Raw genomic sequence first — 131,784 nt, 5'->3', positions numbered from 1 at the left:
GTGCTTTCATTATGTATGAACAGGGTTTTTTTCAAAAATGTTGACATAAAGAGTTTAAAAACCAGTATAAAAAAATCATGCATATATTGTGTTGTTTCATGTGACCAGTTCCATCTCACAAATCCCTCTCATCCTCCAAACAGCCCAGGTGGAACTCAAAATCCAAAAATAACAAAAATAAACTGCATGTCGAATTAAACTCCGTAGGCAGAATGCATGTTTTTCTGGTGCTGCTTTTCAAAGAGGAAGTATCATCTGCAGAAAAGATCTACATATAATTGGCTTTACTTACATGAACAACCTTCACACACACATCAAAAACAAAAACTTTAAAAAAAAATCCAGAGGCAAAGAGGTTCTTCTAGGTTGCAGATGGTTCACAAGTCTTGCATTTGAGTTTAACACTCAAGGGAGAGGAAGGAAGGATTGTTTCAAAACATCCATTTCATTCCCTTGGTAGAAAGCTAGTAGAAACCTATGGAGTTTTTGTGGAGTGAGAATTCCAGAATTCTTCAGAGGACGGTGTTTTGCCTAGCAACCAAGTGGGGAAAAAGTGGGCATTATAACAAATGCAACGTCCAATAACTCAACAAACATGGAATTTGGAAGCAAGAGATACAAATTTTGAGCTCACTAGGGAAAATGCCAGTGCCTGACAAAATAATAATCTGTCTTCATCTGATACTAATCAAGTCGTTCTTGCTTAACTACAGTATTTTAAAATCAGCCACTTGCTACTACCCATTGGTCTACTTTTAAGTCCCATCTTTTGTAAATCAGTTTATAATAATGATGAGCAAGCAAAAAGCTCCTGAAATCTACCATGGTACAAAAGTGGGGAAAGACTATAATACCTAATAGCCCCAACTAATATAATTATTGAGTTTTAGTTCATCAGCCTTGAGAGAGCTTTAATTGTTTATTCCCCTGAAATGGTGGAATTTTTCGGAGTATAAGATGCACCAAGGTTTTGAAGAGGCAAATTAAAAAAAAGTTTTTGCACTCTGCAAATCTCCCCAAAATGGCCCATTTTTTGCAAAAACGGGCCCAGATTTTTCCCCCAAAAAGAGAGGCATGAATAGCATTTAGGAGGCTTGTAGAGTGCTTCGGGGGGGGGGGGGCAAAAACAAGCAAAAAGCAGCCCATTTTTCGCAAAAAACGAGCCAGTTTTTTTAAAATAAAAAAAGGGGCATCGATAGCCTTTAGGGGGCTTATAGAATGCTCCTGGGGGGGACAAAATTGAGCAAAAAATGCCCTGTTTTTTGCTCATTTCTTCCCTCCCCATTCCCCAGGAGCACTTTGAAGGCCTCCTAAAAGCTATGCACAGCCAGGGAGTAGGGTTTTGGGAGGTAAAAAGTGCTGTATTCAGTGTATAAGACGCACCCAGATTTTCAGCCTCTTTTTTGAGGGAAAAAGGTGCACCTTATACTCTGAAAAATATGGTAGGATCAGTTGACATGATACACTAAGCCATAATATAGTTTATTTGGGTTTGAGTTAGTGTGTTGTATGAATGCAGCCAACTGTTGCACATTCAGTAAACAAAACGTAAACCAGTTCATACTTTAACATATAAATTAACTCTCTGGGAACAGGCTACTCATGAGAACATAGCCCAACAGAATGTTTTCCAATTTCAGAACTTGCAACATTTTCATGCAAAAAAGAAAAAAACACACCAATTTCTAGTTCTTTTCCCTATCAAGGTTATTTTTTTGTTTTAACGCAGCATAATTCAGGGGAAAACCATTTTCTCGCAAATGTATCCTGCAGGCTTGAGAATCATGTTGACTAACATGCAGATTACCCAGAATTTACTCACCAAACTGCCTATTTAGAGTTTACATATCTGATTTGGTCTAGATAGGAATTTGTTATATTATTCTTTTCAAAATTTGCTATTAGGAAACAAATATGAAAAATGAGAAGTGTATTTTTTCTGCCCATTTTATTTTTAGTAAATTAAGTAAATATTAAAGATGTCAGGATTAAAAGAATGTTGGTCTTACCTGAACATGTCTTTTCAGTTGAATAGAGGGAGGGGTTACGTGTGGGTATTGTCACAGCCTGATTGGTCCATAGACTGAGGGAAAATTCTTTAATATTCCTCCTTTCCCATTGGCTCTCAGTTTCCTTGATGTCGACGGACCGCACCTGTAAAGATACAAGAAAGATCAGGCACCTCCCGGCCCTCCCCCTGACCTCTCTCTATACTAGCTAGGATGGGTCGTAACCCCTCCCTCTATTCTACTGAAAAGACGGTTCCACCACAAAACTGTGCTCGACTAAGCCGTGGTTTATCTTACCTGGTTATAACAGCAGTAACTCAGTGTGTGGCACTAAGGAGTTAGTTATTTCTTTCATGTCCCTGGAAAGTCCAGCTGGCCTTAGTGACTCACAGTAGATCTCCACCCCAAAAGCAAACATTACCATTTGAAAAGGTGGAGTTTTTGCACACAGCAATCTTGAACTATCAGGCACCAAAGTATAAATAAGCTCTACAAAAGAATATGCATTTTCTTAAAATGTAATCTATTTTAAGAAGTATTAACAATCCTCCCCAATGGAGAATTTAAAAGCAAAACATCAATTACTTGGGTTTAACTACTGCTTAAATTGATAAGACAAGATTCCCATTTCAGTACAGTTTTGAAAAACTGAAAAGCATGGGATGCAGTAATGAAAGGAAACGAACTCAGCTTTTAGTATCAACTTTTGAGAGCCCATGAAAGTTGTTTCAGGTATTCTTTGTTTATTTTATGTACTGCCATTTTCCCAATAAGATGACTCTGGATCTCTATGCATGTGTGTGTTGACTCAAGACCAAACATACAACAATGCTCCCATCTATTTTTCTCACAACCACCCCTCCTCTATGAATGATCTGCAGGAGAATGGTGGGACCCCCAAACCCCCAGGTGGCTTGTTCATATCTAAGAAAGGCCTAAAATGGAATCTCTTGGTTTTTAGACCATTACCTTAATCATTACATCAAACTGGGTCTCTAGTATTTTTCTTTAGATGTGTAGCATATGCGTCCTGTTATAGCAAAAACAAAAATGAAGCTGTTTAATGACATGTATATGCACAAAATATCCATAGACACCCTGTGTTATCAAAACTAATGCATTTAACTATTCAGTGCTACGTGAATAAAAGAAAAAGCAATGGATGCAAAAAGCATCTTAAGTGATTTGGCACACTGCTTTTTCTCTTTTGTGATGTTTAACACAGCCACTATCATAGTACTTTAACACAAACTCCAAAACAAAACAAATGTTGATGTATATTCATCAGACATTTTTTGTAGCAGTAAAAATCTGAAAAAATCTGTTTCTGTAAAGTCCGCATCCTGTAAATGTATTTCTCAGATGTATTTCTCTATTTCAACAATCCTCAACCTGATGCCTTCTAAATGCTAGTAGAAGATAATACAAATTACTACACTGAAAAATCATTGGTTTGAAAAAAGTCAGTATTGTACTACCAAAACAATCATGCAAGCTATCAAGCAATTTACAAAAATATACTTGGTGTGCAGATATCTGAATTGTCCATTAACTCAACTGGACATACTCCTGACTAGATAAAAAAATTGGAAGTAGTACAAGTAGTCCTCGACTTATGACAGTTCATTTAGTGACTGTTCAAAGTTACAACATCACTGAAAAAAGTGATTTATAACCATTTTTCATATGACCATTGCAGCCTCCCCATATTCACATGATCAAAATTCAGACATCTGGCAACTGATTCATATTTATGACAGTTGCATTGGCCCGGAATCATGTGATTACCTTTTGCAACCTTCTGACAAGCAAAGTCAATGGGGAAGCCAGATTCACTTAACAAAGCACTAACTTACCAACTTCAGTCATTTACTTAACTGCGTCAGGAAAGGCCGTAAAATGGACCAAAACCCACTAACAAATGTCTTGCTTAGCAACATAAATTTTGGGCTCAATTTTGGCTGTAAGTTGACTACCTGTATTATGTATGCTGCCTTAAAAGCTCCTTTATAAAAAATCTGACAAAACATAACTACGAATGCACTGTAAATGATGAATACAGGAGAGAAAAATGGTTGTGCAAGAATGAACCAGTCTACAAATAGTTTCTATGTGCTAGTCTGTGAGTCATTGCTGACTAGTCCCTATAGTTTTCTTTGCAAAATTTCAGAAGTGGTTTACCATTGCCTGCTTTCTAGGGATGAATGTATATGACTGGCTCAAGGTAATCCAGCTGGCTTAACCTCTAACTACTTCACCAGACTGACAGTTCTATATGATTTCAGTTTTCTGAAAGGAAGAAAAATCCTCAATGAACTAATTTCAAGCAGCAGCACATTTTCACCCTGGTTCTTAGCTGAGTTGGCTTTCTACATGTCAGTAAAAGTATTTCTTTTCTATCATTTTGGAAGAGGACAAAATGTGAAAAAAGCTGGTTTGGTCACAAAATAATTCGAATTAATGTCAATAGAAACAAAATGAGTTATTTGGTATATATATATCTCCAGTTAAAAACAGAACTTGTACTAACAGATGAGCATAATATATTTGTTGGGATCGAAGTTGATTTGCATTAAAACTTTCACATTGGAAATTTGTGCCTCAAGTTAGGATAAAGTATTATTTTACAAAAGACTTGTGGAAAGATGAATAGGTTTCTCCTATGAAAATTGATGTTTGATGGAGGATTGGAATGGAGTGATCCTAAAACTGGATAGAATTGCTGAGAAAAACATTAAAATGACTCAACTTAAATTACCAAAAGATAAAGAAATAAAAGGAGAAATCATCAAATTTACAGATGACACCAAGCTGTAGGAGAATAGCCAACACTTCAGAAGATTTAAATAAAATGCACTCAGTTGTGAGAAAAGTAGGGTTTTACACTTAGGCAAGAAAAACCAAATGCAAATGCACAGGTATTAAAGCAGGTGGTACATGGTTCAACAGCAGTTAACTGTGAGAGGGATCTTGGAGTCCTAGTTAACAACCACTTAAATTATAAGCCAGCATTGTGCTACAACTGACCATTTTGTATTGCTTTGGTAAGACCACATTTGGAATATTGTGTCCAGTTTTAGTCACCATAATACAATAAAAAATGTTGAAATTTTAGAAAGTGCAGAGAAGAGCAACAAAGATTATTAGGAAGCTGGAGGGTAAAACATGAACGGTTGTAGGAACTAGGCATGTCTAGTCTAGGACTAGGGGGTGACATGATACCAGTCTTCCAATATTTGAGGGACTGTCACAAAAAAGAGGGAGGTCAACTACTCTCCAAAGCACCCGAAGAAGACAAGAAGTGATAGATGAAAACTTGTCATAGAGAGATCCAACCTAGAACTAAGAAAAAAAATCCTGACAAAACAATTAACTAGTGAAACAACTTGCCTCCAGAAGTTGTGGGTACTCAATCACTGGAGGTTTTAAAGAAATTGGACAGCCATTTGTTCAGAATGTCATAGGATTTCCTGCTTGAGCAGGGAGTTGGATTGGAAAACTTTCAAGATCCCTTCCAACTGTTATTCTGTATTCTATTTGATTTGTTGGACAGTTTAGGATTGATTGATATATCAACACAGAAAATGCTTATTGAAGAGATTATACCTATTTTTCAAGAAGACTTGATCTTTTTGATTGATATTTGTTGATACTTTTGATACTTTTCAATTGATACATTGGTACTGTTCAAGAACAGACATGATCTGGATTTTAAAGAACAATAGCAATAGCAATAGCAGTAGACTTATATACCGCTTCATAGGCCTTTCAGGCCTCTCTAAGCGGTTTACAGAGAGTCAGCATATTGCCCCCAACAATCTGGGTCCTCATTTTACCCACCTCGGAAGGATGGAAGGCTGAGTCAACCCTGAGCCGGTGAGATTTGAACCGCTGACCTGCTGATCTAGCAGTAGCCTGCAGTGCTGCATTTTAACCACTGCGCCACCTTGGCTCTTAAGTAGAACATGACTACTAAGATTTCTAAAGTAGAGATGACCAAATACTTTTTCAGATCATAATCTGATGGAGTTTGATTTATAAAAGAAAATCTATTTCTTTTAAATGAAGATTGAAAGAAAGTTGTTACGGAAAGAAGCAATAGTGGAGGATTCTAAAAAGAAATTAAAATAATGTTTTGAGTATAATTTAGTAAAGGCAACAATTTAAAAATAGTTTGGGATGCAAGTAAAGCTTTTATCAGACGTTATTTAACATAATAGTGAACTTGAAAAGAAGAGTCAAAAGTTGTTTTGCTTATTTTGCACTTATTCTGGATGAGATAAAAAAGACAAAATTTCTGGAGAAGATAAAAGAAAATGGAGAAAATCTATGTAGTTGCTATGAGTTGACATCGACTTGATAGTGCATAACAATCAAAGGTCTATATTATTTTAAATATTAAACATTTTAAATACAAGTTTCTAAAGCAAACAGACTTGAAATGTCAGAGATGGCACTCCATCCACACAGAACAAAAATTATCTTGTTTTAGTAGACAATACCTGTACATATTATCAAAAAGAAATATTTCTTTAGAATTATTATATGAATCTTTCCTAATTATATATTAATACAGGTAAAAATTCTATATTATGTGCATTCCTCTAAACCACATTGCTCATTCTTTAGAATACATAAAATTATTCTGGAAATCAGAATTCTTTTGGTTAATTGATTTTTAATTTTACATCTGCTATTAGTCTATAGACAATGTATAATTCAGTACCATTGTTTCAACCTGAGCTGTGAATTGTATTCCCATTTTTTTTTTTTTGCTGTCTTTATCTTCTTGAGGGAATTCCTGTTGCTGTGGTTGTTAGCTTATCCATAAGGGAGATGGGAATTGATATTTGGCAACATCTGCTCTTGTTATTGTTGTCCTGGCCATGTCCCTCTTCTTTTACCTCAAATGCTGCTTAAATCTAAGCTTAAATGCTGCTGTCTAATAAGCCTAAGATTTTACGTAAAATTTATCAGTCGTATAGTATAAACAGACAAGTGCTTTTATTTGCCTTGCTATTTAGAAAACTAACATACTTATCTTACAGGCTATCACAAGTTTGAGCCACAGAAGGCGTGACTCAGTTCTTGGTAAACATACATCACAATCTACAGAGTTTGTTTCATACACTGCTTAAAAGAACCATTTCAACAGGCAAGTTCTATGATACTGGTGGTATCAGAAATTCCAAGGATTCATTTGTAGAAAAATAGTTCTATTGTATATAAATTTCTTAAAGGTCATAAGATATCCCTCAGTTGGGAGAATGACTAGGTCACAGTTGTGGGATTCAACCCACTTAACAACTGGTTTGCCGAAAATGTAAGCATGTGTGTGTGTACAGCTTCCACACGTGTGCTGCTTCTACCACGCGGTGAGGGTCAACCAAGCAGCCTTTCGGGGCTGCTCCTTTCCATCTCTGTTCTCTGGGGCAGCGTCTGCTTATCTGGCTGGGAGAGCGTGCGTCTCTTGTGCAATTTAGCAGCTGTGAGCTGCCGCTTTCCTCTAAGCCCCATCAAGAAAGCACACAACACAGAGAAGCAGCAACCATGTTGAATGCTGCTTCACATTTGAAGGACATTGTAGACAATGTAGAAGAAAGTGAACATAATTTAGAAAGTGTCAGGTTGAAAAGACTATTTTTGTAAAGTAATATTTTCTAACATTACTCTTGAACTTCCCTCTGCTAAGTTTAAGCTTTTGTCCTCATGTTCTTAATTTTTTTTTTCAAATGGCTTTTCATAGCCCTATGCCAGAAATGGAACTTGGGACTTTGGGCATGTAAAATGTAGATTGTTAGATATAGCGGTCTCTTCCACAATCACAAAGGGAAAAAGTTGTAACTTATTCACTCCAATCATTTATGAATGATATGGAGAAATTTTTGAATACAACCCACAATAAATAGCTCCATTTATTTTCATTTTAATTCATTCTGTTTTTCCATTGGGAGAAGGTCAGGGTGGGATTCATTTATATATTTTTCTTACAATATCAGTAGAGATACTGTCTGACTCAGTATCATTGAACCATAATCTGAATCTAAATATATCTGGCTGAAATACAACAGTACTCCCAACGTTTATGCATGTATGCACCCATATTTTCAAGATTCATGAATATTTTGCTTCAAGAAAAGTTGGGAAGCTACTTAATTATTACAAACTACATGGTGGATTGATTGGTCATAGAATAACATGTTTATTTATGATTTTGAGTTGTTCAGCAACCCACTCATACAACTATTCTATGTGAAAAAATAAGCCCCATTGCTCATTCTTTTAGTCTAGTTTTCTTGTTAGTAGAAGAGAAGCTAAAGATATGACACACACACAAACTGCTTTACAATAAACTGAGTCAGTACACTTTGAGGCGCCTATTGCAAATTAGACTTTGACTCTAATGAACTTTTGGTTTCAGGAAATACAGTTTATTATCTTCCGATAGAGATACGCTGTATTTCAGCTTTTCTTTGCTCCTTTTTTATGCCTTTATTTGTATGCCGCCCTTTTCCCTAAGGGGACTCAGGGCGGCTCACAATTCAAAAAGGGAGGGGGAAAAGACAAACAATAGACAATACAGCATGTTAAAAAAGAAAACACAACAATCGCACAATTCGAGTGGGGCTACAATCTTAACCCCAGGCCAGCCGGGACAGCCAGATCTTTACAGCGGCGCGGAAGGACTGGAGGGTGGTGAGGGTCCGAATCTCCACAGGGAGTTCGTTCCAAAGGGACGGAGCAGCCACCGAGAAGGCTCTCCTCCGGGTAGTTGCCAGTTTGCACTGGCTAGAAGATGGAATTCGGAGGAGGCCTAATCAATGCAATCGAATCGGTCTAGTGGAGGTAATTGGCAGTAGGCGGTCTCTCAAGTACCCAGGCCCACTACCATGAAGGGCTTTATAGGTGATAAGTAGCACCTTGAAGCGCACCCGGAGATCAACAGGTAGCCAGTGCAGCTCGCGGAGGATAGGTGTTACGTGGGTGAACCGAGGTGCACCCACAATCGCTCGCGCGGCCGCATTCTAGACTAGCTGGAGTCGCCGAATGCTCTTCAAGGGCAGCCCCATGTAGAGCACGTTGCAATATTCCAGCCTAGAGGTCACAAGGGCATGAGTGACTGTTGTGAGGGCCTCCTGGTTCAGGTAGGGACGCAACTGGTGTACCAGGCAAACCTGGGCAAATGCCCCCCTGGTCACAGCTGACAAATGATGTTCGAAGGTCAGCTGTGGGTCCAGGAGGACTCCCAAGTTGCGAACCCTGTCTGAGGGGCGTATAATTTGACCTCCCAGCCTGAGAGATGGAGTACTTGGCCAATTCTTGGGAGGTAAACACAACTTCGCAACTACTTTCCCTTTGAAACAGAAATTATTTACCAAGTCAAGACTTAACTTGCCTCATGTATTTGGCATGTTAGGGTGGTGTGGTAATGAAGGCTGCAAAGAACATTTTGTCCAACAGTTTTAATCAACAATTGTTTGATGTGGATAATTCAATTTTAAAATTCCTTTGTTTAAACATTTTGTGTTGCAAGTTTAAACTTTATATTTATATAGAATGGCCTAAAATGTTTAAGAGCAGAAAGAACCCCCTTTTTTGTATTCCTGCTATTCTCACAGTTCTCTAGAGTCTAGACCACAGTTTAAAGCTTATTTTTTGTTTACTTCTAATAATAATCTGATTGTGTCACAAATTAAAAAGTATCTCTAGAACAGTTGAAGCAATAAATTAAACATATTATTTTTTAAATACATAAATTTTAATCCAAATCTGTAAGGGCTATTAAAGAAAGGAGTCACAGAGCAGAATAAGGCCTACATTTGTAATTGGTTCTACATTTATTCTACATTACAGCTTATATATTCTTTTCATAGCTTATTTTAATGCCAATATTAATACAAGTTGTGAAAACTGAAAGATCAAGTTAAAGAATGAGACAAGCCAATTGGACCTGTATCTACTGCCTGTCAGACATATCACTACTTTTTCCCAGCCTAATGCCTCAACATAATATTGCAATTGCTGTTCCCTTTGATATTGGCTTTTATTCCCTGTGAATTGTCTTATGTATGGATAGAAAAGTCTCAACAAACAAAACAAAGTCTACAGAGAAGTAATACAAGCAACAAAATATTTGGAATTATCTTTCCCAAATGCTAAAAGACTGAAGTATTCTTACAGACAAATATTCACATCTCTTTATTTCATTATCTATTTTAGAACACAACACATAAAAAGAAAGGAATGAAAGCACACAGCCTATTATTGAGGATACCAATTTAAGATATGTCAAAAACATTGAATAACAGGGTTGTCAGGGACTTTAGAGGTCTTCTAGTTCAACCCCCTGCTCAAATAACAGACCTTATACCATTCCAGAAACTGATTGTCCAGTCTCTTGAAGATCTGGCAATAAAAATTATTATATTTGAAAAACATGTTAAGAGAATATTATTTTTTCATTATTTACAATTCATCTGAGATTGATAAGGTCTGCTCACTCATTTGCTATTAATTGAATGGTTTCTAAATTATTTTTTAAAATATGCAAGCGGTACAAACAATATTTAGTATTAAATTCAAAATAATGTTGTAAAGAGGTCAATACAAAAATGCCAGATATATTCCAGGTGAGCTCCAGCACATACTAGTTTACAACCTTCCACAAACTGGGATTTTCATTGCTGCTCCAACTCTTCATCGTTGATTTGTTTATTGATATCTTCCTCAATAGAATGTGCCCCCTCTGATATATAGATTTCCAGCTTGTGCTTGAAAGGTAAACATCTCTGAAGTTTGATCCTCAAACACCGTCCAAAGGATGAGCATGGTCAGCAAGCAAAAAAGAAAAAGGGAAAAGGCTTTCTCTAGGCAATGAACCTGCACACAGAATGGGGAGTTTGGAAGTAACAAAACTGAGCCCAATATATAGAAGCAGAGAATATAGTCCATATGGTCTTTAGATAAGATGCCCTCACAATTATTTTATTTATTTTCCACCTTTTTGAACTGCCCATCTCCTTCGGGAAGGGAATCTGGGCAGTGTTCAATAAAACATTAAAATATAAAAACAATATATAAAAGTCAAAAATTTAGAAAAAAGCAAGGATGATTAAACATTGATAAAATTGAAATGTGAAAGGAGGGATTTCAAGGCTCTGGCCAGACCCACAATTGTGTGATCCTCTGTGCTCCCCATACAAGGCTGTAGAATCATATTCTGATTCCTTTCAGGAAAACCAGGAGAATGAGGATCTCTCTCATCTCCAGGGGGAGAATATTCCATGGAACAGGGTAACGGCAGAGAAGGTTCTCTTCCTGTATCACACTAGTCAGACAATTTTAAATAGCAATAGCACTTAGATTTATATATCACTTCATATTGCTTTCAAAGTGGTTAATAGTTAGCATATTGCCCCCAACAATCTGGGTTCTCATTTTACTGACCTTGGAAGGATGGAAGGCTGAGTCAACCTTGAGTAGGTCAGGACTGAACTCCTAAGTCAGCCGAATTAGCCTGCGATATATATAAATATTAATATTAAATAAACAAGGGTGTCTGCACCTTTTCTGCTTAACTAGATGGGACAGGTCAATGGCATGAAGATGGTTCTGTAGGTAGACTGGGTCCATGCCATTTAGGGTTTTGAAAGTCACAACCAACACTTTGAATTGGATCTGGAAGCAAACTAGCACTCAATGCAGTTCATGGAGCAAAAGTGTGACATGCATCCTTTTTTATGCATCCAAAATTGCTCACATGATCACCTGAAGCTTTCGGATCAAGGGTAGGCTCATGTAGAACATATTGCAATACTCCAAACAAGAGATGACCGGGATATGAATGACTGAGCAGAAAATCTCCCTGTTCAGGAAATCAGGACATAGTAGGAGAATGTTATTACCTTTGTGGGAAAAGCTTGTAGAGTGTATGGAAGAAAAAACACACAAGAAAACTCATTATCAAGAAGGTTCTGTATTTAAAGAGATATTAACAATGTATTCATGTTCTTTGTGTTTATGATCAGCTAATAGTATAGTGCCATTCTGGTACGTTTACGGTAGCTTCTCCTTGTATCCAGTTAAGCTTTTGATATATGTAATGCAACACTAGAGTGATATAATCCCATGCCACAAATTTGAGTGTAGATTTATACCTTATCTTGGATTATGTTCTTGAACCACAGCTTGAAAAGTTTTAGATACTAGATGGATTTTTCTCCCTTTTTTTGTCTTTTCATTTAAACCAGTTCTATCATGTTGCTTTCTCTGCCACCGAAACATCCCGACATTGTAAGCTTGATTATAGATTAAATGAGTGATATGGCTGTTTTCTTTCTGGCTGTTGCACTGGCACCTCTTTGCAAGAACAGTTCAGCTATTGTGTTGTACCACACCTTTCAAGTTCCATTAATGTAGTCTTGTTGAATACTATATTTCCCTTACCAGCTAGGTCCTCAGAACAGGACTGCACCCTAAACATTTTGATAAAGAAGCAGGTCTTTTTTTAATAAAAGTTTCCCCAAGTAGAATCTTAGAAAGATTTAAAAATGAAAATTTCCCTGGATACTTGATGAATACATATCAGGTGAAAACATATCAGTAAGAAGGATTCCTCTGTTCTGCGATACTAATATTACTGAAGACAAACAGGGAAGGAGATGACTAAATGCCACGCCTGAGCATTAGATAAAGACACCAAGTGAGATGCCAGACTGCAATGACATAGCTTTGCCCAAACTAATATGTGGGAGGCAATAGGCTGTATGGTAAACCTTTGACCCTAAGAACAGAAGTCCTTGATGCCTGTCAACTTGAAATTTCAATGTCTCCAAGCCTCAGCATGCAATATAGCCAGCTGGTTCTCACCTTTAACACAAGGATGGATTTGGCTAAGATATCTTTTAAATCATTTGTAATTTGTCATTTGTAAAAGAGGACAGCACAGCATTCAGGCAAGTATCGACCAGTGTGATGTCATTTAAAATAGAGAAAGTGTTTGTGCATGATTAATAGCTGAGTTACTTGTGGAGCCACCCATCTCCCATTAGTTCTGCTTGTCCCATCCAGTCAGACAGAGTTGGCAGGTCCTGTCTATCAAGCCTTACTATGTGATATGACCAGGTAATGTGCATTTTTGTTGCAGCACCTCCCCTGAATAGGCCTGACCCTATTGGCCTTTTACAAAGTACTGAAGGCCTGGCTGTTTCTAAAGGTATTAAGCCAGAGTGTTGAGTTTATCTCTAAGGGGTGGTATAGTATATTAATAGGTATTCCTAGATGCCAATCAATTCTGTTTGGTTTTGGTAAGTTTTTTTTATCATTTTAAAATTCATTCATTATATGCATTGGGCAGCCATACAAATCAAATGAATGAATAAGTAGAATTCCCCAAAGTTAGAATTGACATCTGATTTATAATTTAAAAAGTTCAAGTGTGTTTTAAAATTTCATACCATTATTTTTACTTCAGATTATGTGAAACAACTTCTATATCATTTGGGCAATGATACTAATCTTCTGAAATTCTATTTAATTATTAAAAAATAAACAGTGTGTGAGTGAGAGATTTACAAGCTGTTTGACAAAATGTGTCATGAAAACTGGTTGTCTCCATTAACACCAAACAGAAAATATATTATTAGTTTCTTCCATCTAGCAGAAAAGGATTTCAGTGATGTTGAATTATTTGTCTAGTATCCACCCCTTGCCCTTTGCTTTATTTTCTATTACGCATTATTGTCCTGATGATCTTTGCCTGTTCCTCCTCCACTCTTGTTCCTGTTCAAATGTGCTAAGGCACTATAATACTCTGCTGAACAAAAAAATACTGGAAACTGGGATCTCTGTCAGATCTGCTTGGATTGTCCTAGTTGTATTGTATGAACACATATTTTATTGCGAATGAAGGCAAACATAGGTGTCCCAAGAATAATGCTGCAGGATCCGATATGAGTTGGTCACCAAGACCAAAGGTTTGTTTCAAACTTTGAGGCTCATGCTGAAACCCATCATCAGGGAACTTCTTTCTCTCCAGAAGAGAGACCATATTCTGCAGAAAAAGAAGTTCCTTGATGATGAGTTTCATAGCACAAAGCTTGGAAGAACAAACTTTGGTCCCAGTGACGGACTCAAGATTATATCCTGCAACATATTTTATTCTAAATGAGAAAGCTTATATCTTTAAAAAACAAATTTTGCAGATACGAAACCTATAAATAAACTTACTTAATGCAGTTTCACTACCACTTAAACATACTTATGTTGTCATAATAAAAGTTGTATAAAAGTATTTTTTAAAATGCATTCTTAAAGTATATAGTAATTTTGAAAGACTTTCTTTGGCAACTATCAAAATTTCTGGCATACTGTCAAAACCTTTAAAAAGACATTCATGTTTAAACATTTATAATTTTTCTGTATCTAGGAAACAGTATGAATAAGATAAAAATAGAAAGAAAAAGAAAGAAAAAAAGATGAAAAGCAGAAATTACTTGCTAATTTATATTTGCTTTCAATTCCAATTTTTCCACGTTTTGTTAAACGAGAATGTACAATGTTGAAGTAAGGTAAATTTTCTGCTACCACATATTACAATCTTTTGGGTGGAGAAACATAACCATTAGTGATTCCACAGCTATGGGAAGCTATTAGATTAGTCTGAATAAACAAGTGTATTCTTAGATATGTTCATGGAACTGGGTCACTGTGCTTTTTGAGAATGTGTATGATTTTTGTGTGGATGCATATAATTGGAAAAAAATATTCCCTGGAAAAATATTAGTTTATTCCTCATTCCAGGATTGTTTTGGTGATACTAAGGCCATTTATTTGTAAAAATTTCACAAAAAGCATTTTATTTTTATTATTGAGGTGATTAGAATTGAATTTAAGAAGGAAAAACTCTAATGGTTGTACAAATGAAAGAATGAGGTTTTAAGAATCTGCCCTCATCTAGTAGAATACCAAGCATCACTGAAAATTTTCCTGATTCAAGGTAGAATGAGAACAGTAACAGAGATCAACCTAGTACCAATTATTTAAAATATACATACTATGTTTAACTCTTGTAACCTCACTTGCTGTTTCATGTACATTTTCTCCTCAGTCAACTTTAAAAAAATGGCCTTTTTAGTTTGTAAATTGGATGATGACTAGAGATAGTCCTCAACTTACTCCCACGATTGAGCCCAAATTTTCTGTTGCTAAGTGAGACATTTGTTAAGTGAGTTTTACCCCATTTTATGTCCTTGTTTGCCACAGTTGTTAAATGAATCATTGCAGTTGTTAAGTTAATAACATGGTTGTTAAGTGAATCTGGCTTTCTCGCTGACTTTCTGGTCAGAAGGTTACAAAAGGTGATCTTATGATCCCAGGCACTGCAGCCGTCATAAATGTAAGTCAGTTGCCAAGAATTTGAATTTTGATCATGTGACCATGGGGATCACACTTTTGACTGCAATAGTGAAAAGTGTGAAAAACAATCATAAATAACTTTTTTCAATGCCGTTGTAACTTAGACAGACTAAATGAACTGTCAAGTTGACAACTACCTGTGCTATATTTTCATTTTTTTCTGATGCAAGCTATCTAAGAATTTTTTTTTGTTAGGAAAGTGAAATAGAAAGATAAACAAATTATTGGAATGCTAAATGAACAATTATTGGAATGCTATGGGAATTTGGAAGTTGGGAAAATTCTAATAGATATTTATTCTGACTTTCCAGATCATAAACCTGTGCAATGCACAGCAGGCATGTAAAGATAGTTCTGATTTCACTGAATGTTTGAATTATATGTTTATTAAGAAATGTGTCATCTTAACAAAAGAACATGTTAAGTAATAAATCTGATTTATATTTATCTCTGAATACAAACGTCTGAAATCATTCTGTCACAACCATAAATATTAATGGAGTCACAGCAATTTGACAAGGTGAGAACATTTCTCACGTTTGTCCTCATAAATCTAGTACAGGGCTGCTCAAACCTTTTAAACAGGGGGACAATTCATGGTCCCTCAGAGTGTTGGGGGGGCAGAGTGGCTGGATGGATGTAGCTAGGTGGTCATGTGACTGGGTGGGTGTGATCAATTAAACAGTCTATTGAACAATGCACACAAATTAAACTTTTACTTTGTTTTGCTCCTGGGAGTGTTTTATTTGCTTTTGTTTGCATTTTGCTCTTTTGGTTGCCTTTTCTTTTTACTAGATCATTTTTTCAGTTGTTTAGAAGTCTAGTGGTCCATTTCAGATTACTCAGTTTTGCAGCAATTCTTCTCAGCCCCAAGGAGCTTGAGAACTCTCTCTCTCCCTGTCTCTCTCTCTCTCTCTTTATCTATCTTCTGGAGGCAGGGAAGGTGAAAAACAGGCCATATTCTCCAGTTTTTTGGCCCCCTGGGGCATCTGTGTGCCCTGTTTTTCACTTCTCACACACCTCCAGAAGCATTCTGCAGGCCAAAAACAGGCAAAAATGGCTTGGTTTTTTAGCCAAAATGGGCTGTTTTCAGCTGTTTTTTGCCTCCTGGAGCATCCGTTTTTCACCTCTCCCACCTCCAAAGGTTGGCCTTACCTTTCAGTTCTAGCCCATGGGGCTCAGGAAGGTAAGTCCTGCGCTTGGCCAAAGGGTGGGCAGGGCGATGTGAGTGGGGCAGCCTCGTGGTCCTGCGCAGACTGGATTAATGGCTTCGGCGGGCTACATGTGGCTCCCGGGCCATAGTTTGAGGACCCATGATCAAGTACAAGACAGTAAAAACCAGAATGTAGATAGAAACAAGACCCCTAATTTATTCAGGTGAAAGTATAGAAAGGAAGAAACATATTTTTAATTGTGGATACAAAGGAAAGGATCTAAGAATTTTTTTAAAAAAACGTTTTCAAGTATCTTTATGTTATTATTAATTTGACTATGCATCATTTTTATATTTTTGAAATCTAAGTATAGTTCATTTAATAGGATCCCCCCCCCGCCCCCCAAATGCTGTAACACCAAGAGCCAGCCTTGCTATTGGGGGAGACAGCTCGTTCTTCAAGGATGCTCATCACAAATCCATGCTAGCTCACTGATAGTTTTGTGTTGCTTTTATTATTAATTTGTATGAACTATTTGAGCAAGACTTTGTTAAACTCAGCATTGTGAAAATCTAAAATGTATGGAATTGAGCCGTTGTCACATCTAAAACGACAGTATTCTTCACTAAATGGATTCGTCTGTTTCAAACCATTTTTTGTTCATTTCCTATGATCTCCACTGTAAATGTAAACAAGTTGGTAGATAGGTCCTCCCAAGATTGGTAAAAAAATATATTTTTTTGGGGGGGGGAGAACCAAGAAAACCACAGTGGAACAAATCTCCCTGATGGTTGTGTTGGAAGAAACGTCCTTCTGGGTTCAGCTCCAAGTAGGGAGACATAGAGGCTGTTTGAAAAGATGGTTTAATGGTGGACAGAACCCCATGGGTTGAGTCCTGAACAGAAAAGGTGACCACATGCATCAAAGTTGGGTGAAGAAGAAGAGAGAGCGCAAAGAAAGGGCTTGGGCTTTTTATAATCTGTTTGGCCCCACTTCTGTTTTCTGTTCCTGCATAAGACATGTATTCCGATTGGTTGTCATACTCCCATGGGGCCAAGTTTTGAGTTTCCAGATACTATGTGGTGAGTTTCTGTGGAAGGCTAATATTATCATGCCTTAATCCCATCACCCTGGAGCTGAAGGGGAGAACTCTTTATTATGTAGAATCGACTGGCTTGGGCATTTTAATGGGCCATTAAGAAAGTGGGGGCTATTAAGAGTGAGTCTGCTTCCTGCCTAAAAACATGTTTCTCCATTTCTGATCCAGGGAAATACAATATTCTGCCTTTTCAATATTTCCCAGGATATTTCATTTTTCTAGGAGAGGGTGTTAACTTCCTACAGTTGATGAGGCGTTTTAGAATATTCCAACCGCCTCGCCTATTGTTGCCTCACATACAGCCACCGAAACATCCCGACATTGTATCACCTCCTTCCTGCAACGTATTTCATCCGGAAAAGTCTATATATGGCTAGTCGGGAACGCAGGTGAGTTCTCGTCGCCCTGTTGCACAAACCCCGCCTGGCGGCCGCTCCCAGTTTCATGCAGGTGGCGTTGCGAGCTATAAGAGCCCGGAGCCAACGAGATTGCGGGTTCACCTTCGGAGAAGCGGAAGTAGTGGGGGATAGGAGCGGCGCAGGTGCTGAGCCTGCGTGCGTGGGAAACCAGGTGTAACCTGAGGAGGCGGGCGCGGCCGTCTGAAAGGAGTTCAGTTTTCCTGCGGAACTTGCTGAGCAGCTTGAGAGAAAAGGAGGAAGAAAGGGTGAAGTGAAGACACAGAGATCGGACTGTCGCCCGCACCTACTTGCCGTCTACCTGCTTTCTGACCCCGCGAACGATGGGATTTCCGCCTATGGCTGTTTTCCTTCTGGGAGCGCTTTTGGCGCTCGCCGCTACGGCGTGGAGCCAAGGTTTGTCTTCCCTCGTCGGGTTTTCCCGACTTTTCTCTTTCAGCTCCCCTGCTTTTCGTGCGTGCGCCTTGGGGAAGAGGAACCCCGCACAAAATGGCACCTGGTCGAGATTCCCGGCCTTCACGTGGAGGAAGGGGCAGGTTGCTTTCATGTCGGTGGATAGGAACAAAGGTGGCCGGGCTTTCTTGGTCGCGACTTCTGGGGCAATCTGGAGCCAGTTAGAAGCAGGCTGTCCCTGGAGGCTCCCGGAGAGTTGGAGGCGGACACGCAGAGCCAACGCCCTGTAGAGCCATGGCGCTCGGGCAGCTCCCGCCGCCCCTGGAGAGCAAATCCATTTGGAGTTCCCGGACTCTCCTTCGGCACGAAACTTTCCGTATCGCTTTTGTCCGAGGAATGGAAACTTTCCGTCCTAAATCATTTAAAAATTAGATTCGCTTTAGAATCATCTTAAGAAATTAACTTAGTAGACTTTAGCCATAACCTTCCTTTATGGTTTTACTCGCAAAAAAAGATGGGCAGAATTCTTTAACATGCTTGATTTTAATTTTAATTTTTTTAAGCTGGATTTAGTTTAACGTGAAAAGACAAACTGTCCCATGTACCAATAATAGTAGATGTAGATCAGTGGCAACTCCATTTTAACTCCCAACTAAAATGGAAGGTTTTGTATAGTTTTCTGATTTGTAAAGCCTTGAATATAGTAGCTTTGCATTATCTGAGCTCTTTTAAAGTTTTCCTAGGGTGTTTCCCTACTTTTGTGTTGAAATTCTAGCCGTTCATCTTAGGTTGGTACAAAGCCTATACTGGTGTAAAGTTTACTGTCCTCGTTTTTAATTGTTTGTGTCTCTGTTTTAAGCTGCTGGAGTTATCTGACTTTTCTCCAAGGTAATAGATGACAAGTCTATAAGCTTTTATACAACTTGAGTCTGCCCTTTTCAAAATAAAGGGTGAAATACTGTTTTAATACCAGTGCAGCTTACAATGCTTTTCCATTATTGGTTTGGGGAGAATATGAAGGCAGAGTCCAAGGCAGAATAAGGATTTTTTCAGCAGGGCATGCTTGTGCCATGCTTGCATGAGAGTGGAAAAATATCTTTAAGTATATAAATGACTGAAAATTAGATGGTTCCTGCCTAACCTTGTCAGAATTTGAAACCAAAGTGGGATTGTTTGGTTAATGCTTAGAAAACCAGAGAATATTAGGGTTACAGGCTCGGTTGTGAAATAACAATATCTCCCAGAAGAAAGCACTTTTGCATATTTGAGAAAGCGTAGTTGTGATTACATAGTTATAAATAGTCAAGTACAACATGGAGTCTTTATCTTTTTTTATGATTGGAAACTAACCTGTAGAAACCACCATTGTTTCCTCCCCACCCACCCCTATCTTGGGAATTTCCTCCCCCTCATTTTCATTTGATCATACACAAGTTCTTACCAAATTGTAATAGGATAGTTTTGGTTTCATATATGTCCAAAATGAATGTACTTTTCTAGAGCTGATTGTCAGGAAATTAAACTCTGGTTGTAAAAGGAAGTAAAGACTGTTAATCCCTGTTAAAATGCGCTTTGCTGTTGCTTCCCAGGTAATTTTTTTCACTGAAGTGGGTGGAGATACTTGGGAGGTTTTTTTTTTTAGTACTATAATGGGAAAAAGGTATGGTACATTTGAGAAGGCGGTTCACCTATACTGTAATACTAGTTTATTTTTGCAGAACTAGGGCTCTGAACTTACAGTCTGAAAGTGTGTAGACATAACAGTTACTCTTCAGAAGAGGTCTACAGAATAAATGTTAAAAGTAGCAGTTTTGGCAATCCCTGAGACCTATGATTTAAATTGGAATTATATTTTTAACTGAAATAATATCAAAAATAATATTTTTGGGATTTTTTCCCTGTGAGTTTATTACTGAAATTTGTCTATAATGATGAACATGTTACATAAAAATATTATCTAGAATATCAATAAGCAGATACATGCTTTGTTTTAAATCCAACTCAAGAATCTTTATGGAATTGCAATATAGAGAAAATTTCAGATATGGTATTAGTTATTACAGAGTCAGAATTCCAGATTGTAATTAATTTGAATTTTCTGTTAGCAAAGGAATCTTTCCCTGAAGTAGGTTGATTTCACAGGTATCTACTACAAAAAAATAGAAATAGTTACCTATTTGGTACACAATACAAAAGACTATTTTGTAATAATTTGGTTTGAATTTTACAGAAGGATGCTCATGTGACATGAACAAACGGACAAATTGTTCTATAGTTGCTAATGGTGCATGCCAGTGTAAATCAATTGGACTTGATATCACAGTGAACTGTCAGACACGTAAGTATAAGAACTGAACAAATTCCATTACACTTTCCATTGCTTTCTGACAAAAATATTGTATTTAAGTTAACATGATCCAGTTACTCTTTACTGGTTTTATTATTTTTTAGTGACTTCAAAATGCCTATTGATGAAAGCAGAAGTGACTGGCTTAAAATCAGGTAGAAGTCAAAGACCAGAACATGCACATGCAGACAATGATGGCATATATGATCCAGAATGTGATGCAAAGGGCAATTTCAAAGCGAAACAGTGCAATGGAACAAAGACTTGCTGGTGTGTGAACAGTGCTGGAGTACGAAGAACTGAAAAGAGTGATAAAAATATTACATGCGAAGAAGTAGTAAGGACAAGGTAAACCTGATTTAAAATTGAATTTATTTTAAGATCTATATGTTGTACTTTAAGGTTAAAACATCAATATCATAACATTTTGAAAGTTTATACTGACAAGTTTATCATTAACAAATTAAGATTAAAAATTAGAAATGCACAAGTTGAGTGTCCTATTTCTTAACCTTGTAATTAATGTTCAGAGTAATTGAGCAAAATGTTTTATGTTTTATTTTTAGCTGGATTATTATTGAAGCAAAGTATGACACTAATAAAGATGAAGCTTCTCTTGAAAGGTATGTCTTGGTAATTATCATGGTCTACTTAAGTGTAGCAATTTAGTAGATGAAATGATTTTCACAATGTAGTTGAAAAGAAAATGTTTGGCACAATGTGCTGTGCATGATTCCTAAATACAAGATTGTGATATCCTACACCAAAACAAGAGATCATTAAAAGTATATGAATATACATAAAAAATATAAAATTAGTTGTCTTTCATTATTCAAACCTTTTGTGTCTAATAAACCATAGAGTAAGCTGGATTATGTATACCTTTTTCCTGGCTCACTTACCTAACCTTGCAAAGAAATAGACAAAACATGAGCAAATTGACTTCTTATGCTAATTTTATTAATATTCTATTTTACTAAGCCATAGCTCATGTATTGAAGTATAAAATAAACAGCAAGTTGTTCAAAACTAATATCCAGCTAGTTTTCATAAGGGGAAAGTGATGGAGTGATTGATGTAGGTTTCGGTACTAAAATTGTGTCATAAAGATATTTCAGAGTTTCTAATTTCTTTCCTTAATTCCCAGTACTATTGGAAAAAACTTCAAGGAACTTTACTTTTTGGATGAAAAACACATAAAGGTTAAAGTACGTATAACAGTTATTGGATATTTTCATGGGAAGTTTACTGTGGGTTATATTTCATGGGGGCATATAAATTTTACTTTTGAAGGTTTAGAATCTACCCTGATTAAAGGGTAGATTCTAAACCTGTCCATTTTAAATATGTAATTGTACTATATCAAGACCTTATCTAAAATATTTTGTTAATTTAATTCAAATTTTGAACTATTTATCAAATAGGGATTTAAAAAGCCTGGTTAACTACTGAAAAATAAAACAGAAAAATTATGTTTAAACTTGATATGTGATTTTTTAATGTGATGGTAGTATCTTTTTTTCTTTCAGTATGAGAAACCTTTCATTAGTGTCCATCTCAAACAAAATGCTTCAGAAAAAAGAAATACTGATGTGGATATAGCTGATGTAGCATATTATTTTGAGAAAGATGTAAGTATGTGGAGCTTTTAAAGGAAAGTAAAGTGGAATTGTTGGCATGAATTTTTGCTATATTTCAATAGTTTGTATTTTTTTAAAAAATATATGAATAATTCATGTTCTTGGTCTTTCAGGTCAAAGGAGATTCGGTTGTCAATTCAAATATTGAAAGAAATCCCCTTCGATTTGAGAACACAATTATATATTATGTTGATGAAAAAAGACCAGAGTTTACAATGAAACGTTTGACTCCTGGAATTATTGCTGTAATTGTGGTTGTAGTCCTGGCAATAGTGGCTGGTATTCTTGTACTGGTATGTTTTTCTTATTTAGAAGATCTTAATTCTGATGTTCAAATAAAAAGTATCCTAGAGTAGATAAACATAGAACCTACTATTTTAGACAACTCTTGAACTTTCCATTTCTCCCCTGCGCCATTATAATTCAGCCAGTCCATGATAAACCATAAATACTATATTGTTAAAATTTATCAACAAGTTTATCAACAAAAGAAATAGAATAGCTCCTTAAGACTCTGTAAAACTGAATATCAAACCCCCCAGGTGTATCATTGACTTTTCACCTCTATATATATTAGTCGAAGAAACTATTGGTAGGTATGTTGATTATTAGACATCATTCATTATATATAATATTAATACAGGTAATCTTCAACTTACAACCACAATTGAACCCAAAATTTCTGTTGCTAAATGAAACAGTTAAGTGAATTTCCCCCCATTTTATATTTTTTGCCACAATTAAGTGAATCATTACAGTTAAATTAGTAACATGGTTTTTAAATGAATCTGGCTTGTCCTTTGACTTTGCTTGCCAGAAGGTCATTAAAAAGTGATCACATGACCCTAGAACAGTGCAATCTTCATAGCTATGAACCAGTTGCCAAGCATCTGAATTTTCATCATGTGACCATGGGGATGTTGCAACAGTCATAGATGTGAAAAAGCCACTTTTTTCAGGGCTATTGTAACCTTGAGCAGTCACTAAATGAATGGTTGTAAGTCGAGGATTACCTGTATGGCATTCTTATGGGGTAGTAATGTTCGAATGTAATAGCCAGTCTGGACAAATAAAGATGTAAGATTAATTTATGATAAGTTTTAAATAGTTTTCACTACAATTCTGTCTTATTGTGTTACTCTTTGTTAGTGATATAACATTCCTGCCATAGAAGCTAAAACTATAGGAGCTATCTAGGGGACTTGAACATCTACTTAAAGTGCCAGCCAGCGAAAAATACTCTTGTTTCATATGCCATGATTATAACATTGGGGTGGATGAGCTATTACGCAATGTGTAATTTTATTTTAGCCTTATTATATTTTAGTTTTGTTTATTCTTAGTTATTTTAACAGATTTTATATTACAATTGAGCTCTCTGGTTCAGTACTCCCCACAAAAGGTTCAGGGAATCTGATGTCCTCAATATTTTGCAAAATTATTCCTGACTGCTGAATTAACAATTTATCCATGAAACATTTAAACTACCTCAGTGGGAGTTCAGAACATCTAGAAATCGCCAGATGATTCATCTCTTAGCCTACACTAGTGCAGTAACCCTCCAAAGATTCAGATCTGTTCCCACTGTTCAAACATAGCACGGGGCTCTAAGTAAATATCAGTTGCACATTGTATTAACCTTTAATAGCACAAATAGGGGAGCTGAAGACTGCATGTTTCACAAGTAACATGGAATGGCTTTTATAGGTGACTGGATAATGGGCAGGGATAATAGGCATCAATAGTTTCTGTATTATTGTGTTCTGTTAAATTGGATTCTTGAATGTGTTGGAATAGAAAAATACCTGAGCTGTTTCGTTTTCTCCATGCAGATATTTACCCGAAGAAAGAGGGGCAAGTATGAAAAAGCTGAGGTAACTATTTAAATAGAAATCTATCTTTTTACTTTTTTAAAATGTGATACAAATGTTATATATATTTAATTACAAATAGTTCTTGACTTAAGACCCCTGGAATCTCAGTTGTTCACACAGTGACTGACATCCAGCACTCCCTGTCATGGTTAAGTGATTTTACCGGACAGAGAGTGCCAGATAAAGAGCACAGGGTGTCTCGAGGTGGGGGAGGCCCCAATAGGCCCAGTGCAGGCTGCATGCAAGTTGGGGAATGAGTCTTGCTTGGATTTTAGGACCATGAGCGAAGAGACTTGCCTTTTTGCTCAAGCACTGCAAATCCTTCATGCTGAAATCCAGAAGATTTTCAGCCACTGAGCGTGTTTGATGAAAATATCACTTGGATTTTAACATGGAGGGGTATTTTCAGCCCACGGGTGAACAGACTTGAAGTTTGAAAATTGAAAATGCTGCTTAAATTTTGACATGGATATTTTTTAGCCAGTCTTCAGAAAGGGAGTCTTGGCATATAGCAGTAACTTGTAACTTTCCCTGCAGGCTTCCCAATTGACCTGCGGCAACTGGCAAGAAATATTGCATATGGCAATCACCTGATCTCAGGGTACTTTGCAACCTGTTGTAAATGCAAACAAGTTGTAAAGCACCCAGATCTCAATCATGTGACTATGGGAACACTGCAACAGCTATAACCTCAGTCATGTTCATAAATCCCTTTGTTTTGCAGTGTTGTAATTTCAAACAGTTCCTGAATAAATGTTTATAAATTGTGGACTACTGTAAATATATAAACTGGCTTTAATAGTTAAGAATATTTCAGTAAGAATGATCCAATTCACATAATAAACATCCAGTGTTTCATTGCTGTGTAAGTTCACAGGCATGTGTATAACTATTCAAAGTTTTTAATGTTGGGAGAATGTTTAATATGATTAACTTGTGAAAGCTTTTCTGTAGTGAAAAGCAAACATAGTGTGAGAGAATTCTGTAGTGGAACAGTTACTGTAGCAGTCTTAAAATCTGTGTTTTTTATTCAGACTGGGTTTGCAAACATGAGTTAAATTGTATATACTTAATAATGTAAAATTGATGGTATGTATCGGGGATCAGATTCTATCTGTTCAGACCAGTTCGGATGAACAGGTTCGCTCCAACTTTGAAGTGCCCCACCGCCCCCTGCGCTATACTCGACTATATTTTCTTTTCCAAATTGGATTGTGTAGATTGTCACACCTCAGTTGTTTTCCTCACCAGCAGTAATGCTGAAGGTGAGCTTTTGGTAAACTGCACAAGCAAAGCGCGTGCTCAGCGAACCGGTTTTTAAACCAGTAGGATCTCACCCCTGGTATGTATTCATATTTGTTTGCACAATTATGGCATAGAAAAAGTTGTCCACATGGGAGACAGATTAGTATTCTTTGTAGTGGCAGAAATTATTTAAAAAGCAACTTATTAAGAAATAACTTTTTTTGTTTTCAGGTAAAGGAAATGAATGAAATACAGAGAGGACTAAACTCGTAACATCTGTAACATGAAATAAAAGGATGACTGTGGTAAATGAATAAAATTCGACGGAAGAGAATATCATGGACTGCTACTTTTTAACAAAAATATCTGAATCCTTAAGCAATCTTTCTACTAAGCTGGCATATTACTGCATTTGGAAGCTATAAAGTTTCTATTAAAAATCATAATTAGTCTTAACAGATAAGTGGCATTCCATTATCACTATTTTTGATGTAACTTAGTAATGTCATTTTGGATGTCTTAAAAGTTTGTTGAAGTATCTGATAATTTTTGTGTCTAGGGTGCCAGGTAACACTTTCGAATACAAGAGTGTATGTTTGTATATATTCCTGTTTAATCATTTTTTTACACACAGTGAATTTTAATAAAGTTTGAAATGTATATACCAGTTCTTTCTTGGTGTTAAAATTTGCTTGCACGGGATACTTCCAAATACAGGGAGTCTTCAATTTACAACTGTTGGTCTGACAGATTTGAATGAAGGGACTTATGATCTCGCCCAATTACAGCCATTGCAGCAACCTCACGACCAGATGATCAAAATTTAGCACTTTGCAATCCACCAGCATTTATAATGGCAGTGGCGTTGCAGATTTCCATTTATCCCTCCCCTTGCCTTTTGGGCTTTTTTGCACTCCACAGCCCTTGTTGATCTAGCTGAGGTTTCCTGTCTTATTGCTCCTTTACCAACCAAGAGTGCCATCCTGACTTTTTGGGAGACAGCTGCTAGCTGCACCTGGACTTCAAGCCCAAATGCCCAGGAAGCTCCAATGGCATTAGCACTAAGCAACTACCTCATGAAGTGCTAAACACATAGATAGCATCCACAATAGAGGAAAAAACAGCCATCCTGCAGGAAGTGCCCGGGAAGCTCTAACAATGCAGCAGAAAGAGAAATGGTAGTTTCTTGCTTTATTTGCAGCATGGAAAGTGGTTTTGCCCCTTATCTTTTTGTAGCTCAAAAGATAAGTATCTAGGCAAGTATAAAGGTCAACAACAGCATGTAATATAGAGTTGACAAAAGCTGCAACTACAGTATTCTTTGTTAATTATTAAACTATAAGAATATTATTCTTTCTGTGATACAGAAGCCATATGTCAGGGTTTGTGCTGCAGAGTTCAAAGTATCCAGCTTATTTTTAATATGTGGCTCTCTGAGTGCACACTATTTTTATCGACATGGGCTAGATGAGAGAGAGCAAGCTGAAATCAAACAGGTAAACAAAGTGCTGCTGGTATATAAAAACTGGAGTTGAGATTGATTGTTTTACATAGTAATGGTAAAGCTCTATGGTGCTGATTGTTATCACTGGATAGTAAGGGAATAGTAGAGTGTGGTATAATCAGCATATTGAAAGTTTCTTAGTTCAAAGTGTTGAATGACTTTCCCCCATCAATTTTTGTAGATGGTAAAAAGCATGAGACCCAAAATGGAAAAAATTGGGACATTATAGATCAACAGCCTTTATATAGAAAAAAGGTTCCTCAACATCACCTTTTGGGTATAGCCTGACAGGAAACATTGGAGCCATTATAAAACATTCTTCCTAAGGACCAATTTAGAGAGCGGTCCAAAGAGTATCATGGTTGATAGTATTTATTGAAAGCTGCCAAGAAAAGCAGGAAAACTACCAGAGCCATACTCGTCTTATCAGTTTCTGGCAAAAGCCATTTACTAAAAGTACCAAGGCAAAGGCCAAGCACCTCTGGCTGAAATGGGTAAAAATAAAAAGATATAATTCAGATGTATTTGGAGCTGCAAAGTTTCTTCTCTATAAGTAATTGAATATTTGGGGACTGGTCTACATTTATACAGAATCTCAGTCAAAAGAATCTCAGTATTAAGTTTTATTACTCCTTTAGGTAGTTCAGTGTAATGGCTAGGCTCTCAACTGGGAGACTCTTGAGTTCTGGTCCTGCCTTAGGCACAAAATCAACTGTATAGCCTCGGGCCAGTCACTCTTTTTCAACCCTAAGAAAGAAGCAATGCTAAACCTGAAGAATGTTGCCAAGAAAATTGGAGAGACTATTTCATGTATTTGTGAGGAATCAAAAGCTGACTCAAAGGCACGTACATATATACACAGGTAGAATGGAACACATCCTGATCACCTCTCTTAACTCGGGCCAGATCCATCTTTAGCAGACAGTGAGCCAGTAGCAGATGCATCTCTCATACATCCTGCCAATATTTAAAAGAATTATAAGTAATAGGACAAACTATTGCCAAATTTACATCCTCATGTATCTTCTAATATGGAGCTCAAATCCAGATGGCTATAATCTGATCCACTAGATTTTAATAAATTGTTGACAAACTATTATTAAATCAATTTACATAGCTGCCTATCTTGTAAATAGTGTTTCCTCCCCAGCTTTGAAGAACTAATACCCATAAAAACAATACTAACAAAGAGAAAAATCACACAGTGGTCATCAAGAGTAAACCTGGAAAAAACAATGAAAACCTATCAATGGCCTTCTAAATTCCTAGATCCCAAACTCTGAAACACATCCCAATCTTCAACAGTTTACAAAAGCTCAGAAGGGTCAGGATTAATTTAGTCCTGGAGGATGTGATTCTCCAGAGGCCAAGCACTGTGGCAGAAAAAGCATGCTTTCTAGATCCCATTGTAGGTTAGCACCCCCCATCTCCTAGACCAGTGGTTCTCAACCTTCTCAATGCGGCGACCCTTTAATACAGTTTTTCATGTGGTGAACCCCAACCATAAAATTGATGTCTTGGTTCCTAAGACAATATGTGTGAAATATGTGTTTTCCAATGGTCTTAAGGCGACCCCTGTGAAAGGATCGTTCGACCCCCAAAGGGGCCCCTACCCACAGGTTGAGAACCACTGTCCTAGAAGAATGAAATATTAAAAAGGCAGAATATTATATTTCCCTGGATGAGAAATTGAGAAGCATGCTCTAGGAGACAGAAAGCAGCTGCCACCTTCCTTAATAGCCCACAGCAGATGTCAGCATTTAAGAATTAAAGAGATAGCTAGCTTTATTCATAAGCAAAAATTCTCTGCAGCAAGATCTGAACAAAGGTAGGATTAGCCCTCAGCAGTGGTGGGCTGCTATGTGTGGTCATGCAGGTTCGGGTGAACCCTTAGCTTTGATCGCTGGCTGGACCCCCCCCACCCATCCTTGTGCTAAGCTATTCATTTGTAATTAATTTTCTGGCTCATTCCCTCCACCTTCGCTGCCCAGCTGAGTTTTGCGCTGCCCCTGCTTTACTCACCGGAACTGCCTGAGTTGATTACCTGCTTCTTTGAAACTCCATTTCACTCCCAAAGGGGTGCGTGCAAGTGAAGCTAGCACGCTCACGCTCACAACCAAAGAACTGCTTGTATATGTAGCCCACTTCTGGCCCTCAGTCACAATAGGAATTGCCCAACAAGTCCCTTCATTGCATCTGCCAAACTTCAACCAAACTTAAGCTCAGACAAACTCCAAGGATTTGTACATGGCCTTATGGGAGTCTGACAACAGCCAATAGAATACATGTTCTTGCACAGGAACAGGAAGTTCAAACCCAGGAGAAGGTATAAATAAGCCCAACTCTTAACTCCAAATACCCAGAATCCATGTGGTTCTGCTTCATCATTAAACCCTCTTTCCAATCAACCTCCAGACTCTATTTAGTTTTCAGTGCCTTTCTCCAAGCTTGGAACTGAACCAGATGGATATTTCTTCCAACACCATTAGATAACATTCTTTAATTGGGGAATCTGGAGTTTCTTGCAGGACTTAGTGCCATGAGTAAGAACAACCAGGGATGTTGTTCTACAGATAACCCAGCTTCAGGCTATGGAGAACTTTATAGATGACACCCAGCACCTTATGGTCCTCTAGGAAGTATATTGGGAGCTAATGAAGATCACAGAGCCTACCTATACCATATAGTGTACCTAGGTGTACCTGTAGTGATCTGTGCCACTACATTTTGAACAATCTGCAGTGTCTAGATGGCTTTCAAGTTTTGCAGTAATACACTTGATAAGGATAGAATAATAGTAATGGTAAGAGCTCCTACAATGAGCCACCTCATTGTAAGAGTTTGCCCAGCCCTCACTCCACATCTTTGTCAAGCATCTAACAATATTGTATCAAAAATAATAATAATCCTATCTTCTAATAGTGAAGTCAGATAACATTACAGTACTGTATTTGCTTAAGAATAATTTATGAAATACGCAATTGCTTGTTGTATATCCAGTAAGCCGCCAGTCATGGTTTATAAACAGTACTGTTGTAAACTGCATGTTCACATATGGATCCATCCGAGACAACAATTTGAAAGCAACAAAGTTTATTACTGTATTTGCAAATACAGGTGCAACAAAGGTGAACACAGAACAAAGCATGAAGGTCATCTTATATGCCCTTACACAGACTCACTCCCCCCCCCCTTGTTAGCACAGCATCCAGTCAAAGCATTTAGTTTATTCCCCCCCTCCAAAACCTCCCTTTCCCCTTTCCTCATGCTGTTTTCAGTTTTAACCGTGTAACCCACTTTGTCTCGCATAAGTTCTACTGTTCTTGTTCCCTGATTGAGGTTATAGCTGGCATCTTGCTTGCTGGGCTTGTGGTTTCACACACCTGACATTTAGCTTGTTATCCACTACAGTAGAACCTCGGGTCACGAACGCTTCTGACCATGACGAAATCGGGTGCCAACCAAAAATGTCGCAATTTTTTTGCATCTGGTCACGAACAAATACTCGGGTGGCGATCAAACACAGCCGTGGCGATTTTCCTTGCTGCAGCGATTTCCTCTTCTGCGCCATTTTTTTAATGCGCATGTGCAGTCAGTCTTGCTTCCAGTCACAACCAAATCGAGTTGCGACCGAAGTCCTGGAACGGATTACAGTCGTGACCAGAGGTTCCACTGTACATGTCTTTGAAGACAGCTTACAACTTTTTCCAGTTACATGCATTTATGCTAAGCATTTTAGAAACAATATACTCCATCTTATTTTTGCATTTAATATTTGCATGCAATATTTGTATGTTTCAAAATTTGTTTATATCAGTACCTTGGTTCACTCATTTTATTAATCCAAAACGAATAAAATTACCTTATTACTTAATGCAAAGTATGAAGCAACACAAGGTGGTTAATTTTTTATAATAAGACAAACCATGACTTAGAGTTATATGTGTACTTAGTTACTGAATTACATTGGACTTTCTCCCAAATCTATCTACCGGTAGTTATTTTGAAGGCTACTATTGTCTTTAAGAGTTCACTGAAGCTGCTCTGAAACAGGGAAAACCTCTGAGTAAGCACACCGATAGTTACATTGGAAGGGGTGGGGGTGGAAGTAACAGAAAATGGCGCGTTTTAAATGTTACAACCTGCGAGGTCTTATTTTGAAATGCCTTGATAGTAATAAATGTCTTTAAAGCAAATACGGGTTGATTTGTCTCCCAAACTGCTTGAAAGACGTTTTAGTTATTCTTCCGATTTTTACCACCTCCATCTACGTGCTGAGACCAGAATTCACAACCTGCATTAGAAAGGCTGCTGAAAAAAGTGCTTGCAGAATTGCAATGAGAATATTTAAAATACAGCCCTGTGCATATTTAATAGAACATTCTAATAATGCACCTAAAGCTTCTTCACGAAATGGGGAGAAGGAAGCACGTTTTTCAACTAAAACCGTGTAAAAGGGAGAGTGCATTACTTCCGCTCTCTTCCCAATAGCGACGCGTCTTCGAGCTATGGCAAAAACGGTGTCCCGAAAGGCCTATTTTACTCAGAACGCATTGCGATGAGGGCGGGACTCTTACGGTGGCCGAAATAGGCCTCGCTCTCCGGATTGGCGGCGGGACAATGGATATTATTTGCTGGCGGCATCGAAGTGGCGGGTGATTGCAGCATGGCGGCCTCCATAGACGCTTGTGTTTCTGCTCCACGGGAGGGATGCTGGCCCGAAGGCGCGGGTGCCGAAAGCGGCTTTATTCGCGCCGTCTTGGCGTTGCCTGCAAAACCTAAAACGACTGTGAGGTTCTTCGAGCGCGGCGACTACTACACGGTGCATGGCGAAGATGCAAACCTGGCGGCGACGGAAGTCTTCAAAACACAAGCGATCATTCGGATGCTGGGCTCAGGTTGAATTGAGGGGCTTTCGTGACTTCTCCTTGGCGGGCTTATAGTGGCAGGTTGGGTTGCTCAGTTGCAACTGCACTCCCGGAGTTCGCTATTTCTTTCACCTTAATGCTGCAGTAGACGCCATGCTTTGTGCTCCTGCCGGCGAACCGCTCAGTTTCTTGACAATTTCAGGAGCGCTGGAAAAGCCTTCTGAAAAGCCTTTGTAGTCCTTCCTAATTACAATTCCCATCTGTCTTGTCCAGCAAGCCGGATGTGGTGGAATTTCTAATTCCACGGGTCTGGATGAGTATCAGTTTGACCAGAGTTAATCTGACAAAGACTCCTCAAATCCACTTCTGGAGAGGAAGAGGAAGCAGGTGCCTTGTGTTCCAGAGTGGATGGATCCACTCTGGAAGTGATCCGATGATCCAGCCCTGATTTTAAGCTTGCTGGCTTCGCGTGTTCTAGAAGAGATTTTGCTGCCTTGTTTATGGTTGATGATAATGATCCATGATGATCTAGAATCTAAACTTTACTTTTCATATATAGTATAACTTCCCTATATTTTTCCATTATTGCTCCAGCTTTTTCTTTTTCAGATTATCAATTAAAGATTGAAGTATAAAGTAACTACACAGAGTAATATTTTGACTAGACTAGGCTAGAAGCGGATTGTTTAGAAGTCCTTAGTTCCTTCAATCATAAGGAGCTTGAAATTATAAAAACTTCTACTCAGATTTCATTATTTATAAAAATATATCAGTTGCCCACACAATGGATGAAATATAAACATAGACTAAAATAAAACTGTATGAAAAGGAACAAAACCAAATTTCTGTATCGACCCATTCAACTATCTCAAATAAAATTTATCTCACCTTTGTTTTCCACATTTTAGCATGGCTTTCTCTTGTTTTTCCCACAACAGTTCTCCTAGACTTAGAGAGAGTGTAGGAAACTTTCCCACAAAGTTATCCAGCTGGCTTCTGTGCCTAAGGAAGGACTTGAACATCTGGTCTTATGGTTTCTAATGCAGCACTTTAAGCAGTAGATTGATACTAAGAAATGATACAAAGTTTAGCTGTAATAGCATCCAGATATAACCAGCTTTTTTACAGTCAATGTTCTGATCTATGTCTGAACTATTATGTTGTATTGTCTCCATGTTTGGAATACTGTTTGTCTTGCCCCCCCACCCTTCTGAATTGTGAGCCGCCCTGAGTCCCCCCAGGGAAAAGGGCGGCATACAAATAAAGGAAACTAAACTAAACTAAACTAAGTCTACTTTACCTCCATATCAGAAAGAAGTTTTGTTGACTTTTGCATATCAAACTTTTATCAAAGAAAGTAAAGCAGAATGCATGTGTTCTTTCTGGATATTTGGCATTCCTTCAGATAAAAGCTTTAGTGCTTTGGGAAGACTTCAAATAATACTAAAACTGCAAAATAAGTATAGAAATGCCTGCAAAACATGTTAAAAATAATATAAGAACAGTGAACTTGATTAGTCTTGTATTCACTGAATTGTTGCTAATGAGCATTATATGCATAGAATAAAGGAATAGTTAAATTACAGAACAATACATGGCTTAATTTAATTTGAGAGACTATCTTCCATAATGTCTCTTATAATGTTAAACTGTCCAGTGCATTTCAAAAGATGGGTTGTTCTGGGTTCTACGAATTAAGCAATACCATCTAGCAGTGAAACTAAGTAAATGGACCTTTTCTGTTCCAGTTTCTGCCCTTTGGAACAGCATTCCTCCAAATGGCCTCATCTTGTTCAACTGAGCTGTAATCTGACGTCCTGTAGTTTAAGTATGTTTAGCAGAGATTATTTGTGTTTTTACTGTATTTCCCAATCAGAAACAATAGCTTTTAATAATGTTTATTTTAACCAAAATTGTAATTGTAGTTTGTCAATGGTATTCCTTCATTTTTTTTCTTATTTTTTAGGAACTCAGAAACTCGAGAGTGTTGCACTCAGCAAGATGAATTTTGAATATTTTGCACGAAATCTTCTTCTGATTCGTCAGTACAGGGCTGAGGTGTACAAGAACAAGGCAGGAAATAAATCCACCAAAGAGTCTGAGTGGTATTTGGCCTATAAGGTATGTGATCATTGTGTTCAGAAATGTTTTGATTTATAAATCTGTAACTATTCACTCTTTCATTGGCAATTAAATTCAAAACGTGTACAATTGCAGATGTTTCTGTTAGGGCAGTCCACCTAATGTTATATTCTATAGATCTGGTGAAAAAAAACCTTGTGGATTATATCTAGATTATATCTAGATTGCAGGGTTGTGAAAAATTGCATAAAGTGTTCAGTTCTTTAATTGCTAAGGTAAGTTTTTACATGTTAGCAATGTTATTTCAGAATATTATTCCAAATAAAACAAGATTTATTCATGCATTCTGTTTAACATAATGGCAAAGAAGTCAGGTTTCAAAATTTGATTGCGTAGCTCTTTTTGTGGTGTAGAAAATTATTTGTCACTCATGAGACCCCTTCAGCAACTTTAGCAGGTTCAGCCCAAATACAGCTTTATGAGAAGTCAAGCTTGGAATCTTGCTATACTTATTTCTTTAATAGCATAATAGTCTGCTGTTAATATTGCAATGCAATAAAATAATGGCAAAATCAAAATATTTTAAAGCACTACAGAGTAATATTAACAATTTTAAAATCAACAATTTGATCTTACTGCATAAGAAATCAGTAGCCCTGGAATGTACCCAATATTTTTCAGAAATATTTCCCTCCATGCGCTTTTTTCAGAGTCCCTTGCATAGTGTCTGCAAATAGCAACTGTAGGAACTCTCCTAACTATTACTTTTTTCTCCTGTAGGAATGAAATGGGGAGGATGTTGGCCACAACTGATAATTGGTGGTGACATTCAGGTCCCTATTTTTAAGCAAAAGGCTGCAAGGTTCTTCTTTCCCTCCTCACTCTCCTTGGAAAAAATTAGAATAATGTGAAGTATGACTGGGAGGAAAATGGAAAAACTACCCCAAATTATCAATATAATTCCCATCAACCAATATAGAGAGATAGAAAGATGCAGGAATTTTTTTTTGTTTCTTTTGTTCTCTAGAATCATAATTTATCTCTTAGATTCCTCCACTTGAAAATGAGCAATTTCACCTTAGGTTAGATTAAATCTTGTGGGAAATATCTGTATAAAACTGTTTGGGAGTGGAACCATAGTAACTTTCTTGGTTCCCTTATTAAGCCACAAAGTTAAATACACATTACAGGAAGTTGTCATGTATGGAAATTGATGAGAAACAACAGACTGAATAGATAGGTAAAAAAAGCAAAGAGATTCCTCTTTCAGGAATCATGAGGTAGGAACATTTAGGTCATATCTCTGAATAAGATAAAGTTTAGCTTATTTTCCAAAACTACTAAATTTGTGGGGCTAAAGTCAGGGACCTTCTGTGGGATGAGAAGAAATCAGTGAGTAAAGAGGACATATAAGCCGTGTAATCATGAACAAAATACACTGATTGAAGTTATTGACTTGAAATATATTTTTCTAGTCTCGCAGTTCTTCTCTGAGGGGAGAGAGAGGAAGGGAGCTATTGCAATAATAGTGCTCTTGATTAGCAGCCCCTTAATATTGTATCAGATAATTTAAATAAATGTATAGAAAAATCCTGATTAATCTTTTGCAGGGTGGATTTGATTTAAATCAAGTCAATTTAAATCATGATTTAAATCACTAGTAAAAAGGCTTGATTTAAGTCATATTTTTTAAAGAGCAACTGTCCTCTGACCCGCTGTTGACTCACCGACAGTCTCATTCACTATAATGGGATGGCTGGTGATGCGGCAGTGACACAACAAGGTGAGGGATGTGGCAGGGAGCAGGTGAGTGGATGCCCACTAACAGGCACTGCCATGATGGATCTGAAATGACAGGTGCTCTTTAATATTATATTTATAAGCTGCTTAGAAGGTTTTACTTTCAATTTTACTGCTTGCCCTGCCTCCTCTCACTTAGACCCTGGTGGAAGACTCTCTGTCCGGAAGACTCTCTTACAGAGAGTTCCAGCAGCCAGCCCATAACCTTAGAGCGCACTCCTAAAGCGGCCGCTGCTGGAAGACTCGGTAGCCGAGTTTTGGAGTTTGGAACTGGAGAAGACGTTATGCTCGGAGCGCGGTGGCGGCTGCTGCTGCAGGGAGAGCTGAGCTCCCCTCCGGCCAGGCAGAACGCCACTCCCCAACCTAGCAGTATCCCGAAGGCGCCAAGCAATGTGAGTGCCTTTCTCCCCCCCGGCTCCTGCATCTTGGCACCTTAAGGATACCACTATGTCGGTGAGCAGTGCTCTGCCTGGCCGGAGAGGGGGGTTGTCCAGGGGGTTTATTTTCGGGGGTGGGCTTATATTTTTGCCCACGTGAAAAATGTGGCAAGGCTTTAGTTTCAGGACAGGTCGTATTTTCAGGGAAACATGGTAGATTTTTACTCCAAAAGCATTTGATTAAAATAAATTTGATAAAAATAAGAAATCTGATTTAAATAAAAAAACCTGATTTTTTTTATTTAAAAAAATCATTGATTTTTATCCACTCTGATCTTTTGTTAGTTTTATTGCTGTATTTGTATGTAAATTAATATTCCTGTGTTATTCTTTCCTCAAATAGGGTTCTCCAGGCAACCTTGTTCAATTTGAGGATGTTCTTTTTGGTAACCATGATATGTCCTCTTCAGCTGGTGTTGTAGCCATTAAGCTGTCCTCAGTTGATGGACAGAAAGTTGTTGGAGTCGGATATGTGGATTCACTGGCAAGAAAATTAGAAGTATCTGAATTTGCAGATAATGATCAGTTTTCCAATCTTGAAGCACTGTTGATACAAATGGGGCCAAAGGAATGTTTGCTGCCAGGTGGGGATACTGCTGGAGATATGGAGAAACTGAAGCAGGTAAGCCATGGAAATTCTGAAACCACAGACATTGTTTACATGAAGTTAAAACTGAAAAACCATCTAGGTAATGAACTTAAAATGGGCATAAAATGGAGCAGCTCATTCAGTTGTGGAGTTCTTGGTGCTCCCTTAATAAACATCAATAATTATTTTGTGTAGGTTTGCATCTGCATACTAATTAGGTTAACTAATGGGTATATTAAAGCTTCAATTGGTGACTATAATCACTTATAATGTTAAGCTATGGCTTAGTTGCCTATGCTTTAGGGAATAAAGTGCACCTTTCAGAGTTTACACAACATGTGAAGTCAAAAAAGAATCTTTAGTATAGCACAGTATAACCAAGTCATTGGCTACTCTTCTGCTTATTGGGAATGCTATTTAGTTGCCTAAGGCTAGGGGAAAAACACTTTGAAGGCCTTCTAAATGGACAGGAGTATTTCAGCACCAGGCGTCAAAAAACAAAATGAATCCTAGTCACAAAACCCCCCAAAAACCCCAACATAAGCACATTTTCAGATATCAAAGAAGAATTGAAATCTGGTTCAATGAAGATATAAAAGCTGAACAATAGAATCAAGGCATTGGTTGTCTGTAATAACAGTTAACTGAAAAGGCAAATATTTAAATTAATACTGACTCTTAAGACTATTTCCAAATTGTACAACTGTTGATAATATATTAATTTAAAGAAGTGACCCTGGAACTGCAAATCATCTTAAGTAGGCATGGTATTTCTGGGCTTTTGTTCCTCCAGAGTCATTTTGTGAAGATTCAGTTAGGAGGATAAACACATCCTCTTCATTAAGATTAGGTTTATATTTACTGCGGTATCTTATCATGGCTTAGCATCCTTTTCCAGTGGGAATATTAAATACATAGACACTTCTTGAATCTGATCCTTTTTCTTTGGAAGAAAAATCCTCTAGGAAAAATATTTGACCCCAAGCATGATAGCTTGAACAAGTAGGCCTTATTTAGCAATTGCCCTGTGTAGCAACTGTTCACATTTATGACCTGTCCTTCTACTTAATGACTATTGCAGCATCCCCTGCAATAATGTGATTGAGATTCAGGCCCTTTACAACTGGTGTGCATTTACAACTATTGCAATGTCTCATGGTCACATGTTTGCCATGTTTGCATATCACAGCAGAGTTTGGTGGTGGTTTGCTCTCCAAAGACTGGTCACAACACACTGTAGTAAACTTGTACACAATGTTTTATTACAATACATACTTTCCCCAACAACAGGCCATTGCTCTGGGTGAACACCCGGAATTTGCAGTGTGATGTTACCACATAACTTTGTTTTTAATACTCAGTCAGTCCTTTATATTCTGTCTGTTAAGACACCATTCAAACAAAAGTCTCAATGTCCTTAAAGAAGTATACAACCGTTTCCTTTTCCAAACATTTTTACACTAGTTGTGGCATTTCAGTGTGATTGCTCTTTTTCCAAGTTGCTGCTGAGTTCCAGACGAAGCTTCAAGCTCCAGGCAGGACTTTCACTAGGATATGCTACTCATTGTGATTTGTGGTCCTGGCGGTTGAGTCATAGTCCCATTGTCTGCTTGTAATAGCTATCAATCTTAGAAATCCACCTATGCTTTCCTGTAGAGACTTTTGCTTATTACCTTTCCTGCTACACTGCCCCCTTCTCCACTCTGTCATAGCATTTGTTTTTGTGAGCTCAAAAGCCTGGATGAGGTGAAGCTGCCTCCGGACGTCAGCATGTTCTTGAAAATACCAGGGTGTGGCTCAGTTAACCAAGCAGCAGGACCACCGTGAATACAGTTCTAGGGAATGGATGAAAGCCTGAGGGAAGGAAGGGTAGAAAGTTTGTTTGCATGACTACAGGCACTTTTGAGGAGAGCAGATAGCAGTTCTTAACTTCACACCCTCATAGAATCAATGGAGAAACCAGCACTGCCTTGTTTAATAGCCACAGGTGTTTTGCCTCATGACTGTGGTAGAAATGACATAAATCCACTGCAGCCACATGATTTTTTGATTAGGGATAGAATTGCCTATCCCAATTGTGGTATAGGTCAGTCCTCAATTTGGGACCATAATTAGGTCCGAAATCTTTGGTCAGTGGTTGTTGAGATATCATATGACCGCTTCATTGAACAACTGTAACCCCAGCTCTCCCAGTTGTGGTCATAAAATGATTGCATATATAATTAAGGAAAGCATGGGGGAAGCTCTGAGCAAACTACAGGGCCCACTGGTGTGAGAAATCTGCCATGGACCAGGAGGCCTGGCTGATCAAGAGATCACATCCATGTAGAAACCTGCCGTGGCCCTTAAACCCTCAGCCTGTTCCTCAGCCCACCAGGCAAGGGAGCCCTTGAACAGCTGCCGGGGCCACTGACTGCAGAATCCTGCTCAAAGGCTTGGAGGCCCAGGCCTGTTCCCTTCCCCTCCACACCCAGGAGGCCTCAGCTGGTTACAGGGCACAGCAGCACATGGGAATTGCTCCACTTGCCTTTGTATTTGTCTGTAGCAACTGACAGCCATGCCTACAGAGGCTGGCTTGTACCATTCTGCAAGTGGGTGTCATTTTCACAATCGCTAGGAAGGCTTCTAGACTATAAAACTATAAAACATGATTGCTAGAAGGAATGAAGGCGGGAAAGAGCCTCCTGGGCCATTCTCCCTATCTTTCAGAAGGCTCAATCTTCAAATTGTGTCATTTGGAAAAGGAGCCTTCCATGAGAATGGCGCCTGTTTGCAGAATGGTGCAAGGAGGTCTATGTAGGAGGGCTGTGCCTCTCATAGGCTGGGTGACATACAGATCCATCTGTCAGCAGCTTCAAAAAAAATAAAGATAAGTGGAGCAATTTATGCATTCTGCTGGGCCCCGTAACTGGTTGAGGCCTCCCAGGTGTGATGGGCCTCCAGAGCCACAGTAGTTTTCCCTTACTGGTGGGCCAGGTGAGTAGTTGAGATGGGGAGAGAGATAGGTGGCTGGAGGCAGCTTTAGTGCTTCTATCTTCAGTTGTAATGGTGGGCGGACTGCTAACTTCTTGAAATTTCATTCCATAATTATAGGAGTTTTGCAACGGCCATACCTTTTGAGTACAGATTGTATGTTCGTCTGCTCAGTACCATTTGAATTTTGAACAGTTACTAAGTGAGGACTACCTGTAGTTAAGCGGTGCATTGCCATGGCTTTTTATTGGTGTGAAAATGATATGTTTCAATGCCACTCATGAAAGTTATTGAGTGATCAAGAGCTCTAGTCCTTACCAATGCTGTTTGTATCTCTCTTTGTACCTTAGAAGTTCTTCTTTCCCTTTGTGGGTCAGTTAGGTGTGAAAGTAACTTTCAGCATACTTTGAAAATGGGCTTCTATTATGATTTACTATTTTCTGCAGTCTGTGCATCAGCCTTTCCAATTTGATGCTCTTCCGATAAATATAGTACCATATATGCTAGGGTATATATAGTAAATTATGTGTCAGACATATAATTTATTAATGGAGACATCAATTCACTGAAATAATATCTAACTACTCTTTATTCATGTAGTGTAGCCTCATAATTACATTTAGATCTTCAGTTATACTGCTAACAATATTTCAATATACAATCTTATTCAGCTTGAAATAATATATAGATGGGCAACTATGTAGCTTCTCATTAGGTCTCACCATGCAAGTTTGATCTGCACCAAACCTTGTGTGCATTATATTGAAATAATTTATTATATGTGTGGAACTATGCCTGAATAAATGTGAATGGTTCCTTTTTTTATCCCTTCAGTTTTAAAAGTTACATCTGATTAATATTCTTTGGTAGTCACATTAGGTAATTGCATGATTATATATGACAGTGTTTCATTGATTATGTGTCATCAAATTGGTGTTGACTCTTACCCATCATCTAGATTTTTGTCCAGGACACTGAATAGGTGACAGTGAAAAATCCTTAAAATAAAAGTAATAAAACTTCATTTAAGAAAATGCTGAATTTTATAGTACAGATGGAGTCTGTATCAATCTGTCAGCAAAATAGAGTCTGGTAGCACCTTCTGGACAAGCAGTGTTATGGGGGGGTATCCTTTTTGTAAGCAGCAACTTACCTAGATTTGCTATTATAGGGCTTTAAGTGGGTTTAAAAGGACTTTAAAGAGTTAAAAGGAGAAGATGGAGGAAAAAAACGAGTGGGAAGTTATTGAGTTTTTATGATAGCAGAAACTGAGAAAAGAGGTTTTTACATTATTAGTTGTAAATGAGACATTTCATTCTTTCAAGTCAATCTATCACCAGTCACACAGATCTCAGCAATGGTGATACAAGTGAAATTTTGTCAATAAAATAGAGTTAAAGTACATTAGAAAAGTCTAATTTACTATAGAAATCTTGAATAAGGACAATGACTTCTTAAGTCACTATATTTGCTACCCTTCCTCTTTGAGAGCTTTTTTTTTCCACTCTCTGCTTTTATAAATCCATTTTCTTCTCACTTTATTTTTCTCCCTTCCCTCCCTTACAAGTCTACTTTTAAGGTTTTATAATACTGAACCCATTCTTTGTATCTGATGAAGTGAGCTCCTGCTCACAAAAGCCTGTGCCTCAATAAAGTTGGCAAGTTTGTAAGATGCTATCGTATTCTGTGCTGAATGTTGAATACAATTAAGAGTGTTTTGAACCCATAAGCCTGAAATGGAATTCTTCCTAATTATTTTATTTGTAAAGGTGGTTCAAAGGGGAGGAATCCTGATCACAGATAGGAAAAAGACTGAATTTTCAACAAAAGATGCTGTTCAAGATCTCAACCGTTTGTTGCAATCAGGAAAGGACCATGTGTCTAGTGCAGCATTACCTGAAATGGATAAGCAGGTGAGTGAGTTGGGTATGGACGTGTGCCATAAATCAAAGAAGTGCATGTCAGTTTTAAATAGAAAACAGCTGGCTTCAGTAACATTGTAACTTTTACATCCTTCAGAAATTCTCAGACAATCTCATCAATCATAAAACATACAATTAAACACACTTAGATTCATCTTCACTTTTTTGCCGTGTGTATACATGAATGCTTAAATCATGTTTTCAAAACAAACATTTTTCTAAGCATAACTCTATGTTGTAGATGACTCCAGAGGAAAAAACAGAAGCCATTACAACATACAGGTAATGATTGCAACAGTCACTATGAAGAACAAACAGGCAAAAGACTGACAAAACACATCCATGAACACTAGCTAGCAGTCAGAAGACATGAAAACTCTTTAATTTGACAACGTATGGACAGATTTAACCATAGGTTTCAATTGGGCAATTGTGACCGTCCTAGACAAAGCCAAGTCCAAAAATGCTAGGGAATTTCTAGAAGCTTGGCACACTGACAAATTGGACATCAATAGTCAGACATAAACAATATCTGCAAAAGAGAGAATGAGCCAAAAAAAGGGAACAAAAAGACCAAAACACCCCCACCCCGCACTAACAATCAGCACCCAGATGAGCATAGATTAATTCCAAGATTAACATTGGATCAACAAGTAAACAATATCCTAATCAAGGAATTGCCAAACAAGCTAATGGTAAACATTGCAGTGAAAGAAGCTCCAAAACCACCTTTGCCAACACTGACTGGACAAGCCATTAGAGTATAACCTAAGTGCAAACTCCACTCCCTTTTATCATTGTTGATGTTATCTAGTTCGGATGATGAAATGCCTGCAACAAAACAACTAAGCTCAGAGAGCAACAAGGACCCCTCACTACATGTTTTTCTTTTTTCTCTTGGATTGCATTGATAATATATGCCTGTTACATTTCAGTGAACGGAAGGAATAATGGAAAATCTTATAAATAATGGAAAATCTTATAAATAATGGAAAATCTTATAAATAATGGAAAATCTTATAAATTGAACAGTGCGCTGTTTGTTAAATTTCTGTAAGGCTATGAATCATAAACAAGCAGTGCACTTTGTAGATAATGTGTGTGTTCATTTTAGAATTGTAGTCTACAAGTGAAGGGAAGAATGCCTCTTTTGGGTGAATTAATAAATGCTCAAATATGCCTGTCTTTCTCTATAGGCACAAACATTATGAAGTTTGCTCCTTAAACAGCATTCATAAGCACCAGTCTAAAGGAAAAGTTCTGAACTAATGAAATATTGTAATAAGATTTTTCCCCAAGCCTTTCCAAAAATTTACAGCTTGCTATTTGAATGATTATAGCAGCTTTTTTGAGCTGCTGTTAACACCTAACTGCCACTAGTAGCCATTTTAACATAAAAATGTACCAAGTACAACAGCTCTGGGTTGAGTTTCAGGAGGTTACCCCCGGGGATGTGGACAAGGCCATGAGAGCTGTGAGTTCCTCCACCTGTGCTCTGGATCCGTGTCCCTCATGGCTGGTTTCTAACTGCAGTGAGGTGACACGAGGCTGGATCCAGGCGGTTGTAACCGCCTCTCTTCGGGAGGGGAACTTCCCCGCCGCACTGAAGGCGGCGGTGGTGAGACCCCTCCTGAAGAAGCCATCCCTCGATCCAGCTGTCCTTAACAACTACCGCCCGGTCTCCAACCTCCCCTTCCTGGGGAAGGTTGTTGAGAAGGTGGTGGCCTTCCAGCTCCAACGGTCCTTGGAGGAAGCAGACTACCTAGACCCCTTCCAGTCAGGCTTCAGACCCGGTTACAGCACTGAAACCGCCTTGGTCGCATTGATGGATGATCTCTGGAGAGCCAGAGATGAAGGACATCCCTCCATCCTGGTCCTCCTTGACCTCTCAGCGGCTTTCGATACCATCGACCATGGTATCCTTCTGCGAAGACTGCGGGAGGTGGGAGTGGGAGGCACCGTGCTACGGTGGTTCTCCTCCTACCTCTCGGACAGGTCGCAGTCGGTGTTAGTGGGAGGGCAGAGATCGTCCCCAAGGCCCCTGAAATATGGGGTGCCGCAGGGTTCGGTCTTATCCCCCCTACTATTTAACATTTACATGAAACCGCTGGGAGAGATCATCCGTAGGCACGGGATTAGATACCATCAATACGCGGACGATACACAATTGTATCTGTCCGCCCCGTGCCAAATCAATGAAGCGGTTGACGTAATGGACCGGGGGCTTGAAGCCGTCATGGACTGGATGAGGATTAACAAGCTTGTGCTCAACCCAGAAAAGACCGAGTGGCTGTTGTGTTTTCCTCCCAAAAATTCGGCCACTAATCCAACACTCAGGCTGGGGGGTCAAATTTTATACCCCTCAGAGAGGGTTCGCAACTTGGGAGTCCTCCTGGATCCACAGCTGTCATTCGACCATCATATAGCGGCTGTGACCAGGGGGGCATTCGCCCAGGTACGCCTGGTGCGCCAGTTGCGACCCTACCTGAACCGGGAGGCCCTCACAACAGTCACTCGGGCCCTCGTGATTTCTAGGCTGGAATACTGCAATGTGCTCTACATGGGGCTGCCCTTGAAGAGCATCCGGCGACTTCAGCTAGTGCAGAACGCAGCCGCGCGAGTGATTGCGGGTGCACCCCGATTCACCCGCATTACACCTATCCTCCGCGAGCTGCGCTGGCTACCTGTCGATCTCCGGATGCGCTTCAAGGTGCTATTGATCACCCATAAAGCCCTACATGGCAGTGGATCTGGATACTTGAGAGACCGCCTTCTGCCAATTACCTCCCTACGACCTATAAGATCTCATAGGTTAGGCCTCCTCCGCACTCCATCGGCCAGCCAGTGTCGGCTGGCAACCACAAGGAGGAGGGCCTTCTCAGCAGCGGCCCCGACCCTTTGGAACGAGCTCCCCGTAGAGATTCGTACCCTCTCCACCGTCCAGGCCTTCCGCACAGCCTTGAAGAACTGGCTCGCCCGTCAGGCCTGGGGATAAGGACCATTACCCCGCCCGAATGTTGTATGCATGTTGCGTATTATTTTTATTATGTGTTGTCGTCTTAGTGTTGTATTCCCCCCTCCCTGGTTTTCTGTGAGCCGCCCTGAGTCCCCTCAGGGAAAAGGGCGGCCTACAAATAAAATCAATTCAATTCAATTCAATTCATAAGTGCTTGAGAAGGAACTGACTTAACCTGATGATGCTGGAGAAATCATTTTCTTGGAGAAAGAGTATATAAACTTGAATTCTGTGAAGGAATGTCAGAGAAATTCCTTCAGGCAAGTTCTTAATGTTTGCTACAGTTTTAAAATGATGCATAGCTCTAATATGTATTGCTATAAGATTTATTAGAAGTTTCTAAATAGAGATAATAATGGCAAAGCAGCCACATAGTTTCACATAGAATGATATTCATGTGTTTTTTAACATCAACCTTCCCCAATTAGATAGTCTTCAGTTGTGCTGGTGCATGACTTCCAACACTTTGAACTGCCCATATTGTCTGACATCTGATGGGGGATTATACCACAGCAAATTAGGGATTATGGAAAGCTGCCCTAGAAAAAATTCATCTAGGTTTTGTAGGTAAAATACAAAAGCAATTCTTGTTGAATGCCATGGAAACGTCTTCCATCTTTATAGAAAGTTCTCTCTTCATAGAATAATATTTAATAATGGTTTATGATAACCTGTTTCCCTGAAAATAAGACTTTTCCGGATAATAAGCCTAATTGAGCTTTTGAGCACATGCACTAAGCCTTCCCCTTAAACCCTCCCCTGAAAATGAGCCCTCCCTGAAAATATTGCAACACAGCAACAGCCATGAGGTGATCTGCACCTCAAAAATAATAAGACCTCCCTGAAAATAAGGCCAAATACTTATTTCAGGGGTCAAAAGAAAATAAGACCTGTCTTATTTTCAGGGAAAGACAGTATTTATCTGATCCTCCTGTTATTTCTGTTTTACAAAAACTTCTAGCGAAACATTTGCAAATTACTTATGTCTTTGAGCAATAATTTAATTTTGAAAAACTGCTGTTCAAGAACAAACTCTATATTGTCCACATTGCTTCCAATTTAATCCTACCAATAACCCAGTGACAGGCTGAATACATATATGATTACACTTCTGTTGAACTTTTATCCTCCAGGTTGCCATCGCTTCTCTGTCTGTAGTGATTAAATACTTAGAACTGTTAAATGACGAGTGTAACTTTGGACAATTTGAACTTACCACGTTTGACCTTAATCAGTATATGACCCTGGATCATGCTGCTGTCAGAGCCCTTAACCTTTTTCAGGTAAGATGTATAACTTGCCCTTATATTTGATTTCTGTCACTACATTGAGTAATTTATGAAATCTATGTGGTATCTATTGATACAATCATTAAGAACATTAAAGGATTATAGTAACTTGCTTAGAGTTCTTAGGTAGTTTTCTATTCAAGATGTATAAAAATTAGCTTGATTTTTATATGTAGGTTGTTCTCTGAGCCAAATGGACTTATGCTCCCCTTTACTTTAGAACGAGCCACTTCTAGCACTTATCTTCTTGCCAACATTGATGATATGGAGAACAAAAGTTACCCTGCTGTGTGTTTTTCTCATTTTATTTACTACATGGGAGAAGTTGTCATCATTTGTTAAATTTTTCCATTGTGCTGTTCATTCACTTGGACATTTAAATTCTGTAAACAAATACCGTATTTTTCGGAGTATAAGACGTACCTTTCTCCAGTGCACTGCTCAGAGAGCCCAAATGCTGGGTTAACACAGCCTATCTGCCCTTGGACTGAGTGATGTTTTTCTTGACCACGCCTCCCTTTGCCTGCACATGCTCAATTCGAAAACTCAGTCCGCCCGAGTTAGGGCTGTTTTGGGAGAGCTCCAGTCTAAGAGCAGAAAGGCTGGAAAAAGTTTCCCAATTTGGACCACGTTTAAATTCTCAGATAGAGGAAATCACGCTTCTACATCAGGTCTGTCTATTTGCCTCCAGTGAGGCTTCCGTCGCTTTAAGAGAAGGGCTGCCGGGTTTTCCCTGCTGTTGCTAATTGCAAGCACTGCAGGGGGTTGAAAAGGCTTGCACAGCGGGGGCTGGCTAGCAAGGGAGCAATTAGTGGGATAAACCAAGTTCCCTGTTGGAACAGGGGCGTCCCAGGGGGAGGAAAAGTCCAGCAAGGCTCTGAGAAGGCTCTAAAGCAGGTGAGCCGGATTGCTAGGATTCCCTCGCCTGCTCCATTTTGCCCGGCAACAGCAGCGACGGCTGGAGCCTTCGCACACCTTCAGGGCTGGAAAGAGCGGGAAGCGGCTGCGTGCGCACCCCCCGCCATTTTGGATCGCTCCGACTCACTGGGCAGAGCGGCAGAGCTCAGAGCATGCGAGGAACAAGGCAGCAAGAAGAGCCCAGCCAGCCAACGGAGCCTCAGCGAGCCCTCAACGACTGCAGAACGCCGCGGGGAGGCTGGGGGCTAGTCTGGGAAGCCAGCTAGTCTCTCCCTCCGGAAAATAAGCTAAGTCTCGGGGAACCGAGGGCGGTGGGAGGAAGGAAATCCGACCCCAAGGCGGCCCTTCCCTCCTGGAGATTCTGCCAGCGCTTTTGGACTGCAAAGGCCAGCGCGTGCCCATCCCAACTCCAGCTATCTTCCAGGCCTCGTGGGGACCTGAAATGGCTGAGGAATGCAGGGAGGCCTTAGGGGATCAGGTGGGGCCCTCCAGCAAGCGCTGCAAGCTGGATCCCTCTGTAAATAAAGGCAAAGGGCACAAAGGCTCACTTGAAAGGTCTTCTCCAAGAGCCACAGTGGATCCCAGGGAGGTTTCAAGGCCCCTTCAGCCAGAACCTAGCCCAGACCGTCGCAGCAGGGAGTCAGCTTCCCCTGATCGTGAGGCCCAATCCCCCGGGGACAGTGAATTCTTGTCTGGGGATAACTATGCATCCAGGGATCCATCTCCTGAAGCATCTTGGGGGTACCCCGACTCCCCTAGCTCCTCCATCGGAGAGGAACGAGATTCTGTCCAGAATTCCCCCTTTGGGAAGGGTGGATCCAGCTCAGGCAGGCCTAGCCAGCGCAGGCCCAGTAAGCAAAAGAAAAAAAGGGGAAAAAGTCCTGCTCTCTCGGATGAAATGAGGGAGGTAATTGCCTTAGCCATCTCCCAAGGGATAGCTGAAGGCATTAAGCGCAAGGGCTCTCGCAAGGGCAAGGCCCCAAAGGAGAAACGCAAACCTAGGGCCTCCACCTCTAAGGAGCCTGTATCCTCCTCCCCATCTTCAAGCCCCTCTCACTCTGGGTTATCAAGTTCTGAGCAGGAAGAAGGGGAGATTTTCGCCCTTTCCGAAGACGAAAACCCCACCCCTGACAAGCCAAAATTCTCTGGCCTGTTTCAACCGTCATTATTCAAGTCTATCTTGCACAAAGCCATGACGGCCACAGAGTTAGGCCCCACTTCCAGACCTGAGGCCTCTCAGGCTTCCACTTCCAAGGATCTTAAGCATGGGTTGTTCAAAGAGACAGTAGAAACTCCCGAGGTTATTCCTGTGCCAGACCTATTTATGGACGCGGTACAGCGCCAGTGGCTACAGCCAGGCACCCTGACCAACCCCAGTGGGGGGGATAGATCTCTATATGCAGTAGAAGATAAAATGGAGGAAATCCTCAAATTCCCAGAAGTAGATGCCCCAGTCGTGTCTCTGACTTCCAATTCCAACCTGCCAGCTGAGCTCCTAGAGGGACTTAAGGCAGAAGATAAGAGGTCAGAAAAGGCATGTCAGAAAACACACGCGTCTGCCTGGGCCATCAAGGCATCCACCTCTGCCTCCTTTTTTATTAGGGCCACCCTATTCTGGCTGCGCCAACTCAGGTCCAGACCCCCGCCCAGGAAATCTAGGTGGCGCCATGAGCTAACCAAGATTATTACCGCTGTCGAGTATTCGGCGGATGCCACCTTGACAGCAGCAAAATTCTCTTCCAGAGCTCTAGCTTCCAATATCACCTCCCGCCGCCTCCTATGGCTCAGGCACTGGCAGGCCGAAATGAAGGCTAAATGGAAGCTGGCATCGGCCCCATTTAAAGGGGGCTTTCTGTTTGGAGAGGCCCTGGACAAGTTTGTCACCGAAACCAAGGACAAACGCAAGATCCTTCCGGCAACCTTTAAAAGGGGTGACCGGAAAGGGGCGGGGTCCTTTCGTAAGAGACCCTACAGGAGCCAGGAAACAGGGCAATCTTCTCACCCTTCCTCCTATCAGAGGTCCTTTCAGGCAGGGGGGGGATAGGCACCAAGACAGATCCTTCGGGGCTCGTGCCAACCAATCCCAGTCTTCCTTTCGGAGACCATTCCGAGGAGGAGGAAACAACAGTGGTGGATCCCGGCCCTTTCGTAAGGGAAAGTGACGGTCACAGGGATCCCCCCATCGGGGGTCGGCTACGGCTGTATGCCGACAGGTGGGAGGAGATAACATCGGACAAGTGGGTCCTCAACACCATTCGCAAGGGCCTTCTCCTGGACTTCCTATCCTTTCCCCAAAGAAAGTTTATCCGCTGTCCTACCCCCAGGAACCCAGAAAAGAGGGAACGCATGAGGGCAGAAATCTGCCATCTCCTAGAGATAGAGGCTTTAGAGCCAGTCCCCAGGGATCAGCAGGGGAGAGGCTTCTATTCGATCCTCTTCCTAGTGCCCAAAAGTTCAGGGGGGTGGAGGGCCATCTTGGACCTCAAGAGCCTAAATCAGCATCTGGCTTACAAGAGGTTCAAGATGCAGTCACTCCACTCCATCCTGGGCTGTGTGAGGGAGGGGGACCTATTGACATCAATAGATCTCAAAGAGGCCTACCTGCATGTCCCCATCCATGTGGCCCACAGGCGGTTCCTGAGGTTCTACGCGGAAGGGAAGCATTTCCAGTACAGGGCTCTTCCCTTCGGGCTATCATCTGCGCCCAGAACATTCACCAAAATTCTGGCAGTGCTAGCGGCTCATCTCCGCAACCATCCGGTTCGTCTGGAATGTTATTTAGACGACATAATCATTCACTCTCTCACCACCAAGCAGGCACACCGCGATGTTTCTCTAACTGTGCAGACCCTGCAGTACCATGGCTTCTCTGTCAACATGGAGAAGAGCCAGTTCCGACCATCCACCTGTATACAGCACCTGGGTGCGGTCATCAACTCCACCTCCTGCCAGGTATTTCTTTCGCCAGACCGGCTGTCGAACCTGAGACGCAGAGTGAAGCACTGCAGCCTTGCCAGGTCGGTACCCATCATTCAGCTGTCCCAGCTCCTAGGGATAATGATCTCGTGCCTGGGGGTGGTTCCCTGGGCTCGCCTTCACGCCAGGGAGCTGCAGTGGTTTCTGCTGCCAGTGCAGAGGGCCAGGAACAGCAACTCACTCAGGCGGGTTCGGCTCCCACGAAAGGTGATCCGGTCTCTGGCATGGTGGAGGTCCAAGGCAGTCAGGAAGGGCTGCCTGTTCAAGGAGCCGGAGAGACTAGTTTTCACCACGGATGCCAGCCTCCTGGGGTGGGGCGCCCACTGTCAGGGCCACCTAGCCCAAGGCCGATGGACTCAGAGGGAGGCCGCCCACAGCATCAATTGGCTGGAACTGAGGGCAGCTCGCCTAGCGCTGAGAAAGTTCGCATCTCTAGTAAGAGGGGCTCATGTACTGTTGATGACAGACAATGTGGCGACAAAAGCGCACATAAACCGGCAAGGGGGCACTCGATCAAAGGCCCTCATGCTCGAGGCAGAAGCGCTGGGCAGGTGGGCGGAACGTCATCTGGCTTCTCTCAGTGCAGATCACATCTCCGGCGTAAGCAACCGGGAAGCAGACTGGCTGAGCCGCCAACGCGACCACTCGGAGTGGCGCCTGCACCCGGACCTGTTCCAGCAGATCGTGAGGAGGTTCGGCAAGCCACAGGTAGACCTGTTTGCCACACACAACAACACACAGCTCCCACGCTTCTTCAGTCGCTACCACTCGCCCCAGGCGGAGGGAACAAATGCTCTGAGGTCAGGGACTTCTGTATGCCTTCCCTCCACTTCCGCTCATCCCTCAAGTGGTGAACAAGCTCCTGACCGAAAAGGCAGACCTCATTCTGGTGGCTCCCTTCTGGCCCAGAAGGCCCTGGTACGCAGACCTGGTCAGCCTCTCAGTTCAAAGACCTTGGAGAATCCCCCGGGACAAGATTGCCCTCAGCCAGGGGGCCATCACCCATCCGGAGCCCCAGTGGCTGCAGCTAGCCGTTTGGCACTTGAAGGGGAGCTCCTGAGAAAGCAAAAATTCTCTGACCAGGTCATTCGAACAATCCAAGCGTCCAGGAAGCCCTCTACGACTAGAATCTACGATGCCACCTGGGCCGCCTTCTCACGGTGGTGCAAGACTAGGAACATAGAGGCCTCCTCAGCCTCGATCCCCCAGACCCTAGACTTTTTGCAAGAGGGTCTGGATAAGGGCCTTGCAGTCAGCACCCTCAGACGCCAGGTTGCAGCGTTGTCTACCATCCTGGCAAAGGGCTCCTCTCGCTCGCTGAGTCAGCTTCCCCAGATCAAGAGCTTTCTCAAGGGAGCAGCGAACATCAGCCCTCCAACTGTTCACCGGTATCCGTCATGGGATCTTCCATTTGTGCTTAAGGCCCTGACCAAAGCCCCATTTGAGCCTTTGAAAAAGACCAGTCTGCGCTACCTCACCATCAAAACCGCTTTCCTGGTGGCCATTACATCCGCTCGCAGGGTAGCCGAGCTTGCTGCGCTCTCTGTCAGGGAGGATTTGTGCGTAGTTCACCCGGACAGAGTAATATTGAGACTTGATCCGTCATTTGCTCCGAAAATTAACTCCCTGTTTCACAGGACTCAAGAACTTATTTTGCCCAACTTCTGTCCCCATCCTTCTCACCCTAAGGAGCGTGAGTGGCACAAGCTGGACGTGAGACGGGCCGTGCGCACGTATGTAAAGAGAACAAAGGACTACCGCCGGTCAGAGGCTTTCTTTGTCTCCTTCCTCCCTGCGTCCCTGGGCCGCAAGGTCTCCTCTCACACTGTGGGACGTTGGCTACGTGCTTGCATCAAACTGGCATATGAGCACCAGGGCAAGATGGCTCCGAGACGAACCACCGCTCACTCCACCAGGAGCGCTGCAACGTCTGCAGCCTGGGCAACCCAGGCCTCTATCCTAGACATTTGTAGAGCGGCCACCTGGGCTTCCCCCACGGCCTTTATTAGAAACTATAAGATTGACACCTTTGCCTCAGCCGAAGCCTCCTTTGGCAGAAGAGTATTACAAAGAGTGGCTGAAATGCCAGAGGCTTCGGCGCTTCCCCACCCTGGGACTCAATAGCTTGGGCATGTCCCAGCATTTGGGCTCTCTGAGCAGTGCACTGGAGAAAGACCGTTGGCTTACCTGAATGGTCGTTCTCGGGGCACTGCGAAGAGAGCCCAAACCCACCCGGGTGTTTGTATTTTGAACGATGTGGCTGTATTGACTGTAATTGATTACAGGACGGTTCCTTCGTTTTCGAATTGAGCATGTGCAGGCAAAGGGAGGCGTGGTCAAGAAAAACATCACTCAGTCCAAGGGCAGATAGGCTGTGTTAACCCAGCATTTGGGCTCTCTTCGCAGTGCCCTGAGAACGACCGTTCAGGTAAGCCAACGGTCTTTTTCCTCTAAAAAGAGGCTAAAAATCTGGGTGCGTCTTATACATCGAATACAGCATTTTTCTGGGGAGGGCAGAAATGAGCAAAAAATAGCCTGTTTTTTTGCCCCCCCCCCCCCCGCCTCAGCAGCACTCTATAAGCCTCCATAAGGCTATGCAAACAAAAAAACAATGTTGTTCACTGTTTCCATGGTGGCCCCATGAGCCAGATCTAAGCACCCCATGGGCCGGATGTGGCCCATGGACCTTCAGTTTGACAGCCCTGTTTTAGTGTCATATTGACTAGCATATGCACCCTGGGAAGCTTAATGTTTATTTCAAAGCTTTAAGTGATTTTGTTCATTTTAAAAATAGATTATTTTTTGACGTCCATTAAGGTGGCTTCTGATTTCTCTTTTTAAAATGGATATAGTATATTTGTTCAAAGAAGCATGAAAAGAAAGTTTTACTCTTTGTCTTTTTTTCTCCTGGAATGCTATATTTAATCTCTGTTTATCTATTCATGTGATGTCTAAAATGTGTAGGCTGCAATTTTTGAAATTGTTGACAAATTTAATTTTACTGTATTTAAAAGAAAAAAACATTGAAATGCAAAATATATAACATTATCTTTTGTTGCCATTCTTTCTATTATTTTCTGAAGGGTTTAAACAAGGTCAGCAAATTTTGTTCTGAGCTTAGAAAAATCAAATTTAGAATAGTTTAACAAATTTGTTTGTTGTTTTGTCTTGAAATAAGTTCAAACGTTTGAAGTTTTCAGACATACGAGAAAGTAGAATCCTAAAACTAATTTCTTCTCTCCTTCTTTATGAAGTGACCAGAAAAGCACTTGTTTTTAATTCTTCCTAATTTGAATAATAAACCACTTAAAACAGCAGAGAGAAAAAAATCAGCTAAGGCAGAACTATGGGACATGGATTGCTTTGTTCTAAGATCAGAATGTGAGTTTGAAACATTTTGTAGACAGCAGTAGTCAGGGTTTTATAAAGGAATCTTCTTTTAATTAATCAATGAACAATTCCTAGAAGGAACCATTGTGCCTTGATCTTTTGCATGCATCCTTGAACTGAAGAGAATGGTGGAAGAAAAAGAAAAAAGAGGCAAAATGACACCCACTGTTATGGTTAACAATTTGAGTTAAAACTGCAGACTGTCTATAGAAATTGCAAAGAGAATTAATTGGTAACCAGTATGTGTTAAGGAATCAGATTTCACATATACCTTCTTGGAACAAAGAAGCAATGCTTTGATCATCATTTCTGAAAACACAAAGACTAGCAATAACTTAGCTTCCTCTCTTCCTTTAGTTTGAAGTAAAGACTTCTTTTGTTTTTTTATGACACAAAAGTGCCTTCTTTCAGAACATACATCCTTATCTCTTCTTCTTCTCAGGATTCTTCAGAATTTATCCAAGGAACACATTCACTGGCTGGATTGTTAAATAAATGCAGAACACCTCAAGGGCAAAGGCTAGTCAACCAGTGGATCAAACAACCATTGATGGATAAGAACAAAATAGAAGAAAGGTAGTAAATAAATAATGCATTCCTTCTCAGTGCTCAATTGCTTGTGCTGGCTAGAAATCCTGGGAATTGTAGTCTTAAAATATTAATGGGAACCAGGTTGGGGAAAGCTGTTCTGGAAAGTGCATTGCTTTATTGCCATGATTTTGGAGTTATAACCTTTAACCATTTAATGTTTGTGCTTCAAAACACAGTCATAACATATACATTGTATAGTACTCGGAGGAGACACATACTTAAATTCTGCAGCATTTGCATTCTGAGTAATTTGGTGATCAGACTGGAGTGTTAATGAGGGCTTTTATCAGGGTCCAAGAACCAAGAAAGACATGGGTGTGTTACTAAAGAGCAGTGTCATTCATTGTAGACAGAAGTTTGACAAATTAAAATAACTATTGCATCATAGATACACTCTGGGAATAGCTGGGGAGGAGTCTTCTTAACTCTCTTCCTCTTGACCAAACTTTCTACGTTTCATTGTCTCTTTGCCCACCTGGGAATTCACATCCTCATATGCTAGACATATTGTTTCAACTTCTGCCCTGAAAACAATGCTATAGGGCACTGCACACCAGAACAACTGACCCAAGGACAGTTTTTTCCTGAATGCCATCACTCTGTTTAACAACTAATTCCCACAACACTGTCAAATAATTTACTAAGACTATTACTATGATTTCTCTTCCTTCCTAGTATCTATCTCTTCCCACTTAATGACTATAACCATGTTGCTTGTATCTTTCAATTTATATTGTTTTATTTGTTTACTAGTACGATTTGATAGCTTATTAGTAACCTTGACTATCACTAAGTGTTTTATCTTTTTATTCCTGATGAATGTATTTCATTCTCCTTATGTACACTGAGAGCATATGTACCAAAGACAAATTCCTTGTGCGTCCAATCACACTTGGCCAATAAAGAATTCTATTCTATTCTATTCTATTCTATTCTATTCTATTCTATTCTATAAAGTTTTGCTTTCTCTTTCTCTTTGCTTGGAAGTAGGTTAGTTGACAGAGACAAGATGTATATTAACAGAACAGAGTAGATGGCATTTATTTGGGGTGTTAGTTTTCTCTATATTTACTGGTTGTCGTGTCATAAGTTATGATATAAATAATTTGGAACAAGGCCTTTCACTGATTGTTGAAGAAAAAGAAATGTTCAAGGTACGTCTTGATTACAAAAAAAGGAACTAGTCCAAGGTGCTCTCACTCTTGGAAATCTTGAAACGACACAAGACTAGGCAGTGTCTGAGATTTCAATTTTGAAAACTTTAATATCTCTGTTTAATTTTGGTGTTCTGCAGCAATCATCTGATACCTTGAATAAAACACTACAGTTTGCTGTCTTTTGTGATGGTGAAAATATTTCTAATATTAAACCCATATTTTAAGACTAAGAATCTCATTTAAACATTGCATCATTATGTAGACCAACTTTATTTTGTGTTTAGTTTAGCTCTAACCCATTACCTTTTACAGTACAAATTAAGCTGGGATCGTTGAGTTTTAAAAGCAATTAATAGTCTGGATTCAAACTCCCATATAGTTAGCTGGTTCTACTATTATAAACTATATATTATACCACTACTTTTCTAGGAACTCAGTTCTTTGTTACAATTTAAAAAATGAAATGACTGGCTTCAGAGTAAGAAATAGAACATTATATTGCAGATGATAATTAGGAAAACAGGAATAACAATTAAATTGGGTTGCTCTTAACCTGTATTGGTCTATGTGCAGGTGTGGTATGTATGTCTATTCGATTTATAAATCCAATCTTAAAATTGACTATCTGAATTAATTTAAAACTATGTCATTATTTATGGGAATGAAAATCATTTTGATAATAACAATATCTTTGCTGCATATGAAAAACCAAAATAGTCTTACGTACTGAGATATATTGTGTGATTCTAGCTTGGGAGAAGGGAAAAGAAAAATTCCTGACCCTATTCTGAACATATCATTCCTCAAATTATGCCCTGTTGATCTAGTTGCTGATATGGACCTGCTTTTATTATTGGTTTGATAGCATTTTATTATGTTTTGTACTCATTTGTTAATCTTGTATTGCATTTTCAATTATGTGTGGTGCTTTGAGGTGCCAGGTCAGGTCTGTGAATGAGAATAATCTAATTAAGCAAGTGTGAAAGAATTGATGTTACGCAGTTTGCTTGCTCCTAACTAATTTCATTAGGAATGTAGTTCAGCCTATACTTCTTTGAGCAAGGATGTGGGGATCCATATGGAAGTGCTGCTTTGTTTCATAGTAGGAAATTTAATCTTACTTTCCAGTTTCACAGAGGCTGTTAAGTTTTATTAAAACTAAATATTCTTTAAAAGTAACAGCAGATAAATAATGTTTTGGGTACCATAAGCAAATGAAAAGATTATGTCATCTGTCTCCTCCTTTTATTTATTTATTTATAACATTTATTAGCTGCCCATCTTACCTCAGGGTAACTCTGGACTTAAAATCTCTCTCTCTCTCTCTCTCTCTCTCTCTCTCTCTCTCTCTCTCTCTCTCTCTCTCTCTCTCTCTCTCTGTCTCTGTCTCTGTCTCTGTCTCTCTGTCTCTCTGTCTCTCTCTCACACACACACGTTAAAACCAACCATTAAAATCCAATTATAGATGGGGAGGGCAGAGGCACTGTGGAGGAAGTGGGATCTGCTGTTGCTTAAGCACTCCACTGTGCTGCTCCTCCATTGGTACCCCAAGCTAAGTTCTTGAGGCCCTTACGAAAGGATAGGATTTTGGTCAACCTCATATCGGGGCCAAGATGTTCCAGAGAAGGATCTTCTCCAGGATCCCACCAGCCCGGATAAACAACTTTTTGCCTTGAACTGGAAGGGGGGGGGGGAAATTCATCTCCAAAAGTTAAACGACTAGAGACTTTGAGGAATCTGGGTCTTTGCAAGCGATAGCTGTTTACCTGATGGTAGTCTACACTCTAGTCTTTAAGTTCTAGATGTCTTCTTTTATCAGTACATCTTTGCCTTCATTTTTCTTCTGTTATACCCATCCTTTGCATATATCTTGGTTTCCGTAATTTTCCTATCCTTCTTTGATTGTTATATTCTGTTTATTTGAATATTCATCTATAATTCCTTGCCTTTTCTTGGGACTCTGGAACTCAAGATTTAGCTGGACACATTTTCCTCTGTTTCTTTTTTTCTTTCCTTCTGTCATTTTCATTTTATCAGTACATATGTCATTTTTGCTTTTTGCATTTTAGGATATTTTGCTTGATTGATATTGAGTCATATTTTTGCAAGAGTTAATGGTCTGAGTCAGACACAAAGTTCTGTTTTTGATTTGTGAATAGAGCTTTTCCATTTATGTTTAAAGAAAATATAGATTTTGCTGTTGTCCATCTATTGATGTCCATGTATAGAATTTATTATTTATTGTTGAAAAAAAGTTTTTGCTGTGAAGTTTTATTTTCTTAACAGAATTCTACCAGTCTATTTTCCACTTTAAAGTAAAAAAAACCTGGATGCTTGGAAAGAATAATTGCAGCTATTGTAAGGGAATAACTTGGAGTAATATTTTATACATATTTTAATAGATATAAGCAGGCATGATATTTAAGGAAAAGTCCAATAGTTCTGATTTTAATATAGAGGTTTGGCCTATTCTTTATGTTTAACTGTACTATAATATCTATGGAGATTTTCAATCATCTGAGTCATGGTTGTCCATCTTAATATGGTAGGAAAGACATTTGTTTCCTTCCTCTTGTAAAAACATATTGCAAAACTGATGGAAGGAAGATGGAAAGTTATAGTAGTATCCTGTTAAAAACTAACAAGTTCATATTTTAAAGATATTTTCCTTTAAAACATAACAATATGGCTTAAAGTCCTACATAGATAGCATGTGGGCTTAAAAAAAGACCTTATGTGAGAAGTTTATGAATCTTATTATTATGAATATTGCATCAAGATTTGTTAAGAGCATATATTATCTTGTGTTTAAAGAGGTTGCTTTACTCCAGAATCTGACAAAAAGTTTGTAATGTTTAGAATTGATTGGTTCAGAACTTAATTCCATCTGTGCATTGACAATATTTTAGGAAGCTGTCACAAGTTGATGCTGCTTCCTTTATAAACTACAATCTTTCCCAACATCAGGTCTCTCTCCCCCCACCCCCCCAACCTCCAATGACTCCTCTCTTCTCCTTTGGTGGGCAGAGTTTCAGCTTCATTAATTCTGTGTGATGCTGTATGACAGCGGTCACCAACCGGTGGTCTGTAAACCCCTGGTGGTCCATGAGAAAAAATTTGGTGGTCCACAGAAAAAATATTTGCATTTCTTATATTGCACTAAATACTATTTATCTTTTTAAAAAAATTCATATTGGTTGTCTGCAGGATTTAAAATTATGAATTTAGTGGTTCCTGAGGTCTGAAAGGTTGGCGACACCGGCTCCATGGCAAAGGTGTCAAACTCAATCATGTCACATCACGTATTGCGATTTTTTTTGCCTTTGCAGAGATGGGATGGGCGTTTAACACCCCTGCTCTATGGAAATTAAAGTTGGAATGTTGGTGCCCTTGTTGAGTTATACTAGTATGTATTAAAAAAGGGCAGGATAAAAATCTAATAATTATTAAATAATAAGAAAATTTAAAATAAATAGTAATAGTAATTTAATAAGAATAATTTAAGTCCATAGCAGATAACATTGGGAATGGGCTCAGACATACTTTCCTGATTTTCAGTATTAATAATTAGTAGTAGTAGGTATACTGTAATCAGATATGCAAGATTTTGTTGTTATAGCAAATCTGAATAAAGTTTTAACCTTGTGGACTTGATTTCTTGATCTGTTTCTATGTAGTAGGGCTGACATTTGTGGTCTTACTTGATAAGAAATTTGCTGATTTTTATTCTCACATTATATCTGGGAAAATAGATTGCTGTTGACTGAAATTTTAGGTAAACATTTTGTTAATTTGGCCTGCTTGATGTGTTTTTGTTTTATTTAGTACATTTCATCTGCTGCTATGGGAATTTTAAACTAAAGATGGTTGTTAAATATATAAATGAATAAATAAATATCACTTTAGTCTTTCTAGAGTGCACCACTTCTGAATACTGAGAGGGCTTCTTTGTCAAGTGTACTGTGCAGACTAGAAAACTAAGTGCTTATTCTAGTTAATTGAAAAAGCTTCCCCTGATATATTTTGTAAAATTACTCCTGCTTCTCATTTTTATCTCAGTGAATGCTAAAATACCGTTCATTAGGTGATTGAATTCTGGTGCATATATCTCAAGTTTGATTATTATAATTCATTAAAGTAAGATTATGGACAAAAAATAACATTTTGATATTTCTTGCAGCAACAAGAAATGTTTATGTAAAACACATAATTTCTAACTAGCATTAAATTGCCAATACCAGCCCACTAAATATGCTCCTTAAAATGAATGTAAAATTGAATGATTCTGCCTAAGACGTCTTTTAATAGACAAACAACAGGCCAGTTGTGTGATTTCTCTCTTTGTGTTTACCTAAAGAGCAGAGCAACTTAGAACCTTAGAAACAGAATAAAGATTAGGGACTCTCTTCATTGTTTAAAGGTAAAAGTTCCCCTTGCATATATGTGCTAGTCGCTCCTGACTCTAGGGGGTGGTGCTCATCTCTGTTTCAAAGCTGAAGACCAGCCCTGTCTAAAGACATCTCCGTGGTCATGTGGCTGGAATAACTAAACGCTGAAGGCGCACGGAAGGTGGTTCCTATTTTTCTACTTGCATTTTTACATGCTTTCGAACTGCTAGGTTGGCTGAAGCTGGGGCAAGTAACGGGAGCTCACTCCGTTACGCAGCGTGAGGGATTCGAACTGCTGAACTGCTGACCATTCTGATTGACAAGCTCAGCGTCCTAGCCACTGAGCCACCATGTCCTTCATTGTTTACTCCCTACCAAATTAGAGCAACATACTATCAGATTTTCTATAAGCATGTGGCATACCTTTTCCTTTAAGTAGTAACTGCTCACGAAAATGGAGCACTTTCCTTCAGTATTGCTTACATTGTCAGGCATCAGCAAATATTATCCTTGGCCTTCAGTAGTTTGTGGGAAGTCCCTCTCCAGAAGGAAGGTTGGGCCTGGATGAAATATTTCATTTCCTATTCATCTACTGACATGGAGTATAATTATTACAATTATCTCCCCACTCATACCATGTTTTCGCCAAAAATAAGACACACCCCAAAAATAAACCCTAGCCTTTTTTTTGGGGGGGTTTGAACCTAATATAAGTCCTATCCCAAAAATAAGCTGGGGGATGGGCATGGCCAACACAACAGGCAGCGCATGTGTGGGGGTTGATGGTGCAGCAGCTGCAATTTGCCACCCCCTTGGTGCAACGCAGATAAGTCCAAGCACAGAGGCAGAGGTGGTGGGGAGGCAGGCGATCTGGATATGCTGCGCGGCTGCCTGGCTCATGAGAGCCTTGCAGGAGGCTTGCGCAGCAGCAAAGGCAGAGAAATGGGGGGGGGGAGGCAGGCAATCCAGATGTGCTGCATGCTGGCTGGCTCACGGGAGGACTATGCGGCGGCATCAGCAGCACGTGGAGGCAGAGGTATGGGGAGGCAGGCAATCCTGATGCTCCACCTGAGCCACGGGAAAGTTGAGAGATGGTGGGACAGAGTGGGTGGTGCTTTGGAATCACTTGCCTCTCCCCCATGCCTCTGCCTCCGCCTGACTTTGCCATGCACTTTTCGCTTAGGGGGAGATGAAGCTTCGTCTGCATGCAAATGTGGCACTTTGAAACTGAGCTAATCCCTCCATTTCAAAGCACCCCATTTGCAAAGCAGACAAAGCTTCCAGTCTCTGTTATTTCTCTGTTATGGCGAAAAGTGTGTCTGCCCTGGGAAGCCCTGAAAATCCTTGTGGAGGTGGGCAAGCAGATGGTGGGAGGGAACAGGTTAGTGGCTGCAAAATAATACATACCTCAAAAGCAAGACCTAATGGGTTTTTTGATTATATATACACCCACTCTGATGGATCTTATCAGAAGGGCAATTTTATAAAGGTAAAATACCATTCAATTTCATAAAAAGAATTTTGCTGCAATTACTACTACACAGAAATTTTATTACTTTTTATATGAATTGCATATTCCTAATTATTTCTAATTAGATAACAATTATATTTCTTATTATGCAGTTAGTTATTTCAACATAGTGGCAGTCTTTGGAAGAGCTGGAACTGGATTAAGAGCTTTAGTGATACAACAAATTATGTACCTTCTTAAAGGGAAATGTGAGAGCTGAAATTGGGCTCCTGCAATCATCAGAATCTTTAAGTGTGTATGAACTAAATGATAATCAAAGGCCTTAATATTAGGTTATATTTTAGGGCATGTAGACATTTTGATTTCTGAGTAGTGTTAAGACTCTCCTGGCTGCTGAAAAGGATGATTATTTAAAAACTATAGACCTACCATATATCTTAAGTTGCAAAAAACAGACCATCAGTAGATGGCAGCAAAGAATCAGAGTTTTCTCCATATTTTTTTGCTCATGTGTAGTAGTTTTCTGACCATTGCAGCCCAAATATGTTAGGCCTAACAAAATGCTTCCTTATTAAAGCAGCAGAAGGAAAGTTATGAAATGGTAGTTAGTCAGGAAAACATTAATAAAGCATTACCCATTAGTAAAGTCCCTGCTTTGTATTCAAAGGGCACTATATTTAAAGCCTGGGATCTTGGGGTAAAAGTCCCAAGTGTAATCCTCCATTGCTGTTGCCATTTGCAGAACATTGGTAATACTGAGCTCAGCAGTGCAATGGTATGATTTGATGCTAGGCAGCCTTCATATGGCGTTGAGCTTTCAGTTCAAGTGAGTTCAATCTTGTCTAGTTATATCAACAGAAACTGCTATTGAGTAAGTGCACTGGCTTCACTGAAGAAGTGAATCAGAACTGGAGCACTGATTCCTTTATCTTTTTTATTGCTTGTTTTTTTGCATTTCTATTTTCAGATAAAATGTGGGTCAAAATAATAGAATCTTGAAGAGCTGTGCTTTTGTTTTGAACAGTGTCTGTAATTATTTTCAAAATAATATTTGAGTTATGTTGAGTTGCTCAAATTATGAGTAATGTGAAACCCTAAATTGGATAATTTGGCAACAGTAAATCCCTGCATTGTACTAAGAACATTGTTGATGTAAATGGAATGTATTGCTATCCTTTCTTAACAGAATGAATCCATATTTTGAATTTGAATTTTAAATTGTCTTGGTGTTGGAAATGTCTTAAATTTTTATTGCTTCAAAGAAAAAAAAACTAGTTACAGCTTTTAAATTTTTAATAATTCGGGTGCTCAGATTTTTTAACTGAAAGAACAGTTGTAAGAAATCAAAGGTACCTTAGCAGATTCAGGAAATTGTATAGGGCAGGTTTTGATTGTTCTGATTAATTGAGCTATATATGTACATTCTTATCAGTATTTTTAATGGCCTGCTGGTTAGGAAATGTTCCATACTGCTCCTGTTACAAAAGTAATACAGATGAATGTTTCAATTAATTGGAGGAATGTGTTAAGAATTAATACTGAACCAATGTTTTTTTTTTTGCTGTAATAGGAAAGTGAATGTGATATTCCCCGTGGCTATTGCTTTAGTGTTTAATAATTTGCAGTATTGGATTTGCATCTTAACTTGGACTAAAAAAATGGCATATGAAATCTATGGGAAAACTTTCTACTTTCCTCGGTCACTGCTGATAACAAAGTTGCTGTGTTTCTCCAAAAGGCGATCACAAAAAGATTTCAGCTGAATGATGTGTAATCAGAACTCTGATTGGTTCTATCCTTATGGATTCTATGGAATCTGATCGCCAAAAAATATGGTGGCATCAGGTAATGAAGAATCTGAACCATATTAGATTGATTTGGAGATATTCAAATTGAGTCATCATTATCATCATCAACTCAGTTTATAAATCCACGTAATAATGGTTATACCATACAAAAATTATAAAACAAAAGAACCAAATACAGCGACGGGCATGTTGGGGAAATGCATAGAAAAGAAAAAATTCCAGTAACCAGGCAGAATAACAATGCTTTTCTGAAGAATGGAAGATTGGAGCCCATTGGACTCTGGGTGTGTGAATTTTTTATCTAGATGGCAGAGTGATAACAGAGAAGGCACCTAGGCTTTGGTTCCCAGCTAGATAGTATTGATTGCCGTGATCCCAAGAATGCTCACATTGTCAGAGTTATAGTATGGACAATAGCAATTACTTCCAGACTGCCCATCATCTTGGTTCTTAACTTTTAATCTTTTTATTCTAATTTTAGAGGTTTTTTTTAGCACTGTTAAACTTTTTATTATATTGTAAGCCACCTGGAATCACTATATTAGTGAGATGGGTGGTATGGTAATTTAATAAATGAATAAGAGTAAATAAGAAATTAGAGAACAGTCATACGAATAACAGACCTCTGGCCACAAAGGGCTTTATAAATATATGAGTGCCTATACCCTGAGTTAAAAAATTACAGCCAATTGGTAACCAGTGCACCTTGGGGAATTCTGGTAGTACATAGGCATTTTGATATGTTCCCATATTTTCTTATGCAACTGCATTCTGGACCAACTATGAATTATCTTCAAGGGCAACTCAATGTAAAAGGCATTCAGTAGTCCATTCAAGAGACCCTCAGAGTCTGTCAATCCAGGAAAGAGTGCAACTGTTGCATATGAGGGATCTGTAAAATCTTTCCTGACCACATCTACTATTTGTTTTCAACTGGTTTTCAACTGAGGAAGTATAACCCCATCAAGAACTAAGGGTGGAAACATTCACAACCAATCCATGACTCCAAGGCCACTTGATCTTCACATCCTCTCCATAGTCCTTACTTACAATTTGTATAAAGTTTCATATTATCAATCTGGTGTGTATATATATGCATTATTATCATTGTTAGTCATTTATTTGACTATAATTATTATCACTCCATTTTATACATAATACTCTAAATTTAACTAAATTTAACTTAATTTTTATTATGACCTTTCATTACATCATCCTGTGTTCTTCCAGTAGAGTGCAATCTTATATCTCTTGCCATTTGTAGTATTAGTGTTCTGATTGCTTTCTTGGTCTTATATGAACTTCTCTTAGCAACTTGTTGTTCATTACATATCTTGCAAAAACTCGAAACCCTCCATCTGATCCTTCTATCAGGTTGCCTTTAGTATCACCGATGCTTCTGCCAAAATTTCTCTCATTACTTCTATCACTTTTTCCCTTTTCTTCTATATTTTGAGGTCTGAAATAGAGTTCCAATCCGTCGATCTCCCCTTTCCATATTCCTCTCTTGCCATTTCCAACCACGCTCAGTTTACTGTCAATAACAACAATTTTCTTATCTGTTTGTTCATCTTTTTCTTCAATTTTTAGTACTCTGTCCTCAACTTTCATCATCGTTTGATAAGTATCCTCAGTTTTTCCATCTATTTTTCCTGTTCTGTATTCTATATTCTCCATTCTCTTCTCGATATTCTCTGTTGTTACTAGTATTTTTTGAATTTCTAGCATAATGATTTGCAATATTAATGTATCTTTTTCATGTTGTGCCATTCTTCCAACTTATAAACACTGCCACTATAACATCCAAGGCTTCTTTTGTTAAATTTCAAGCACATTCATTATAATCTTTCAAGTCAAGGTTTTCTTTTCACTTCAGTCCAGCTATTGATAGTACTCCAGAAGAGCACCTGTATAAGCAACCCGTGCTCTTCCCTCTATCACTTTCAATAAACAAACTCAGAAGCCTTGAGATATAAGTCAAATGTTCAAAGAGAAAAGAAGAAAACAATGTTTCCAAACCTCCAGCCTCTAAGTGGCAGTGTTACTTCTTTTTCCTCTGCTTTTACATCCCTCTTTGTATTCCAAACTTAAGGAGCAAAGTTCTTAAAAGAAAAACAATCCAATCAAGCGTTGTAAAGAAAAAAATTCTTAATCCATAAGTATGAAAAAAGAGTGAAAAATAGAAGAAAAATTTTTTACCAATCCAATTTAAACAGTAGGAAACATTTATAACAATTCAATCTGTAAAAAGAAAACATTATAAAAAGATAATACACTAAGTTTAATTCTGGCTTAATCTCGCTGCTTACTCTCTTCTGTCTTCAATTAAACTTTTGTTTTTGGGGGGTGATCTCTTCTCTAATAATAAAATTTATCTCACCAATTTGACACACACTTCTTTCCTGCTCCCCTTCTGTTCGGGAGCTGTCCCATCTTCAGCAGCTTCAATGGCTGCTTCTCTGTTACCGGAAAAAAGAGCTTCTCCTGTATCAATCAGGACTTTGTGATGTTTCTGGGATCAGCAGGATGTGCCTTTCTCTATCACCGTCTACAGGACGGTTTAGGTCCAAAAGGACCCTCCAGTGGCAGAGATATTGGTGGCAATCTTGGAGCTCCAAGATCGCACGTCATATTGTCGTGACATCAGCTCTGGTCCCCTCTAAGGCCACTTGATCCCCATGCACCCCCTCAACAGACTTACGGAAATGGCACAACATTTTAGCAACTTCAGTTGGCAAGGGTTGAGATATACAACTAGATATTATTATCATACCGTTGGTATCATACTGTTGGTATCTGACCCTCATGTGTTTTCCTCCAGAGTCCCATAAAGATATTAAATAGAATAGGGAAAAGTGTCAAGCTCTGAGAAACCCTGTTGAGCAAGCGTCTAGACTTCAATTCTCTTCCCCACCAACATTGCCTGGAACCAGCTTGAAAAAAGGAGACAAAACAGCAGCTTCCATTCTCAAACCATAAAGAGAGTCCAGAATGATTAATGGCACTCAAAGTCATTGTGAACTCAAGAAAGATCAAGAGTTGCCATAAGTGTGATCAATGCTGTCTCAAAGCTATTTGAAATCTAACTGAAAAGGATCTAGATAATTCATTTCTCCTAAAACTCCTTGGAATTGCATCCTAAACACCAGAAAGAGGACATTGGAGACCAGATTAAAGTTACTGGGTCCCGCAATTGTTCCTTGAGTAAAGGATGCATCATCAGCAGGTTGCTAAGCTAACAGTTCTGATAACTTTGCATACTTCCTTGAGATTTATAGTCTCAATGCATAGAGGGAGAGAACTAATCTGACAGATTCCTCTGTAGCTTCTGAGTTTTACTATGCTTCTCAAATATTTGCATTCTTGGGTTTAAAAACAGTAATTGATTAAGAGTTCCAGGAAAAGTACCAATGTATGAAAGCAGGCTTTTTCTAAAAGGAAGTGTTTTTATTTATTTAACAAATTTATATAGCCACCCAACTCACACATAGATGGCCCTGAGAGGCTTTCAACATTTGAAATTTCGAACAAAATTAAAAAAATCCACCATATAATAAAAACATTAAAAACCTCCATCCCACCCACATAGTATTGGATAGAAGCTCCATACAAAGTCAAGACAAGAACATGTTTCATTCAGGTTTTCAGTTTCTAAAAAAGTAATATAATTTCTAAAGAGACAGAATGGATATTTCAGTAGATTATCTTGCTAATAAAGATGAATAAAATCCTTAGGTATTGGAGGGAAGGTAGTTACCACATGAGCCCTCTTTTTGTGATTCTTTTTAGTACAATTTCCTGACATTTTGAAATGGGTAGGTAAACAAATGCTGTATTTAGATTTAAGATTTAATGTGAATCCCACAGCCTTGGAAAAAAACAGCTCAGAAATACACGAAGAAACATGAAGAAAATGGACATTTACAATTGTGTGACCCTTAGCAGTTCAGTGTCTTTACATAACTTACCACACAATATTTGTATATATGTTTCCATACAGTTTCCATATATGTTCCAAGTGTTCAATATATTTTGGTTTATTGTTTATAATGTTCTATATACTTATAAATAGTAACCCAATACCAGGAAAAATTCTGGAAAAGATAATCAAGCAACGAATTAGTGAACACCTAGAAGTAAACAAAGTAATAGCCAAAAGCCAACATGGGTTTGTCAAAAACAGATTGTGCCAGACTAGTTTTATTGCATTCTTTGACAAAGTGACAAAATTAGTGGACCAGAGGAATGCCATCGATAATAGTTTACTTGGACTTCAGTAAGGCATTTGATAAGGTAGACCATAACCTACTACTGGATAAAGTAGAAGAATGTGGGTTGGACAGCATCACCACCAGATGGATTCGTAACTGACTGATCAACCGCACTCAACGTATAGTCCTCAATGGAACTGCATCTACACGGAGTGAAGTATGCAGTGAAGTACCCCAAGGCTCTGTTTTAGGCCCAGTACTCTTCAACATCTTCATCAATTATTTGGATGAGGGAATAAATGGGAAACTCATCAAATTTGCAGATGACACCAAGCTAGCAGGAATAGCCAACACTCCAGAAGGTAGGTTTAAAATACAGAAGGATCTTGACAAACTTGAACATTGGGCACTATCTAATAAAATGAAATTCAGTGGTGAAAAGAGTAAGGTTCTACATTTAGGCAAGAAAAATGAAATGCTTGGGAACAGTATTTGTGGTATCTTGCTCAATAGTAGTAACTGTGAGAGGGATCTTGGAGTCCTAGTGACACCCATTTAAATATGAGCCAGCAGTTGTGCAGCCGCTGCCAAAAAAGCCAACACAGTTCTAGGCTACATAAATGGATGGATAGAATCAAGATCACGTGAAGTGTTAATATCACTATAACGCCTTAGTAAGGCCACACTTGGAATACTGCATTCAGTTTTGGTCGCCACGATGTAAAAAAGATGTGAAGACTCTAGAAAGTGCAGAGAAGAGCAACAAAGATGATTAGGGGACTCAAGACTAAAACATATGAAGAATGGTTGCAGGAACTGGGTATGTCTAGTTTAATGAAAAGAAGGAGACATAGCAGTAATAGCAGTAGACTTATATACCGCTTCATAGGCCTTTCAGGCCTCTCTAAGCGGTTTACAGAGAGTCAGCATATTGCCCCCAACAATCTGGGTCCTCATTTTACCCACCTCGGAAGGATGGAAGCAGTGTTCCAATATCTCAGGAGTTGCCACAAAGAAGAGGGAGTCAAACTATTCTCCAAGGCACCTGAGGGTAGAACAAGAAGCAATGGGTGGAAACTAATCAAAAAGAGAAGCAACTTAGAACTGAGGAGAAATTTCCTGACAGAACAATTAAATCAGTGGAACAGCTTGCCTCCAGAAATTGTCAATGCCCCAACACTGGAAGTCTTTAAGAAGATGTTGGATAGCCATTTGTCTGGAATGGTATAGGGTTTCTTGCCTAGGCAAGGGGTTGGACTAGAAGACCTCCAAGGTCCCTTCCAACTCTGCTATTGTATTGTATTGTATAACACTGAGGTTGAGCAAGAGAACTTGCAAGGTAACTGACCTGGTGCAGCAGAATGGAGGGGGGGAAGCAATTGTGGGGTGCATGAGGTATCTCAGTGGGTCAGGGGAGGCCTTGGGTGATCTTAAGCAGGTGGCCTGTTCCATCACTCCACTCCTCCCCACCCTTAATTAGCCTTCTCCACCCTTAATTACCTCATTTACACTTAATGAATGGGACACTTGATTAGTGAATGTATGAGCAAAAGCAAGGACTTTTCACATTCATTTTATGTGATTCACTCCAACAAATCCTCAAGTTATGAATGTAATTGGTAGGCTCCATTACGTTTGTAACTTGAGGACTACCTGTACTATATTTTGGCTTCAGTACAGTTTTTCCAATGATGATTTACATCTGCATCGAATATTGTAACAAAGTTGTTAATTGTCTCTGCTTTTCATTGAATTTAAAAACCAAAAAATCCTTATTGAGATACTGTTGTGATTCTATAAATAACATAGAATGCTGAAATAATTGTAACGCTTATTTTTAGGACTTCTAAGAGGAGATTCCTGAAATAATGCCTGTCAAATGTTTTAGCATATGGTTTATAAATATCAATAAATTTCAAAACACACTCCTTATATATCATTTTCTTGTTTTCCTTAAGTTCCAGTCACCACCTTGTTTCCTTTTATATCTTGTTGGATTTCTCTCCAAAAGTAAAGAACCCATAGTTGCTAAGACCTGACTGTTGCCTAACAACTATTGGGCAAATCTTAGAATAAGATGGTTTTCTGAGGTTAATCAAAATAACTTTTTTCTTTTTTTAGCAATTAGTGCTGCATTTAGTTGTGATTCATGAATGCCTCTTGGATCTTATCCATCATTCTTAGGAATATTGATGTATAGTTTTATTTTTCTTGTCTCACTTTTCCCCTCCTTATTCTTTGTGATGTTCCTGTAGTTAATACAGCTTTGTGATTAAATATTATCAGATTGTTGACTTCCATTTGCTGACATGGAAAGAAGAAGGAATCTTTTTTTCATTTCCAAGTTTTCAGGAAGTGTAGAGAGGAAGTAAGCAAACCAGAAAAAAGCAAGGATAATTTTTGAGATCAGGTTTGTTTGGCCTCAGAGTTGTAGATCTTCATGTTTCAAATGCCTAGACTGAATCTATGACAAAGACAATTTAACAATTGCTATGCTCCATTGGCTCTAAACAAACCAAACTTAATAATTTGTCCTCATACTGCAAAGATTTATCTGTCTGCCAGCTTTAGAAACTGCTTTACAAGCAAGCACATTTTATCAAGACAACTGCATTGAACTGAAGCAATAAAAGCACAGAGGGCTGAGATGTGCCATCAAAGCATACATTAATTTGCTTTCCTTATTAAAAACAAAACAAATGCTGGACTGTAACAAAGTAAGATATAGGCATAATTTTTTTTATTGGAGGAGAAGCAATAAAAGGCAAACGTGTTCTATTTCTCTGCCAGAGCAGGAAGAAATAAAATTTTAATGTTTGTGGCAATGGAAGACAAATTTTCTAAAGGAAACCGCAGAAAAGACTCTCTTCTGTTTTAGAGAAAATTACTATTTGTAATTGTCTTACTATTTGTAAGACTTGCTTGTCATCCCGCAGCGGAAAGACTTTGCTTTGTGGTGCTTTTTAAAGATTTTTAAAAAAAATGTAAGTTGCATCATGAAGATAAAAATGGGAAGGAAAGAGAATTATAAAGAATTTATAGAATTCGACCTCTCACATTCAAGTCACTGAGGTTTGGGGGAAGGCTGCATATGATAAGTTTTTTTTTATATTACCCTTAATGTTAAAAACTTTTTTTGTTTTGTTTTATGGTTTCTCTTCAATTTCATAGTATGCTCTCAAATTATTACATGTCATTTTGAGTTGCTTTGCAATTTGGGGTGTTTACAGTCCTGTAAATAAATAAAGAAGAATAGCATGCTTTACCTCCAGCATCTCTGCAGGCAGCTAATCTGAAAACCAGAAACATTCTCAACCTTCTTGCAATCCTCCCTCCCTGACTTTCTCTTGCTGTCATTTCTCACTTGGGCTATGTTCCTTTCGAATAGCCACTTACAAAATAGCAAAAAAGCAGCAATAAAAATGATGATTGCAGTAGGTGTTAATGAAGAAGGATGGGGTGGAAATATAAATCAAGTAAAAGGAGAATAAAAAGTCAGCTTCTGAAGAGATGTGGTTCTTCTCTAGACTTAATAACTGCTCAGTTTATTCTGTCTTCCTCAATTTTCTCATTGCAAATTCAGTCCTGAATTCAGGCATTACAAAGAAGGTTATAACAGGCAATAGTAAGGAGTGTGAACCCTTTCCCTGTGAAGACATGTGATGTCTAATTTTAAAAAGCATCCATGTATTCATTCTTTGGTTTAAACTTTCATGTTTGCATTTCCGTGTGCTTGTTTATGTTGGCACAGATATCCTTGCTGAATACATGAATGCTTTTACAAAAGAGATGTAATCCACATGGCCTTGACTAGTGGGGTATTTTTAATTCCTTTCCAGAATGCCTGAATATAATTTTATTGGAGGCTGAAATTTATACATTTCTGTTGTTTAGAGCGGGATGAATTCTTATGTCCTACGTAAAGCTTTGTGAAGGCTATTCAGAATGGTTATTGAATGCTTCACTTTGCTCATTCTTTTATACTTATTGAACCCGACTTCTACCAAAATGCCTCTGCCCTCTGCTACATTACAGGCTCCCAGCAGATATTACACCCCCCCCCCCCAATCATTTGAATTGCTTCTTAAATACAGGTTAAATTCAGCAACTGTTTAAAGTTACGAACAAGCTGAATGATGATACTTAAGACTGAAACTCAAGCCATGTTGGTGCAGTGGTTAGAATAGTACTGTAGGCTACTTCTTCTGACTGATTGCTGCCAGCTGTTCGGCAGTTCAATTCTCGCTGGTTCAGGGTTGACTCAGTCTTTTATCCTTCCAAGGTCGGTAAAATGAAGACCCAGATTGTTGTTGGGGGCAATATACTGACTCTATAAACCGTGGGCTATAAAGCACAGTGTATCAGGCTTCCAAGTAACACTCCTAACGAAAGAAGACTCCGAGGCTTGAGTTTCCTCAAAGTTCCATTTTATTAGAGATATATCATATTGGCACATGTGAGAAAACCTGAATCTGAAAGTTTCCAGGCTTTTCCCCACCCAAAAGAAAGTTCAAGTCCTGCCCAGCACCCACATGTTTATTGCATGATCCAATCAGGCACCATCTGAATTGGAGATGCCTCCCAGTCACCTCATCGCAGCTGCAGGGACAGTTGACCTTGACTTTCTGAGAAAGAATGTTGTTATGGCTACATAGCACCCACACTGTGTATAATCCCCCCTACCATTTTCCCACAGTAGAAAATGTGGCAGGCCTGAAGTCCAAAAGGTAGAAGAAGGCTTCCAGGTCTGACACAGTGAAGTCTAAGGGCTATTGCTATTGAAGTTCCAGCCATCCCAGCACTCCTCCTGTGATAGCGATATGAGCGCTTGGCAACTGTCTTGCATTATGATAGTTGTAATATGTAATTACATGATCACCGTTTGCAACCTTCCTTGCCAGATTCTGACAAACAAAATCAATGGGGAAGCTGAGAGGGAAGGTCTCAAAATCATTCCAGTAAGTTGTTTGCACCCTTCCTGCTCAGCATCAAACACCTGTCCCCCTGCCCACCATGTGCATGCTACACTTTGCCGACATGTCCTCTCTGCCTAGCAGCTGCCGCTAACATATCTATGCCATGCCTCACAGGTCACCTGTACATCTCCCCCACCCCAGCAATTACACCCAGCTGCAGTGCTTTTCATGAGCCCTCTGCACATCCCTCCCTACTCAGCAACAGCTATCCCACTGTGTTCACGTCACACCTTACCTGCCTGTTAGTCTGTTTGCAATCCATTGGGTCTTGCTTAACGATCCATAATCCTTGCTTAATGGCAGCAGGGACTGCTGATATCGTGATCTCCAGCAATGTGATCACATGATTAACACTTTACATCTGCCTTATTTAGCAATGAAAATTCCTATCCCAATTACCATAGTTAACCAAAGACTACCTATAAAGTCATAAGCTGGATTTTCTAGTGATTAATACAGTTCCTATTAATATTCTCTGGATGCGTAAGTCTTCCTCCCAAACAAGAAGTATTTGACTTGCCTTAAGCCTTACTAGTTATTGTTGATCCATCCATATTGATGAACAAATGTTCTCTCTCTTTAATGACCTGAATGAATCAGGAATACACAGTAACATGTTGTTCTATTGTGAAGAGCTTGGTGGATATTAACACTCCACCCTCCCCCAAATATTTTGGCTAGAAATAGAATACTACTAGTGAAGATGAGAGTCATTGCTGTTGAACATATATTAATCATATGTCATTTGCCCCATTATATTTCCATTTTGCAAATAGAAAACTATAGTGTATCTGTTCAAATTAAAAATGAAAGCAGCAGCATCACTCTATAATGTAATATTATTGAATCATTGCATTAGATTAGTTAGCTAAATATTGCTAATGCATTCCCCACAAAAATGTTACTTTAGAAGTTAATCCAGTGCTTTGCACGTGAAAAGTTTTGGCTTTTCTCTTTGAATATTTTTGTATATTTTGTTTTGATTATTTATTTTGTTTTGATTATTTTGAGTAATAAACTTTGAAATTTAGGATCAGTAAATATAGGCAATCCTGGCTAAAAGTCTTACTATCTGTGTAAAATAGTTTGATATGTTCATAAATTTACACTCTAGTCTAATATTTGTTTGAGATGTTCCTATTTTTGAATGATTTTTTATAATCAAAAGAATAATTCTAAGTCTATCAGAAGACTAAAAACTACCTGTCTACAGTTGCAGATGGTTAGAATTGTCTTTGCTGTAAATGATAACTGATTTTTAGCAATGAATGCTGTTAGCCTTTTTCTCCTAAATCATATGAATTCAATTCACCTAAAAGGCAATCCAAAAACTATGTATTATTAAAACAGTGGTTATTGTGACCTTTAACTGGGTAAAACATGCACCATAGGGCAACAATAACAGAAGAACAGCGTTGAAAGGAACCTGGGAAGTCTTCTAGTCCAGGGGTAGTCAACTTTTTTATACCTACCGCCCACTTTTGTATCTCTGTTAGTAATAAAATTTTCTAACAGCCCACCGGTTCCACAGTAATGGTGATTTATAAAGTAGGGAAGTCAAATTAAAAAAAGGAAAGTGCTTCAGTATCGGACAAAACCCCTACCACCCACCATGAAAGCTGGAACACCCACAAGTGGGCAGTAGGGACCAGGTTGACTACCACTGTTCTAGTCCAACCCCCCATTCAAGCAGGAGACGCTTTACCAGAGGTCTCTAACCCCTGGTCCGTGGATCATCACGGGCTGCAGCATGGCGTAAACCAGGCCGCACAAACAAGTGAAGTTCTATTGCTGGATGCAGGTAGCACGTGAAGCTATGCCCCCTTGGGCCCACAGAAAAACCTCTTAATAGAACTGGTCCCTGGTGCTCCAAAGGTTGGGAGCCGCTACTCTATACCATTTCAAACAAATGGTTGTCCAATCTCGTCTTAAAAACCTCCAGTGATTGAGCACCCACAACTTCTGAAGGCAAGATTCCACTGATTAATTGTTCTCTGTCATGAAATTTCTCCTTAGTTCTAGGTTGCTTCTCTCCTTGATTAGTTTCCATCCATTGCTCTTTTGCCCTGCCTTCAGGTGCTTTGGAGAATAGATTGACTCCCTCTTCATTGTGCAACCCCTCATATAATGTCACCCTTATGTCACCCCTAATCCTTCTTTTCATTAAAATAGGCATATTCGATTCCTGCAACAGTTCTTTGTATGTTTCAGTCTCCATTCACCTAATAAATTTGCTCTTCACAACACTCTTTAGAGTCTCGGCATCTTTTTTTATATATATCATCGTGACCAAAACAGTATTTCAAGTGTGGTCTTACCAAGGCATTATAAAGTGGCACCAACACTGTATGTAATCTTGATTCTATACCTCTTTTAATGCAGTCTAGAACTATGCAGGCTATTTTGGTCATTACAGTTTTTGAACTAAGATACCTCAAATGAGCTAATTTACAGAATGTGTCCAAAATCAACAATCCATGACTCCCAAGGGAATGACATTTGGGGAGGTTGTGTCTGTTTCACTGCTATTGACTGCTGCTGGAGTCACATCACTTTCATTTTCAAAGTTCTGTGACAATTTCCCAGCCAGTTTTGCAATCCCTCACTTCTCCCTCCCATCCAGTAGCAGTCACTTACCTGCCTACTGGGAAGGGAAAGGAAATGGAGGGAGGGAGATAGATTTCCAGTTCTCCCTGCCAAATTACCACAATGAAACTCAACGGGGCAGGATGTCAGAAGTTGCTCCTGCTCTACTGCTTTTTTGCCCACTCATTTTGTTTCTCTGCTTGAGTAAGGAAATATATCTGAAAAGCTGGTCCAAAGGGGCACAGGTTGTCTAATAACAGCTTAAAATAACCACAAATAATTTACATGTCTGAAACTGTCAGCATATACAGAAGAACCTTTGTAGTTTAGAAGCAATTATAAAAAACGAGCACTTTCCTTAGGTACTTGTAACAACTCTTATGCAGTCCTTTCTAGGGTGGTACTTTGGGATCGCCTGAACATGGAATCAACAAAAAAGCATTTTATTATAGCAAGGAAGGTGGTCAGGATGATTTATAACTGTATGATCATCTGTTAGGATGGTGGACCTAAAGATCTGTCCCTTAATGCTTAATGTATATGGATGGCTGACCATATTATATTTTTACACATTTCTATCAAGGTAATTCTGCTTACGGGTCTAGTATGGTGGCAGTTCCACTGAGTAAGCGAGCTGTGATAATCTGAGGTAACTGTTGTTAGCCAAATAGGTCATATTTGGCAACCAGAACCGAATTGCTTTGAAAAATGACACTTAATTCCCCCGCTCTTGTTTCCCAAACAGGCACTTTACAGTTAACATCATTTCTTGAAGAATTAGAGTTTTGTTTCATAGATGCTGAGATTTCTATTTTGCTGTGAATTATTTTTGCATTTTTAATTATTGATTTAACATTTTAATTCTAGTTTGGCTAATTTTAATTAGATAAATATTGAAAATTATATGTAAATTGAGAATTTTTTTATAATCTCAGGTTGCTGGGGATTGGGCAGCATATACATTTAGTAAAGTCATTATGATTATGATTATTGTTACTGGAGTATGGTTTTGGGAATTCTATAGCTGAATCTTTGGTAGCCAGAAAATTTTGGATACAAATACATGTATTAAATCAGAAGTTTTCAAACACTAATGTACAATGAAACTAGAGGATTTCTTTTTTTTGGGAATGGTGGATAAGCAGCTGGAAAAAAATCATGGAATTTTGCTTTAATATGTAATTGCAGCAAGATTTATTATATGCTTCAAACTGGAAAGGTTTGATACTATTCACAAAAGAGGAATGATGAAGATGATGGAATTTCCTGAGATGGCTAAACTGACTTCTTTGGTTAGAGAAAAGACAACATCTATATTTGTTGCTGACTGGAAACCCCTTATACACCTTTTGCATGAAATAGAAAAAAAATGAACTTTTGATTTATAATTTTGATGATAAAACTGTCAGGGTTCCAAAAACACCCCCAACGAAATCAAAAACATTAGATAATAGGATCTATTAGATAATGGAAAAATAGCCTATTTTGTAACTATAGAGTAAGATAATTTTCTAATCATACTTCTACTTGCTGCAAAGAAAATTGGAAGCCTCTTTCTTTTTTATCTTTTTATACTTTTATCTTTTTCTTCTTTTTCCTTTCTTCCCTTTCTTTACTTCGTATTAATTTTTGTTAGTTTTTATCTTTTTAAATTCTTAATAAAATTTATACAAAAAATATTTCTGATGGTGAAATGATTTATAGTTACGGTCATTGACATCTTATCCCACTTATCCCCAGCCTAGTACTCTGATTAATTTTAAGCTCCCATTTTAAAAGATGACTTGAAAATGTGTTATAATTTTCAAAATCATGGCAGTCCCACATGCTAAACTTTTTTTTCTGTCTATTTTAAACTTACCTTACACTTAGGTTAGATATGGTGGAGGCCTTCATGGAAGATGGAGAACTAAGACAAATTCTTCAAGATGATCTCCTCCGTCGCTTTCCAGACTTCAATCGGATAGGGAAAAAATTTCAGAAGAAAGCTACTCTGCAGGACTGTTACAAAATATATCAGGCAATTAATCAGCTACCTAATGTGATACAGGCACTGGAAAAAAATAATGGTAATTTTTTTTCTTATTTTCTAAATATAGAAATGTTCTAAAGTTTAGAAAAAATTAAAGATTTTACTTCTAAAATTTTTAGAATTAAAATTTAGATATTTAAAAAATAAATATAAAAATCTAACTGTCATAAGCTCAAGAGGCAATCTCTATTCACCACCGTCCAGACCTTCCGCACAGCCCTTAAGATCTGGCTATCCCGGCAGGCCTGGGGATAAGATTTTCATCCGCCCCACCCGAATGCTGAATGAATGTTGTGTTTTATCGTTTTATTTTTATTCACATATTATTTCATGTTCTGTCTTGCACTCCCTTCCCACGAATTGTAAGCCGCCCTGAGTCCCCTCAGGGAAAAGGGCGGCCTATAAATGACAATAAAATCCTAAATCCTAAAAAGCTGCCAAGAGTATTTTTGCAGCTTCCAGGAGAACTGTTTTCCTGCCAGTGTTAGTGATAAACACATGTGTAAAAAACTAAGCATTCTGGTTTGGAATCATCTGACATTTGTATTCCTTGTTTATTTTTCATATAACATGAAAACAATTAGTGTAGGCAAAATGGAAAAAAACGCCAATTCTGATTATTGAATTGACTTGAAATCAGTATTTTGGTATTAGGACTATAGCCTCAATCTCTTAAGTATAGAACAACCAAATAACTGAATCAATAAAAATTTTAAAACGACATCAATGGAAAGAGAAAATGGCAATTAAAATGTCCTAATTGCTGCAGCAATTAGAAATTTTTTAAACTGGGCAATAAACAAAAAAAAAATCTGGCTAGGGTATTTTTTATTCTGAGCACAATTCAAGATTGCTCACTTCACTTCTGAAATAAGAAACACTTGGATAGAACCAAGTTGGCTTACAAATCAGGATTAGCTACACTTTTGTGTCAGTCATGACTTATTATATGAACCTATTTACATATGCACATGACGTTACCTTTATGTCCAGTGAACTTATAATTGCATCTTTCTCAGAGTTGTGTTAAGAATGCCTTTTTCCAAATTATTAAATAGTTTTTCTTCAGTCAGGTTTTCCATATTTTGAATACAAAAAACATTCAGTTTGTGTGATAACTCCTACTATGTGTCTTGGTGTGCTATTCCGAATTGTGGTAATAGAGAGGAAGATGGAGAAATTTAATTTGCTAAATAAAAAAACAGAATTTTAGAATAGTGCCAAAGCAGTTTGGGAGGCTAATCTTTAGAAATATTTGTAACTCAGGATTGATCAAGTGTGAACAAGAAATGATGAATAGAAATAGGAGGGGAAAAAAGAGTAAGATATAAAGTGGTATGTTGGCTTTAGAAGAAAGTGAAGCCAAAATATAACATTCCTTGTTTGATCATAACAGGCATTAGTTATCTTTTGTTAAAAATGTAGTCCTAACACTGTTTGTCTAGAAACCTTTATATAGCACATTGTCTACAAAGAACTAACAATATTTGTTATACTAAAATGGCGTCGAGCAATTTTGAAGGGGTTGATATAGATAGACTCCTGTTCATAGAGGAATAGCCAATGAAGTCCTGACTGATTAAATTATATATGGGGAGCAGATCTAATTTAGTTGTGAAAGTGGAAACATTTGTTGGTGACTAAGTGTATGAGACTTAAACTCTTGGCAGAAGTCCCAAATTTCCAGCTTGTCCATCAAGTAAATGAATAAGCCATCGTGTCAGCAGCTATTCAAAAGCGTCACAGTCGCCATCCCAAATTTCCAGCTTGTCCATCAAGTAAATCAATAAGCCATAGTGTCAGCAGCTATTCAGAAGTGTCACAGTCACCTGCAAATTAACATACACACCCGTCAGAAGTACTAGAACCTACTATTTCGAGAGTTAGACATATGAATGCTATCTAAAGAGTCACTTCTTTGACTTCTGACTGTGCTCAGTGATCTAAGGGATCAGATGTAAACCGGCAAAGTGGTTTTTGGCTGAAGGTAACTGACATTCTGGCTCTGGAAAAATCTTCCCCAAGTGTAACACTATCTAGGTCAGTGATCGCAAACCTTTTTCTTGTGGTGTGCTACAATTGTACACGGGCATGCTATCGCATGCCCACACCAATTCAGTCCTTTCTACCCCCTCCCCGCGCATGCGCGCACGTCCCCTCCCCAGATTCTGGAGACTTTCCTGAAGCCTGGGGTGGGGAAAAACTGACTCTCTGGAGGCCCTCTGGAAGCCAGAAATGAATCATTTCCGAACTTCTAGTTGGCCCATTGGGGCTGTTTTTTGCCCTCTCTAGGCTTCAGGAAAGCCTCTGGAGGCTGGGGAGGGCAAAAAACGCCCCCAACGGGCCAACCAGAAGTTCGGGAACAAACTTCTGGTTGGCCCGTTGGGCCTGTTTTTTGCCTTCCCCAGCCTCGGGGGGCTTTCCTGAATCCTGGAGAGGGCGAAAACAGCCTTCCCCAGCCCTCTGGAAGGCCAAAAATCAGCTGGCCAGCGCACGCATGCACGCTGGAGCTGATGGCTGGTGTGCCAGCAGATATGGCTCCGCGTGCCACCTGTAGCACATGTGCCATAGGTTCGCTATCCCAGATCTAGATGCATAGAGTTCAACTCATAGAATTTCCCCGTCATCATGGTCATTACTGAGAACTCTGGGAGATGAAGTCTGTGCATGTGGACATGATCCAAATATTTATAGTAAGAAAGAGAAACTTTCATGATGAATATTCTATTATGCAAGGGGACTCTGAGTAACTTTTGACTTGATTGTTGTAGGATATTGAAAAGAAAACAGATTATTCAAACTTGATACATTTCAAACAAAGGCTTAATAACATTCAATGTCTATAGGACATGGCAAAATATATTAACTTTGTTCAGGAATAAATCAGAATCTGATGGAAATTCCTGGCTATTAAGTTGAATGAAAACAAATTGGTTTTTAAAAAGCCCATGTACAAGAGCTGTTGCTTTATTATATGAATAGTCCAAGTGCACTAAAGTCTCTAATTTTTTGGACATTTCTCTAGCAGTTTGAACTGAATGATCAGGCTGTTCCCTTTCAGTATAAGAAATGTCAATTTGCATCTGACATCAAATGGCAAATATAAAGATCTGACTGTTCATTAAGTTAACAAAAGGTGAACCTAACTTCTGCAAAAATGACCCATCTGATTTAAATATGCAGTACTGTAGCTGAGAAAATTAAAGGGCATTTTAGTAAAGAGCTTTAATTTGGCAGCATTGAAAATGCCAGATTTGTTATCTATTAAAATCTTTATAACATGCTTGCTTCCTGATTGCTACTACAAATTTGAAGGTGTTTTTAAAAAAGAATAATACCTCAACGAAGCAAACTCCACATTTGGAATTGTAAAACCAGAAATGTATTGGCTTCTAAAAGTAGGGTCTGGAACAAATTTATAGTTGAAAGTAAGTTGAAGGTGTAAGCCAATCAGTCATACTTTCTTCATGGGTCTCTGTTATATTTTATCTTTTTGCTCAGAATTTATCAGAATTCTGTAGCCACTGAATATACTTTGTATATTACTTCTTTACTGATTGGTTTTAAAAGCCTCTCTCCACTAGATTTTATTTTCATAATTTTTCTTTGTTCCTCTGCAAATCTTAGAGTAGTATTCACTTCTAGCCTGTTGTTGCCTCCATCATTTATGTGGTTAATTTTAGGGGATATTAGTAATTGGCAAAATGTGTTTAATCCAGGCAAACAGTACAGATAGTCCTCGACTTATAACAGTTCATTTAGTGACTGTTCAAAGTTACAACAGCACTGAAAAAAGTGACTTATGACTGTTTTTCACACTTACCACTGTTGCAGCATTCCTATGACCATATGATCAAAATTCAGATGCTTGGCAATTGATTCATATTTATGACAGTTGCAGTGTCCCAGGACTTTTTGTGACCTTTTTACACACGAAGTCTATGAGGAAGCCAGATTCGCTTAACAATGGTGTCACTAATTTAAGTAGTGATTCACTTAAGGTCATAAAATGGGGCAAAATTCACTTACGGTAACAAACATTTCACTTAGCAACAAAAATTTTGGGCTGAATTGTGGTTGTAAGTGGAGGATTACCTGTATTTATTTACAGCATTAGAGAAACTCCTAAGATTGAACAGAAACAGAAATTGCTTTACAAAATTGATCAGCCCTACCAGATAGACCAGACCAGAGAATCAAAGAAGCATTTGTTGAGCTGTGTTTTCCAGGACTTAAAGAATGTTTCAGCCCCTTTACCTAGATAATGGTTATTGCCTATTTCTGCGAAGGTTACCTCCCTTTCTTATACAGCTTATGTTGTTTGCATTGAGAGTCAAATGGAAGGACTCAGTGGTGGGATTCAAATAATTTAACCGGTTCTCTGCTTTAATAGGACCCCAAAATCGTTTCTGTACATTTCTATTAGGAAGTCTGATTTGGTAATATAAGCAAGGTAACATAAGCAAGCTTTTTTAGGAGCTAACCTTGAAGACAGGAGAATGCCAGGGAGAGTATGTACTCCATCATGTACTTGATATCCAAATAAATGGTACAGAAGAGCCTTTTGAACCTCTTTGGAGCAGAAGGATTCCTCCCTCCCCATCTTATAGCTATATAGATAATCATGTTACACACACATGTCCAGGAAACCATTAGGAGTCAAATTGAGCTTGCTTGGGCTCATCATTTAATATTTTTCTGACATTGTAAGATTGATAGATTGGCTTCTTGAATGCAACCGTTGGTCTTGCAGGGAATACTATAAATCTAGGAAATATTACTATACTAACTCTCTTTCTGTGGTCTCCGTTACTGCTGTGATAAATAATAGTAAAAGAGAATTTTCCTCTAAGGGCAGAGAAATAAAAATTCTTTCTGACCCAGCTTCTCACCTGAATAGGAGTTATCCCTTCTCTGTTAGACTAGGCAGATCAATATTTTGCAGTAAGTCACGATTTGTACCTGTTCCTTTAACAGCAAGCACATAATTTTTAGTATTGTGTTACATTGTGGGAACAAATTATGAACAAATTAGGTTTTGTTCAGAATTGTAGACTCCTTAAGCAATAATAATTTTAAAAATAATTTGCACTTTTCTACACTTTCTATTCAAGATACAATGAAAGCAGACCAACATATCTACGTGGTATATACACATATACATACATACATACATACATACATACATACATACATACATACATACATACACACACATACACATACACACACACACACACACACACACACACACACACACACACACACACACACACACACATACATACATATATATATATATATATATATATATATATATATATATATGTCATTCCATATTGAGTAGGGTTACATTCTAAATGACTGGATTAAAGAATCTAACTGTTTTCATGTTAGAAATGGATTATTCCGGGTTCCTTAAGAAAAGGAGAAAAATGCTAAGCTGATCAAGACTCTGGGAATCCATGAAAGTGTTAAAATTCTCTCTACTACCAACGATATAGTTAAATGTATAATTCTGTAATTTACTATTTTCCCCCCTTTCAAATGATTTGTTGATTCTTGAAAACTGCCTAGGGTTTCTCTGTAGTTCTTCTGGCACGACTCAAAAGTAGTTTGCCCTTGTCTTATTCCCTGGGCTAAGAGAGAGGGGCTGGCCCAAAGCTATTCAACTGGCTTTAAGCCTGAGGCAAGACTAAAACTCATTGTCTCCTAGTTCTAGCCTGGAGCCTTAACCACTGCACCAAACAGGTTCTTAAATTACTATTTAGTAAGTTACTCTACAGCTGCTAATCTATTTAAACATATCTGATAAATTCAAGTAGGATTGTCAGTCAGTTTATTTATTGGTGATTCTTTTCTATGTGTTTTATCTTTTGACAGGAAACTGCAGTACACTACTGGATGCGATATTCACAAAACCTCTTAAAGAGCTAAATTGTGATTTCTCCAATTTCCAAAACATGATAGATGAAACTTTGGACATGAATACGGTAATCTATGAAAGTAGAATGATTTATGGTCCTATCATATATATTCTATGCCAATTTACAGCACAGAGCACAATTAGTCAGGAAGGAAATTTCAAGAGAAATTGCTATACCAGGAATTGTCAAAGCTCAGATTTCTCTTTCCAGGTGCTAAAAACATACAGTGGGACCTGTTCAGAAGAATCACCCAACTAATTACAGCAACTAGAAGTACTGAAAAATGTGTCCAACCCAAAGTGGACATATTTCCAGTGCTTCTAGTTGTTATATTGATAATTCAGGATGCTTTGGTTATTTGCATTAATAATAAGAATATTGAATAAAAACAATAAGATTTTCAGTAGTAGTTTCCCTATCCATGGGTACATGCATAACTACATTCTCATTTGCAGTTATCTTTTAGGTAAGCAATGTTATGCTTGCCCTCTCCATCATTAGGGAGAATGATGACTGCTCTTACATTCATTTTTTTTCAACCATCGCTACTTACATTTCCCCAAGCTCCTCCATATTCCAGTGGTACTTAGTGATATAGTTGTTTTCCATCATTTCCAGGAAGTTTTCATATTAGCAATAGCGATGGCACTTAGACTTATATACCTCTCCATAGTGCTTTACAGCATTCTCTGAGCAATAATACACATTTACAAATGTCAGCATATTGCCCCCAACAATCTGAGTCATCATTTTACTGACCTTGGAAGGATGGAAGGCTGAGTCAACCTTGAGCCGGTCAGAATCAAACTCCTGGCAGTGGGCAGAGTTAGCCTGCAGTGCTGGTTTCTAACCACTAGGCCACAACGGCTTCCCTTTCTTTTAATAACCACTTTCTATTTATTCAGTTGGGAAGACAACCTATTTTCTTATACCTTTTCATAATTGCTTTCTTTTCCTGAAGTAGTTTTATTTTCACACTTATTTCTTACATTTCTTCAATGTCTATATTTCCCAAGATTTACTCTTGACTGGCAAAAATGGCTTGTTTCATATTCAGAACCTCTTATCACTTTGTATCCTTCACTAATATTCTCTATCTTTCTTCCTAAACATTCAACTTAAATCAGTTCAGTTCTTGGATATGTGTATGCATGAATAGACTTATGCATAAACCATTTATTTAAAACAGCTTTTTCTAAGGAAATACTCAGAAAGGAATTGTTATTTTCATTCATTTTTGCGACTCTAAATGGCCCAGCAGCATTTTCTATAATCTCTTATTTCTACTCATCTATTAATATCATATAGTAAAGCTTTTTTCCCTGGATTGCATGTTACAGTCTTACATATTTTATGGTTATCACCTGGTGGGCCCATAGATTAACGTCTGCTGCCCATCATGGCTTTGATCAATCACAGTTTTCACATCATGCTTTGTAATATAATAAAATTACTAGGCTTAGTCATACCAATGCCACACGCAGCATTGCCTTTTAATAATAATAACAGTACTCTCAGTACTGGCATATTTTGGCCAATATGCGACAAGAATATTTTTTCCCCAAACATAATCACACACTTTTCTGGAAGTTAGGATTTATAATTTAGAAATTACGGTAGAACTCAGTATTGTATCAGTACCAATAAAAAGATTCATGCAGAATAGTGATAGACAGAAAACTGGATCACATTGATAACTCAGAACTATGTATACCAAATGTATTGCAATCCCTGTTGTTCAGATTAATAGTAGTTACATGTTATGGAAAGAGCTTATGTATTTGTGTGTATGTGTTAGCAATGAACATTTTTGCAGAACTCTTTGAATAAGCAATCATTTTTTTCTGGGAAGATCCACTCAAAAAAAAAATGATAAAGAAAAAGTCAGAAAAATTGAGTGTTCTTTGCCTCCACTCTCATCAAATGCTTACATTAGCTTTTTCCAACTTCATGTCTCAAGTATTGGATTTCAACTCCTATCCATAATATTATAAAATGGTATCTTATTCCAGAAATTTAAAGGCTCATATTCAGTCAATTAGAGGATTAAAAATTCCAAAAATGATCTAAAGGATACTTGTTGCCCTTTTCAAAAATGATTCATTAAGATTTTATTGTGTAATGTTGGTAAAATTATAAATAAATTATTATAAATTAGAAATCAGCTCTTGAATTACTTAGTACTCTCTGTTCTTGCTCTTGCAGTTAATGTTCCCTTTTGACCTTCTATTCCTTCCAGCTAAGCTGCTTTTTCTTTAAAATCAAACAACAAAATTGCGATTTGTAAAATGAAACTCCTACACACAGTGATGTGAAATGGTTGAACAAAGCATACATCTAAATAAATAAATAAATAAATAGCGCATTTGTTAATATTTTACATTCATGAACAGTTCACCTGTGGTTACTGGGATAGTAAACTTTCTGGAGTGTAAAAAGCTAGACTCTTGTGATTGGAGATTTTATGGCCTTCAGTTTGACAAGAAAACCTTTATGAATCATTTAATTCTCCTCTGCACAGTGCATGGTGAAGTTACAAGTCACCATAGCAACCAAATTATTAACCTTTGCTGAATAAACTTTTTATGTATAGATTGACGTTTTAGAACCCACCAACATATTACCTTGTGAAAGATATACTATCCTTGTTATATAGAACCCTCTCCCCTTTTTGATCATTTCAAGACTTTTCCTCCTGCCCTCTTTTAAATTCCTGGCAACTGCCTGGATTAGTTCCTCTAGTTTTCTTGACAAGATTTTTTCAGAAATGGTTTGCCATTGTCTCCTTTCTAGTGCTGAGAGAGAGCTAATGGCCCAAGACCATCCATCTGACTTAAGGCAGGACTAGAAGTTTCTAGCTTGATGCCTTAACCACTACACCAAACTGGATCTCCTATAGAATAATTGTTTTGAATTATATTTTACAGGCAGCTTCAAGTATTAGAAGATGGCTATCCAGCTCTCCCCTTGTTCGTTTCTTCTTTAAGCTATTCAGACTCATTCCCTTAACCATTGTTTATAGGATTTAGCCTCCAAGCCTCTCTCTATCTTATTTGCTCTTCTGTACACTCTTTCCAGTTCTTTACTGTGCTACTAGTAGTTTTAAATTCAAGGGAAAAATAGCGATGTAATTAATGCAGTCAGTTTAAAAAAACGTGATAAAGCATAGCCCTATTAGCCATTTGATCTGCTTTGACTGGAGTTCTCCGAAAATGGTACACTGAACGGCAGGGCATTTTTTCCCTTCTGCCGACAAACAGCGGTTTTTGCTGCCAAAGAGCCAGCTTTAGTGGTGTACTCACTAGATTTGAACAGGAGAAACTAGGAATGACCCAAGATGATCCTCGGATGATTGTGGACCTACTGGGGAAGGGGAATCTCGATGGTTGCAATTTTTAGTAGGAGTGACCGGATAGTTGGATCTTCATCTTTTCCTTTCAGCTGTTTGTTCTTTTGAAGTGTACCTCAGTTTTTAACTGCAGTTCTTGAAATTTTCTTTTTGACTTTTATCTTTAACTGTTGATTGAATGCTGATTTATTCTAACCCTTTGCTGGACTTTAATTTGAATTCTTTACTGCTTCATTTCTAACATGAGAACAGTTGCGAATCACTTTCATTTTTACTGTATGGAAGTTGATTGAAACCTCTTGAGTAGTGAAAGTGATCAGATTTAATTTAATTTATGTCAGATTTTCACTACAAAGATTTTTATGCAATTAATTTTTTAAAACTGGTCTTATTTCCTTTAACTTCTGATGGGAATTTCCCTTTATCTCTATTTGTTTTCATTATGTAAAATATCTCAATCCTTTCTGCGATTATTCTGTTACGGTACATCTGTTTCCCCTGTCCAAACTCTTTATGTTTGGTTGTGAAATCTCAACTACAGGAGAGTTTTGTACTGTATTAAAAATGCAAACAATGCAGCAGCTGAATGATAAAAGTCCTTTGAGAAACCTTTGAAAAAAATGTTTTTTAGCTTCGACTGACAACAACTTCTAAAAGCCAGGAACAATTGTACCATTACACATTATATAATGTGTAATAAGCCATTTCTATCATAATCGTAAATACAATCATCATAAATCATAACATATAACACTCAGTGATAGTCATAGGATACTAAATAAGCAACATAAATCATAATAGGGTACTAATAAAAGGAATCAGCATAAATCATAAGATACAAACAACAAAGTTATAATGAAAAGATGAGAAGGATAATAGGTAATACAGCCCTACTAGGTGTTTTGACATCCCAGGGCATAAGACAGTGTTGTGGGAATTAGTTTTTTAGCAGAGTGATAGAATTGGGGGATGGTGGGGTACAACGACTGTATTTGTGTCTGGTTGTTTTGACGTGCAGTGCCCTATAATATCAACCTGAGGGAAGAAGTTGAAACAGTTTATATTCAGGATATGAGGGGTCTTTAGATATTTTCACAGACCTCTTTCTGGCTCCTGCAATATATACAAGTCCTCCATGGAAGGCAGGCTGGTTGCAATTATTTTTTCTGCAGTCCTAACTATCCGTTGAAGTCTGTGTCTGTGTTGTTTGGTAGCTGTGCTAGACGCTTATAGAGGTGCAAATGACAGACTCAGTAATTCCTTTGTAGAACTCTATCAGCATGTTGTGGCCCATCAGCATAGCTGGCAGCAAATTTGGACAGTGAGGAGGTTGGGGAGGAATATGGGCCAGTCCTGGAGTCTGGGGAAGGTTCTGATGAGGCCGCTGTGTCGGAGGCAGAGAGGGGGCCAGAGCCATATGCCAGTTATCAGCTTCAGAGTCAGGCATCAGTGAGGCAGACAAACAGCTGGAGCCTGTTCCCAACGTACGCATGTGCAGAGTTGCCAGACAAAGGGAACAGCTAAAGAACAAGGGGTTGACTTGGGAGTAGGGCCACTGGTGGACGATGAATGGCCCCTCTTAGAGGAAATAAAAGAGGAGCGGAGTTTGCAGGAGACAGTTAGTTTGCTTAATTGGATCATGACTCTCAGAGACTCCTTGCCAAGTTTCTCAGATATCCACCTGGCAGCCAGATAAGGTCTGTGACTGTAAATCCTCCCTTTGTTGGATGTGAATAAGCACAATTCACAGTAAATAAATAAAAGGTTTTTTTGTCAGGGCACTGAGTTTGCTTCATGCTCTTGGGAAGCCTAGGTTAGAAAACAGCAGCTCTGATTCATCTGTGCATCTGTGGTCTCTTCTTCCTCCTTGCTAATCTGAACCTTGCTGGGTAAATATGGTCACTCTGGCAGGATGATCAGACAGACAACTGCACCCTTTCCTATGTATTCAGAGTAGAAGAAAGAGCACTGTACCAGGCTTGTTTTGTATTGACTCTATGTGACTAATAGAAAGGCAAACTGAGTTCTCGTGTTGAAGTTTTGCAAGGATTACCCAGTTGCATTGGAGCCTAAGAATCCTTGTAAGCTATGTATGTTAGCAATAGCCATTCTTTACTATTGATCTTCAACAGCTACGATCTGTGATAGTGTCGTACCTTTGCAGTTAATAGTCACAAAAAGATCTGTAACTTTGTTGTCTGTTTCTTTTAGAGTCATCTGTATTTGTAACCATCAGTGCATTTTATTCATTCATGTAATCATATTTATGTCTACCGATCTTAAGAAAAGTGATTGTAGGTAGTATACAGTCCAGCCATAAAAACAAATTTAAGATAATTCAAATACAGAACATTATATATATATATATGTGTGTGTGTGTGTGTGTGTGTGTGTGTGTGTGTGTGTATGTGTGTATGTATGTATGTATGTATGTATGTATGTATGTATGTATGTATGTATATATATATATATATATATTAATTAAAGGACTAGGACTAGGAGAGAGCATCATATATTTCAAACTCTGGAACTATTTTGTGACAGTGAATTCCATAAATCAAAGTTGGACAATCCATGTTCACACTTCCTGCCTCTTCTTCTAGATAATTCTTTTCATCCATAAGATTTTTTTACGGTTCCACCACAAAACCGCGGTCGACTAAAGCGTGCTCGACGAAACCGCGTACCTGACGTCATCACAGCACGACGAAAAAAGCACACTGTTAGCGGTAAAGCTAAAATTAACGCGTAAACCTAAACCTAACCCCCCCAAACCTAACCCTAAACCTAACCCTAAACCTACCCCTTAACCTAACCCTAACCCTAAACCTAACCCTTAACCTAATGCTAAACCTAACGCTAACCCTTAACGTAACCCTAACCCTAACGCTTTACCTAACCCTAACCCTTAACCTAACCCTAACCCTAACCCTAACCCTTACCTTAACGTGAATCGGCTTGCTTTAAAAGCGCTTTTTAAAGCGCCCTTTTTTATCCGCGGTCGTTGTTGTCGCGCTGCTGATGACGTCAGCGACGCGCTTTAATCGGGCGCGCTTTAGTGGACCGCGGTTTTGTCGTGCCACGTTTTTTTTACAGAGTTTAACTCTTAGTCATTTCTCTTTCCTCTTGTTTCCAACTGGTAAACCATCAGGATTATGCTTTTTAAGACTTGAGTGTTGCTCCTTTAACTGCTGTATTTTCTCTGTGATGCATCACATCTCTTTCCCCATGAGAGAGGCATGGTGGATTTGAAAACTGTCAAGCTGATACACCCACTTCTGTTGTCAAGGAAAGAAATTTGCATTATAGGTAGTTCTAAACTCAAGGACCATTTGTTTCACAACTGTTTGAAGTTACCACAGTGCTGGACAAAATGACTTATGGCCAGTACTTGCACTTAATGACCGTTGCAGGGCAACTGGGATGCATTTATGATGGTTGCAATGTCCCAAGGTCAAGTGTTCAACTTTTGCAAACCTCTGACAAGCAACGTCAATGGGGAAGCCAGATTCATTTAACAACTAACTTAACAACTGTGGCAAGAAAGATAATAAAATGGGGCAAAACTCACTTAACTGTCTTGCATAGCAATGGAAATTTTGTTTTAATTGTGATCGTAAGTCGAGGACTACTTGTAATAATGTTGGGCCTCTTGAGCTTTGGCTAATTGACACAGCTGTTTTAAGCTTTTCCTCATATAATAGATCTCTAGTTGTGTTTACAGGGGTGGATACTAAAAATTAAACTGGCAGGAAGGAGATATATGATAAATCCTGCTTCTTGGTATAGGAATAAGAACATATTGTTCTAAAGGGACAAACTAAATAAGATTTCTCACTCGCTACAGGAAGAAAAAAAAGACATTGTTAGGAGACCCATAAATCACGGTCTTTATAGCTTTACCTCCTTTTCTTCAGCCCCAGCAAGAAACCCATTCACTACTTATGTAACTGTACGTTTATGTAAAAGTATTTGGTATGCTAGAATATAGTCTTTGCTCTTATCAGCTCCCTTGTCAGTATACCAGACATGGACCACAAATAGCCACTTCTAGGCCAGTTATCCTTAGAATGTCAGCCACACACATCCACTCCTCCCTCACTCTCCTTTCTTCTTTACTTCTTCCCTTTGTTTTGTGTACAAATTATCGTCCTGCTATAGTTATAGTCTGACAAGGTCATTCAACTGAAAAATAAACAGTGTGTGCTTTTCCTTCTGTAATGTATCACATTCCTATATCTGCATTGTCTGATATTCCATGCTTAGAGGCAATGTAATTTTTAACAAGAGAACCAGTTTAGCGTAGTGACACAAAGCGAGCTGTGTGACCTTGAGCTACTCATTGTCTCTCAGCCCTAGGAAGAAGGCAATGGCAAACCACTTCGGAAACTCTGCCCCAAAAAACTTCAGAGGCTTATCCAGGTTGTATCAAGAGTCAATACTGACTCAGAGGCAAATATATATATAAATAACAACTTGAACTATTGGGTAGTAGAAATATACTAAAAGAAAAAGATTAGTTTGTGTTCAAATTCTACTTAGAGAGATTTTTGACTTTTGTTGAATGAAATAGTCCTTTTATATTTCAGCACTTTGATAGCTATTTTTCCACATTCTTTCAGATTAATAGCAACTGTCTTCATTGTGTAGCTCTTGCCTTATCTTTCAGTTTTAATAATCAATAGATTATTAGTGCACAATTCCTATGCTTTCTCTGATTTTCTCCACACTAATCACTTGAGGAGTTTCATTAATACTAGTATTAATGAAATAGTATTAATACTAATATTGGTATTGGTATTAGTAGAGCAAATTTGCTCTTGATGTTAAGGCTAGAAAGCAAGTTCATAGGAATAGGAATAGGAATAAGTTTATTTATAGGCCGCCCTTTTCCCTGAGGGGACTCAGGGCGGCTAACAACTTATAGGGAGGGGATACAAACAGTAACATATAACATAACACATAATTAAAAATAAACAACATTCATTCAGCATTCGGGTGGGGGCGAATCAAATCTTTACCCCCAGGCCTGGCGGGATAGCCAGCTCTTGAGGGCTGCGCAGAAGGTCTGAAGGGTGGTGAGGGTACGAATCTCCAGAGGGTCGGAGCTGCTACTGAAAAGGCTCTCCTCCGCGTAGTGGCCAGCCGGCACTGGCTGGCAGATGGCACTCGGAGGAGGCCTAATCTATGAGATCTAATCGGTCTCGAGGAGGTAATTGGCAGGAGGCGGTCTCCCAAGTACTCAGATCCACTACCATGAAGGGCTTTATAGGTGGTAAGAAGCACCTTGAAGCGCACACGGAGATCAACAGGTAGCCAGCGCAGCTCGCGGAGGATAGGTGTTATGTGGGTGAACCGAGGTGCACCCACAATCACTCGCGCGGCCGCATTCTGGACTAGCTGAAGTCGCCGGATGCTCTTCAAGGGCAGCCCCATGTAGAGCACGTTGCAGTATTCCAGCCTAGAGGTCACGAGGGCGCGAGTGACTGTTGTGAGGGCCTCCCGATTCAGGTAGGGTCGCAACTGGCGCACCAGGCGAACCTGGGCAAATGCCCCCCTGGTCACAGCCGACAGGTGGTAATCAAAGGTCAGCTGTGGGTCCAGGAGGACTCCCAAGTTGCGAACCCTGTCTGAGGGGTGTAAAATTTGGCCCCCCAGCCTGAGCGGTGGAACACTAACCAAATTATTGGGAGGGAAACACAACAGCCACTCGGTCTTTTCCGGGTTGAGTACAAGCTTGTTAGCCTGACGGCCTCAAGACCCTGGCTCATCACGTCCACCGCTTCATTGAGTTGGCACGGGGCGGACAGATACAGCTGCGTATCGTCCGCATATTGATGGTATCTTATCCCGTGCCTCCGAATGATCTCGCCCAGCGGTTTCATGTAGATGTTAAATAGTACGGGGGACAGGACCGACCCCTGCGGCACCCCATATGTTAGGGGCCTTGTGGTCGATCTCTGTCCCCCAACCAACACCGACTGCGACCTGTCCGAGAGGTAGGAGGAGAACCACTGCAAAACAGTGCCTCCCACCCCCACCTCCCGCAGTCGTCGCAGAAGGATACCATGGTCGATGGTATCGAAAGCCGCCGAGAGGTCAAGAAGAACCAAGATGGAGGCGTGGCCTCCATCCCTGGCTCTCCAGAGATCATCGGTCAATGCGATCAAAGCGGTTTCTGTGCTGTAACCAGGTCTGAAGCCGGACTGGAAGGGGTCCAGGTAATCGGCTTCCTCCAAGGACCGCTGAAGCTGGTAGGCCACCACCTTCTCAACAACCTTCCCAATAAAGGGGAGGTTGGAGACTGGACGATAGTTGTTAAGTACGGCTGGATCCAAAGATGGTTTCTTCAGGAGGGGTCTCACCACCGCCGTTTTAAGTGCGGCGGGGAAGTGCCCCTCCCGAAGCGAGGCGGTAATAACCGCTTGGATTCAGCCCCGTGTCACCTCCCTGCTGTTAGCAACCAGCCAGGAGGGACACGGGTCCAGTACACAGGTGGAGGCACTCACAGCCCTCATGGCCTTGTCCACGTCCCCGGGGGTAACATCCTGAAACTCAACCCAGCGATAGTCTACCAGGTCGTCCACTCGTGCCTCGGCTGGATCTGCAAAGGTGGAGTCCAAATCCGACCGAAACCGAGCAACTTTGTCCGCCAAGAACTGGGCATAGTCTTCAGCCCTACCCTGCAAGGGGTCCCCCGTATCCCTCTTATTTAAGAGGGAACGGGTCATCCTAAACAGGGCGGCTGGATGGGACTCGGCGGACGCAACCAAGGAGGCAATATATGTTCTTTTTGTTGCCCTAAGTGCCCTGATGTATTCCTTGGTGCAAGTTGTTAAAAGTGCTCGGTTCGATTCGGATTTATCGGACCTCCACAGGTGCTCTAGGCGTCTCCTTCGGCGTTTCCTCTCCCGGAGCTCCTCGGTAAACCAAGGAGGCCTCCGGGATCCACCACCTCGGAGTGGCCGTAGTGGCGCAATCCGGTCCAGGGACTCCGATGCTGCCGAGTGCCAGGCAGCAACCAGAGTCTCTACCGGATTGTGGGCGAGAGTATCAGGAATAACCCCAAGCTCCGTCTGGAACCTCAAGGGGTCCATAAGTCACCTGGGACGGAACCACTTGGTCGGTTCCTCCTCCCTACAGTGGGGGTTTGGTCTCCGGAAGTCAAGCCGTAGTAGGCAGTGGTCTGACCATGACAGGGGTATGATCTCATTACCCCTCAGACCAAGATCACAAGTCCACTGCTCCGAGAGGAATACGAGGTCGAGCGTGTGACCCGCTGAGTGGGTTGGGCCCCGAATTACCTGGGTCAAGCCCATGGCTGTCATGGAAGCCATGAACTCCCGCGCCCCATCAGAGTGTTCACCGAGCGTAGGCAAATTGAAGTCCCCCAGGACCATAAGCCTGGGGAACTCAACTGCCAGCTCGGCTACCGACTCGAGGAGCGAGGGGAGTTCAAGTTCCACTTTACCCATGAAAGCCAGTTAGATGACGTTGGACGTGAGGAAAATAGGAGGAGGAAGGTGTGTTGGATATGTTCACCATCTTGACTTATTTGTGAAAATAATAAAGGATAGATAGATAGATAGATAGATAGATAGATAGATAGATAGATAGACAGACAGACAGACAGACAGACAGACAGACAGACAGACAGACAATCAATTAGGTCTGACCCCTAAACAATACTACCAGTTGTATCCTCAGCATGTGATGTTTTTGTGCATTATGCCAACCATTGACCCCTGCCCTGGATTCTTTGTTCAGTTTCCTCACAGTTGCTATGTTCACGTAAGACAACAAATGGCCACTTGTCACTGATCAGAGTGGTCTTTCTGCACCATAGCAGGGCTGCTCATGAAATCCTTATAGGATCTCTTTAAAAACCAGGCCTGCCTTACTCAATCAGGACAGCTTGGGGTGATTTCAGTTGTTATTTTCTGCTACTACTTTTTTTGGCAAGCCAAAAAGAAAGGAAATGTAGTTATCTTTGTGTTAATTGTCAAACATACAAGCATGTTAAGCCCAGTATCTGACAGGCATGCCACTTGGAAAGGCCCGGGTCTTCTGAGGCATGTTAAAACTCCACAAGATATAAATTGGCAAAACAGATGTTGCAATTATTATCTAGATATGTGATGGCAAAACTATGGCACGTGTGCCCGAAGTGGCATGCAGAGCCATGTCGCCTGGCACGTGCAGCGTTGCCTGTTCCTCTTCTGGGTTTCTGGTGCGCATGTGCACACAATGATCAGCTGGCTTTTATGCATGCATTCGTGTTCCGGAAACCAACAGTTCATTTTTTGGCATGCCCATCCCCCCTGGGTAGCTCTTCTTCCTGATCACAGCCCAAATGAGTGTGCATGCGCTTTGCGCGCCCACACAAAGTGCTCCTTTTTTGGCACTCAGGCATGGGCGCTCCCTTTTCGGCACTTGGTGCTGAAATTGTTCACCATCACTAATCCAGATGTTCTGCATCCAGAATATCTTCAACCACACAACTTAGATTGGATGTGGGTTCTTTTCTTCCTTTCCACAGAGCTCACTGCTACTCCTAGGGAAGTTAAAAAGCAAATAAAGCCTTGAATAAACATTCCCCCCTCCCTCCATCCCTCCCTCTCATTATTTAATCTCAAAGTCTGGGGATTCGGTTCCACCACAAAAGCCCGTAGGACAAAATCGCGCTCGACAAAAGCGCGCTGTGACGTCATCACAGCGCGACAAAAAAGATCGAAAAATGTAAAAATAAAGCGAAAACCTTACCCTAAGCCCCCCAAACCTAACCCTAAACCTAACCCTAAACCTAACTCTTAACCTAACCCTAAACCTAACCCTAAACCTAACCGTTAAAGTAACGAAAAACCTAACGCTAACCCTTATCCTAACCCTAACGCTAACGCTAACGCTCTAAAGCTAACCCTAACCCTTAACCTAACCCTAACCCTAACCCTAACCCTTACCTTTATGTGAATCGGCTTGCTTTAATTTAATTTTTATTAATTTTTATTTGAATTTTTCGATCTTTTTCGTCGCGCTGTGATGACGTCAAAGGCGCGATTTTGTTGATCGCGCTTTTGCCGTCCGCGCTTTTGACGGGTCACGGGGGATTCTTGCTCAGGCCACTTTGTTTTTTAAAAGATAGAAGGAGATTGGTCTATAAATAATTGTGAATGCATTCTTAGATTGTCCCCATTACAGGGATATGTTAGCAAATAATGGAGTTTATACATGAGTTTCTATTTATCATAGGACTCCCTCAGACCTGAAGCATTAGTGTTGTTGCTATGATAAGAAGAACAATGATTTATAAATAAAATTTGAATTTCTATTGAGGACAGGCATATTCAATTGCTGATACAGCATTGTGATTGAAAGACTTTAGATTTGATTTAGATTTATTCCATTTGTGTGCAGGGACAGGAATTCCTGAGGAATTGTAGAACTCCATTATAATTTTAACAAATTGCATTCTAAATTTCTTTTGAACTATTCAGCTTCAGTTTGTTGTTTTGATTTATGCATGGAAGAAATAATGGCTTTTTCCTGTGAACAGATTCCTAGGTGTTTCCAGATAAGCGCTTTTATTGTGCAGAATCCTTGCCTTCTTCCATGTAATGAGAAGAGGATCCAGTCGTTGCTTTCCATTCCAAATCCCTGCTTTTTATATATATATATATTTTAAAGTATTTAGTCCTCTATTAAAGAAGGAAAATGGGATATGAATATAGTACCTTTGGAGTGATAGCAATAGAATCTTTTAGAAGAAGGAAAGTTGAACAGATTTCCTTGAGTTATAATGGTGTTCTTTCCTGGATGAAATAAGGTACACTGTAGCACAATAATCTCACCTGCCACTGTGTTGATTTTCTATGAATAAAGAATTCATGAAGGGAGATTCCAGCACATGCTAGTTGTACAGTTGAACAAATCATTTTTACTGAAAGGTATGATTAGCCCTTTGGCTGCAAAATTAAATGATTTTTGTGATTATTTTTCCAAACTCTTGATTAATGAAAGTCTTACTCACTATATCTTATTTGTTAACTGCGTTTGTAATAAGAATGCAAATTTTGTGAAATTTGTTTCCTAGGTGGAAAGTCATGAATACCTTGTCAAACCTTCCATTGACCCCAATCTTGCTGAATTGAGAAAAAGAATGGATAAGCTGGAAGAAAAAATGCAGGGCGTCTTGAAAATTGCAGCCAAGGAATTAAGTATGTTGGAGGGTGGAAATTATTTTACCAAGAAGTACTTTTAAGTTTGTTGAGTTTTTTCTTTCTCCTTTCAAGTCACCATCAATAGTGACTTGCTTAAGACAGCTTCACAGTCTAAAATGAAGTGCCACATGTCAGCCTTCTCTAGCCTAGGGATTTCTGTGAGTTGTAACCCAAAACATCTGGAGGCACCAGGTTAGATAAAGTTGTAGCATATTGCTCTTTTAATCCCTTCTTGGAAACTTATTAGAGTTTCCCTTGAATAAGAAATAAGCTTTCCCACTGCTACTAATATTTACTTTGAACTTCAATCACTTTCTAGGTTCTGCTAGCACCCTGTTTTTATTCACTATACGCATTCAGAGTCTTCAATGAATACATACCATGTTATGCGTATCTTTAGGGGTCCTTGATGTGGAAAAGATACTCTGAAGGAAGAATTCTGGAAAATTATTTCAGTATTCAAGGATGCCCAGTCAATGATTTTATAGCTCTCCCCCCCCCCCCCCATCTCCCTCCCATTAGTTGCTTGTCATTTCACTTCTACTGAAAATGTTAAAAACTGCAAAAGCTGTGGAGTCAGAGGCACCATACATCTGAACTGCATCTTTCCTTAGGCTTTCTGTAGATGGGGGATCCACCTAATGCAACTTTGACTGCTAAATTGATATGCCATAGTGGTAATTATTACATAAAAATAAATAAGCTGTAGAAAATAGGTATTGCCATTTGTAATCGTAATTTTGAAATGAAGGTAAGATTACCCTGTTGACAGATGAATTATAATTTTCTTTGATAATGCTGTCCAAAGCAATTTAATACATGGTCTTATTTAAACACCTATATTTTTATTTGTCTCAGCAAATGGCAGCATCTACTTGTCTGAATTTGAAACTAAAGAAAATTGGCCCTAAATTATTACAACTATGGGAAGTTGAAAAACATCCCACAAGAAGCCTGTGACAAACTACTTCTGTACTCTTCCCCCCCCCCCCCCAATCATTGTAGTTAAGATCCATTCTGGGTTAACTTTATTCTTAACTTAACTTTACCTTGCCTTTACCAAGTTGCAATATAGATTGAGGCATTTTTAAAACTGAAACTCTCATACTTCTTGATTGTAGACTATGGCTTAAGGGCTTTCTGAAACAAAATAATTAATAAGAGCCTGGTTCTTTTACCACTGTTTTAGGTAATGTGATGATGTTACAAATTAGATATATCTCTATTGTTGGGCGATCCATTAATGAAAATTTCTCAGATGCTTTTATCTGGTCAGCTTGATGATATGACTTTCTCCAAGTCCTATGATTGCTCAGTTGACTTTTCAGTAAGGGACCTGGTACAATGTTAAGCGGCAAAACCAAGGAAAAAAATTGATGACAGAGTGAAGATAATGAAGGTGTGATTTGTGTGCTTTTATGGTGCCATAATCAGTCATATATGCTATTTCCTCTTCCCCCCCCCCCCAAAAGGTTTGGAAGCTAGCAAGAGTATCAAATTAGAATGCAATGCACAGTTTGGACATTTTTTCAGAATTACCTACAGAGAAGAAAAGGTTCTGCGGAATAATGTGAAATATAAGATCTTGGAAACCCAGAAAAATGGGGTGAAATTCTCTAACAGGTAAAGTCAACATCACAAGTCAGTTCTGTTCCTGCTTTTAGCCCTGAACTGACTCTTTAAGTATGCTACTTAGAAAATGATGGCATTCCTGGGGAAACGGGAATATTACAATGTGAAATGTTGCAAACATTTCTGCCTTTTTTATTTATGTCCAGTGCATTGAAAGAGATTAATGAAGACTATGTGAAGAACAGAAAAGAATATGAAGAAATGCAAGATGCTGTAGTTAAAGAAATAATCAACGTTGCATCAGGTAAGACTATAGCTTGCTTCTGAAATTGCTATGTATGTTAAGAGAATAAATACTTCAATAGAAAGGGCAAACCAGATTAAATTATTGAGCAGATCAATAGAACTTCCAAAACATTTTGACTTGAAAGAACAAGCAGGATATAATTATCTGTTTGGAAATTTTTAAAAGTGCCATGGGAAGTATCCATTTGTACATTTTTTTTCTAAATTCTATCATGAGGATTTATTGATTCTTTAATATACTTTCTCAAACAGAATTTCATTTGGTTCATCATTTGATATAATAAACATAATACCAGTTCTAAAGGAAAAATGGTGTTGAATAAACAGAAAGTATATAGAAACTTCACACAACTAATTTCTGCTAAAACATATCGTCATTCTCACTTAGTCTTCATTCCCATCAAATTGTATCCACACTCCTTTTAAACAAAAATTGATGGATGGACGATAAATAGATAAGATAGATAGCTTTAAATTTGTTATGGGTGCTCATTCCACTAGACTGGTTGGTTTACCAAAATTTAATAGATAATTTAAAGTGTTAAAAACATAAAGCAATAGAAGAAAACCTGGTCTAAAAACAACCACAACAATGAAAACTGAACAGGGTCTTGACAAATATGAACCTCAGACCTGGGAGCAGAGCCAGGTTTTAAGGGCTTTCTGGAATCCCAAGAAAATGTCTGCTGTCGGTTTCAGTGATGTCCCATTTTGTCATGGAAATTGTAGTAGATGATCTTGTTTAGTATAGAATATACATGTATATCTACTATAGTGTATTGTGTATTTGTGTATCATAGCATAGTAGATTATCTTGTTTCAAGAAAGGGAATGCAGGAACTCTGAATTTCTGTCTCTTTTAAAGTCACAACTTTTGCAAAATGGGATTTTAGCTTTAACAGGAATTAACATTTGTGAGTTTTAAATACTAACTTTGCCAATTTAAAAACAAACTTGTATCATGCTTGTCATTTACACCATTTGAATTTTGGCAAATATTCTTGACTACCTATATCTTGCCCTGGTATAAACAAATGATAAACCAAAGTAGCTTTTTTGATCACTTCTTGCAGGTAGAGCAGAAAAAGCTTTTCCCCGGGTGATAGGGAAGTAATAAATAGGAAACATAAGCATGGATAAGATTATGATACAGGCAAATGGACTAGCTTGTAGCTTTCTGTTGCATAAGCTCTTCCAGATTGCATGAGAGCTCATGACTAGTGGCTGCCTAAACATTTGGTACATAATGTTCCTAGCAATAAGCAATACTTTACATTCATTGATGTAAATCACTAATGGCAAACCTTTTAGATACCGAGTGCCCAAATTGCACATGTGTGCCCAAACTGAAAAATGTGTGTGCGCACGCAAATGTGTGCATGCACAGACCTTCACGTATGTGCACATGCGCAGCAGAGACCCAAAGACCAGCTGGCTGGGGGGGGGAGGTATCCCAACACCGATAGTGCGGCAAGAGGTAAGACCTTTTTCTTTTGTGAGCTTCTGTTTCGTTGTTTGCAGGGAAACAGAAGCTAACAAAAAAAACCCCACTACGGAGATCTGACCTGGGGTGACGGTGCACGTGCCCGCAGAGAGGGCTCTGCGTGCCATAGCTTCGCCATCACGGGTCTAAATAGTAATTTCTGATTCTAGACATTGAATATATGTCAGAATAGGCTTGTGGGGATTTAACAAAATAGATTAAATCTACAATCCACCTTCAATTCAAATGCTTTGAATAAGGTAAGATATTTTTATGCTGTATTTTTCCATGTCTCTAAATGTACTGGATAGTATAAACTTCTAGGGATTTTTCTTTCTCTAAAAAAGATTTAAGGTTCATTTACACCGTCTTTAGCCTCTTTGCTTTCATTCACAATAGAGTGAAATAAAACATAATTAGATGCCATGAGGCCCATTTATCAATTTGTCCACTAAATGCTGGAAGCCTTCAAATAACTGTGTCTCTAATTTATTGATGTACAGATAGTCCTTGACTTATGAATATTAATTCAGTGACTGTTGAAAAGTACGATGGTGCTGAATGTTCCTCAGAGTTACAGCTGTCCCAGAACCTCCATGGTAATGTGATTGTGATTTGTGTGCTTGGCAGCCCATTTACACTTAGGACCTCTTGCCAAGCATCTTGCAATCACTTGATTACCATTTGCAACCTTCCCTGCTAGCTTCCCCAAAAAGTCAGTGGAGAAGCAGAAGGAAGGTCACAAGGGTATGTCTCCACCCGCATATCCTCCCCAGCTCTTCTGTGCTCTTGCTGGCCACTTGTGCACCCCAGCATATCCTCCCCAACTCACATGGCACACTTTCCCTGACTCAGTGGCACCTCTCCTGCCCCCATCTTTCCTCCCCCACCTGGCTGCAGCTACTTGCCTGCTAGACAGCTTAGGATGTTGCAACTTCCTATTGACTTCTCCGCTGATTTTGATTGTGGGAAGTCAGCAGGAAGTTGTCTCTTCTAATGACTGTGGGATTCATGATGATAACTAGGACTGCAGAGATTGCCATCGCTTTCGGATGCAATTATACTTTATGAGTGCATCACTGTTTTGTTTTGATTGCAAGTCCAGGACCATCTGCATTAACAAATGTAGCTGCTTATTTGCTGAATACAGATGTTCAGAGCAGGTTCCATTAAAAGGAAATAAAGAAATGATACTTCTTTTAAAATCAAAGCACCTAATTATAAAAATTATAGATGGAATATTTGGTCCTTTCTTGCTTAGGTTGCTGCATTTTGAATTTGATAGAACACTTATTATTTAGCATATCATACCAAATGTGGCTAAATTATAGAAAGCATTTTACCTTGACTTGCTCAAAGCAAAAGTCAGTGGTGTACGTAACCATGTTTGTAACTCTATGTGATTGGTAGAACAGTTCTGCTAATCAGCATGGGATTCATCAATATCTGATTGCAAAAATTAGAGCAAACACTATTACTTTGTATTGTTTTATGTAATTAAATAGTAATATTTTATCCTTATAATTGGATTAATTTTCATTGTTTCTCTAGTATGGTTAGCTGACAAAAGCACCCATGTTGTGGATGATTACAGTGGTATCTTTACTGCCTTCATTCATTCCTAGTCTTTAGTGATTAAAACCAGTGGATCTCTGACTTTGATATGGGCTGTGGGAAGGGGAAAAGCCAACTAATCCCCTCTGTTCTGTTACTGTCTGAATATGGTTGAATCTAAGTATAGCAAGAATCTGCTTTTGCTCATATCGAAATCTGTTTATCAAATATTTTTTTTCTTATCCAGAAAAAGAAAACTGTACAAAACACAAAAAATGAATAATAAAAAACTACATGGTTCATTAGTGTGTCTTCTGTGAACTATATAGTATATCAGTATACAGAACTATACAGTATATCACAGAAGTGAGTACGCCCCTCACATTTTGTAAATATTTAAGTATATCTTGCCAGCAGTTTAGACATTAATGGCAGTTTGTTGCATTATTTTGAGGGGACAGCACATTTACACTGTTATACAAGCTGTATACTCACTACTTTACATTGTAGCCAAGTGTAATTTCTTCAATATTATCACATGAAAAGATATCCTTAAATATTTACAAAATGTGAGGATGTGTTCTCACTTTGTGATATACTGTATGTATTTGGCATTCTTGTTTTTTTACATAACTATCAAGTTTCATTTTCTGCTTAAATGATAATATCCAAAGTGCGCTTACAAACACTAAAAAAATAGTTCTCAACAATTTTGAAAGTAAAATGAAACAAAAATTGATTGTGTGTCATCAGGTCAGTCGATTCTTGGCAGATAGATACATACAGGTAGCCCTCAACAACCAATTGCTTAGCAACCGTTTGAAGTTATGACAGACAACTCAAAAGGTATTTACAACTCAGTACTAAAGTCCCAATAATCCCCCCCACCCCCCAATCCAGTCATACAACTGCATTTTGGGTGCTCAGCCACCGGCTTGCAATTATGGTTGTTTGTAGCATCCGTAATCACGTGACAATATGTATAACCTTTTCTCCCGAAAATTGGTCTTTACTTCTGATTTTCAATGAAAACAGGCTATAACAAACAATAGCTTCACTTAATGACCATAATGTACCAGGTCTTCACTTGTTGCTTAACAAGAACTGTCAGATGAATCCCATTGGGAAGACCATTCCATTGTATTGATATTTTCACACAGAGCCCAAGCTGCATGCTTTTATCTGAGAGGGAAGGTAGAAGAGACTTCTTCAAAATACTCAGGTTTGACATGTCACTGGAAGAAGCATGGTGCCCTTGCAGTTAGCTTGAGAGTATGTTGTCTGCAACTTCCTCTTTGAGAAAATGAACTGAAATATTCTGTATTAGCTGCTGCTTATGAGTATTCTCCAAAGACAAGCCTATGTAAACCAGACTCTATATATATATATAGTATTTGTGCTGATAAATAAATAAAGGGAGACTAGTATAGATATATTTCAAGCTATTTAGCTCTCATCAGCTAGCCATACCCTTACTGGGATTAGAACCTGTGCTGTATTACATCTTAGGCAAATGTGTTAACCACTAAGCCACAAGGTCCTTCTCCTTTATCAGCTGAGCCAGGGAAATAGGTATATATATATATATATGTATGTATGTATGTATGTATGTATGTGTGTATATGTGTATATGTATGTATGTATATGTGTGTATATATATATATGTATGTATATATATATATGTATGTGTGTATATACATTTATTTATTTATTTATTTATTTATTTATTTATTTAGTTAGTTAGTTAGTTAGTTAGTTAGTTAGTTAGTTAGTTAGTTAGTGTCACAACCCCTGGTATGCCCCAAGGTTCAAATCCCAGTAAGGGTATTGCTAGCTGATGAGAGCTAAATAGCTTGAAATAGATCTATACTAGTCTCCCTTTATTTATTTATCAGCACAAATATAACATGTATGTATGTATGTATGTATGTATGTATGTATGTATGTATGTATATGAAGTGATGACTGAATGAAGGCCTTACTTGGAAGGAGATCTAAGCCCTCAAAAATACATATGGCATGGAAACAGCTTCGTTATTCCTTCACGTAGTAAGAAGATCCAGCTTTGTTTTAATTATAGTTTGAGGAGGCTGGTAGCTTTTATAAGTCTATTCACAGGCCTGGCCCACAACTTTTTGTATTTCAGAAAATGAAAATGCAGTGCCACCAGTACCATACTTTTCCCCTCTGTTGGCTTGTTAATCCTTTAATTTGCTATTCCTCAACAAACTCATAGTTACATTCAAACATACCCTTAGGCAATCCGCTACAATCCAGATATAACAACAAAACCTACTGCTTGTGACATGCTGTTTTTCAGGCTCATTTAAGGCAGCATGAATTTGGCTAAAGCTTCTCAGACCCTTGAAACAACATAGATAGAAACTAAATATGGTAACTCAAGAACTGACTTTACTGAGAGATATGAGTCTAATGTAGAAGTTGTATCTCATCTTCATTCAAACCTTTTCCCTTTTGTGTAATGGACTTTCTGTCTTCCATTTTTCTTTCTCAGTTCTAAGTGCCAGGGTTGTCCGTTGGCATCCTTTATATCCTGCTCTGAGAGTTTCTTACATTAATGGGCTTTTGATACCTGTTGACAGCATTAGTATATTAGACACTGTTGGATATGAAGGACTAATTGAATCATCTGGATTCAGCAGCCTAAGCCCCATTGGTTGCTGGAACTTAGCTTTGACTGAGTTTGAATCTAACATCTGAAGGATTTTAAAACTGAAACATATAAATCTGAGACTATCAAGCTGGAACTCCCAGGGAGCTTTTCTCTCTAGCTATAAAAAAATCAATTTGATTCCTGATGCTTTCATAAATGGAACAATGGTATGGAAGTGGATTCCTGGTTTTTCCCCTTTTTAGTTCAGCCCACAGCCTTGATCTATTTTATTGATTTCCCACCCAAGTAGGACTAACTTTATTTGCTAATGATCAGTCTATTTCCCATGGTTAAAAAATTACAATGGAATAAAAATCCAACTCTAAATGAAAAGAATATATTGGGTGAAATTCTATGTCAAACTGACCACAGTTGGTTAAAGAGAATGGTACTAAAATAACATTAGGAATTCCATTTGGTTTTCTGCATAGTGATAAAAATATCTGAACACTCTTTCTTTTCAATAGGGTATAAAGAACCCATACAAATTCTCAATGATGTCATTGCCCAGCTAGATGCCATTGTCAGTTTTGCTCATGCATCAAATGCAGCACCAATACCATATGTGCGCCCAGTTATTCTAGAAAAAGGGCAAGGAAGAATTACCTTGAAAGCTTCCAGGCACCCCTGCATTGAAGTTCAAGATGATGTTGCCTTCATCCCAAATGATGTCACTTTTGAGAAGGACAAACAGATGTTCCACATCATTACTGGTGAGACTTCATTTTTATATCATGTTTATGGTCTTTCTTCCTCTGGCCCGGTTTGAACTGTATTTTTTTTAATGTAGATTCTTTAAAACGCTTGAAGCTTTGCCTTTAAAAAGACAGAGAAAGATGGCATAATAGTTGTTCCAAAAGAGTATTTTGTGTTTAGGTGCGCAGTCAATTTTAGACTCTAGAGGGAGGCATTTTCAAGTAAGCCTCATGCAACCGAATTTCACTTTTAAAGAGGGAATTGATGCACTGCTGCTCTCCAAATTAGTGGGGATGATTTTCATGATATGCAAATAAAGCAATAAACTTGGTACAGCTGTGGCTGTCTGGGTGGGGGTTGGGCTTTCTGTGGAAAAAGTCTGGAGCAAACTCCTACCCTCAGTTTGTCCCTGTTCTTGTTTTTTTTTTTTTAATCCTCCTCAATTCCTCTTCTGGGAAGTCCCAAATAAAAGTAATCTTTCCCCTCTCCACCCCCAGCTCAGTTGTAAATCAGTGGGGTTTTGTTTTTACTTATTGTTTTCTATAGCAGTTCTTCAGATTGAATGACTCATACCTTGAAAACGAATGATCTGCAGCGCTTTAATCTGTAAAATACTTTAGAGTTTTTAGATGAGGTCTATGCAAGTGAGGGCACAGATGACCAGTTTGGCTTTTGAATGTTCTGTTCAATTCTCATGTATCCCTGTGGTATTTGAAACATCTACTCTCCTTTATTTTCCTGTAAGAAAGCCAGACTTTTCTACTCTCCTGTACAATGCTATCTCAGCAAAATGCCCAAGTAATTTTATGGTGCTTTAATTACCCCAAAGATTTTAATTCCCTCCCTTATAAATAAACACGTGGAAGTCTGAAGGATGCAACCTTGATTATCTTACTCTCAGATCTCTAGGCATTTCCCACCCTCTCTTTTCCCATAACACCTTTGGTGAAACAATTTTGCTGTGATTTTATGTTTGCTGGGGAGAGGTCCCCCCTCCCCCACGAAACTGGACATACCTACGCTTTCCTAGTATTTACAGACTCGGTAAATATATGATGATTTCTTGGCAACAGTGTGAAAATGTAGAAAATGTACAAAACAGTGTAGAGAGACTATTTTGGTTTTCCAATCTAACCTACAGTAATTTCGTTTGCATTTTGTTTTATTTTTAAAAGAAACTGACCATTTCTAATTTTGACATTGCTTCAATTTAAGCTTATTTTTTTCTGGGTGGGAAGAGAGAGGATTGCATTAGTCTAAGGCTAATTTTTTTTTTAGTGCTTATTAGTTTCATGAAGTTTGCTGTAAATCCTGTACTTAAAAAGACACACCCCATTTAAAAAAAACACCATAGAACTAAAAATGCAGAATCCCATTTGTCACAGTTCTTCCAGGTTAGGCCATGGGCAAGGGACCTTTCACCTCTGGTTAACCTTGGCAGACCTATCTCCTTCCATTCATCAGTTGGTCATGAACCATGAGGAGGCAAATGGGCATGAGAAGCAGAGCTTATAATAAAAGGAAGGGCGATCCCAGAGGCTCTGTTGCTTTCATTGCTGGGAAAATAAGTCCTTTTCCTGCTGTCTGCATTTGATCATAAATGTGAGTCACTAGGAGAATCCTGGCATCCAAGCTTCGTTTATTCAGAAAAGTTGCCTGTTTTAAAATTCAGTTGTCTGTTAGACCCTTGTGCAACTGCGAAACACTCTTGGTCCTCCAGATGTGCCTGAACTATAGCTCCCAGCATCCTTTATTGCTGCCCATACAGCTGGTGTTTTGGGAGCTCTAGATTGTGGGTGGAGACATAGACATTCTATTACCTAGACTTAACAGAAAATTATCACTGCAAATGATAGCAGATATTGAAAACATTTGTCTGCAGAAATTGAAATAAGGGAGCGTTAGCAATAATTATTCTAATTATATAGAATAAACATTCTAGTTAAAGACTGTAAAAAACATGGTAAATATGAAGTTTATTTTGTTTAACTTTTGGGGAATACTTGCTCTGCAGGACCAAACATGGGAGGAAAATCAACTTACATACGGCAGACTGGGGTGATTGTTCTTATGGCCCAAATTGGATGTTTTGTGCCGTGTGACTCTGCAGAAGTGACTATTGTTGATTGCATCCTGGCTCGAGTTGGAGCTGGAGATAGTCAACTGAAAGGGGTATCTACTTTCATGGCAGAAATGCTGGAGACTTCCTCCATCCTTAGGTAAGAGCAGTGACAACATTTGTTTAGCAGAAGTTTGAAAGGTTAAGACTGTTCTCCAGGCTTACTGATCTGCCTCTTCTAAAGAACATACAGATGACTGTAAGATCTGCCTTCACTTACCTATTGCTACAACTATCTTTCATTCTCCCATTTTTTTCTCCTAGCTATATTGCTTCTATGAAAAGTTGCTGTTTCCTTTTGTTCTTGCTCCTAAAAAATCAACAGCTCTTTTCTATACTTACCCTCAGGGCTTTATTCTCTTCTATCGCAAATTAATTGCTTGCACAACTGATCGCTTGCACAAGAACTGCCTTTGTGCCAAAGGAAATTGTATTGGGCCACGGAGATTCAAGAGGAATCACAAAATCTTGAAAACCTCTAGTTCAAACAGCCCAGTAAGCAGAGAATACTGATATTTGGGGTGGGGTGTGGGAGATTGAAATTGTAGAAATTGAACAAGGGCTGCAGCATTCTGCAAACTAGACTTCCTTCGAGATTTCCTTTGTCCTGAATATGTCCTTCTAAGGTCTGCTTGTACAAACCCATCTTTAGGTTTAGATCATAGAGAAACTCTGCTTTTTTTTTTTTAGAGATAAGGGGAAATTCATCAGATCACATTTTTGTACAAACTTAAAATGCGTATTTCCAAACTGGCATGTCAACTGCAGTATAAATTTCTTGTGCACACACAAGAGAAATTTGTAAGCAAGTGCAAATAAAAGGTGCAAACTAAAGTCCAAATATTAGTGGATATAATGCACACAAATGCGTTATGAAAAACTTTCAAATTGTTCTATTTTAAAAATAAAATCTAATATCTTTTCTTTTTCTTTTAGGACTGCAACTGAGCATTCTTTGATAATCATTGATGAGTTAGGGAGAGGAACATCAACATATGATGGATTTGGATTGGCCTGGGCAATTTCTGAATACATTGCCAGCAAAATGAAAGCTTTTGCTATGTTTGCTACTCATTTTCATGAATTGACAGCCCTCGCTGATCAAATACCCACTGTAAATAACTTGCATGTTACGGCATTAACTTCAAAGGACACACTGACAATGTTATACCGTGTGAAAAAAGGTGAAATGCATTACTTAACTGGGACAGAGAAAATCTGCTTTATTTTATTGTAGAATGGGTGATTGTTTCTTTGCAAAGTTGAAAAATTGTCTTAGATATTTCTCTTTATAGATTGTAAAATATACTTTCCTATATTTCTACTTTCTTTGATTTTATGAAAATATAGCTCTTAGGATCTGATCTATGTTAACAGTATCTTTATGAGAAATGCCAGCTGAGTTGTTGAGTGGGACTGATTTCAGCAGATTCAAATAAAGAATAGTTGATAAAATGATCTAAGTAAACAGTTGTTAGAAATTGGAAATGAGGTATTAGGCATGAATGTCCAACTTGATCGCATCATGTGACTTTTTTGCCTTTGTGGAACTGGGTTGGGCGTGGTCTGCGCATGATGCATCTGGCCCGTGGGCTGCCAGTTTGATACCCCTGTATTAGAGGGTAGTGATACAGAAATGGTTTCATTGATTACAACTTTTAAAATATATACTTAAAATTAAGAACACATATTATGAGAGTTAAAAATCTCATATACAGGGCGGGGCATAACCTTTTCCTAGGGGGTCACAGCAACACTTGTAATAACAACACAAATAATTCATACACCATTCGAAAGCCCATCAAAAACTGAGTTTATTGACACGATTTAATAGTCAGTATGACCACCATTAGCCCTTCGAACAGCATTCAAACGAGGTGGATAAGAACACAACAAATCTTCAAACAGTTCCGTTCGATTTTCCAGATTTTTCAACACAGTTTCCAAATTCATTCTCAAAGTTTCAACCGAAACAAATTTAACATTTAATAGCTCATTCAATTCAGTTTTTTATGGGCTTTAAAATGAGGTGTCGCGGAAGTTGTAAACTGCTGTCGATCTTGCTGTGACCCCCTAGGAAAAGGTTATGCCCCGCCCTCTGGAAAATCTGGAAAATCGAACGGAACTGTTTGAAGATTTGTTGTGTTCTTATCCACCTCGTTTGAATGCTGTTCGAAAGGCTAATGGTGGTCATACTGACTATTAAATCGTGTCAATAAACTCAGTTTTTGATGGGCTTTCGAATGGTGTATGAATTATTTGTGTTGTTATTACAAGTGTTGCTGTGACCCCCTAGGAAAAGGTTATGCCCCGCCCTGTATAAAATTAAAATTGTCAATCTTCAATTTGTCCCATTTTAATATTCAATTTTTGTAAGGAAGGACTTAAATTCATAATGCATATCAGCTTGAATATTTGCATTGGAATAACCAGTCAAGTCAATAATAATTTGAAAGTTAGTTTTTGTGCAGGATTATAACAGAATAACAGAGTTGGAAGGGCTCTTGGAGGTCTTCTAGTCCAACACTCTGCTCAAAATATAATTTATCTTGGCTATGTATATAGAATTGAATATGCATTTATTATTTATTTATAATTATAGTCACTACATTTTGCAATCATTAGATGATATTTCACTGTACAATAATATAAGGAAAATTTATTACAATGGTTAAAGATTGGCATGGAAATTACATTGCACTTTATACATTGTACAAAAATAGAAAAATTGTCAATTTTATTTTCTATCAATTTTAGATGCATTTTTCAACTATAATAAATTTGGGAATGTAGTTTTATCCAAGTTCAAAGGGTTGATTACAGGTAGTCCTCTACTTATGATTACAATTGATCCCAAAATTTCTGTTGCTAAGTGAGATAGTTTTTTAAGTGTTCAGTGAATTTTGCCCCATTTTATGGCCTTTCTTGCCATATTGTTAAGTGAATCACTGCATTTGTTAAGTTAGTAACATAGTTGTTAAATGAATCTGGTTTGCCCATTGACTTTTCTTGTCAGCAGGTCGCAAAAGGTGATCACATGACCCTGGAACACTGCAACTGTCATAAATATGAACCAGTTGCCAAGCATCTAAATTATGATCATGTGACCAGGGGATGCTGCAATAGTCCTAAGTGAGAAAAACATTATAACTTTGAAAACAAATGGTTGTAAGTAGAGGATTACCTGTATTGTTGCTATTGACCTGAATACTTGTCAGTATCTTGTTTTGGGTCCATGTTCTGCTCTTGTGTGGTCTGAAGTTATTAAGTTAACATTCAAATTAAAATGATTTCCTCCTGATGCTTCTTCAGGGGCCTGTGACCAGAGCTTTGGTATCCATGTAGCAGAATTAGCAGCCTTTCCCAAACATGTGATTGAATGTGCCAAGGCGAAAGCTCTGGAACTGGAGGACTTCCAGAACATTGGAATATCTCAGGAGGAGGATGAAGAACCAGCTGCCAAAAGATGCCACAGGGAGAAGCAGGTTTGTTGGATTTTACTGTTCATTTATTAAAATGTCAATATTCTGCTTTGCATAATTCTTTGGAACATATTTGCCAAGTTCATATATCTTATCATAATGTCATTTTGGCTCGTTGTGATGTATCATCACAACCATTGAGACTTGACAACAGATGTATACTTTTAAGATGAGCAGCCATACAAATCTTTTGAATAAAAAATGTAGCTCATACTTACAATCAATAATCTTGACTTTTATCAAAAAAATAAAAGTAAAAAATGCAATCCTGAGTTGAAAATAAACGTAGATTATCATTGTGACTTAAAAAGAGTTGGACCTAGAGAAGATGAAGAATACGAGAGGAACATTTTGAAACAGAGAACATTGCTAAACGGAGATCTGGCTTCAGGTTGTAAGATATTTTTATGAGAGAAATCTTAGGGAATCAGCAGCAAGTCATTTCAAGCAGTTTTTTAAACTTGTATGCTATTTCTGGTGCTCACCCCTTATTGAAGAAAATATTAATTTCCTTGTTTGTTTTGGCATAAGAGTGGCTTTGCAAGATCAATCTAAAGTTCATTTTAATCCAGCGTTTTCTCTCTTACCCTGGCCAGCTTCTGAGGTGTTTATAAGGAGGAAAAGGCATCTCCTCCTGTTGTACCCCTGCAGTAGTAATTGGAGACAACATTGAATTTTAAAACTAACAGCTTTTGATAGACTTGATCTGTACAAAGCTTTAAGGTTCTTTTTTAAAGCTAATGGCCATCACTTCAATTTGTGGTAGAGAAATAATTGAGCCCTCTGATTACTTTGGTTGCTCTCTTTTCCACTTTTTGCACTTCCCTCATAGCCTTTTTTAGATGTGACACCAGAAATATTCATAGTTATGGTGGAAAAGCTCATGTCAGAACATGTTAACAATTAGAGATGATGCAGCTATTGTTTCATTAAAGCTAACAAGTTATACTGAGTCATTGGTCTCCTGCTGTTAAGAACAAAGAACATTAGAGATTAGTCAACCAAGTTTTTATATAAGGTTATAAAGATTGAAGTTGAGCTGATGGATTCATTTGACCAGTGTCAAAGAATGACTTTGCAACTGAAAAGAAAAACATATAGGTCATTCATAGGAATCAAGATATCTCTGTCTTTGGAAAGAGAGAACTTTGCAATGCAGGTATGTATCAGGTATTAGTCACTATGACATTGATCATATGCCTTCTTCAGCTATTACAGATATGAATAATATTTGCTATCTGAGCAAGTATGAGTGCATCTTTTCTCCTCACTTCTTTTGTCAGCTCAATTTGGAATTAGCCTATTGTTCCAAGGGCTTATTAAATAAAATGGGTGTGTTTTTTTAATACCATTTCTAGCCGAATATATTTTTTCCTAGAAGGTGGTAATTAGGGCTGTTTTAAGTGAACATTCTTGGAGAACTTGTGGGTGGCAGAAATAGAGTGAACAGGGGCCGGTTTTAGGACCTTCTCCACCTGGCATGTGGGTGGGGTAAAACTATTAATCAATGAGCCAGTTCAATAAACTTTTGCTACTTCCACAGTATTTGTGCTCATATGCCTTTGTTAAAATATAAGGGAAAGGAGATGCAATCTTAATCGTGTACTAGGTTCTTTAAGTATGTTCTAAATCAGGGTCCTCAACCGTGGACTGGCACCAGTCCATAGCATGCCAGAAACCGGGCCTCACAAACAAACAAAGCCCCATTCGTGGGATGCAGGCAGCATGCAAAACCACATCCCTTCTGGTCCACAGAAAAACCTCTCTCCACGGAAATGGTCCCTTATGCCCAAAAGATTTGGGACCATTGTTCTAAAAAATGTTATCCTTTTTTTCTTTCATTGAGATAGTCCTTGTTTAAATAACCATAGGAAAAAGATGGAAGAATTATGGATAAACATAAAAGACTCTTTCTAGTCTTTCTATTTTTCCTTATAGCTGCCCTGATGGAAAATATTAAACCCTAACTAGGTTCAATAAATATTGAACTACAGGTAGCCCTCATTTAATCATCATTTGTTCAGTGGTTGTTTTTTGGCCCCTTTGCTTGCTGTCTTGGAAGAGGAGGATGAGTTGGAACCAGGGCCATGAGACAATGAGACTTTGGGTTCCCAGGAGCACCGAGAGAGCCCAGGGTTGGAGAAGGCTCAGGTCCATCAGGCATCGGGGACCACAATTGACAGATGGACAGCCTCCTGCTCATGAAGAGGGAGGAGAGGCACGACTGCCATCAGTTAACACTGACAATCGGCAACAGGCTGCCTCTAATGAGGAACAGCTGCTGCCCCTGCTTGATGTGCAGATGTGAAGAATGGAGAGACAGGAAGTTCAGAGAAGGTTGGTGAGGCTGCTCGTGAAGAAACAGCCTCACCCTTCCCAGCGAAGAAGTGTGGGTTGTGGATTACATAGTCAAGCATGTTGCAGGGAGCAGTTGGTGAAGGCAACCATTTGGTTTCCTGCGTGCCTTCGGCTCTGCTCCTTGTATACTGATTTTGTGTTGTGATCCTTGGGCTTGTCTTGTTAGCTGCTCTTGAACCTGGACCTGGATTTGGATCTGGATCTGGACTTGGACTATTCATTCTGGACTTGCCTCAGGGAGTTTCCTTGTAGGGTGCATTTGCTTGGGAACTTGCTGCATCAGCTTTACGTGTGTACTTGGATTTACTCATTGAACTCCCCTCTCATTGAGGGGAGTTTGTGACTTGGGGGAATTGGGGGCATTTTACTATAACAAGTAGAGTGGTGCAACAAACATACTTTACTCGCACCTATTGCCATGTGTGCGACTTGGTTCAGATAGACTGTTCCAATGGTATTTATGCCTGGTCTTTGAAGTTATGTCTGTTGCGGTGTTCCTGCAGTCTTTGATAAAAATGGGCAGCCCTCCCAAGTTTTTAACAACAGGGTGCACTTCAGTTCCCTGCATCCACAAATCTCTCTGCATCTCTCTGCTTTTGGCTGTCCTCTGTTCCGATGCCCATGTCTCTCTGCACCCTGTCCTGCACCTCCACTGCTCTACACTCTACCTTGATATCTACCACCTAGCGTTTAGGAAGTCGGTGCAACGCTAAACTGCCTCATGAAGGGCCAGACTGGACATACCTTGTCAGCATCAGGAAGAAGAAGACACTGAAGTTCAGCTGGGAGCAGCACGGTTAGCAGAGTGCAGTGACTGCAGAATGTAGGGCAGAGGTGGGGAATGAAGAGTGAAGTGCAAGGCAGTAGGGACAGCAGAGTGGCAGGTTCATGGTGGAAGGCAGGGGCAACAGAAGTGGCAGGGGTGCAGGGTGAAGCACAGGGCAGCAAGGTGGTGAAGTAGATCCACAAAGTAGATACAAAACTTTAAAGAAATAATTACAGTGCAACAATAGGAAGAGTAATGGAAAAAATCAGTAACATTTATACTGATGCATGCTGGTGTAAAATATTTTGAGCTGGTCAATAATTACCAAGACAGACAAATCATATAACAATATTATAAGTTACTAGACAATCAATGACCCATTAGGTCATCATTTCAGAAATATTTCCTTGCCAGATTCTTTAATATACCCAACAATGGCAGAGCTTCTAAAGTACTGCTTTGACTGGAAAATTTTTTTTTTTAAAATTCAGGAAGATATTCAGAAATGTATTTGCCTTGAAAATAGCTCATATTGAACCATATAGCACAGTCACAAATCAGCAGTTGACGCCCAGAAATATTTTAGGACACTCTATTATGTTATAAAATGTTTAACAAAATCTGCCAATTTTCAATTCCACTGGAGTCTTTGGTCCTGGATTTTGGATACATTCTGTAAGTTAGCTCATTTTAGATACCATGGTCAAAAAAGTTTTGCCCTATGATACACTAGTATATAGATACCTATCTTTGTTAATTGCCACATAGTTAATAAGATTTGTCAGGACTTGGGTAAAAACGGTTCAATTTGTTTATATATTTTTATTTATGTTTATTTGCCTACTTTAGGCTTAATAGTTTTATCTCATTCTGCTTTGTTAGTCTAGTTTGGTCGATGATGAAATAAAGAGCTTCTGTTTTTAAAGGTTAATGATTTGATATTAAGTAATTGACAAGTACCTTTTATTTTTATTTTTCAGGAGGGAGAACAAATAATTCAAGATTTCCTTTCTCAAGTGAAAGCAATGCCGTTGACAGAAATGTCTGAAGAAGAAATCCGGACCAAACTAAAGGAGTTAAAGGACTACGTTTTGAAGAAAAATAATTCTTTTGTAAATGGAATCATTTCCCGCATCAACGGTACCTCATGATACATAACTAAAATCACTTGAACTTGTGATTTTTTTCTGATCATAATCTCTCAACACTAGAACTACTTTGTCCCCTCTGACGCCATTGCAATAGTAAAGAAGAAGCCTCAGGAATCATTGTGTTCCACTTTCTCATCCACATAAATAAAGAGAATCAGAACAGTAGAGTTGGGAAATCTATTAACAATGATACAAATACCTAGTCGGACTGTCTTGAAGTGGGCAAAAACACTTCAGAACTGACATGCATCTTCTGTTTTCTGTCAGTTGTACTTTTTCCATGCCAGATCCAAAGTTCCTTTAACCACTTTGGATCTGGATGCTAGAGACTTCTTTACGTTACTAAATATTATAACCCTGAAACTATGCTTTTGGTACTGTTTATGTATATATATGTTGTATCTTGTTGGGTTGTATTTTGCTGTAATCACTGAAGAATTCTTGTTTCAATCTTACTTTTGAAATATATATATATTTGTGGTATCCTCTGAAATACTTTTAGGCATTTGACAGCCTTGGAATAAATCACACCTCGGTCATTAAGAGGTATGTTAATGTCACAGAAACAAAAAGAGGCATGGCATTTTGCTATAATTTGTTAAAGGCTCATAGCTTATGCCAATGTATTTAACCCTGAAATCTAGAACAAAAAAAGCATTTACTAAGGGTTGTTAATTTGTGTGTTGACGAAAGGTGTCATTATATTCCATAGGATTTCAAACCTAAAATTGTTGTTATTAATGCAGTGTAAAGTTTTACTATATATTTTATTCATGTTTTTTTCAAAACATTTCAAACAACTTGAAGAAAATAAAAATAGTTTGTCTTCCAATTAGTTTGTTCTCCCATTAGTTTGTCTTCCACTATTCCTTAGTGGCATATTATATCCATATTTCTTCAGTGGATCTTTGTGAAATTTCTTACATGTTTGTGTTATTGTATTACACATATTACTCTATTTCCTTTTTGAACAAATCACAAAAATATAAGACTATTTGCTTCTAATATTTTATAGGTAATAATTATGCCACTAGACAGAAATTAAAAAAAAACATTTTAATTTCTAGGGGAAATGGATGGCATATAAGTTTAATTTTAAAAACTTTAAAGTTTTCTCATGTCCAGTCAGGACTGACTTAAAAAGGCAATTCTCATCTCCGATTCTTGGCCTAGGGAGTCTGCATTATCCAAGAGACGTTTTCATCATCATGTGTCCATCAGCGTGAAAGTACAGAAAACAGTAACCTTTTTCGCCAAAGTGATACCTGTTTTATCTACTCACATTTGCATGCTTTTCAACTACTAAGTTGGCAGAGCTAGGGCAAGAATGGGAGCTCACCCTGTTGCATAGCACTCATGGTTCGAACCCCACCTGTCCAGCATCTTAACCTCTGAGCCATTGTGCCACTCCAAGTTTGATAGAGAGATAGAGAGATAATCTAAATGAACAGAAGGAATAGTTTGTTCTAATGGAAACTCTGTTTTTATTAGTATACTAATTTATGTATTAACCATTTATTAATCTGTTTAAATTATGATTGACAATAATACTCACTCTCAGATAAATATTGAGATTCTCCAGGGGCTGTATAGTGCTGTTCAATTTCTAAGAAATCCTGTAAAGCTATGTAAAGTAATTCACTAAAATTCAAGTACTTTTCATCAAAAAATATTTTTCTTTCTCTTCTTTTTCTGAAGTACATGGCAGCTGAAAAAGAAGCTGTGATAGGAATGCAGTAATAGTGACAGTTTTGGGATGTAAAGTGTGCTACTGTTGAGAGAGTTAAAGTGCCATTCAATTTTTTTGTACAAATGATTTTCTTTCTGCTTAGTTCTAACAGGACTGAGTGGTTGTGGTACAGGCAATATGTGTGGTAGCTTTTCAGTTAAGGGGAGAACAGCCTTTAGAATTAATGAATGGGCCTTGAAAATATGGACCATATTGTCTTTATTTGGAGGTCCCCTTTCAAATGTTTTCTATTTCCAATCAGCACATAGCATTTTGGAATATATTGTACAGCAGTGTATAACATGCAAGCATGTTTATTGTCAAGGGAGAAATTATTGTCTAAAGCAGTTCCTGGCCTCAACATTGTTCATTAATAGAATTGGCAAAACAGTAGCTGGGTTCACGCATTGCACTAAGCTATAATGTGGTTCGATTGTTTATGGCTTAGTATTATTGTGCAAATGAGATTGTTTGAGTTTGTTCAGCAATTACAATTAGCACATGATTTATGTTCAGTCCATTAACTAAAAAGCTCTTAAGTATAAAGATATTGGTATACATATTAATATACATATCGGTGGCCATAGTGATCTGTCTTGTATGTTGTGTGATTGCTGCTGTGTGTATTTTGGCAGGGATCTTTTACTTTTATTTTCTTTATATTTTTGAACTTGAGATGCCAGCAAACAAACCTGGCAGTTTTTGAATGCAGAAGATACACTTACTGTAGTGGTCATGTTCTCTGAAGGCCATCTGGTGGAAAACCAGTGGACTTCATAATGCAGTTGATTGGCCACTGTGGAAACAAACTGCTGGATTAGATAGGAATAGCAGTTTGAATTGAATTGAATTTATTAGGTTTCTATGCAGCCCAATCCCGAAGGACTCCGGGCGGCTTACAGAATAAAAAGAAATTAAAAGAACTTAAAAACAATAGGACACACAAAGTTAAAAAAGAACACAACCAATCAGAAGGCCTGCCGGAAAAGCCAGGTTTTAATGGCTTTGCGAAAGGCCATGAGAGTGGGGATGGCCCGGATCTCTGGGGGCAGCTCATTCCATATGGCCGGAGCAGCAACAGAGAAGGCCCTACTCCTAGGCGCCGCCAGCCAGCATTGTCCTGCTGAGGTACCCGGAGAAGGCCCATTCTACGTGATATTATTGGTCTAAGGGAGGTATGTGGCAGGAGACGGTCTCGTAGGTACCCAGGTCCTAGGCCATGTAAGGCTTTAAAGGTAATAACCAGCACCTTGAATCGTGTTCGGAGACCAATGGGCAGCCAGTGCAGCTCGTGGAGGATAGGTGTGACGTGGGTATACCTTGGCACACCCAGTATCGCTCGCGTGGCTGCATTCTGGACTAGTTGCAGTCTCCGAACACTTTTCAGGGGCAGCCCCAAGTAGAGCGCCTTATATACCGCTTCACAGTACTTTTACAGAGTCAACATATTGCCCTCAATAATCTGGGTCCTCATGGCTCTTATAGATGGGTCTGGGGTCTTATCCAGCAGGGCATATATCCTCTTTTTGTAGTTAATGTTAAATGGAAGCCCCGTAAAATTTACCCCAGTAAATCATATAAAGTAAAGCATAATGTGAAATATGACCATTTGGTTTTGCTTTGATTTGGTTGAGAATCATGAATGTTATATCAATTTGTTAAAAGCACTATGTTGGAGGAATGCTACATTGGCATCTCTAGGGATGTTGCTGTTTTCTCCGATTGGATGGTTCAGGGTAAGCAAATTGTGTTCTTCCTTTATACTGAATGCCATTGGGTCTCTTCAGACCTGTGGAATAGTCTAAACGATCTCCCCATGGAGATTCGGACCCTCACCACCATTCAGGCTTTCCGCAAAGCCGTTAAGACCTGGCTGTTCCGGCAGGCCTGGGGCTGATGAGTTCCCAGCCCCACTTGAATTGTTGCGGCTGCTGATGAGTTTTTTTTAATCTGTTTTTTGTATTTTGTTTGTCTTGTTTGTTTGCTTTGTATTGCCCCCCTTTCCTATTTTGGTTTGTTAGCCGCCCTGAGTCCCCTTGGGAATAGGGCGGCATACAAGTTTAATAAACTAACTAACTAACTAACTAAAGATGCATAAATGTCACCAAATTGCTCCAAGTTAAGTCAGTGGAATAATATCATGGAGTTCTATATCTGCTACTGCAGTGTTTCCCAAACTTTTGACATATGTGTACCCCTTCTATAATTTTTGTAACGCTGAGTACCCCTCATAAAAAACATATGCTTTAATAAAATTCAAAATATTTTTTTTTTTATTTTTTTTGGTACATACGCAAAATAAACGAAAGTTATATCATAAAGAACATTTATTTGATTCAATGAGAAGGATGAAATTGTTTATGGTGAGATGACAGATCATCATAGCAATTCGTTGATTGCTACTACAATCATTACTTTCTTTCGGTTTAGTAGTTCCAGATTTCAACCAGCGATCCATAATCTCTGTTAGGGATAAAAATTGTATTTTATAAAAATAATCAAAATCAGTGGAACTTACTAAAGCACGATAACAGGCGCCCGGAACTAACTATTAAAGAAGTAAGTTGTCTCTGTAACGAAGTGCAGTATATTCACGCCGTGTCACGCCTCACAAGATAGATAACACTGCAATTCTCCGGCGTTTAAACAGCTCCACGGCTCAACGTCAACTGTTAATGTTCCCGCAGTTTAAAAATGGCTGAACCCGAGCTCCGCGAAGGATGCGCAGAAGTTCCTGCCATAATGACTTGCGATATGATGTACGATGGCCCCAGTTCCCATGTAAAAACTGCGATACGTGCCTATTTCTTTCCTTGTTCTGTGGGCGCAGCTAAGCACGGTGCAGTGGATATTCCCACGTGATTCCCACCAAACTCCGGTGCAACGCGTGCCCCCACCAAACTCTTCCCGTACCCCTGGGGGTACACGTATCACACTTTGGGAAACACTGTGCTACTGGAAACTCTTTGCTTATATTGTACAGTAAAGCAGCATTTAATACTCTTGCTATTGTTGATGATCGAGAGATTATAACACAATTAGGCTTTGTTTCTGAAAAACAATAGTACATCCTTTCCTCTTATATTTTTTCCCTGTTCCCTCACTTCACCCAGCATTTTTTAAAAACTCCATTTTAATGTCCAATTTCTAAATATACGATATTCTCCCATCCACGTGTTTCAATTTGGCAATTATTTTCATTGGGAGACTTTCATTCCTACTGTGAGAATCAGTAGGAATGCATTCTGAAAAGTCATTACACACTGATTAAAATAAAATGACATTTACATTTCTCATTGTGTTGGGGTGCACACTAAGTCACTAGAAAGAATATAGAAAGTCTACTAGGTTCCAGCCCACTGGCATAACCATTTTGAAGATTAGAATTTAACACTGTCAACTTCACACAATTATTTTTCCCACATTTTCTGCTTACTTCTTCCTTACACAGTAAACATTTCCAGGAGTGTAGGTGTATTGTGGGTGATACAAAGCAACTGTATGCAGGGGGGGACGGACCCTCTTTAGTGGGGGTTTTTTTTTGTGATCATAGAATCTTTTTATATAAATACATGTTTTATTGCATTTACAATCTTAAAGAGTAAATGGAAATGTAGCATATTGTTTTATTACATTCAGTGTTTCTCCAAAAAGAAGGGTGGGATTTATTTTCTTTTCATCCCCGAAAAAACGGCTAGGTCTTCCTTTTGGAGGGTTCTAATTATTGACTCGCCTCACGGCAGTGACACCAACAGCCCTGCCCAGCAGGAGCCCGCTGCTGGCCCACTTCTGCAGCTGCTTGCACACATTGTCCCGGCTTCCGCTTTGCCTTCAGATGCCTGCCAGAAGGCATCTGAAAGCGAAATGGAGGCCAGGGCAATGCATGCGAGTGACGACAAGTGGCCATAGAAGAAGCAGCCGCAGAAGAAGGCGAGGCAGGTTTCGGAGTGTGCGAGACCTGGTAAGTAGGGCTGTTCCATCATTTTTATTTTTTACCTGTGTGCCTTGCCCCACCTCCTGCACCCTAGGATGGGTGAGAGTCTTAATTAGGGCTAATTGTGTGAAGGAGGCATGTGCTCAAAAACGTGATAGGGCTTCTTTTCAAGGTGGGTCGTCTTTTTGGAGAAACATGGTATTAAAATAGCCATTGCTAAAGCATTCATGACAGCATGTCACATGTAACTCTATTTCTTTCCTGAATAGTAGCTACTTTGGAGATGAAATGGAAAGTGTTCTAGATCAGCACCATGGCATTCTGATCCCAACTTAGACTAATGTTCTCTTCAGTAGGTAAATCAGAAAGAAAACGTGACTAATTTAGCATTCCATACAGTTTGCTTCTTAATGGGTCATTCATAAGGTATTTGTAAACTTTTTGGCTACTGAATGGAAGACAGGGATGCTTTCAAGCAGTTATTGCAGTTCGGTCAAGTATAGTGAACAGAAAGGCACTTTTATTAGAATGACCTTTGATATTTGCTAAGTCTCCATAGCAGTAGTTGTGTATTCTCCTTGGCTTTAATAGGATGATGCACTGGAAGAAACAGAAACCCAATTTCTCTTGTGATTGTTTCAGAGTTACTACCACTTTGACGAGGAAGCTGTGAATCAAACAATCCTGTAATCAGCCATTCTAGCATCGCTCTGTTTGGTTATTTTTTCAAAGTCGACCTCTCTAATGAGAACTGTTTGACAAGGCTGTTCTATTCTTGCAGCGTGTCCCCTATTTTTGACGGGTTTCCGGTATTGGGTGACAACAAGCTGCTTTAATGATGCCAAAGAAATCTTGCAGGAAATATAAGTTACATAATTAAACATTCTGTTGCCTCAAATGCTTTTGGTTTTGTGTGCCATGCATGAAAGAAATGAATTAGCAAAAACTGTGCTGAGAGTGAATTCAAAGCAAGTCTTGTGTAGACTGTTCTCAGAAGTATAACCTAAATCAAAGAAACCTCTCTGTTGGTTTGAAAACTCTTAAGGATGAAAACATTACCTTCCCACTTCTAAGAGCATTTTCTTCTTTTCATTTGGTGATTTATATTCTTTCTGGGTTTGAACAGGTACATTTGAATCAACAAAGTCTATACTTCGTTCTTCTATTATTCTGATCACTATGATGCTAAGATACCAATCCTGATTTTTATTTGCTTAATTTTAAAAATGGCAAAGTTGATAATTACAATAACAAATTAGATGTGGAGGCTATCATGCACAAATGCCTGTTTGGCAGCAGCCTTGCATAGAGAAGCAAAACAAAAATAATTTTATCACTAATAAGGCAGCTTGTCCAAATTGAACAAACTTGTCTCCCACATACAGAACATGCCCAACTTGGTGGCAGAACATCTAATGACATGGGGGAATTAACAATGTTAATTGTTGTTTTTTCCTCTAGAGAAGAACACCTATTATGTAATGCCATGCTTCTCACAACAGTACTCAGCAATCCTTTAGCCTAGGAAAAATAAGTTCTGTTCTTAACTCCTAAACATTTGCTCCTTTCCGAAAGGAAGGTCCATTTTCCCCAGCCTGTACAGGTAATCCTCAACTTACAATGGTTCACTTAGTGACCGTTCAAAGTTACAACATCACTGAAAAAAGTGACTTATGACCATTTTTCACACTTACAACCATTGCAATATCCTCATGGTCAAGTGATCGAAATTCACACAGTTGGCAACTGATTCATGTTTATGATGGTTGCAGTGTCCCAGAGTCATGTGATCTCCTTTTGTCACCTTCTGACAAGCAAAGTCAAAGGGGAAGCCAGATTCACTTAACAATCAAGTTACTAATTTAACAACTGCAGTGATTCACTTAACAACTAGCAAGAAAGGTTGTAAAATGGGACAAAACTCATTTAACAAATGTTTTGTTTAGCAACATAAAGTTTGGGCTCAATTGTGAGCATATGTCGAATACTACCTGTATTGAACAAATGAGACGCATATCCTTGGTGCTGTTCTAAAACAGTATTTTTCAGCTCAAATCAATCGCCTTCAACCCAAATCAGTCTTGCACTTCAGTATGCTGGCTGGGAAATTCCTTGAGTTGAAGTCCAGATACCTTAAAGTTGCCAAGGTTAAAAAACACTGGTTTAGAAGGACATTCCAAATAGCTGTTCACCAAGAGCTTCTACTGATGTTGTAGTATCTGATCAGATTGTTTCTGTTATCTATAGCAGTGGTGGGTTACAACGGGAGTACCGGTGTCTGCTGGGAGCACCAGGTACCGTTCCAGTATGGTGCTCTGGAGGGTCTGCCCGCCGTCCTTACCTGTATTTGACCCAACCGGACCATTCGTACATGCACATGGAGCGTACAGTGCCTGCGCGATGCTCCACCGAGCAGCTGGAACATCGGGGTGATGGGTATGCACATGTGCACAGTGCATGTACACATGGTGGACGGCGGCCCCGTCACAGCGTATTGGTTGCGATGGGATCCGGAACTAACCACTGATCTATAGTATTGTTTGGTATTAGCATACTTAACTATTCTGAAGTTCTATTACCTACAAAGATAAAAATCAGTTGGACTTTCAGTTCTTAGTTTAGTTTACCATCCGGATTTGAGGAGAACTCTAGCAATATTTTGTGGCCTAGCATACAAAGCTTTTTCAGCTCTCTGCTTCTTAGTGGCCTTATCAAAAAAACTCTGCACATCTTTCAGCACTTACTAAATCTTGGCATTTTAGCAGCTTTTGATCTAATATTGGATTGGCATTCCAGCTTTTCTCATTTGCTCAAACAAGCCTCAAAAGAAGCAGCTACAGGGAATTTTTCAGCCCCAATTTTCCACATTGTTATGTGAGAATAAGGCAGTACCAGTCAAACTGGGATAAACAACATGTTGGGCTAAACATGTCCCTGCAGCAGCTGCTCCCATTGCATGAAGACATCATGCTCTTCTGATTGGCTTGCTGCCCTTTGGCTGGTATAGCTGTTGTTTCAAGAGTCCCCCAATTGCATTATGAGTTGGCTGCAGCCTGAGATGAGAGGACAGTTGGTTTGCTGCTAATTTCACAATGTCCTTCTCAGCCTTTTCTTGGTGGCACCAGTGCCATTTCATCTCCAGCCAACAGCCCATCCTTGTGTATATATCATTGAGGGGATTTTCAGAGTGTCATTCCTAGGATGTTAACTTCTCAATGCCATGTTCAGGACTTTAGAGCCTATGGCCAGTGGATGAATACTAAGGTTGCCAGAGAAGGAATGCACAATGTGAAACATACATCCCAACAATAGGATATCCATGGTAGGGAGGCCCTAAATCAGACTGGGACATTTTATGGCCCATGGGCCACTTCCAGCCCTTTGATTGTCCCTGTTCTGCCTGCAGTGGCAACAACATGGGTGATGGTGGCGGGGGTGGTTGGATAGTGGGGGCCCTCCACAAAAAACCCAGTTTCTCCTGTGGCTCCTTGGGAAAATCAATTGCCCACCCACAACATCATCCTACTTAAACACTGGGCTAGTTCGTCTCAATCTTCATGGGCCACTGCTAAGGCTTGTTTCCAGATACTCGCTCTAATTGCTTGCTGTCCTGGAAAAGTATATTCTCTCTTTCCATCTGCCTAAGAGCCACCAGTTGCTGTCACACAAAAACATCAGCAAGGATATATTAACCAGATCAAATTGGAGATAACCCTGTTTTTATATAGCTCAGTATTTTATTCTCTCTCTCTTTTTATCCTAAACTTGATGGAAATACATCCCCCGTGGTTGTAAGTTGCTGTGGGAGACAATCATCTGAAAACTGAAATAACATAGCAATTAAAGAAATAGTTAACATGTCAAGCCACAATAATTGCAAGAAAATTGGGATAAAAACATGGTAATTAAAGAAATCATTAACAAGTTTATTTTAATGTTCAGCAACTGCTTAACTTATCCACCTATAACTTAAGCTTGTTAGAATCAATCCTATTATTTGTAGAAGAAGAAAATGGGTGATTCTGGAATGAATAGGCATGGTTTTGTTGTTCCCTTATATTTCCAGAAATGGAAAAAAACTTAAGGGAATGATGCCTGTTTCTTCTTGATAAATTTGGGCGTACCACTAGTACAATTCTGGTCCCAAAAGGACCCAATTTGGATGTCTGAAACTTCATTACCGTTCTGTGGAGGAATACTATCATCCATCTCTGTTGCGTTTTTTAAATTGTTTTTCTATTTCTCTTTCCTTATCAGAAAAAAAATTCAACAATTTTGTAAACCTTGTATTGCCATAATAAATACAATCTTTAATGGAGTTGAATACAGGTAGTTCTCAACTTACAACAACTCATTTAATGACCATTCAAAGTTACAACAGCATTGAAAAAAGTGACCTGTGACCATTTTTCACACTTATGACCATTGCAGCATCCCCGTGGTCATGTGATCAAAATTCAGACACTTGGCAACTGCTTCATATTTATGACTGTTGCTGTGTCCCAAGGTCAGGTGGTCAACATTTACTACCTTCTGACCAGCAAAGTCAACGGGGAAGCCAGGTTCATTTAACAACCGGCTTACTAAGTTAACAGCTGCAATGATTTACTTAACAACTGTGACAAGAAAAGTCATAAAATGGGGCAAAACTCACTTAAGAAATGTCTCACTTAGCAACATTTTAGCAAATTAGCAAATTTTGGGCTCAATTGTGGTTGAGGGCTACCTGTATTTTAAAGACTTTTCCCATCGGATGAATGTTCAGATTAAATGCATCTAAATTTTTCAATTTTCTACATGGAATTTATTTTCCATAGATTGAGATCATCCTCAATGAGCTTCTGGAATAAAGCTGCAAGTAGGTTATGCCCCAATATATAGAAATTGTGGGAGGCATGGTTTGGAGATAGGGAAGTAAGCATTTCAAAGAAAATGAATTATCTTACCCAGCCCATGTCTTGAAGTAGATTTGATCTGGAGTAACAGCGCCAACTGTGAGGTCTTCACAATTGTTGTCCAGTTTCAAAATTGGAAAACTAGCTAGTTTAACGTGACAACATTTTGATTGCAGAAGAAGGAAACTTGGAGTCTTCCAGATATAATTGCTTCATCAGTTCCTGAGCTTCAATTATGCATGTTTGTCTACAGTTCTGGAGGAATGGTGGTGGCTCTTCAGTTTTTAAAAACGAGAAAAATGATTTAAAAATTATATGAGCCTGAATATAAACATTTATAGGAAGCAGTGAATGGTATGGATTGTCTAATGCAGGGGTGTCATACTCAAGGCCCGTGGGCCTTCACTGGAAACAGTGAAGGACCGGCCCGCGGCGGCTCTGGCAGTGAAAATGGAGCTCAGGAGGGCTGTGCACAGCCCTTCCAGGCTCTGTTTTTGGCTACAATGGCTTCCTACAGCCCTCTTGCACCGAAAACAGCAAAAACTCCAAAGGGCCGAAGGAGGTTGTCACTACCAAAAATGGGGCATGGAAACTTGTTTTCTCTGACACAGCGCCAGGCCACCACAGGTGCGCCCAACACAAATGACTTCAAGCTGGCCATGCCCACTTCCACCCCAGCCCCCCTGAGATCAAGTACAATCCTGATGCGGCTCTCAATGTAATCGAGTTTAACAACCTGGTCTAGTGCCCTAGACAACCAATTGATTGCCAACTGCTTTCTTTCCTATGGGCAGGTCCTGCTGGCCATATCAATAGATACTGAAGATACAAAATTAAACTGGGTTTATATATAAAATCAAAGCATTACAATGTGCAGGTGCAGGTACAACAAGCAGCTTTTTTTTTTAATAAAGAGTTTTATTATTTTTCAATTACAAAAATAAACATTCCATCTTCCCTTATGCAGTGTGTCATCTGGGTACAAACATCTCTATGCAACATCGTTTCTCTTTTGCCACATCTTTCACATTCAAATTAACATTATTTCCCTAAGTTTAGTATTATAATATATTGAGCATTTAAATGTTATAAAACTCTCCATTTTTCTTCTTAATATCTTCTAGTAATAATTTATTGACATTAAACATCGTTATTCTCATCATACACATATTAAGAATTTCTATCTTATTTATATCAACAAGCAGCTTTAAAAAATATCCTTATTATGGTGTTTTTTTCTAATGTCTTAGAGTAGACCCATCTTTATCGCTAATACTGTAATAACACAAGGTTTATAATTCTTCTCTCATAAACAAAACACTGCTGGCTTGAAAACCAGACGATTTCTTTTTTTTTCCTGAGCTCCCTACACTTCTCTTTGTTTTATTCTTTTTCCACTCATTGAAATATTTCAACCCAGATTTCAACCCAGCAAATTTTGATAACATGACAAGAGCTAAAACAATTGCATATTAGAGCACTTGTAATAAAAAGGTAGCCTTATAGAAGCACTGATTGTTGAAAAAAGCATCTCTTCCTTTGCAAGGTAGCCAAGGAACTGCTTGGTTTAACAAATGTGCTTTCCAAAATTGAGAGCACCTTGGAGTCAACATAACTTAAAAAGTGAACTTTAGAACTTGTCCTGAAGTTGTTTTGATGGTGAGTCAGGGATTAACAGAAGTCAACATCATTTGTTTCTGTCCTCCATAGAGGGTTGCCTGCCTATTCTGGCTATTGGGTGGTGGAGCAAAAATCTCTGCTATAGAGGGGGATTTTAGAGAGACAAGAATAAGGCAAAAAACAATCAAACCTCTGTAGTAATAAAACTACAGGATCAAGCCAGCTGTCCATTGACTGCAGATTTTTTTTTGTTCATTGAAAGATTAGAAACTGCTTAGGAAGGCACAATTCTTTGATTGTTATTCCTTTTCTCTTATTCCACCCCAAATAATCAGTTGTCAATAACATTTGTTCCTACTCGAGGATTAAAAGGATACCACCAGCTACCCACTATGGGTTCTTTTCCCTTTTAAGGTCATCTCAACATGTATCTAGCACTGCACCCTACAACAGTCCCGTGTATTACGTGTGTAATAGATGGTAAATGAAGTTATTTCTTTTGCATGTCTTCCAGTTTCCTGCCAATCAGTTTAATTGGTTGAGCTGGAGTTCTATATTATGAGCAGCAAGGAAGGAAGGTCACTGCCAAGAACTTTAAAGAATGGAAACATTTCTTCTTGTTCTTTAATGAATGCCTGCCATTCAGCTGCCTCTCTTCCTAAAATTCTTTCTAAGTATTGGAAAAATTATTGCCCCTCAAGTAGTAACATAAATATTTATCTTATTATGGGTTAAAATCAAACATAATGCCTAGGGAGTTTTTAAAGTTATGATTTAACCTTGTAAGCAAAGAGCTTATTGCTTTGATCATAATTAAACTATAAATTGGTCCTTCTCACCTTTTTCTCCTGTAGGGAATATTATCCTGCCAACGATTTTTCACTAAATTCTTACATTATCCTGCCAATGTTTTTTTTTTCTTTAATGCATCTTACTAGAGGTAAAAATATGCTTTTGATGCTTTTAGAGGTGAATCTCAGGACACCAAAAAGAACAAGAGTTCCTTAACTCTCATGGTTTGTATTAAAGATCCCATTAACCATGAAAAGCTGCACTTGCTTTTGAATATAACTGTTCTCTTGGGCCTCAATTAATATTAAATTTTTCTTAAGAGAAGTCAAACTGTGGTCAAAAAGGTGGTTGAATCTGTATATACATGCTCACACAACCCATATATCCTTTTAATTTGGATTTTCACATTCTAATAAGTAAAGGAAAAATAGGGTTTTTGCATTATGTAGACTTAACAACATGTGGAGCGAGTTATAAAAATGAGTTTTATGTGTTATTAAAAAAAAAGCCACACTAATCTGGGTGGGGTGATTAAAACCTGCATTTGGGAAAGAAATCTTCAGCATTCTCAAAAGCTTGAGCAAAACTCTGCAATCTTTTTTCCATCATTTTCCTTGATTTTAGTGAAGTGAAAAAGACAAAACCCAAGAAGAATCTTTTTCATTGCATGCCGTGGTCCCTTTATTTCCTTTTCCTTTGCACTTTTAAAAAGATGGGAATTATATAAATCGTGATCACCTACGACAACCACAATTTTCAAATAAGCTTCTGAGCTCAACATAAGTTCCAGATCCATGTTTGGAAATAACTGTAATGGGTGGTTGTGTCCTACTGCTATCTTTGCAAGCATATCATCTACATTAGGAAGATGAGATAGTAGAGAGCAATCCAGCTAAAGAGGATTGTAGAAATGGGCACCTTTTCAGATCCAAACGGAAAAGGTATTTTGCTGGACCTTTTTAGCATCTCCTTAAAAAAGTTGTGACTTTTCCTCCACTCATAGGGTAGCCAAATGGTCCCACGAAAATGGGTGTTTGAGTTCAGGAGGCCTCAGAGAGGGAAAAATGGTCTTACATCAGTAGTGAGTTTCGGTTCCCGTTGCAACCGGTACGCTGCAACAGGAGTCAGGCGTGCACCACGGGCACACACACTGCGCAAGCATGTGCACCCACAGCCCCTGATGCTCCAGCTGCTCGGCAGAGCATCGGGCAGGTGCCATATGCTGCGTGTGCATGCACAGATGGCCTGTTTCCTTCAAATACAGGTAAGGAACGAGGGCGGGTGGGCGGGTCCTCCAAAGCCCGGTTCTGGTATGGTGGCTGCTGCTGCTGGCAAGCACTAGTACATTCGTACCGGGGTGTACCGCCTGCAACCCACCACTGTCTTACATCCTGTCAAATGCTCCTTAATTCAAATACTTTTTTCCCTAGGATTGTGCAGCTTCTACTCGACTTTCAACAGTTTGTTTAATGACCGTTCAAAGCTACGATGGCACTCAAAAAAGGGACTTATGACCGGTCTTCATAGTTATGACCTTTGCAACATCGTCATGATCATCTGATCAAAATTCAGATGCTTGGCAACTGGTTTATATTTATGACCTTTTCTGTGTCAGGCAATCCCAGTTTGGGCCCTTCTGACAAGCAAAGTGAATGCGGAAGCCAGATTCAACTAGTCTATTAAACCGTTGCTAAATTAACAACTGTGGCAAGAAAAGTCATAAAATGGGGCAAAACTAAAAATGGAGCGGTAAAATCCACTTACCTTTGCTGTCGGTTCAGTAACAATGTGGAGGTGCGTGCAAAGGTAAATGAACAGCGAGGGGGGGGGGAATCCGCTGTGCCAAATGATTTAGATTAGCTAGAAAGCAGGAAATCCTGCTTTCTAGCTAATATAAATCACGTGACACAGATGATCGTCAGAAAAACCAATTTGGCTGAACTACTACCAGTTTTCAACCCGTGCATGCACTGTTCAATGTAAATTGTTCTTTGTGCATGTGCAGAACAATTTACAGTGAACTGCACATGCGCAGTCAGTAAAAACCAAAATGGCGGCAGCCCAGCGGCAGCAAGGGAACCAGTTCAGGGGTGTGACAGGCCTGGGTCACTGCCAGTTCTGCAATCCAGGCCTGAATTCCACTATCGGTTCAGCCTACCGGGAGCAACCCACCTCTGCTGAACTGGTAGCATTTTTTTTTACTATCAGTTCATATGAACGGGTAGCATTTTTACTACTGGTTCAGCCGAACCGGTCTGAATTGGTAGCACTTCACCCCTGAAGTGCACCTGCCATCTTCTCCAAAATACTATTTTGGCTTTGGATCTGAGGAACAGCATGTAATCCGCATTGAGCAGTCTTACCAAGCTTGTTTTCAGGTAAGTGGGATTTTTTTAATATGTGTGAGTGGCTATGGGCAGCGTTTTATGAGTAGGCAATTCTTTTACTGCTCTCTATGGCAGCCAATTTTCTCTTAACACTTCAGATATGCCTCCCAATCCCAAACTATATCCTTAACATTCTGATATTGGCTGTGAGTTGCTGTATTTTTATGCACTATGTACAGCTGAACTTGCATGTTGCGGTGCTGGTGAATTGAGCTCACCAACAAAGAGCCCCAGCAATCTAGTAACAATACCTTCTGAGCATAATAATACATAGAAAAAGAACAGCTGTAATTTTGGCAATTGGTGCTGGCTGACAGACGCAGCTGTAGCACAGACACAGGCTTATGTGCCACATTGTTCATGATTGCAATGACCTAACAGTTTGAATATGCAGGAAAGTTTGACAAGGTGGACTAGATCAAAATTGGAGGGTTGGTGGAATATAAATTTGACCATCTGAAAGCTTCATTATCCTTTGGTGGTAGAGGTCAATGCCTGAAAAGTTAGAGGAGCCTCTGCTTGGATTCTAGTATGGAATTGGAGCATCATAGGCAAGGAAGTATGCAAATAGCTACAACTGTTTCCACACTCGTCTGTTGCTTTCCCACCGTGCCTTAATACATGATATTGTAGGAGAAACAGTGGCAGAGTCTGGGCGAAGAGTCAAAAGGGGAATCAGCATAGAAGTCTCTACATAGCCACGAACAGACTAAGCACAACCCCTCTTGAATTCTGTTGACCCTTATCCAGCACCAAAATAGTGCTAACAATTACTTGAGTAGATTCCTGGGCATAAGCATGAATAATAATAAATCAGTTTAATTGGGATTTCATATTGTTCTGGTCTTTCGCACCTGATAGATAACTGTGCTTCATGGTATTACTTTAGGGTTAATGAGTGGGATTCACAATTTGGTCATGTACACTATGGAATAATGCTGTCACTTAGTTACATTAAAAAATATATGGGCTAGATTCCTGTCTTGGATGCAAAAATAGCCAGCAAATCAATTTTATAACAGGTTGAAAAATGAAACCGTTTGTGTAACTACATTCAGAATGCATGAAACACGTAATGGCCATTTCCAGGGGGTGCAATGGCTCAGTAGTTAAAGCCATAGTCAGACATGACCAGAGAGGGACACCTTTACCTGCATTACATAGATAGCTATGGAGTCCAAAACTCTAAAGAAACAAGCTGGCTAAAGAATGATAGATAATTATCTCTCATTCTGTACCCCTTTCTATAGCAGGGAGGAGGGACATTTTCTTGTAAGTGTGTCTTTTGAATATCTTCATATGGGTTAAAGATGCTGTGTATTATGTATAGTTATTTGTGCTTTACATACCAATCTTGGATCCTACCCAATTGACTTTCTTCTTATTAAGTGATCTTTGCTCATGGAAATGTAGACTGACCAGAAAGGCAATAGCCAAAATGGCAGAAAGCTCTATGAAACACATCAAGTTTTTATTGCCTGTTAAAATGAGATACCATAATAGTCGGTGTGATATAGTACTTAATGTGTTCTACCACACACTAACCTTCGGCACATCATTATTGCAGGCTAATCTACCTTACAAGATTAATATAGTGCAGACAGAAGCCATCACAAGAAGTGTGGGATAAAAATATAGCAAGATAAAAATAAAATCATATATAGCATCTGATAATGCTTGCATTGGACTCTGTGGAATTTACTTTCAGTAAATCTATGTAGTATCGATTAGACGTTCTCATCAAATTGGCCCACAAAAAGCTTTGCTGGATGTTTTCAAAGACGCTCAGATAGGATTAGTGGTGACTACTTTCAGTAGGTTTTATTTTTATCTTATTTTTATCTTAAACTGGACTTCATTCAAGGAAATTATATTGCTGGAAGAGTGAAAATATTTTTTTTAAAGTCGTGTTAGGGTGGCAGGAAAGAAAAATACTGGGATTGGTCACCTGGTCTTCCAACAGTCTTGCAAGTTGCTCCTCCTTCACAAGACTGATTTCATAGCGAGGGAGGTTTTTCGGTTGCATTTGAAAAGACGACTTCAGTCAGATTTAACTTTTGTTTTCCTATTACATTTCTAATACCTTAAATCATTGCAAGGATTTTGAGTCATAATCAAGAGGTTTGCCTTTCAAGAAACCAAGAACAAAGAGCGGATGAAGTAGATTGTCAGCCTGCCTAGGTCAACCAGACCGAG

At 39.0% G+C, this 131,784-nt stretch overlaps 2 protein-coding genes across 2 annotated transcripts; both read left to right on the top strand.

Moving 5' to 3' along the window:
• The first annotated feature begins 18,194 nt into the window (after positions 1 to 18,194).
• Positions 18,195 to 26,260, top strand: EPCAM (epithelial cell adhesion molecule). The gene is made up of 9 exons (XM_014072945.2): positions 18,195 to 18,490; positions 20,718 to 20,825; positions 20,939 to 21,182; positions 21,401 to 21,457; positions 21,982 to 22,042; positions 22,364 to 22,465; positions 22,588 to 22,767; positions 24,307 to 24,348; positions 25,825 to 26,260. Exons 1-9 carry the CDS (start codon positions 18,418 to 18,420, stop codon positions 25,864 to 25,866), a joined length of 909 nt encoding a protein of 302 aa, XP_013928420.2. The 5' UTR covers positions 18,195 to 18,417; the 3' UTR covers positions 25,867 to 26,260.
• A 5,457-nt stretch (positions 26,261 to 31,717) lies between these two features.
• Positions 31,718 to 115,168, top strand: MSH2 (mutS homolog 2). Its single transcript, XM_087717577.1, has 16 exons — positions 31,718 to 31,995; positions 33,932 to 34,086; positions 36,628 to 36,906; positions 41,616 to 41,759; positions 45,918 to 46,067; positions 53,800 to 53,933; positions 76,418 to 76,614; positions 82,461 to 82,570; positions 95,944 to 96,067; positions 97,543 to 97,693; positions 97,849 to 97,946; positions 104,127 to 104,372; positions 106,370 to 106,574; positions 107,411 to 107,658; positions 109,787 to 109,959; positions 114,061 to 115,168. The coding sequence occupies exons 1-16, from the start codon at positions 31,764 to 31,766 to the stop codon at positions 114,229 to 114,231; spliced, it is 2,817 nt and encodes a 938-aa protein (XP_087573703.1). The 5' UTR covers positions 31,718 to 31,763; the 3' UTR covers positions 114,232 to 115,168.
• The last annotated feature ends 16,616 nt before the right edge of the window (positions 115,169 to 131,784 follow it).

This window comes from Thamnophis sirtalis, unplaced genomic scaffold (genome assembly GCF_051295495.1).
Source record: "Thamnophis sirtalis isolate CommonGarterSnake01/CBP01778 unplaced genomic scaffold, rThaSir2_p1.2 scaffold_6, whole genome shotgun sequence".
Lineage (NCBI taxonomy): Eukaryota > Metazoa > Chordata > Lepidosauria > Squamata > Natricidae > Thamnophis > Thamnophis sirtalis.
Note: the sequence above shows the minus strand (reverse complement) of the source record. Positions and strands in the feature narration are given on the sequence as shown.

Excerpts from the sequence above, each read along its gene's own strand:
- EPCAM (XM_014072945.2), top strand. The coding sequence starts at position 18,418 with ATGGGATTTCCGCCTATGGCTGTTTTCCTTCTGGGAGCGCTTTTGGCG. Across the intron at positions 22,768-24,306 it reads TGGCTGGTATTCTTGTACTG|ATATTTACCCGAAGAAAGAG; the intron begins GTATGTTTTTCT and ends TTCTCCATGCAG. Across the intron at positions 24,349-25,824 it reads GCAAGTATGAAAAAGCTGAG|GTAAAGGAAATGAATGAAAT; the intron begins GTAACTATTTAA and ends TTTTGTTTTCAG.
- MSH2 (XM_087717577.1), top strand. The coding sequence starts at position 31,764 with ATGGCGGCCTCCATAGACGCTTGTGTTTCTGCTCCACGGGAGGGATGC. Across the intron at positions 53,934-76,417 it reads AAGAACAAAATAGAAGAAAG|GTTAGATATGGTGGAGGCCT; the intron begins GTAGTAAATAAA and ends CCTTACACTTAG. Across the intron at positions 106,575-107,410 it reads GAGACTTCCTCCATCCTTAG|GACTGCAACTGAGCATTCTT; the intron begins GTAAGAGCAGTG and ends TTTTTCTTTTAG.